General features: G+C 32.7%; 5 protein-coding genes and 1 long non-coding RNA gene across 10 annotated transcripts; 3 read left to right on the top strand and 3 right to left on the bottom strand.

Annotated features, from left to right (window-relative positions):
- Positions 1-4,887: 4,887 nt before the first annotated feature.
- LOC148626891 (coiled-coil domain-containing protein 146-like) lies at positions 4,888-20,676 on the bottom strand. The gene is made up of 20 exons (XM_088556262.1): positions 20,538-20,676; positions 17,983-18,144; positions 17,604-17,686; positions 16,867-17,079; positions 14,496-14,553; positions 14,020-14,196; positions 13,362-13,435; positions 12,862-13,089; positions 12,395-12,581; positions 11,152-11,247; positions 10,316-10,441; positions 10,008-10,141; positions 9,535-9,699; positions 9,026-9,250; positions 8,763-8,827; positions 8,237-8,400; positions 7,832-7,960; positions 7,403-7,540; positions 6,741-6,989; positions 4,888-5,243 (listed from the first exon to the last, which is right to left on the bottom strand). The coding sequence occupies exons 2-20, from the start codon at positions 18,133-18,135 to the stop codon at positions 5,040-5,042; spliced, it is 2,868 nt and encodes a 955-aa protein (XP_088412388.1). The 5' UTR covers positions 18,136-18,144; positions 20,538-20,676; the 3' UTR covers positions 4,888-5,039.
- Positions 20,677-20,871: 195 nt separating this feature from the next.
- LOC148626890 (ruvB-like 1) lies at positions 20,872-34,422 on the top strand. Its single transcript, XM_088556440.1, has 10 exons — positions 20,872-21,145; positions 26,072-26,158; positions 27,192-27,408; positions 27,612-27,769; positions 28,024-28,173; positions 28,343-28,406; positions 31,665-31,863; positions 32,138-32,240; positions 32,783-32,874; positions 33,883-34,422. Exons 1-10 carry the CDS (start codon positions 21,005-21,007, stop codon positions 34,040-34,042), a joined length of 1,371 nt encoding a protein of 456 aa, XP_088412566.1. The 5' UTR covers positions 20,872-21,004; the 3' UTR covers positions 34,043-34,422.
- A 2,514-nt stretch (positions 34,423-36,936) lies between these two features.
- On the bottom strand, positions 36,937-46,543 carry LOC148626889 (protein transport protein Sec61 subunit alpha). Its single transcript, XM_088556350.1, has 13 exons — positions 46,435-46,543; positions 45,642-45,709; positions 44,432-44,497; positions 43,559-43,637; positions 43,177-43,308; positions 42,704-42,813; positions 42,397-42,550; positions 41,998-42,158; positions 41,629-41,769; positions 41,359-41,415; positions 40,920-41,111; positions 40,301-40,448; positions 36,937-37,496 (listed from the first exon to the last, which is right to left on the bottom strand). Exons 1-13 carry the CDS (start codon positions 46,439-46,441, stop codon positions 37,381-37,383), a joined length of 1,431 nt encoding a protein of 476 aa, XP_088412476.1. The 5' UTR covers positions 46,442-46,543; the 3' UTR covers positions 36,937-37,380.
- A 4,507-nt stretch (positions 46,544-51,050) lies between these two features.
- On the top strand, positions 51,051-69,874 carry LOC148626888 (synaptotagmin-1-like). 3 transcript variants are annotated; one of them, XM_088555999.1, is made up of 10 exons: positions 51,051-51,157; positions 51,407-51,586; positions 52,770-52,967; positions 53,147-53,407; positions 54,690-54,863; positions 55,160-55,236; positions 55,814-55,943; positions 59,188-59,316; positions 66,744-66,826; positions 67,707-69,874. In XM_088555999.1, the coding sequence occupies exons 2-10, from the start codon at positions 51,416-51,418 to the stop codon at positions 67,711-67,713; spliced, it is 1,230 nt and encodes a 409-aa protein (XP_088412125.1). In that variant the 5' UTR covers positions 51,051-51,157; positions 51,407-51,415; the 3' UTR covers positions 67,714-69,874. The 3 variants fall into 3 exon arrangements, with proteins under 3 accessions (XP_088412125.1, XP_088412211.1, XP_088412291.1); XM_088556085.1 differs by lacking the exon at positions 66,744-66,826 and having other exon boundaries at positions 51,052-51,157; XM_088556165.1 differs by lacking the exons at positions 66,744-66,826; positions 67,707-69,874 and adding an exon at positions 62,786-66,736 and having other exon boundaries at positions 51,052-51,157.
- A 6,696-nt stretch (positions 69,875-76,570) lies between these two features.
- Positions 76,571-83,209, bottom strand: LOC148626887 (uncharacterized). Its single transcript, XR_015917200.1, has 2 exons — positions 82,711-83,209; positions 76,571-78,716 (listed from the first exon to the last, which is right to left on the bottom strand). It is a non-coding gene; the product is annotated as an uncharacterized LOC148626887 (long non-coding RNA).
- A 24,422-nt stretch (positions 83,210-107,631) lies between these two features.
- Positions 107,632-122,574, top strand: LOC148626886 (GATA-binding factor 2-like). Of its 3 annotated transcripts, none has more exons than XM_088555719.1 (7): positions 107,632-107,757; positions 109,716-110,041; positions 112,420-112,887; positions 113,972-114,037; positions 114,916-115,061; positions 117,845-117,970; positions 121,051-122,574. In XM_088555719.1, exons 2-7 carry the CDS (start codon positions 109,828-109,830, stop codon positions 121,441-121,443), a joined length of 1,413 nt encoding a protein of 470 aa, XP_088411845.1. In that variant the 5' UTR covers positions 107,632-107,757; positions 109,716-109,827; the 3' UTR covers positions 121,444-122,574. The 3 variants fall into 3 exon arrangements, with proteins under 3 accessions (XP_088411845.1, XP_088411750.1, XP_088411928.1); XM_088555624.1 differs by lacking the exon at positions 107,632-107,757 and adding an exon at positions 109,232-109,389; XM_088555802.1 differs by lacking the exons at positions 107,632-107,757; positions 113,972-114,037 and adding an exon at positions 109,233-109,389.
- Positions 122,575-124,428: the final 1,854 nt, after the last annotated feature.

Raw genomic sequence — 124,428 nt, 5'->3', positions numbered from 1 at the left:
TTTACATATATATCTTTTAAATTTACATTAATCACCAATCTGCAATTGTTTTGTCAACAACAGGCACCCAAAAACCAGGGAAAATGGTCAAAGGGAAACTTTCTTAGGGCCACAATTCCAAGAAGTATCTACAGATTTTTCTGAAATTTGCACCAAAAATAGATCTTGAAATATTGAACATTTCAACAATTTACAATTATCATCAATCTGCTTCCATTTTGTAAATAATAGGCAAAGCCTTATAAATACGTCAAACATTTAAAACTTTCGTGGGCCATAGCTCCAAGAAGAGTGAACAGATTTTTCTGGAAGCTGCACCAAAAATAAAATAGATATTGAAATGCTGAACAATTTGTCAATTTACTTCAATCATCAATCTGCTTTCATTTTTTAAATAATAGGCAAAAACTGATAAAAACATATAAAATGACACTTTTAAGAACCATAACTCCAAGAAGAGTCGACAGGTTTTTCTGAAATTTGCACCAAAAAGATATGGAAATAGTGAACTTTTATCAATCTGATTTAATTTTTTAAATAATAGGCAAAAAACAGATAAAAACATAAAAAAAAAATATACTTCCGAGAGCCATAACTCCAAGAAGCGTTAACAGATTTTTCAGAGATTTGCACAAAAAATAGATATTTAAAAACTAAACATTTTACCAATTTACATTAATAGAAAAATTGCTTTCATTTTCCAAATAATAGGCATAAACTGATAAAAGTAAAAATGACACTTTAAACTCCTAGAAAGGTCTACAGATTTTTCTGACATTAGCGCCAAAAATAGATATTGAAATTCTGAACACTTTACATTATTCGCCAATCTGCATTTGTTTTCTTAATAATAGGCAAAAAATGCTAAAACAAGGTAAAATTAGCAAATAAGGGCAATAACTTCAAAATTAGTAAATCGATTATCTTGAAATTTTCGGGAAAGATAGATCTCTTCGAACCTAAAAGGTCTCAAATTTCTTCTATCTGTTATAGTTTTTGAGTTATAAACAAAAATAATTCTATATTTAGTAACAGCGACCATATTTTCTGGCAAGGGTCCCTAATGGATACAATTCTGGGAGTAGACATGTCAAGGATGATTGTCACCAAGTTTTATCAAATTCTGTTCTGTGGTTTCAGAGAAGATTTTAAAGAAAATTTTACAACAGACAACAGACAACGATGGACGCCAAGTGATGATAAAAGTTCACATGGCCATTTAGTGTCTGTCTGGTAACGATCCTTACGGTATAACAGGTTAACTTCCGGTCAGACTGAAATCAACTTTTAAGTGGCATAAATTTGTATTGATTACTGTTGTGAGGAGTTTGTCCTCTAAGAAGCATTTTCAAATACCACCAGGGATATATGTAAAAGATTTTCAAGCTTTAAATATTAAAGACAAATTTGTATTGTTACTGTCTTCAAAGGACCACATTATTTTAGATCAGTTGTATTCATTAAGAACAACATTAAATGAAGAGAAAAACAGATTCCAGGAATCTGAATCTCTCACCTAGCGAAATTTTGCCTTTCATGGTCAATAAGTTTAACAAGAAGTTGTCCAACAATTTTGACTCAAGAAGACTTTTGCAGTGAAAGAAATTAGCAGTAGACCTACGGACCGAGTCTATGTAAAATCTCAAAATTGGCTCAATCTCCGTTGAAATCTACAGTGCAGTCTACATAAAATTATGATGGGTCTATGTTGACCAAAATTAAGTCTCTGACACGCTGCTTTTGACGAACTTATCATAAGGATCATTTCAGCAATTGAAAGTTTCCTTCTTTCTATCATAGATTTCAAGATATTGGCTGACAACTGTAAACAAGAGGCTCCCAGGAGCCTGAATCGCTCACCTGGTTAAAGTTTGTCTTTCAGGGGCAATAAATTTTGCAAGGAGTTGTCCAACAATTTTGACTCAAGAAGACATTGGTAGGACTTATCATGAGAAGCATTTCAGAAATTGAAAGTTTCTTTCTATCATAGTTTTCAAAATATTGGCTGAAAACTGTAAAAAAAAATAAATAAAAATTCATCTTTCAAGGGCAATAACTCTTACAAGGAGTCAGGTCTCACTAACCACTTCCGGGTCAAAGGGCCCTATGTAGTACCAAAAAACACACTGAACCTAGACTTATGCATTGTAAGTGCATTGTTTGTGTGTATTATGGTTAAAAGTAGTCAAAATAAAGCTTAGAATGTGTACTTTAAAATCATATATGTAATTTACTACAAAAGTGTATGAATCTTGTTTACAAATGTAATTTGCCTCCATGCTGTCAGTTAGCAGAAAAGGTAAAAATGTGGATTTTCAGTATTATTTATTCGAGTAAATTTTGTGAAGAATTTCTACAACCATCGTACCATTAGCATAATAATTTTGGAAGCCTTAATTTCCAAGCTTCGCAATGGTATGCAACTTTAAGATGTCATTTTTCCTGGGAATTCACAGTGAAACTTTGAAAATTACTTTTTTAACATGTAAAGTAATGGAAAGGTTAGACGTGGTTAGTGAGACCTCACCTGACAACTTTGATCCCTAACAACATTTGAAGGCCTTTTAATGAGATTTGAAAAATTCTTAACGACGATGGACACCATGTATCATGGCAATTGATCACATGGCCTTGAGCAAGATGAGCTAAATAACATAATTTTTCACCTTTCAAGGGCAATAACTCTTACAAGGAGTTGTTTGACAACTTTGATCCCTTATAATAAGGATCATTTAAGCAATTGAAAGAATTTGGCTAAACCTAACAGTGGAGATATATGCGAAAAAACTACTGTCTAACTCCTTTGCTTTCTTTTTAAATCCCCACATCATTTCTATGCAAGTAACCCCAAGGAACATTCATACCAAGTTTGGTTCCAATTAGTCAATTAGTGTAAGTGATTTTTTGATAGAAATAACATTAAAAATAAAAAAATATATATATATATAAAGGGCAATAACTCAAACATGGCTTAACAGATTCAAATGAAAATTTGACCAAAGATAGATCTCATCATGCTGCACACTTTTATCCCTCTCAGAATTCAGAATTAGGCTTAACCTAACGATTATGGAGATATACGAGAAATACTGCTGTCTGACCCCTATGTTCTATTTTAGTAACGGCGGCCAGAGGAGAAGAGTTTTGAAAAATTTTATCGAAGATGACAATGGACATCAAGTGAGGCCAGATTAGCTAACAACTTGTTAAAAGTTTCATCAAATTAAACTGTTGATAATTTTGTTTCCCTCGCTGTGGTTATATGATTTTTGGATATTGCATCCTGGTATTTTTTTATGTAGTTCTATATCATTAACTTAAAACATGTATTTCATGTATACTCAGTCAATACAGCTACTGATAATTAGTGTTTTATGTTCATATAGATGAACTGTCCCGTACTACCATACATCGTGTACTAAGTTAAAGCCCTAGATTTATCCTACGAGGAGGAATGACCCGGCCAGTGAAAGCTATATTTTAATATAGACTAGCTGGCCGAGTGGTCTATGGTGCAGGACTGTGTAGGCGGTTTCCTGTGTAGGGAACGACCAAAAATTTGCCTTGCTAATTTGACAATTCTAACATCGTTTGGAATTTTTCTGACCCTTCTATACTTACATCATCTTCCCTGTATCAATTTGATCCAATGGAGCAGTGTAGCGAATAGAGTCCTCACATTCCGAGACTATATATATGTATACATGCATCATTAATTTGATCCTCTATCCTACATAATAACACCTAGTTGAACTGTCCCGTACTACCATACATCATGTACTAAGTTACAGCCCTAGATTAATCCTATGAGGAGGAATGACCCGGCCAGCGAAAGCTATATTTTATAGCCTAGCGGGCCGATTGGTCTAGGGCGCTGGACTTAGTGCAGGCGGTGTTGCCATAGATGTCACAGCAGTACGAGTTCGAGTCCCGCGGAGGGAACGACCAAAAATTTGCTTCGCAAATTTGACAGTTCTAACATTGTTGGGAATTTTTCAGACCCTTCTATAAATTTACGTTATCTTCCCTGTATCAATTTGATCCGATGGAGCAGTGTAGCGAATAGAGTCGTCACATTCTGAGACGTTATATATATATGTGTGTGTGTGTGTGTGTGTGTGTATATATATATAATAATTTTCCTTTTTTCTCTTGAAGTAAGTTGATTTTTTGTTTGATGTTTAGTTCCATTGGGGAGCAAACTTCAAATAAAGCATTCTTCTTCTTCCTATCTGCTAAGTATGTACCAAGTATGTCGATGTTCAAAAGGATGAAAGGCTGTTTATGGCAGGTTGGAAGGACGGACTATTATCACTTTACACTGTTGGTGAGGAGAAGATCGATATAAAAACTAATGATGTCTAGTACATTTTTTATTAAATAAATACATACAAAACAAACAGAAATTCTTTGCAACAAAAAGTAGCAATTTCAGGACGGATATTAAGAAGCACCTTTTATTATTTATTACCATCAACAAAAATAAATTTTAAAGTATAATGAAAAGTAAGTTTATCAGTGTTCAGTTACAACCAACATCAAAGGCCACATTCATTTGACAAGAAATCATTACCAATGTTAACATGATCAAAAATATTTGTAATTACAAACATATTCCTTATGGTAGAAGCACTGTAATAACAAGGCAGAGTTAAAGGTTTGGAACAAGTGCCACATGATGGAAATTTAAAGTTAAGTTGAATAAAAATAGTAAAAAGGTGTAATCAATTTAGAAGTTACTGAAAAACTTTATCAACATCATATAAAGTAATATCAATATGCTGTCAGGATGCTATCCCTACAACCTCCTCACTTTCTTACAAGGTGCAATACATTGCTTAATAAATATAGTGCAAAAACTGTCTTTTTCTAAGTATTTCACTTTTTTTTATGTGACTCAAATATGAAATATTCATTACAATATGCACCATTAAAAGCTGAGAAAACAATTTTTCTCAGGTACAGCTGGTCAAGGTAGATAATTCATAGCATCACAGGCAACATGGGTATCACAGATATCAATAAAATATACCAAAACATTAAATTTCAATAGGTTTAGGAACAGGTTTTCTGACATGTCTCATTGTTGACCCTGGCTCTGAAGGTTTAAATGGAGCATGTTTGCCATATGGTCTTGGTATAGGTAGTTCACTGTCATCATCAGGAATATAAGCGTTAGGACGTGGTTCAGCTGTTGTTGTGACACCACCGGCAATTTTATATTGTTCTTCCTCTTCTTCTGCCTGAAAAGATTTGAAGAAGTTTGTGTAGAATCACTTTTTATGTATAGTAATGTGGTCACTGATCACCTTATATTCTATAATTCTAATGATGGAATACTATCAACATATCTAAACCATCATAGTAAAAAGACAATTTTTGAACTCATAAAGCCTTTTTCCACTTCTTTATAATCTTGAAACCATATTATTTTTTTTCTATCGTGCTTCAATATGACTTCTTCAGATCAAGAAGGAAAGAAATCATTAGTAACAAATGGACACTTGGTACTTTCCAAAAAGAATTATAAAATCACATATACAGTTGAACCTCGAAGTGTCGAACTCGGATCAGTTGAAATCTTGGATAACGAACTAATTACAAAGTCCCAGCAAAACTCCCCTTACTCCAATACAATTTTACCTCGGATGACTCGAACTTGGATAAATTGAAACCTCAGATAACTCGAGGTAATCAATCAGTCCCCTCGATCAAACTTCGAGGTTAATTAACCCTGATGTCTCGAAGTGAACTAATTAGTCGGAAAAACTGATTGCTTTATTACAAACCATGATCAAAGTGTGTTTTAACAACGATTAGTGTTGCATTTAAATTTAATTTGTTGACACTCTTTATGGTTTGATTTGTTTATTTAATTAATTTAAAATTGTGTGTGTTGTTAAAAGAAACAAATTTTATTAATAACACATCGGAATTTACACTAACAGTGATATCAGATATTTTGATATTTTGAAATTTAAAAAAAAAATACCGATGAATTGTAATGGTATCTTACTATTTAATGAAACATCAAACAGACGATAGAAAGGGTATTTCAACGACTACATTTGTTTCCCTATTGAATTTGAAATTTTATCGTAATATTGTGGAGCACATGGTTTGACGATACTCCTGATTGCGAATCAAACAAAGCAGCATGTTTATATGAACTATGAAGTTTTTGATATAGAAAAAATAAAAAGGAAATTTCACTAAAACACTAGGTGCAGTTCAGTATTTCAAACATGATATACAACATACAAAAAAAATATCTTCTGATATGAAACACATAACATTACGAAGGTCCGTGTAAAGTGAAGTACATTTTTGTACATGTACAAGTACAACAAATGATGCAAATACAGAAACAATCATTGACCAAACTACTGGTATTTCCAGTTTATCCTTGACTTCAGACTACTCGAACATTTTTGCATGGTCCCTTTGACTTTGACTTAACGAGGTTCGACTGTACTTTTAGAAGTTTATAATCATGACACACACTTTTCCTGATGATGCATTGTCAAATTCATAAAAAGACCTAAACATATGGCAGAACCTCATTTCATTAAGATTTAACAATGACACAAGTCACAGCAATAAAAGTGCATAAATTAAAAAAGTTAATTAGTTTCTAACTTCTAACAATTTTTTTCACTAAATAAATATAACTGAACTTTCCATTAAATAATTAATTGTAATTAACTATGACAGCACTGTTCTAATAATAATAAACTCACCATTCTGATTTCTTCCTTATCTCTCTGTCGAATCTCATCATCACGTAACATTCTGAGCCACGCACGTTCATAATCATCATTTGGAGGCTCACCTTTCTCCATACGTATATAACATTGTTCTAATTCAGCTTCTTTTTCTTTTAAATTTTGTTGAAGTTTTAATGCATTAGCTTGATTCATAGAAAGTTCAGACACTTGTGCCATCATCTTCCTTGTTGTTTCCTTTATTTTTGCTTGCAAATCATTGACCTGCAAAAGTGAAAAAAAGTTTATCAGTTGCCAAGCAGTTATGAAAATGCAGCTGATAATTACAGTAATGACCTACCCACATTGTTACTGAAATGTCCATATAATAGATCTAATGATATATAATTACTGTTGTTATACCAGCACACATTTTACATAACATCCCAAAAATTGTATGGATTATAAAGTTTTGATTTCTCAAAATATCAACTGAAAATTTATAATATATCATTTATTCTGGTTTAACCAATGCAGAACTAAGGTATACAAAAAAACAAATTAATTTACATATCATCACATTGTAAAGTTGTTGTCAGAGGAAATATACAATATCTGAAGCAGTTTAGCATATCAATACCTGAAGCAGTTTAAGTAAAGCAGTATCATTAGCTGCACATTGAGAGAAGTGCAAATACCTTTTTGGCAAGATCTAATGTATCTTCTTTACCCGACTCCGCCTTTTTCTTCACTCTATCTGCCAACCGTGTGACTTGTTCAAATATTAAATCTTTTTCTAATAATGCCTCTTCTTTCTCTGCTAACCTCATTTCCAACTGCAAATAGGTTAATGAAAATCAGTCATTCTGTACATCATATTGTGAAAAATGATAACACTAAAACATTTCCAGTGCTTGATGACTTTTCTTCTCTTCGGATAACATTTAAGAATAAAGTGGCCAATGTTTAAAAAAGAACAGACCAATTTTCTCTAAATAGCACAAAATAAGGTTTTCTCATAATAAATTATTGTTATATGTAACTGTAAAGCTTAAGTAATTACAACCTTCAAACAAAAGAGAAATTACAACCTTCAAACAAGAACAATTTCAATCTATCATATTTACCCCTTCAATCTTTTCATGAAGTTCTGTAGGTGTAGGATCTTTACCCTCTAAATACCGTACTCTGTCAACATTGCGTGGATCTTCTAATTCTTTAAATAATTCTACCATCCTCTCCTGACATTGTTCCAACTGAAAAAAAAAACAATATATATTTAAGAACTGACAATATCAGTAATATATTTGTTTATTTTTTAATTTTCAAAGGAACAGAACAGAGTTGACAAAAGTAAAGTTATAACTACGTCATTAATTATTATTGCTATAAAACTTAAGAACCAAAGTCCTTTTTTTTTAATTTAATGTTTGAGTCATGTTAATCTATTATGAAATCACTATGAATAGTCTTAGGCATTGGCATTCAACTAGAATTTTAAATCCATTCACTGAAAGACCTTGTCTATTAACCTGAAGTTGTAATATTTCCCGCTCCTGTTCTAAAGCTTTCTTCTGAGGGACTTGTTTCCTTAACAACTCTATGCTCCTCTTCTCCTCAGACATCTGCATATTAAGGAATCTGATCTCCTCTTCTCTGGTCTGTAACTCTACATTACCATTCCTTATTAACTGATCTGTAGAGAAAGATTATAATATTGCAAAATACACAGACCAAATATCTTTCCTTTTACTCAATACAGTTTTTAATCATGGAAGAATATTTTTTTTAAGAAATACTATTTTCAATTATTTCCTGTTCAATTATATTTGCATGTAATATCCAAAATATCAAAGTAAAAAAAAAAACAGAAAAAAAATGATACATGCAAAAACAGAGTACCGTGCATCTTGATAGTGAAGCAACAAAAATGCAATTTATCTTTACACAGAAAAATGTAACTCAATGAAACAGTGTGACCTGAAGAACATAAAAGCTATGTATATTAACGAAGACATATTTTAATGTTCCAATGTATTTATTAAATGTTAACCATACCTTCTATGTTGACCTTTTCATAGAAAGTTGCTACTTCCTCTTCTATCTGGATTAACTTCAAACCCCTGATAACCAAAAAAAAAACAACAAAAAAACAAATATGAATATGAATAAATTAAAAACGTTGATTTAGATAGACAATAATTGTCAGCAATTCTCATTGTCAGAAATAAATTTTAAACAAAATTAAAGTATAATAAACATTGTAATTTTGCACCAAAAATAGTGGCATGCCAACATTGCTAGTCTACAATATCGGTTACCTGTCATTCCTTTTCTTGAGTTCTTTGGAGTACTGGTCCCTCAATCTGGTACTCTCTTCCTCTCCTTGATTTATCATCATGTTTAGTTTAGCCATGTCCATTTTCTGTTGATCTTGTTGAGCCTTCATCTCCATATAAACAGCTTTCTGTTTAGACAACTCATTCAACAGACTGTCTCTCTTTACGATGTTTGTCATGTGCTTCAATCTTTGATTTTGTAGAATCCTAAAATGACATTCAGTTTGTTTTTTGTTTCATTTGAATTGAATTATATATTAAATGCACTTAACAACACATTTTATTTTGAAAAATTACAATTCAAGCAGAATGCCTGTAACGATGCACTGGAGATACCTTTAAATTACTCATCCAGGTACCATCTTATGTTTACTTTGTTTAGTTTCTAAATAGTCATCAATTGTATAGGTATGGAAAAGTTATCAAGTGAGAAAATAAATACTCTCTATTCTTTACTATTTTAGTTTATAATAACTATAGAGAATACTTACTTATCTTTGTCATTGACAGTGTGTCTTAAGATTTCTATTTCATTTTGTAACATTTTGATTTTCTCCTTCATTTCTGCAGCTTTCTGTGTACTTGTCTGAATCAAGTTGACACATTTGTTTCTCTCATTCTTAATTACATCATACAACTTGGCAAACTCCTTTAATCTGAAAGACACCATATAAACAAAATAAACTTTTATACATTAATCAACCTTTATGCCACTTTTTTTTAAAAGGAGCAAAACTAAAATTCAACCAATATTCTCAATACAGCACTTCTCAAGATGTTAATTCGGGCATAAATGACATAAATTAAGTTATTATTTTATCATCTTGAAAAAAAAATCTATCTGGTTTCTCTTTGAAAGAGCATTTCATAAAAAAAAGTCATTACAAATTGCAGTGGAAACACAAACTACCAATTTAATTGACTTGAAGGATAATCATGTAATGGAAACTTTTTAAAATCTTACTTGATTTCCATTTCCTTTTCTTTCTTTTTATGATCAGTGATTTGCAGATCTTTTGTCTGAAGATCTTCCTCTGCTTTATGGAATCTGATCTCAGCTCTCATAAAATCTCTGGCTTTCTGTTCTCTTTCATCAGCCTAGAAATACAAGTCATAATAAATGAAATATTCATGCTCTTATGAATGTTTTTTACATTCTTGACTAAGCCACTGAAACCTTGCTTTTTGCTTAGTATCAGAAATTTGTTTGTAGTGACATTGTATATTCAGAAGTTGCAAGCTACCCAAAATCCACTTCTTTACAATAGGTACCTTTATAGCAGCAAGACGATTAAGTTCCACCACTTCTATTCTTAAATCACTCTGTTCATACAATAATGCCTGTTCCTGGGCAGCACTTGTCTCCAACGCTATGTGTTTGTCTGTCGTTACTTTATTCTGAACAAATAAAAAGGGGATTAAAATACTTTTATAGTAGAATTTTAATGTAAAAATAAAAAAACATTTTTGCTGGAGATAAAGGTTAAATGACCTTTGTTCAAAACAAAGGACATCTTTTTTCTTCTTGAAATTCCTAATGACAGCAAGAAACAGAAATATAAATGTCCTTTTAAATATAATTTTTCGATTTTTTTTTGGCATTTAAATACCAATAATTTAAATTATTGAACCACCTAAAAAGATATCTGCATACTTATTTAAGAAAGATCAAACCTATTGCATGGCACATTCTCTTCTGCCATCTTGCAAAATTATACAGAAGTATGTATTCCAATGAGCAAATAGTGTTTGAAAAGATGCAAACAAATTGTCTTTAAATTATTCAAAAAGATTTTTTAGCATAAACCAACTTATTGTAAAATTACAGACATTTATTGTATAAACCCTTTTTTCAAGGTGGAGATAATTGGCGGGAAAATGTTTTATAGAAATGTAGTGGGAATTTTAGTTTTTTTTTATATTACAAGAAAAAAGTTTGGTGACCCCAATTTTCTTTTTGAAATATGAAATAATTTCAGATAAGTGTTATTTTTACAAAATTTGAGAAAAAATCTATCAACTTTTAAAGTAAGGTATGATCTACCTTAAAGAATGTGAATTATGTGGTGAAGACTCCTTACAAGTTCTTAAAGTATCACTATACTTACATGTTTAGCCAATGAAACTTTAACCATCTCAACTTCTTTGGCCAAATCTGCCTTTTTCTTTGCTAAGGACCCATCATCTTTTGGCAAAGATTCAACCTAAAATTTAAATCATAAACTTGTTAGTTAAAATTACCAAAGTCAGCTATATAATTTGAAATTAACAAATTAGATGTGGGTTGTTTTTAGTTTCTAACTGCTGGTAAAATATTCAAATTGTATCTATACATTAATCTGTAAGACAATATGATATAAAATTTCAACCATCATCTATTTTGCTTATTGTATATTTTATCCTGACAGTAAATATCAGCTCAGATTACTAGTGTGTAGTTTTATATGTATAATATTGGTGATAAAAAAAGCTGAAACTGGCCTAAACCCATTCTAAGACATCCAGGGGTACCTTCAAGCATACCTAACCATCACTCCTGGGTCATAAAGCAAGTATTATATAGAAAGCAGTGGTTTACTGGATGTTCCCTGTGTTAAACAATTTGATAATTCACACTGTGAATTAAACTTTGTAATTTTACTCTTGGACTTACTCCCGCCAAAACATCATGGTACAATTATCAATTAGCCGATCACAAAATTTAAAATTCATGTTGAAAATTGGTAATAAATATAAGGAAAAATCTAAGTAATAAATAGAAAAATCAATTGTTTATTGTGAATAACAAAAAATCAAATTACTTGTTGAAAGAACACATTAAGATTTAACTTGTGCACTGAACAAGGTCTGCACACTTGTTAAATCTAAGTGTTCTTCAACACTTGTGATCATATTTTGGTTATTCACTCCTTCCAATTAATTAAAACCCATTAATATCCATCATATTACAGAGAGCATGTAACTGTTCCAGATTGTTTTTCTAGCCAAATTCACCTGTGGATGTTTGGATTCCTATTGAATTTCTATGGTGACAAAACAAAATCTGGAATGCTGACAGCGTACAATGAAGAAATATTTTTTCTAAAGTTGCAATGGATAAGATTAGAGAATTGGGTTTTTGTCAAAACAAATCCCATCACAAAAGTGTGACAAAGTCTAGTGTGCCTGATACAAATTTTCAGAAAACAAAGAAAAGTATGCCAAATGACCCAAGGGTGATGGAGTTGTAGGCCACAGAGGCTGGGTTCTGAGGATGGTTTTAAACTTTACCAAACAAAAAGAAATTGATTAATAATTACAACATCATAGACTAAGCTTTTCATTAAAGTATGTGATTTTCACACATCTGACCTGTGACTTGGTTTTCTCATTGACTGATCGAGTATGAAGAAGGTTTTCATCGGCTACTTTCATCTGTAGCTCAGCTTTCTTCAGAGTCTTTAGATCACGATCTTTCTCCCTGGTTCTCCTGGCATGAGTTTCATGTTGATTTTTCTTTTCCAACATTATATGTCTCAAACCCATGTCAATGGTTCCTCTGAAATCAAAATTATTCTCTTTTTCAAAACAACAAACAGAAATTATCCATTTGTACTGTAAGTCATATAATCGCCAAGGTTTGGCATTACACCAAAAAAAAGCCTACAATAAACCTAAATACATTCTACATTACATTATCAATCAGTTGTACCAAAAATTTACTCATTGCTTTATTTGAAATAAGATAATAAAATACATAAACTATATGGCATATCAAATGCATTGTTAAATCTACAATGCAGGAATCAAAAAAAGAAAAGCACAATTATGGTTTTTACCTATCACCCTCTAGAGTAGCTTGCTCATTTTTTGATGCCTCAATTTCCTTCAGGATCATGTTGACTTCTGTATTTTTCTGATCAACCAATGATTTTCCTTTCTCCACCTCTGTTTCTAATTCAAACTTTTCTTCAGATAGATCATCTTTCTTTTTAGCCAATAATTTTAATGTATCTTTCAATGATTCATGATCATTGTCACTAGATTTCTGTTTCTTATCTATTTCACTGAAATAAATAATAGATATTTACTACTGGTATAAAAAGTTTTTTCAATATAATAAATAATTTGAAACCATCCATTTGTAAATAATTTATTCCTTATCTTTCCAGTTATTTTCTTACATTTAAATAATAATTTTCTTTTAGTAAGTTATATAATAAAATGAGTGAAATGCTCCTGTTCTTCAAGAAAAGTTTGCTTGGACTCAAGCATCAATTTACACAAAATTTAGAGGGCAATTTCACCAGTAAATGTACCTTTATCTAACAACACTCACTTAAATTGTCTCTGTAACTTGTCCTTTTCTTTCATTAACTGGTTAGGAACTGAATTGACTTGAACTAAATCTCCCTGTAAACAAAGAAATGTACTTGAACTACTCGTATATCTCCATGTAAACAAGAAATTGTGCTTGAACTATATTCCCCAGAAATTACCTTGATCTCAATTCCCCTGTAACAGAGAAATAAACTTGAACTAAACCTCCTTGTAATAGATAAACTAACTTGAACTCAATCATTCCATAACAGAAGTCCATGAAATCAAACATCAACAATATACTGTAAATTCAGAAATTTTGGCAATTTTGTAATTTTCATCGAAAATACAATTGAAATTTTGTGATTCAGAGAAAAATCCTGCATCTGTAATGTAAAATGTTTTGATCATTGCAACTGTAGCCACATTTTTTGCTATGATAAAAACATCAAAATAACTTCTTTATTTACAGTACTTCATAACTGAATAATTAAATATGATGTTCTTCATTTATTTGAAACACTGGATTTATTTTTTAATGATAAAGCTTCAATCAAACTATATGATGGCTCTACACCTGCAGTTACTGTTCTACAATATGTTAAAACTATACAACAGATAAATAGTTAAGTACTTTTAATTCTTTCAATTTTAAGAAAACAAAAGAAAAAAGAAACCTTCAACTTTTCCATTTCATCGATGAGTTTTTCGTATTCTTTTTTATCCAGTACAATCTGTCTATTATTATTCTCCAGATCTTCTTTAAAAGACTTGCTCTCCATCTGTCTCTGCATTATTTCTTTCTTTATTTCATCACACGCAGATTGTAACTCTTTTATCTTTTTCTCTGTTTCCTGTGAAAACAATAAGTGAATTGAAAAAAGTGGTTTATTTCGACTTCCATAATAGTCACATAACACATGGATCACATAATAAAATTAGGAATGACATATTAGCACCATATTTTCATTGGATTTACCGTACTAATATAACCATATTCCAGTGTACTTGTAAAAATTTAGGAGCTAAAATAACTAACGATATCAAGACTATGCAACCTTTATATTAATTAAGGCAAATAATGCAAGAAAAAACAAAACAAACAAAAATTATATATTTTTTAAGAAATGAACTTTTAACAACAATTACTTACACCTTGTTTTGGAAGTCTGGCAAATTCTTTCTCTAAAATTTTCTTCTCTTCTGTCAAACTGTAAAAAAGCACAAACATTTGTATAAAATACATGTATGTACTCAAGAGAAACATGAAACATGAATTTTTGCTGCTAAATAATTTAATTACAGAAGTATTATCTTTCCTGATTGGAAATGAAATTGTTTAATAATTTTGATACATGACAGTGAAGTACCCAACCTTTTTTGATTATTTACTAGTTAAAATCAAATTGAAAGAAACAACAGTAATCTGTCTATTTACAATACAATGTAGCCTCAAAGCCTGTGACCTCTGACCTTGTTGAACTGGAATAAATCAAGGTAAATACCAGTTTTGCTAATTGAATTCATCTATTGAAACTCTGTGGTCATTCAAATAGACACCCCCATATCAGCATTTAATCAGCTGAAAGTAAGAGATTTTTTCCTACACGGTAGGAGATTTTTACCTGCAGGAAAAAGCCTTGATGGTTGTCAACTTCAAAGGAGACAGCTTGAAATCTTTATAAATTTGGGATGAAAGTGGAACAACATTGCCTCAATGGAGAATGAATAAAGCTGTGTCGTTTTTGTAGAATTTTCCTAGTGGACATGTGTATACGTAAACTATACAAAGACTTGGAAATCTGAATTTTTTGGAAATGTGCTTTAGCTAATACGGAAAAAATCACTAAGGTTTCTTTTATTACATAGAAATAAAAATTCAAAATTTGCAACAAGATGGTCAAATTATCCGGAGTGAATCATGATTTATTTCCCCCTAATAATATGATTACATGTAACATAAACTTCTAGAGAACTTCAACAAAGGGAAAATAAAACATTGCTATTTGAATACTGATTTCACCAATACAGGAGTTTTTATTTTAATTCTATCACACTCCAGTGGTCACCTACTGAAACTCCTATGGGCTAACAGGTAGAATTTTTCATGAGAAGGAAAAATTCTCCTACAGCAGTTTAACTGCATGAGTAAAGGTGTCTATTTAAATTACCACAGCGTTCAAGCTCCGTTGTTACTAATTCAATATATGAATTCATTTAGCACAACTTGTATTTACCTTGGGCTATTCCATTTAAACAAGGTCAGAAGTTGTAATCAAATCAATTAGATTCTTCTGTACAACAGTAACAATAATCAGGGTCTGCTCTGGCTTCCAAAATTCTGTCGCCAGAAAAATCGCCAGCTGTCAATTTTTTTCGCCAATTTTCAGAAATTAGAGCCAAAGGTATGACAGTATTAAGTCCACTGATGAGTTTTCTTTGTCAATTCATCAAAATAACACCTTCATTCAAGACATACATGTACCCAAGATTCATTCTTGATGCATGTATAAAGCATGTTTTTAGCTCTAGTCTTAGTCAGGATCTAAAACCATTTTACTTTCCATCACTTTTCATATGCAAAATAATAAAGTACTACTCCAGAAACAGGTGTTTTATTTCTATCAAGGACTTAATATTACTATGCTCATATAGTCCCTGATTTTAAACATGTTGACCTTTATCCTTTGTGGTCTAATTAAATTTATCTGAAATTATAATGATTTTTTTATCTATAAATTTTCAACAAGTTTGATTCTTTTTTCAAGTTATATTTCAAGCAAACTACCATGGACCATTTATTGTGTCCCTTTTTAATTATCTCTTGTACTCCTGCTTGATATCTGAATCATTATTACATAATACCCTCTGACAGTATTTCCTTAATTAGATTTTGGGAATTCCCATTCTATTTGTTTACCGATTTTCCTGCCAAAAAGCCATATGACAAAAGTGTAAACAATTGTCATCTTTTTTCTTTTATCAATTATTACATTTCGAAGTGTTTTAGACACTTCCTGATGGGATGATCATTGTTAATTGGATTTTATTTATTGTTGTAAGGTAAATCTGTTTCTGAATATATCTTATGGTTTAACAGGGTGGTGAAGCCAGTGTGTAGCCACATGCACATAGCCATGATTGTGTTTACCTTTGATCAGATGATGAGAGTTTTGATTGGCTCAATATTATATTTACATCTGATTGGCACCTCCCATAAGGATATTGTGAGTCACGGTCACCTAGTCTAATTACCTTTGATTGGCTTCAGTCGTAAATTAATAATAGTCAATTAACTCTGACCAGTTCAACAATTGTGTCAACACAATTGTTGAACTGGACATGGAGAGAATATCGGTTGCAGACTAACATTCTGTCAATTTTAATATACAAAACCCAGGCGCCAATAAAATCACCAACAGGTTATATTTGTCGCCAGATCAAATAAAAAATCGCATATTGCGACATTGGCGAAGCCCAGCATGATCCCTGAATACTGCATGCAAGACAAAATAAACAATTACGTTTCAAATTTGTAGTTTAGCTGATACTCTCTGTCAAGTATTTCATCCCTTGCATTGACACTAGTCAGAATATCACGCCTGATGTTGACAACTTCTAGATTGGACGTCTTATCAGGAAGATTGTCAGCTTTCTCCAACTCTGATCTCTGTCTATCTAACTCTACCTGCAATTCTTTAGCTTGCTTCAATAGGTTGGATTCATTATCTCTAGTTCTGAAAGGAAAATAACGAATACAATACCCCTTGAAAAGAGAGCAAAAATATGTGTTTGCAATGCTTTTTTATTCTCCACCACTAGAAGTGGCAAGGAATTGTGTGCTACGCTCCAAAAAGTTGTGTGTCCTTCTGTCCCCAAACAGTTCCCAGATGATAACTAGAGAACGGATCAATGATTTTTTAGCACCATAAACAAAGGTAAAATTCAACTTTCAGCAAAATCAAAAATGTAGTTTTCAAGTTAAGCCATCCACCTTTTTTTCACCATTAAGTGCAGGGTTTCACTTAATGTTCCATTAATGCCCTATTTTTTTTTTAAAGAAGAAGTGGTATACTGATTTTTTTTTAAGAGAGCAAATAAGATTATTTTCATTAAATTTTTAGTGATATTTATGTGGTGAGTGAAATTTCATCTGTCTTTTACTTCCGGTTTTACAGTTGTCAAAGTTCCAAAAGGAGGTAAGAGACAAATTTTATTATACATGTTTAATTTAATATCAAAAATCCTTAAGCTTGCTTACTTTTTCAATGTTTCATGCAAGTCTGTATACTTGGCTTTAAGATGTGCCAATCTTGTGCCTGTCAATTTACCATCATTGAAAAGCTACAAATAAAGAAACAAAAACATACATGTCTGTTAACTGAGTAAGGATATGAACAACAATACGAATCACATTTAGTATAAAAATCATGTGTCTGATTTCATATTTTGACACTTTTTCTTAAAAATTTGACATGCTTAATCATATGACTAAAAGAACCTGTATCACCAGCACAGGTTTTTCTTGTTTCATTTAATTTTTCATGAACTTATGAATAAGTTAGTGAATGGCATTTGTATAGAAACAAAAGTTCATACATTTTTCAGCATTAAGTTTAGATAAATAAACTCGGCCTAACCTCATCTAGACACTGGAAAGCAGGACTTGCAGACACCTCAACTTGACTTTCCTCCTGCTGAACTACTCGTGGAGGTAGAGCAGACAAAGGCTGAGTATATCTTTGAGAGGGTTCTTCTTCTTCATCCCTGGGCTCTTCCTCACCACTGCTCATGTTTCAAATCTAAAAATAAAAAACTTGTGTCAAAAAATTACATATAATGAGAATAGGTATGGTGTATATGTCACAGACAACAACCCCATGGGAATGAGAATATCAGTCCAAGGACATCTATTGGTCTTCAATGATTGACGAGGAAATCCTCATACCACAGGGCATACTACAGCTGGCCTACCGGGTAATACCACTAGGCACATCAGTGACTTTGTTAACAAATGAGTGGTTTAACATTGCTCTCTACAGTACAACCTCCTGATGCGGATACAGTTAATGCTGTAACTATATATTTTTCTTAAAAGACCTTTTTGACCAGATTAGTTTATAGGTGACATGCAAACTTATATGTCTAATCAAGAAAAGAACATTTTCAAGCAACAAATTAACTCTTCTTTTTTTAAAGCTTTCAAGTAATCATCTTTTTCTCAAACACAAATGGATAAGAAATATGAAAAAAAGGAAACTCCTGGTACAATCAACAAAGTATTGGTATTAACCAAATGGAACCAGAATTTGAATACAGTATTTTCACAACTTGAAATTTCCCTTGTATATTGACAAAATTTAGGCTCCTAAAAAGTAGCAAAAAGAATTGCTCACCAAAATTTTATTCCTCAATGAAAATTGTTAAATGATAGCATACATGTGATAAAGTCATTCCTTCAAAACTGGAGATTTGTCATTTTTCAGCTGGAGATTTGGTTTGAAAACTGGAGGTTTTTTATCAATGTTTTTTTTTTCGTGGCATAACAAGTTAAATATGTGTGTGAAAATTATGAAAGACCTTGTATTAAGTCTGTTTCCATGAGAAAAAAATGCTGAATACTCTATTTAAATAGTTAGAAAGACCTTTTTGATGGAGTAGCACTTGGACATTTTAATGATTTTATTTATTATTGACAATTTTTACATAACAAGAACAGCATAAATATAAATATCTTTATATTTAAAAGTGTCATTATTACTACATTTGTATACATCTAGTATTAATTAAATAATATTCATTTAAAAATTGTCACTACGTGCAATTGTTACTATTGCATAAATATGCATCAAAATGATTTCATTTCAAATAGTCATTAATGGCTTGGCACCACTTTAACTTTGACTTCCACGCAGCATTGAATTTGGAACAATACTTTGCTTTCTTGGCAGGAGGTGCTGAAGACGAAATATTACGTTTCGGCATTTTGATGGTTGATGATTGTGAGAGTGCTCCAAATAGAAAAGTTCACTTAGTTCCTCAATTGACTTGGATAAAAAACAAGCCATACTTTGAGTCAATTTCATTTTCAGTAAATGCATGGTCAACGTTCCCATAATCTTCTGAAGATCATATGTCCTGCATCAATATTTACACCAGTCCCAGTAATAAATCGTTTAATACTTTAAGCGTGTGCCACTAAAACTTTGGATAATTGTCAATCATCTCCTGTTGTTATATAATCATCACAAATCTTTTAAATTACGTCTTGTCAATAACCACTAAAGCTCTAAATTACTGTTTATGACCCTAATTAACGGTAATCAACATGTTCACCTGTCTACCCAAGATCAACCAGAAATGTCACTATTCGACCCTCTCAGGTTTTTTCGTTCAGTCAATAAAAAAAATGGCATCCAAAATTTGTTTACAGTATAATGTTTGGAAAACGGTAGATTTTCTGTTTCAACAGTGGAACATTAGGAAGGTTCTAACTCAGGTAGAATTGAACTACCGCTAGTAGGTTCACATGTATGTGATAGCCCCCTTTTTTTAAAAGCAATATATCAGCAGTCTGTTGGACATTTTGTATTAAAATTTGGGGCATGAATTGATTTCACAGGAGGGAAAAAAAGATTGATGGCTAGAATTACTTGCAGCGAGAACTACTCCTTGACCATTATGCTACATGGAGTTTATTTTATTATATAAATAGATAGTTACTAGAACCCTTAACTTGGGGTAAACATGACTTTGTTTCATGTTCACATTTTGGTATTGTTATAGTATTTTTGTGTATTTGAAAAATCCCACTGATAATGCTTTGGTAGTTCAAGTAATTATGCCATCTTGGAAGCCTAATTTTGATTTTGCTTGGTCGCCCGTCTTATAAACGTAAGAATAAAAAATACCACAGCAAAAACATCATGATTATCCCAATATCTGGAGACTGGATTAACACTTTGCCTTTGGTATTTTTTGGCAGATATTGAGGTATTGTTTCCAACCTGATAAGGACATGTCATATCTTCATGCAACTTTCTTATTCGTTATAATTCATAAATTTTGCAACCGCAAATTTGATAGGATAGAGAGGTAAATTCCATCGAAACAGACAAAAATCAGGTGGAATAATATGTTAATATATGACTAGTATTGTATGGGTACCAAGTTCGTGATAAGACAATTGTTTTACCTGCTAATTTAATAAGCAAACTGGTAATTTCAAATCCCTATAGCGTGCAATGCACTGCTTCGTGTGAAAACCAATAATTACAATAAATTATTGAGTGAACAATTTGTATGTAAATAATTTTTGTTTCTATGGGCTGTACGCATGCGTATTCACAAATTTTGGCATAACGTCGTAAATATTTTACCCACAATTTTCGAATTTATGAGAAGTTGATTGGTTGTGAAACATTCTTTAACTTATTTGAATAATATAGTATGTTAACAGATAAACAAACAAAATATTCCTGAAGTAAAAAAACTCTTGAGACAAGTCGTAAAAGATTTCAAATTATTTCAAATCGCAACAACGTTTGCAGAAGGCAGTTTTTGCATTAGTATTCGAAGAACAAGTTCTTTCTTGATCCAGCGTGCCGGTTCGTGCAGAATTCGGTTTGTTTAGTTGTCATTTGATGCAAATAAACTGCGAGTATGAAAATCGAAGAAGTTAAAAGTACTACAAAAACCCAACGTATTGCCACTCATAGTCACATCAAAGGCCTTGGATTAGATGAGAATGGCTATGCAATTCAAAGTGCTGCTGGGTTGGTTGGACAAGAACTTGCAAGAGAGGTATTTTTTTCTGGAACATTCGGAATGTTCCATTCACAATACTTCTGGTGTTTCTCTGTTTTCACTTACATTAATTTAAACTGATGACATTAAATAGAAATTTATTAATTTCATCTTTAAACTTGTTGTTTTCAATAGTATTTGTCAGTGTTTGTAAATGTAAGTAATTAGCTCACAAATCCAACTGGATTATTCTGTCAGTTAGAAAGCCATTTGTATCCAGTCTTTGAATTAAGGCTGTAGATTGATGCCTGAGGCATGTAAAATACAACTTATGCCTGTCAATTGTCTGTGGGTGCACGCTCGTCGGCCATGTGTGACAAATTGGGTGCTGATTTTTTTTTTTCCTTCAACTTCTCAGTAAAAGTTCAGAAACTACTCTATCCAAGTACATTACATTTTATTTTCACCTTTGTGCCAAGTTTGTGAATTTATTTACGCTACATGAACTGGTTGTACGTCTGGATATATGCAGCGTTGAAATGAATGTTACAAACAGTGAACCAGTCGTAATTAAGTGCGATCACATAAACGTTTGAAATAATGGTAAGTTAGTATGTACAGTATATCTATAGAAAAAAAACAGATGCGACCTCATGTGTAAATGAGCTTTCTATGGTTTGTAGAAGGTGCTAAAGCGGGTAAAAACTTAATGTAAATAAAACAGAAGAAGAAAAATATTTATAAAAAAGAATATGAAGAAAAACGTGAAAGGACATTCCAAATTAAGTGGAGTGCAACACAAGAATGGCTTGTCTACAATAATGATGAAAATAAAATGTATTGTGAATGGTGCAAAGCAAACAACTGTGACTCAGTATTTACAAAGGAACATAAAATTTCAAGCTTGAAGCTATAAAACAACACGAATAAAGCTTATATAATATAAATGGATTCCAAAAACATTACTTTGTATTATTTTTGCCTTCTTTGCTTGATTTGAGAAAAAAACAGAAATGTTTGTTTTATTTCAGATTGCTTTAAAAGTTACTTGAAAATTTTGGGCCTGTAGGTTTACATTCGGGCCTGTGCTCCAAAAAGTTAAGCATGAAGACTGTATCATTCTACATTCGTCTTTTACTAATCTGACGTTTTTTGTAGACATCAGCATAAAAAAATAAAAATAAATAAAAAAAGGTCAGATTAGTAAAAGACAAATGTAGAACGAAACAAATGGCTTTCTAAATGACAGAATAATTCAGTCTATGCACCAACAACAGGGTTCGACGTTAACTTTTATATTCACTTGTCCAGTCGGGCAAGTGAATATGTGATTCACTTGCCCGAAATATTGAAATACTTGCCCGGAACTTTGTGTCACTATATAGTGTTTAAACCAGAAACCCTTGTTTAATAAGACGTGGATGGCAAGAAACTGTTCAACTATAATGCAGATGACAGTGGTTTAACATAAATTGACCATTCTAAGATTCGATTACAGTGATACATAGAGTTAGACACCATGATCAATCAACATTGTTGAGTATACTATTTTCAGAGAATTCTGTAAGAATAAGGGGTAAAACAAGAAGCAAAGAAATTACAAGTATTCATGTGAGGAGTTTTTATTTCACATCTTTAGTTTAACAAATGGACAACAATAACTATCTTCAATAGAATTTTATTTCTCTTTTTCTCTCATATTTTCGAAGTTTTCGATACAGATTTCTTACAGTTTTCCAAAGTAAGAAATTCCATAAATAAATTGCGATGTTCAATTGGATAACGAAAATAGATGTACAATTGGACGCATCCGATTGGTCGACATTAATATCATATGATCTATTTTTGGCAAAGGGAAAATCAGAAAACTATCCAATGATAATCTAGGTCAGCAAGGTCGGGAAGAACGGCGAACTATACAGAAGTAATTTTCGATGTTTTAGAGCTGCGATGATCAGAAATAATGTAATTTGGGCACATATTTTTTTCACTTGCCCAGTCGGGCAACTTTGATGTCGTTTTTACTTGCCCAGACCGGCAATTTACTTGCCTCGGGCAATCGGGCAACCGTTAATGTCGAACCCTGAACAACAACTTTCGATACTATAGTGGTGCACCGTTTTGGGAAAGATCCCACGTTCTTCGCACGTTAAAGAACCCTGCTGTGGTATTCGATTGGAGTAGGAATCATAGGGCTCCGCCACAGGAGGCTAAATTGCCCGACCCTACCCATCCCTCCCTTTTTCTTGTGGCAATCTAAATTTGTCGATTCTATTATCCTTGTGTCTCATCCCATTTTTTATTTCATCATCATCATTTCATGTTCATTTTATTATCCATTTCCTGTTCTTTGCCTGAATATAGCTGAAATATTGCTGCTTGGGCATTAAACCCCAATCATCAATTAATCAATCGATACCATTAAATAAAATATGACTGTTTATGGTTTCCCCACAAATCCTATTTTCCCCACCAAGAATAGAAGTTTATTTGACCAATTAAGTGCTCTTGAGGAGCACAGTAGTGATTGAAGACCACCTTAAGTCATTTTATTTGTGAAATGAAAGTAAAAAAAAAAAGGTAAGTTCTTTTTAAAACAGAAATACATTTGTCTTAACTGAGCTAAGTCATTTGAGCAATTTAGTTAAGGCCAAATAAAATTATACCTCTGTTTCCTGTTACCCAACCGATCCATACCTTGACCCCCCACTTGACTTATTTTCAAGTTAACAGATGACAAAAAGTACCACCAAGGCAAACAACCTTATATTTTACAGACAGTAGTCAATTTTTGGTTTCCACATAGTACGAGTGGTAAAAATGATGTTTTTGAAGTTGTTTTCTATGAAATTTGGTAAAAAATAAGTGAATAAAATAAAATAAAATCTTAACCTTCCAACACATTTTTTCAGAAAGGAAACATGAACAATAGGTAAAATTTTGTTATTTGGCCTAACTGGACCTTTTCATATTTGTCAAAGTGTATTTGTGACCCTGTTGTAAACAAAATGTCAGATGGCACATGCCATGTTGACCAGCACTTAAGCGCCGAAGTTTAACAAATGTTGGTAAAAGTGTTAACTGCATAGCAAGACTGTTATTACTACAGTTCTGAATAGAATTATATTAAACACAGATTTTAGGGAACAGTACTTTGGGAAGGCAAACCATACAATTTTACTCTAAGACTGATGATTTGGTTGAAGTAAAAGGTAAAACTTGTTTCCCCCCCCCCCCCAAAAAAAAAAAAAAATAAAGTGGAAGTAATACCTTCTGACCTTATTTTTGTTTTCAATTTGTAACTTAATTCAACAGATATATTTTTATGGCCTGAATTGTCTTTTATGTCCCATATTGTGGCTTTGATATTCTCTTTTAAGATGTAAACAAAGGGTTCCCTAGTAAAAAAAAATCTAGAAAATATTATTTTTCAAGACCCTCCTCCAAAATAGTCAACAAATAAGGAACAACATCAACAACAACAAAAAAAAACTTAATAATTTATATAATAACTTGTTTGTCAGTTGTTTGTAAAACAATATGAAAAGGTCTTTCCCTTGAAATACTTTTTGTAAATGTTGAGACCTTTCCTTTGATATGTAACAAGCTACCCTCCTACAACAATTTTTTTTTGCACTTGATTACCCGGGACTTTGTCTAATACAATTGTCAAAGTTATCAGTATGATATTTGTAGTGTATGTTTGATGACCTTTCATTTAATATGAAATGACTATATTTTCTATGAACTTCAGCATTTTGTACTTATTTACCCTGACCAAATCTTTTTCAGTAAGATGAAATTGATATTGTTGACATTACAACTGTTCATTGGATATGCAACAACTTAACCAAATGAGTTATAAAATATTTATTTTTTTGCAACTCATTAACCCCACCCAACCCATTTTTGGGGGGACAAAACAATGATATTTTGAACTTACCCTTCATACAAGTATGGAATATTTGCTTTTTGATTTTTGAAATAAGCTCATTCATGTAGAGCTTCAAAATGGTATATCTTATGACCATAATTGAAATAAAATGATGCAATATCAGTTCTGCAAATAGGAACTTTAGAAGCTCATAATGTAGAACTCATCAAAAGTAATTTTATACACTGCATGTATGCACATATCTTAAGAGGGGACCTGTTGAAAAAATGCCAGTAATGGGTAGATAACTTCTACAATAGATGATAAAAGCCCTAACATGGTCATCCTGTAAAAGTATATAGTATCACTTGTCATTCAAGATATCATCAAAATTTTGTGATGCTATCTTGAAAGAACAACAAGTGATAGTCCTGTCCAAGGTCTCACTAACCACTTCCGGGTCAAATGGCCGCTCCCCTATGTAGTACCAAAAACACACTAAACCTAGACATACGCATTGTAAGTGCATTATTTGTGTGTATTATGATTAAAAGTAGTCAAAATAAAGCTCAGAATGTGTACTTTAAAATCATATATGTAATTAACTACAAAAGTGTATGAATATTGTTTACATGTGTGAGTAATTTGCCTCCATGCTGTCAGTAAGCAGAACAGGTAAAAATATGGATTTTCAGTATTATTTATTCAAGTAAATTTTGTGAAGAATTTCTACAATCATGGTACCATTAGCATAATGATTTTGGAAGCCTTATTTTCCAAGCTTCGCAACGGTATGCAACTTTAAGATGTCATTTGTCCTGGGAATTCACAGTGAGACTTTGAAAATTACTTTTTTAACATGTAAAGTAATGGAAACGTTAGAAGTGGTTAGTGAGACCCAAGTAAATGTTAGAAGAAATGAAGTAAACATAAGAAAAACAATAAAGTCTTTCCAATACCATGTGGAAAAGACTTAAATTATGTAATAGTAGATATGATTTGAATCTCATTTAGATTTACTTTAAGAAAACTTTAGACAAATTCAACTACAATAATGATTTTTTTATTTGAATTGATTTTGAATGACTAAATAAAATTCTTCTTTACAGGCAGCTGGTGTTGTTGTCGAGCTGATAAAATCCAAGAAGATGGCAGGTAGAGCTGTGTTACTGGCAGGCCCACCTGGTACTGGCAAGGTATTATCAAATTTTACCAACCAATGCTTTCTAAAGGTCTCAAAACAGAAATTGTCTAAAAAATACATAATCATGATTTCTTTGATCTTGTGTTTTACTTTAATTTATACTGCACAATGTCAAAAGAAAAAGAAGGAATATCAAGGTGTCAAACAAGGAAAAATCCATGAACAAAACACAAAGGTGAATACAAAACAGACAAAGAACAAGGAAAAACCCATGAACAAAACACATAGGTGAATACACAACAAAGAACTAGGAATAACCCATGAACAAAACACAAAGGTGAATACAAGACAGACAAAGAACAAGGAAAAACCCATGAACAAAACACAAAGGTGAATACACAGCAAAGAACAAGGAATAACACATAAACAAAACACAAAGGTGAATACACAACAGACAAAGAACAAGGAAAAATCCTTGAACAAAACACAGGTGAATACACAACAGACAATGAACAAGGAAAAATCCATGAACAAAACACAAAGGTGAATACAAAACAGACAAAAAACAAGGGAAAACCCATGAACAAAACACAAAGGTGAATACACAACAGACAAAGAACAAGGAAAAACTCATGAACAAAACATAAAGGTGAATACACAACAGACAAAGAACAAGGAAAAACCCATGAACAAAACACAAAGGTGAATACACAACAGACAAAGAACAAGGAAAAATCCTTGAACAAAAAACAAAGGTGAATACACAACAGACAAAGAACAAGGAAAAATCCTTGAACAAAACACAAAGGTGAATACACAACAGACAAAGAACAAGGAAAAATCCTTGAATAAAACACAAAGGTGAATACAAGATGGACAAAGAACAAGGAAAAATCCTTGAACAAAACACAAAGGTGAATACACAACAGATAAAGAACGACTTAAACAACGTAAAGGAACCTAAAAGCCTAGGAATGAACTGCACAAACCGTACTGACACCTGTGCACTGGAAGGTCATGTCTGGTTAAAGAGGTACATGTACATGTAGAACAATTATACATGTATGTTATTTTTATTATTTCAGACTGCTATAGCATTAGCTGTTGCTCAAGAATTAGGTTCTAAAGTGCCATTTTGTCCTATGGTTGGTAGTGAAGTTTATTCATCAGAAATTAAAAAGACAGAAGTTTTAATGGAAAATTTTAGAAGAGCCATTGGTTTAAGGATTAAAGAAACCAAGGAAGTATATGAAGGGGAGGTCACTGAGATGTCTCCTGTTGAAACAGAAAACCCTATGGGAGGTTTGTATAAATGGAAGTTCTTGGAACACTACACTAAAACTAAAAATTGTTGTTAAAAAGTCAGCCTTTATTAAACTAGTTTTTACTTTGAATTGTACAGTTTTAAGCACATTTTTTTCTCTCACTTAGAAATTAACAGTTTGGATTTCATGTCGTGTTTCATGTAGAGGAAAGTCATATACTTAAATTTTACATGTTAACAGGTTATGGAAAAACTGTGAGTCATGTTGTCATTGGTCTGAAGACTGCTAAAGGAACAAAACAATTAAAGTTGGATCCGTCTATTTATGAAAGTCTACAGAAGGAAAAGGTTGAAGTTGGTGATGTGATTTATATAGAAGCTAACAGTGGTGCTGTCAAGGTATAACTTACATTGTATATTGTGATTTACACCTGTCTATGCAGTAAAATGGGATTTTAAGAGATTGAAGTTAATCGAAACTGATGTGTATTAAAGCTTCTTTATATAGGTTCTCTCAAAAAATACCTTTAGGCATCATCAGCTGATTTAAACATGTTCCTGTGGTAGCTTTCGGGGGAGGTAATTTATGTATGGTTTTCATACACTGTTTAAGTTGTAGTGAAGGAAACTTCAAATATTTTGTACCCTTTCAGAGACAAGGAAGATCAGATTCCTATGCTACAGAGTTTGATTTAGAAGCAGAAGAATATGTTCCTTTGCCCAAAGGAGATGTCCATAAAAAGAAAGAGGTTATCCAAGATGTCACACTCCATGATTTAGATGTAGCAAATGCCAGACCACAGGTAACGGAATGCTTCTACAAACTAAATTGTAGACTAACTAAGTTCCTAACTGATATATTTAGAATTGGTCTGAATTCTTTACATTAGGATGGAATGTTTTATAGCTTAAATGATCTGTATTTGGTCGGAGTTCTGATTTTTTTTCATCTTCTTGGTTGTTTTTTTATAGGGAGGACAAGATATTATGTCTATGATGGGCCAATTGATGAAACCAAAGAAAACAGAAATTACAGGTGAGGATAATTTAGTTGCTCATTTACTTTAATTGCTTTGTACATACCGTATTCTTCTGTGTATTACCTGCATTCATGTATTCTGTGCATCCTCTTCTTTGCAAGGGAGATTGACCAAAAAAGTTAGTTTCCAAGTAAAACGCACGCTGGGAAGGTAAGAGAGGAAAAATTACCAGCAGAAAACCACGTTGAGATGAAAAGATTCATGTAAATTCCCTGAAATGCGTATCCCTTCATCATTAATCTGTTAAATAAAAGTATTTTTTTATGTTACCCTGCATACGCAAACCTATAATTGATTAAAATACAGCGATGTATTGGATCCATTCAACAGGTCAGATTAAATGTTTACATTTGCTGTTTGTATGCAAATCAGGTATTTCACTAATACAATGTTGTCAAGTCCGACTGTTTATTGAAAAGATTTTTGAATTTGCCAAGTTTGTGTATTGATATTTGACATCTGGAAACAGTTCATTAAGCAGATTAAAGTGACAATTGTTTTCACCTTCTAAATCGATCTCTTGTTATTTGATAATTAAATGACAGTGGGCCCGAGGGTAGGTTGGCATTCCTGTTATTTTGCATTTAACGCTTCACCGCACACCAAAAATTATGCCTCCAGAAAAAAATCTAGAGACTAATTGTTTTTGTGTATACCTCGCACCTTCCTCCTGCAACGAAGAAAAAGTTGAAAAATGTGTGCAGTATACACGAATGAATACATTATTATTATTTATTTAATGTTCTTTGATGTGTATGTCTGTTTCCTGTCAGGTCTTTGTTCCTGGATTACATTCTTTTGAAATCTGCTAGAATCTTGGTTTCCTTGATTGCTCTTTCTTACCAATTGTATAATTTACAAGAAAAGATCTCCTGTGTCTTTTTGTTCCAGTAATGCTTTAAAATCAACAGAAAATCACTTACAAAATCAACAAAATATGTATGTTAGTCTTTATTGTTTTCTTCACTGAAAGTTTATTTTTCTTCTCTACAGTCAAACCTCGATGTGTCCAACTCAGTTTAGTAGAAATCTCAGATAACTTGAACTGATATCAAAGTCCCAGCAAAACTCCCCTTACTCCAAAACAATTTTACCTCAGATGAATCGAAACTTCGGATAACTTGAGGTAATCAATCAGTCCCCTCCACAGGACTTTGAGGTTAATTAACTCTGATGTCTCGAAGTCAACCAGTTAGTCAGAAAACCAATTGCTGTATGATCAAAGTGTGTTTTAACAACGATTTGCGTGGCTTTTAAAAATTAATATGTTGACACTCTTTTTGGCTTGATTTGTGTATTTAATTAATTTAAAATTGCATGTGTAGTGAAAAGAAACAAATTTTATTAATTACACGTTGGAATTCACACTAACAGTGATATCAGATATTTTGATATTTTGATAAAAATTTTAAGTATGAGACTATTTAATGAAACATGAAACAGAAGATAGTAAGTGTATTTCAACAAATACATTCGTTTCGCTAGTGAATTGGAAATTTTATCGTAATGATGTGGAGCACATGGTTTGACGATACTCCTGATTGTGAGTCAAACAAAGCAGCTTGTTATGAAATATGACATTTTCAATGTAGAAAATAAAAAGGAAATTTCACTAAAACACTCATTGCCGTTCAGTATTTCAAACATGATATACAACATACAAAAAAAACATCTTCCGATATGAAACACAAGACATTACGAAGTACCTTGTGAAGTGAAGTACATGTACATGTACAATCACAACAAATGATGTAAATGCAGAAACAATCATTGACCAAACTACTAGCATTTCTGGTTCATCCTCGACCTCGGGTAACTCGGAACATATTTGCATGGTCCCTTCGACTTTGACTTAACGAGGGTCGACTGTATATATTGTATTTAAATTTTCTAATATCTGTTTTCATTCAGTTTGATATTGTTGTGTACATTAAAGTGGAATATGATATCAAAATGATTTTGTATAATTGTCCAAATATCGCACTAACTGTATTGCATCTTCTGACAAATTTTGCAGATATTAAACAATAAGGGGAAGATCATTCAGGGTGTTAAGCATTTAATATTTATACCCCTCACAAACAATTTTGGGGGTGTATATAGGTTTCACCCAGTCTGCTCGTCAGTCCAAGCTATTTTCTAAGCAGTTTGCAGCATTGTTATGAAACTTACTGGGATGTAATATAGCCACATAGAGATATTGTCAGGAATTTATGTTAGGACAAAAATTAAAGAAATGACAGCTGTTGAACTTTAAGCTGCATTAGCTGTCACTTTCGTAAAAAAATTTCTGTTGAAATATGCCTTAGTTATACTAAATTGCACTTTTCCTATGTAATTTCATTCGATATCCATTAATAAAATGTGTTAAATACATGAAATAGGTGTCTATACATGTATATTTATTGTCTTGCAAGACAAAAAATCGACCTAGATAAATTTGTATGCATGTAACTTCTGGTGACCTTAATCCACACATATGCTGTAAGGGTTGCTTTTTTTAAAAAATATATCTGATTGCAAAGCGAAAGTGGTCGGACTCAAACCGTAAAAGAAAAAAGTTTGAATATAATGCAAGGATCCTTTTGAAATTTACATATTGTGATATAATGTAGCACAAATATGGTCAGTAACTGTCATTATTTATTTGAAAACTTATCAAGAAATAGATGAAATGAAATGTAAACAAGACACATGCTTACCTGTGTATCCGTTATAAGGTTAAAGTATTTTTAACCCTGGTTAATGTCCTGTCGGCAATCTTCGGAAGTAATGGTGAAAAATAATTAGATCTGAGCTATTAATCTTCTCTGATTAAAAAACCATTGTTGCCACAATATTCTGTAGGTATTAATGACATTTATTGCTTCAATTGCATTACTACAAACTTATTTCATTTTATCAGCAAAGTTCAGTAGAATCAAAACTGAACAAATTTGGCAGCTAATGCAGCTTTAAATGTCTTTCAGCAAAACTTGGTCTCATGTGTTATCTGCAGTTTCCCCTCAAGGACTTGTAGGATTGTTATGAAACTTCATGGGAGTTTTAACTACCATATTGGAATGTATGTATTGTGAGGAATTTATGTTTGGACAAAAATTGTAGAAATTGTGACCTTTTGAACTTTGTTTTTTTTTTTTCAGCCAAACTTGGTAGGGACAATGTCTAGTCTCACTGATTTAAAAGAAAAACTTGAATTATTGTTTTTCTTAAAAAAGTTTTTAATTGTACTGTACTAATGTCCTTCTTTTCAGATAAACTGAGGAAGGAGATTAACAAGGTTGTTAATAAATATATAGACCAGGGTATTGCAGAATTGGTACCAGGAGTATTGTTTATAGATGAAGTTCACATGCTGGATATTGAATGTTTTACATACCTCCACAGAGCATTGGAATCAACGATTGCTCCTATTGTTATTTTTGCTACAAACAGAGGGAAGTGTACTATCAGGTATTACAATGTTATAGAAAACATTCTGTATTTTTTGCTTGCATGGTTTTGTTCATTAAGATTTAGTAATAATTTTTTTTCTTTTTTTACCCCTGCATGAAAATTGTTGCTGTTTATAGTTATGAAGGATCCTACTTTTTCATTCTGTTGAATAGTTGTATTTGTTCCGTTATCAACCATTTCACAGAATGTTTAATACTTAGTATCATTCTGCTCTACTGCGCCAAATATTTAATAAAATTTATGTAATACTGCATGTATTTAAAATCTTCAGGGGAACAGAAGACATAGCTGCCCCACATGGTATACCACTGGATTTACTGGACAGAGTGATGATTATTCGTACATTACCATATTCACAAGAGGAAATGGTTCAGGTAAATACACTTATGTGGATTCCAGCAAAAATTTGAAAAACTTACATGTAGGAAATGCTTATAAAAAACAAGACTATGATATACATTTAAAACCAACACAGCAAAACTATAGAGCACACTTGTTGTGCAAAACAAATGGTTATCTGGTATTAAACTCTTTTAAAATACATCAATACACAGGCATGATTTTTTTCAGCTTTTTAGTGGAATTTCACTATTTCAAATCCAGATTTTACCGTTACAATTCTTTGTTTTACTGCATATTTACTTCCGATTTTGCCAATTTCCACTTAGTTTGTAGGCCTTGTAAAATCATCTCTGATTAAATATTTCATACATGTAATTTTCATCATTATATTTTGGAAAATCAACTTAAAAGATAAGTGTACAGAAAAAAAAGATGAAAAATATTAGATCATCCCCTACAATAAGAGTTTTTGGTGTCTGCTTAAATTAACTGCATAAAATCATGGTTGTCAGTAAAAATTAATGCTAGATGTGTTGTTTTAGAAAAAAACACTAATGAGTGGTACAATTTTTAGATTCTGAAGATCCGAGGAACAACAGAAAGCATAGCATTAGATGATGATTCAGCTCAATTACTTGGACAGATTGGTGTCTCAACTACTCTGAGGTAAAGTTTCTATTGCTTCTGAATAAAGAAATTATTTTAATCATTTTTTACCCTAGTGTGTGTCATTCTATTGAAATGCTTCGAAAAAAAACGGTCAATACATGTGACTTGGCTTAGACATTGGGTAGCAAAAAATTACATGCAGAACAAAAATAGGGTTGGTAGGTAGATATTATCATTTATCCTTATGGTTTAATTTCAACCAAATCATAAGTCATGCTGTTTGCCTGGGTAATGGCTAAGCTGAAACATACTTTTGTTTTTTTAACGAATAGTACTGATTTTTATTTTATTTTTCACTTTCAGTTCACTGATAAATGACCTGGGTGGGGTAAATGAAACAGACTTATATTTTTATGGCTTTAGCAGGAATATTACAGAAATTCTTCATTTTTTAATTAAAAAAATGCCATCTTTGCCCATTTTGAAATGTTGATATTTCTATTTTTTTTTTAAATAAGTTGCTTAACAGAATATGAAGATTTTGACTTGTTTGCTGTGCTCAGTCAACTATTCTTTGGAATCTGAAATTACTTCGAAACTTGTTTTGTAAGCACCTAAAGTGCTACATTTTTCTAAGGATTTTGATCACATTTATGCCAAGGTTTGCAACTAATTCAAAAATTAACATAATGTGAAAGTTGTCTCCCATGTAAACTGATAGTTATCATATTATAAAGAAGGATTGACGCCCCTTTCACTATATATCTCCACTTTGCAATAAGGTGTCAGAAGGAAAGTTACAGTGTTAAGTGATAGACAAGTGAGAAGCTTGGTCTTTACCTCACTTGACCAATATTTCTTTGGTTCGGAAAAAATAATAATAAAATCACAATTTATGTAGGTAGTTAAGCCTTAAGTAGATATTAATCTTAAAATTCCTGTACTTATTTTGAGTTGCTTTTATTTAATCTCAAGTGTGACTTACAAGTTAAGATCTTGATTGATTTCATGGATTTAAAAACTGCTTCAAGTCTAATTTATATTTAACCTTCAATATTATTACAGATATTCAGTACAGCTTCTGACTCCATCCAATCTCCTAGCCAGAATAAATGGAAAAGATTCAATATCGAAGGAAGAAATTGAAGAAATCAATAAACTGTTTTATGATGCTAAAGCTTCAGCAAAAATATTGGCTGAACAAGAGGATAAATATATGAAATAATGTGAACAAACCAAACTTTGACATCTTTGTGGACAAATGACATGTGGCGAGATCTTGTTGCAACTGGTGCACATATAGTTATTGGAGTTAACCAATAGAGAAATAGTCTTTATTTCAACACCACATAAGTTTGACATATCCAACCAAAATAAACTTTTTTATTATATTTTTTATAAATCAATGGTTTCAGTACTGCCACATATTTTCTGGTTCAAACCAGCAACCCAACATAAATTCTGACCGGTATTTTAGTACTTGAGTTGAATGAACTGTGGAAGATCTGACAGATGTGTTCTGCTTTGTATTTTGTTATGAATTAATGTACATAATCCATTTGTTTTGTATCATGTGATTCATCAACATAAAAACTATATATTTTACATTCTGCTTTTTGTATCATCAGGTGAAGTTTACAGTGAATTATCCAAGTAGGCTTTTTTTAATGGGAATAATAATAGGAAATTTTTTATGACTGCCAATTCAGGACTATGCCAAGAGGCAAAATACTTTTATTCCATGTAGGAATGGGAATATTCATTAATTTCTTAAGCTTTAATAGGGCCCTGCTCTAACCCAGAGTGTTGGAGGCTTTGTAACTATTTATAGGACTGTTGATAGTGGTTACCTTTACAAAATAATTATTTACCAGCAAGTTCTTCAGCTCCATGGATGACATGTGCAACATGGAGTTTCTCAACAAAGTATACCAAGTTTACAACAGTTAACTGTAAAAAGTGAAACAAAAAAATCTTAAGATATGATACAACATGCTAAGATATCCTAACTACTTGTATTGATGTTAATTAAAGCTGCATTAGCCGTCATTTTCATAAATTTTTGTTTCTGTTGAAATATACATTAACTCTGAATTATTTCTACTAAATTGTACTTTTCCTGTATAACTTCATTTGATATTCACAAATAAAATGCATTAAATACATGAAATGGGGTGTCTATATATTTATTGTCTTGCAAGACAAAGAATCAACCTAGATAAATTTGTATGCATGTGACTTCTGGTGACCTTAATCCACGCATATGCTGTAAAGGTCGCTTCTTTAATAACAAATCTGATTGCATAGCGAAAGTGGTTATTCAGTGGTAAGGAAGAACGACGGACTCAAGCTGTAAAAGAAAAAAGTTCGAATATAAAGCAAGGATCCTTTTGAAATTTACCTATTGTGATATAATGTGGCTCAAATATGGTCATTATTTATTTGAAAACTAGTCCAGAAGTAGATGAAATGAAATGAAAACGAGACATGTGCTAACCTGTGTATTCCTTATTGTCATTTTTTTACAAAGGTTAAAGTATTTTTAACCCAGGTGAATATCCTGTCAGCAACCTTCGGAAGTAATGGCAAATAATTAGATCAGAGCTATCGATCTTCTCTGATTAAAAAACCGTTGTTGCCACAATATTCTGTAGGTATTATCGACATTTATTGCTTCAATTGCATTACTACAAACTTGTTTCATTGAATCAGCAAAATTCAGTAGACTCAAAACTGAACAAATTTGGCAGCTAATGCAGCTTTAAATCCCACAACTCTGGAACAAAAAAAGTAAGTTTTTGTGCCACCAAAAAGTATTGAGACACAGTCACATAATAAAAACAGCAAGATCTTATGAAGTAAGATGGAAGTATTTTCAAGCTTCAGTGCTTGTGTTCATCGAGATAAAATTATTCCTATATGATCTCCATATTAGTTATTGTATTTGATTAAGGTATCAACAACAAGGGTCTTGAATATAAAATAGATGTGGCATGATTTTCACTTAGACAGTTATGCACCAAAAGACTGGCAACAAACAATTTAAACTTCTACAGGTCACCACAGTCTTCATTGATAGGCAAAACCCATACCATAATGTAAGCTGTAAAAGGCCCCAAAATAAATGAAGTGAAACTATGCATAAAAGATGAAAATCATCCTAATCTATAGAAAAAAACATTATACTAATAACAATGAATATTATATAAAGATGTTATCACAGAAATAAGTCTCACCTGTTCCATATTGTCAATATATATATATATTGTCAATAATTGTGTTTGTTATATATTATTTTTTGTGTTTTCATATTTTGTATAATATGAAATAATTTTTTTTTGTGTTACCACTACAAAATGCACCATACTGCAGGGATATATGCCTAAAATTGACATGAATTTGTGATGCTTTGATGGTAATGCACCTGTACACCAAATACCATTGACCTAACATAAGGGGTTCATGTTGAAATGAACTTATCAGAAAACTTAACATTATGTTTGAGGGCGCCGCTGCCACCACCAGGAAAGAAAAATCTATGTGTTTCCTTCCACAACTTTCGTCGCAGGCGAAACAAAAACAACAACCACTGAATTACAAGCTCCTAACTTGGGACAGGCACATAAAGTACCGGTATGTGGCTGGGTTAAACATGTTTGTGAGCGCTCAACCCTCCCCATACCTGGGACAGTGGTGTTAAAATACAAAAACTATAAAAATCTGTCAAATTTGGATTTAACTCCTAAACAGAATACAAACACTTGAAAAAAGACAACAAGCTGTATCTACCTCGTAAGAGTAAGTGCTTTTTCTGTAAGCTAGTTCAAAATCCATACCAGAAAACATAGAATAGAGTACTTTAGTACAGAACTTCTTAATTCAATTAGTCATACCGTTGTCTGTATGTTAACCAACAGTATTTATTGAACACATTATTAAGTGTCTATGTAAAACCATGCACCAATTTCATGTACATTTTTCTTTAAATAGGACTTTCAATACAATACAAAATATTACATCATTACTGCAATCACATGAGCTTTAATCTGCAATATTTTAAGGATGGTACACATGAAGAAATGAGGGATAAAAAACTCAATAATAATGTAACAAGACATGTTTATTATTAAAGAAATTTTATTTTAGCTGTTTGAGAACAAAGTACTTAAACAGATATGTACCACAACCTCTCTCATACCAGCATGTTATCACTAATATCTGTGAACACTTGTGACATTAAAGCTGACTTTTACACAGTTTCTCTTCTTTACAATTATGACCACATTAGTAATCTCTCAATAACAATGAATAAATAAAAACAAATTCATATCCAAACTTTGAAATAAGTAAATCAACAGACAATTGTTGAACATTTTGGACTCAGTACTGGCTAAACACTGGTGGGAATCTCAGCAATACTGACAATTTAAGAAGACATGATTTTCATTCTCTACATTAGCTCAACAATATCATCAGATCAAAAGACTAGCTTGGTGGACATAACTAATGACAACATGTATAAAACTATGTACATGACAGATGAAATTGTTTCTTAAATTGTTTTTAAAATAATAATGTGCTCATTCCTCCCATTTCACTCTGTTCTTTAACAAATATTTCAAAATATTGGTAAATAATTGTTACAGCTAATAAAATTCCAGTTCCACTTCCGACAGCACCTGAAAATTTAAGAAAACAATTGCTAGAATTTTCCCATTAAGACACAAGTCTAACACTGACATATAAACAATATGTGAGGATGCCATTTTTTAATTATTAAATTAATATGCAGATACAAAAGCAATTAAATCATTATATAGATACCAGTGTTTTATTGAATGTTCCCAGTGAAATAAATTTAGGTAATTAACACTGAAAAATGAATCTGGTAATTTCATTCTCCGACTTTCTCCCGTCAAGACGTCTCAACTTTGAAAGCAATCCACTCATACCAAGAATGCAGTAAGATTTAATTCTACTTGATTTGAGACAGACTATAATATGACCACTCATACCAAGATCACTGTAAGATTTAACTCTACTCACTTTAGACAGACTATAATATGACCACTCATACCAAGAACACAGCAAGATTTAACTCTACTTACTTTAGACAGACTATAATATGACCACTCATACCAAGAACACAGCAAGATTTAACTCTACTTACTTTAGACAGACTATAATATGACCACTCATACCAAGAACACAGTAAGATTTAACTCTACTTAGACAGGCTATAATGTGACCACTCATACCAAGCACACAGCAAGATTTAACTCTACTTACTTTAGACAGGCTATAATATGACCACTCATACCAAGAACACAGTAAGATTTAACTCTACTTACTTTAGACAGACTATAATGTGACCACTCATACCAAGAACACAGTAAGATTTAACTCTACTTAGACAGGCTATAATATGACCACTCATACCAGAACACAGTGTGATTTAACTCTACTTACTTTAGACCGACTATAATGTGACCACTCATACCAAGAACACAGTAAGATTTAACTCTACTTAGACAGGCTATAATATGACCACTCATACCAAGAACACAGTGTGATTTAACTCTACTTACTTTAGACAGACTATAATGTGACCACTCATACCAAGAACACAGTAAGATTTAACTCTACTTACTTTAGATAGGCTATAATGTGACCACTCATACCAAGAACACTGTAAGATTTAACTCTACTTACTTTAGACAGGCTATAATGTGACCACTCATACCAAGAACACAGTAAGATTTAACTCTACTTACTTTAGATAGGCTATAATGTGACCACTCATACCAAGAACACAGCAAGATTTAACTCTGCTTACTTTAGACAGGCTATAATGTGACCACTCATACCAAGAATACAGTAAGATTTAACTCTACTTACTTAGGTATAATGTGACCACTCATACCAAGAACACAGTAAGATTTAACTCTACTTACTTTAGATAGGCTATAATGTGACCACTCATACCAAGAACACAGTAAGATTTAACTCTACTTACTTTAGACAGACTATAATGTGACCACTCATACCAAGAACACAGTAAGATTTAACTCTACTTAGACAGGCTATAATATGACCACTCATACCAGAACACAGTGTGATTTAACTCTACTTACTTTAGACCGACTATAATGTGACCACTCATACCAAGAACACAGCAAGATTTAACTCTGCTTACTTTAGACAGGCTATAATGTGACCACTCATACCAAGAATACAGTAAGATTTAACTCTACTTACTTAGGTATAATGTGACCACTCATACCAAGCACACAGCAAGATTTAACTCTACTTACTTTAGACAGGCTATAATATGACCACTCATACCAAGAACACAGTAAGATTTAACTCTACTTACTTTAGACAGACTATAATGTGACCACTCATACCAAGAACACAGTAAGATTTAACTCTACTTAGACAGGCTATAATATGACCACTCATACCAGAACACAGTGTGATTTAACTCTACTTACTTTAGACCGACTATAATGTGACCACTCATACCAAGAACACAGTAAGATTTAACTCTACTTAGACAGGCTATAATATGACCACTCATACCAAGAACACAGTGTGATTTAACTCTACTTACTTTAGACAGACTATAATGTGACCACTCATACCAAGAACACAGTAAGATTTAACTCTACTTACTTTAGATAGGCTATAATGTGACCACTCATACCAAGAACACTGTAAGATTTAACTCTACTTACTTTAGACAGGCTATAATGTGACCACTCATACCAAGAACACAGTAAGATTTAACTCTACTTACTTTAGATAGGCTATAATGTGACCACTCATACCAAGAACACAGCAAGATTTAACTCTGCTTACTTTAGACAGGCTATAATGTGACCACTCATACCAAGAATACAGTAAGATTTAACTCTACTTACTTAGGTATAATGTGACCACTCATACCAAGAACACAGTAAGATTTAACTCTACGTACTTTAGATAGGCTATAATGTGACCACTCATACCAAGAACACTAAGATTTAACTCTACTTACTTTAGACAGGCTATAATGTGACCACTCATACCAAGAACACAGCAAGATTTAACTCTACTTACTTCAGATAGGCTATAATGTGACCACTCATACCAAGAACACAGCAAGATTTAACTCTACTTACTTTAGACTGGCTATAATGTGACCACTCATACCAAGAATACAATAAGGTTTAACTCTACTTACTTAGGTATAATGTGACCACTCATACCAAGAACACAGCAAAAATTTAACTCTACTTACTTTAGACAGACTATAATATGACCACTCATACCAAGAACACAGTGAGATTTAACTCTACTTACTTTAGATAGGCTATAGGTCAGTAACTACATATCAGAGTGATATTACAAGTATTAAATTCAGATAAAATAATGTGGGATGTTGTTTTTGTGAAGACTATGATTTTCTCATTTGGAAAGTAGAAAGTGTTCTTCTGCTTACCCATAAAGTCTGCCATAACAGACAAGGCACCTATACACAGACCACCAAAGGCAGCAGCTGTAGGAATATATCTGTTTAACTCATGAATCATAGATTGTTCTCTGTGTCCTCTCATTACCATCTGTTGCTCTTTCAATTGTTTAGCAACCTATAAATGTACAATTTATATGAAATAAGAAGTCCATTCACCTTAAATAGCATTATGTCAAGGAGAAATCTTGCTTTTTATTCTTTTTTATCTTCATCAATCATAACTTTCAAAATTATGTATTTCTATGTCTATGATTATGCTCTGAGCATGTTATTTAGTATAACTTGGCAGTTAAATGAACACATCTTTTTACAAAAATATCTGTTAACACTTTTAGTTATAGGTAAGTAGTTAGTAGCATTCAGTTTCAGACAACTACATGTACTTCTAAGGTTTTCCATTGAATGATGTATGTTCTAAATTCTCTATAATCTCTATCAAAGTGTAAATTATACAAACTCTACCTTCTTGGTCAGATTTTCACTTATTTAAGGTAACAGTAATGGGATTTTAATAACTTTGTAAGTGTTTAAGTTTAAAAAAAAGATTTTTATTTTTATTTTTAACATTCTACAAATATATACTTACATCTTTAGCACTTGATCCTGATACATCAATCCATGTCTTAGAAAAGAAAGCACATGAACCCAGCATGAAGATAATGTATAATACAGCATGAATAGGATCTTCTGCCACATGAGCCAATGTTTCTGGTGGCGAGAGATAGTAACAGAGTCCTCCAATAGGATAAGATCTAGCTGGTCCACCACCACCAACATCCTGTATAACAAAGAAATGAGTTTCCCCAAACTATTGCTATTTTCACATTTATATTCCATCTGTATTTGAAGATATAAGGTAAACAAATGTATTATACTTTAGAATAACAAATTAACTGACTGGGAAAGGATTAAGTCATAGTACTTATGTTAAAGCTAATCTAAAACAATAAAATATGATGAGAGAAAAAAATTTGACAGCCTTCATCTACATCCTAAGTTAATAAGTGATTGAAAAGCATACTTACAGCCCAAACTCCAAGTAAGTTGATAAAGAAATTTCCACTAAACTTTGTTGCCAACATCTAGAAAACAGAAATATATATGGTTGAATGCCATATTTAATTTTCAGACATAACTAATTTGACAATAATGTAGAAATAACATTGAATTGTTTTTTTTTTTCAGTCTAGACTTAAACACTGAAAAAATCAATAATATTATATTGACAAAATATATTTGACAGATACATGTAGTATTTGTTGGTGTTCTATATCTAACTAAATTTAGACACAAACCTGCGAAATGACGTAAAGGTTGGAGACTAAAGCAGACTGTAAAATAATAGGAATGTTGGATGTGTAGAACAGTTTGATTGGGTATGAACTGTACTGTCCCCTGTAACGTGCTGATTTGATTGGTAAATCTACACGGAATCCCTGAAAAAACATTTAAAAGTTTACTTTTCATAAATACACAGTAGTATTAAATAACAATTTAACCAATAATGGAGAGAAATTGGATAGAATAATATAATTTTAAATATCAGCTCATTAAAATTCTAAATACTTAAGTAATAAGGATTTTACATGAATTCTAACTCTTGAAACTTACATGAAGCATTGCTTTTTTAGTAATACAAGTGATGATACTACAATATAAAATACCTGGAAGTATATGACAATAGCAAACACCAAAACTGTTGCCAACAAGTTCATTAAGTTTGGAAGGTTCTGTCTGTAGAAAGCTTCACGTAGAGCTCGTACTTTGTCGTTCTTTGTGGCCAGCAAATGGAACAGGGCTATAACAGCTCCTTCAAATTCTGTGCCTGTAAATATATAGTATAAACAAAATCAGTTTTAAATCAAACTGGCTTTCCTGATTTTCTTTAATGCTTAGCATAAACAAGACTTTAATACCAGGTACATGTACTTAAGTGCTTGCAAAGATGGAAAATTCCACAATATATATTTTTACAATGCATGTTTATTAACATCATTAAATTACATACATATTTTTTCTTTCTTTCCCCTTTCATGCTAAATATAACACAGGAAAGGTCTTACCTCTGCCAGTATTTACTGTCGCAGGACTAAACGCCTTCCATACAATAGTTTCACAAATATTGGTAGCTATAAAGAGAGAGATACCAGATCCCAACCCATAGCCTTTCTGCAACAACTCGTCCAACAATAGCACAATCAATCCAGCAACAAACAACTGAAAGATAATAGAATTTGATAATATATAATGGTATAATTTTTTTATGATTATGCAACTTTGGGAAGGGATCTAACTTCGGGAATTTAATTTGACTTCTATAATTACATATCATTAAAAAACAATGTTTGTATTTAACAATCACATACAAACCTGAATGATGATGATAAGACAGACTCCAGCTCCCATGTCAGATGGGTCACCATACATTCCTGTCATTACATATACTATAGCCTGACCTATAGTAATCACCATACCAAACACTACAAACAATAAAGTCATTATTACTATACTTTACAATTGTAACAAAACATCAACTATTTCTATCCTTTATTCTTATATTTCATTTCTTTTACTTAATATTGCTACAATTACAGAAAGGATGAAATACTAACTTTTATAAGTTTTCCACTGGGGAAATTTAACATTCAAACAGATTTCTAGAGCACTAGTGATAACAAAGATTATATTGGTAAAATGTAGAGCAGATTGCTACCTAGAAATTAAAACCCAGAAAGCTACCTAGATTTATGTTGAAAGTGGTAGTAGTGCAATGCAAATTGTCATACACAGACTGACAGATATTAGAAAAAAAACTATTCTCTAACTCCTATTTAAGAACTTACATTTCTGTGCTCCATTGAAAAGAGCTCTGTCTTTTGGGGTGTCTCCAACTTCAATAATTTTAGCACCAGCTAACAATTGCATGATAAGACCTGATGTTACAATGGGAGAAATACCCAGTTCCATGAGAGTTCCTACAATGTATAAAGTAAACTGTTTTCTGTGCAGTTATATACCCAGTTCCATGAGAGGTCCTCAGATATACAAATTTGTTGATTCAGTGCAGTCAAAATTTCAGCTTAAATATTAATCCAATTTTGTTAAGGTAAGGCATTATTCAATGTTATGATTTTCCTTTAACTGTCATACAGAAAAAAATTCTTTTATTATATTTAAAAGAAAAAAAATATGATTAGTTAGGGTTTACAGAGCTTTAAAATTTACCTCTGTTTGAAGCTAAGATCACTCTCTGCCAATAGAAAGGATCAGCTGAATCTGAGGACATTATACCAAACAGAGGAATCTGAAAAAAAAAAGAACAAAATGCTGCATGAACAATTGTATTAATTTATTATGAGCTGCTGAACCTTGAAATAATATGTTAACTAAAAATGATGTAAGTTGGTAACCTGAGACACACACAGCAATTAATTCTACATAGATAAACTTAAATGTAAAAGCATCATCTACAATATCTAGCATCATGTTTGTCATGGTATTTAGTTATTGTACTAACAAATATGGAAATGTACTGGACAAAAATTTGGTGAGGCCATAATAAAATTTGAAGATTTTTGGTTTCTGGTTAAGCTATCCTACATGTTTTATCTGTCATTATTGAACACTTCAACAGAATATAAAAAGAAATAATAGTTCATGCAAGTCTTCCACTGCAATAGACACTTAAATTTTTAATGGTACCCCAGGGTCCAAGCTAGCTTGAGAGAGGTGACACAACCAAATGTCTTTTGATGCAATATTCTGCTCTTTAATGAATATCAAAAACTAATTCAGTCCTGTTTTTATTTATATTGAAATGCTGAGATAAATTGAGAATTATACAAAAATATTATATAATGTTAGCATTTCATCTCAAATTTACCCAGAATTTCCGTGTGTCATTTTAATTTTTGCCAAGTGTGGTTAAGTGCCTTCTATTTCAAGATTGTGCCACTGAATTATAATTTCCAAGTTGAACCAATGGCCTCTTACAGAACTTTATGATCATATTTTCATAGTTGAGGTTGTGGTTTTATGGAGATTTTTTATTGAATATTACACTGTGTGTAACTACCAGTAACCTTCTATTATCCTTACCTGACAACAAACTAAAAAGATGAAAAGTGTGATCGCTGTCCATAATACTTTTTCTCTAAACTGGATCTGGAATGAAATTTACAAAGCAACAATATACAATGTAAACAAGGCACTGTAAATGATTAACCACAAGCTATTTTGCTACATTTTATTTTAAATGGGTCATTTTTAACTTATCAATACATGTACTGCATAATCTTAGTACTTAAAATTTAAAATAAAAAAAAACAAAGTTTACAAATCTATAAATATTATAAATGAAGATTTTAAGTTGTATAAACCACATGATAATGGTTTTTTCCTAAGGCAATAATGACACATCTAAAATTGATAATATAAACTTGCTCTTAAATGTATAGAAATTTGTTTTTTAATTCTGACACATGAGAAAACTTTTGTTTAGAAAAACACTATATAGTCATAGGGATACATTAGAGCTTTAGAAAGAGTAAAAATGCAGGCTAGACAAAATGTTTATGTCATTTTTCAAAAAGCTACTTCCAGTTTGAAGGATGTTGATAAAACCCTGCAATTTATGCGGAACCAGGAACAGTTCTTCTGATAATTTTATAAAAATTTTAATGCCCTCTGCGGTCTCCCACTTATTACTGATATCAGACTGATGACAACTTCTTAACAAACTTGAAAAAATGATAATTAACATGAAGTCTAATTTATTGAAATGGGAACCTGACACTTTTGCTTTGGACTTCACTGGCACTTAATGCCATTGCCTTCCTCATAATAGAATAAGTTTTCAAATTTCACTTATGAGACCAAACTTGCAAAAAGTTACTTTTTAAAATTGGCCATATGAGCAATTTTGTAAAAAGAAAGTGGTTATTTGGCCACCAAGCTTTTCAGAGTTAAGCTCATTCCATTAAACTTTTAATTTACTCTTATTTTACAGTATAATATTACTGAATAATTTTTGGTACAGAATAATATCAAGCATTGATTTAATACTTAAGTTGTAATGATTCTGTCAAAATATACCCTACAAAAAAATTAATACAGGAACAACCGTCTAAGTTAACATGAATGACTTAAGGGTAAATATATTTTTATATTGACATTTGACAACACAATTGTGATTATCTTATTTCTTAAAAAAAAAACAAACATATAAATCATAATTCACACCCAAAGCAGTCATTTTAAATTTACAAAAATGTGGACCTAGAATATTCATAATATATTAACTCATTACCTTCCTATCTGGTTTAGCAATTTCTGGCAATACTGCACAAAAAGGCTTCACAAACTCCAGGAATTTAACTAGAAAAAGAATACAAATGGATGATCAAATACATTATCTTAAACAAGCTTAAAACAATGAATAAAGTATGATGTACATGTATGCACACACATATTTAGGATGCACATCATTCGTTTTTATGTCCACTCTTTACAAACCAACAGCAACACTTAAAAGATACACACAGAATCTGATTAATGCCCAGTAACTACAAAGATTTTTTAAAAGCTTGAGTGAACAGGGAATGTCTGAAATCTCAACAAACTCTATGCCACACCAACAACTAGTGATATGATGCAATATACTATGTATGTGTAGATTTTAATTCCAATGAATCCTTAGATAATTAATTTAATCTAATAATATTTCTACCCATGAAAAGCCGTTAAACTTTAAGTGAAAACTATTGTATTAACAGCATGAAAACAGGGCATATGTCAAGCAGTTACCATTAACTAGAACTAGTAGAATTCGACAACCAACCTGCAGTTTTACATTATTTTTAAATATAATTTAGCTTAACATGAAATAAGTAAAAATGTTAAACACAAATTCAAACAGTTGTCGCAACAAATAACTGATGTCAAATAAGGGTCTGATTGTGTGTAAGTCACATATTTGAAAAAATATCGCCACGTATACACCGTAATTGGGGTCTTTGCATCTTTTCTTTGAAAATATTTGAATTCATGTGTATAAATTGTGATTGTTGCAAAGTGTCTATTAAAAATACATCAATACTTACTTCCCATGTTCTTTTTGTGACTTCCAACTCTTAAATAATGTTATCTTGTCACAATAGTTGCTCTTGTTTCTGAAAGCCGGCAGCAAGTAGAAGACCTCGGGTTGAAAGGACACGTCACGCAAACGAGATTTGAACGATACTTCCTGTTTTTAAATTTCCTGGAATGAAGTGTTCATTGTCATATTTTCGTATGCGTTCACACGATAAACGAATCGGAAACGAATGAGCAAGTGAGGTCCAATGCAGACTTGCGTGTGGATTAATCGAATCGGGGTCCTTTCGCCTATTTTCCTGTTCGCCTCGGGTCGTTTCCCCTACGTTTTCGTTGTCATTTTGTCATTTGCAACTCGTCATTTACGTTTTAGTTAATAGATATACATTGAATATTGTGAAAATAGCATGCAAGCCTATGGGAAGTGGAATTAGTGGTTTTTAGCCTTAATATCAATGTCTGATGCCTACGGTAAGTTGCTACAAGACCACATTGTTGAACATGACGCCAAACAGCTCGATTCCAATGGAACACACACCCTTTAATTGGAACACCAGGAAACTGTTGTCTCATCGAAAGCCAGGCTCCTATACAAAACAAACATAGGAATATTCAATATTGAAATATTTTTTTATCATTTTATAATAAACGATGTGCAATAAATATAATAAATTATTATTAATAAATATAAACAGTATGAATTGCCCATATTGAAATATATATATATATATATATATATATATATATATAATAAACACACTGTTTTTTTAATTATTTATTTACTTTCCTTTATTATATATTTTGACGTTGCGTACGTTGTTGGTGTCACATTCGATTGAACCGAGGCTGGTTACGAAAATCGAAATATTGTTACTAGAATGTGGAGTTATCAAAGGCAATATAGATATTAAAATGATCGAAAATGGTTGTTGTTTTAGGATTACAATAATAAATCAGTAAAAGATGCCGTTAATTGTGGAGGGAAAGCATAATTCGATCACAAGAACGTTCATTTTCATGTGTGGACGGGTAACATTAAGAAATGCTTGCTTTCCATTTCACCAATATATCTAAGTTGTTTCTTTCCGTATTTTGACAAAACAAACCTTTTGTTAAAGAGCAGTTTGTGTTGCAGACGATGCCATATTTTTCATGACATAATGATAAGATTAAAGCGTATTACAATATCACAAATATCTCCCCTTTGATTTGGACATTGTTAAAATGGAAAGAAACCGATTTGAAGACAAAATGTAAGAATTTTTTTTAAGTTATGCGAACAGCTTTTTTTAATCGTGACTTTTATTGACTATATTGACAATTTATTACATAACCCCAATGAAAATATATATAAAATGTTCAATCAGTCTTTTTGTTAAAAGCCTTTTTGTCCGTATTTCAATTATGTCCCAAATCTTAATGTTTTCGACGTTGGCCATTGGCTACTTTCTTGCTTACGTTTGTAAAATATAACAACGAATAGTATTTTTACCAAAGTATATTCATGCTTAACGGACTGTACAAATATTCAGAATATCATGTTTATTCTAAAAAAAATAATGAGTTTTATTGTCTAATAGTAGAAAAATACGCACGTATGTTGTGATGTCACGTTGTCTTTTTCCCGACGTTTTCTACACATTGCGTGCTACCCAGTCTTTATCAAAAGCTTTTTTCGTTAGCTTTGAGTGAACTAATAACTATGAAATTTGGAATTTTACATGTAATATGCTGCAGATAGTATATTCTAAAAATAATGGTACTTGGTTGAACATATATCTAAGCGCAGCATTTTGTTTGTATCTAACCAAAATGTCACAACATCTAAAATTTGTATATTTTATTTATTCACGCGTACACCATGCGAAATTTGAATGAATTGTTCAAAGAGGCAAATGGTGTTTAGTCGATTTCTACATGTATTTAAAAAGTATTCATCCTCCTCTATGGTTTTATCATTTCATTTTTTCTTTGGCTTAACAAATGGGTTATATATGTATGTAAAACCGTATCTAACAAAAATGTCACTAAGCGCATTTTTGGCGTTTCCAAAGTAACATTCTGTTTTGCGACGTAAAAACTCTTTTAACGTCAATTTAAAAAAAAATAATAAAAAGTATTGAAAAGTTACGATACTAGATTAAATTATTACGACTGTGGACGTAATAAATTAAAAAAAATACGATTTTAGCGAATCGGATAAAATAAGGAAAGAAATGTTGAAAAGTAAACAGGAAAATGGAAGTCCCCCCTTGCGCGCACTCCTGTCTGTTCATATGCAATGATGTCCTGGTGAAATCTGGATCAGCGTGCCTGCATCAAAGTATTTTGAGATGTGTATAAACGCGCTTGCACATTCCCTTGTATAATATTGTAAAGTCAACGTATTTCATGATCGTCTAATTACCTCTTGACAATTATTTTTAGCTATAAGATATAATGAGCTGTACAAATATTGCAAAAATATTTTTTGAATTTTTTTTTCAAATCGGACCGAAAACAAAACATAAAAAATGATTTATTCTGGTGTGGCCTTTTTGACCCCTTATAACTCGAAAACCGTAAGAGATATCCGAAATCTGATTGAAAAATGCAGGCAGGATTATTTATGAGGAATCCAATGAAGGATCCAATGAAATAAAAAATTTCGAAATCCAAAAAAAAGTTATGAAAACGTTTTAGCTTTCTCAACTTTGTCCCCCTATAATTTGAAAACGGTCCAAAACACATAAAATCTGCTGTACATTTGTTTAGCCGAATTAAATAAGAACACATTAAAAATATAATATTAAAAATCGAAAAAGAAACCCCGATTTTAGTGAAGGTGCTTTACTTTTTTTAGCGCATCACGAAATTTGTTTTCATAACTCCCAACATTTTTCTCATAGGATAAAATTTCCTTCAAATCAGTTTTAAATGATTGATGCCAAACTATTTACCATATCAGGATGTAATCTGATCATTTCAATTGACCAAAATGTTGACATTTTGAACCGTAATAGAGAGTAGGCGGAGCTTGTTACCTTTGGAACGGAAGCGTAGCGGGCACGTAATTTTTCAGTGGAATTTGGTTAGATTCCGGTTTTAAACATCGCTTCTGCTCCGTTCCGTTCCAAAAGTAACAAGCTCCGCCTACTCTTTATTACGGTTCAAAATGTCAACAAAACAGGGTCTCTCGTTGAAAATTATCGGAACTTCAATAATAAATGTAATTTTTGTAGCAAATTTGGTATCAGCATACAGGAAAATGATTCCGGAATCGAACTATGTAGGTGTGACATGCACAATTTCAATTTGAAAGTCGTTACAAGCGGTTGAAGGGCGATACTCCGCGGTACCGCTAAATCTCCAACTTTTTGTATGGCACATCGTTCTGACTCCAACCCGATATATCAATATCCAAATAAAAAAAGAGGAGGGTTGCAGGGTCAGAGGAAATTCGGACTAACTCCAGCAGTGCTACAGGTTGTCTAGCAAGCAATTTTCTGACTTGGTGCCATCCTGGTTGGGGTATGAAGAAACGGAATTCCAACCGATAACATTCTAGGAGTACCCAACTGCAACATGAGGTGGTGTAGCAATAAATAATTAAACAAATCGTATTCGAATATATAGTAATGGCATTGTCGCCAACAATATTAGACTTAAAAAGGGCAGGATACACCACGAAATGTGTAACCGTACCCGTACCAAATTCCCTGTACCCAAATCACTATATCGCAGACTTTTCTATCATTAACGGTATTCGAAATTTTAGACTGAAACTTGGTCTAAAGTTCTGACTGATGTTTTAAATCAATTGAAGTTCAAGCTAGCTGAAAACATTCAGGATTTTTTCAAGCTCAGTTGATTTTATGTTCTCAAAAGTCCCGAAATGTGTAACCGGAAGTTACCATAACAAACTAATAATTGACTATATCTCACATTCCAGTCCGAATTTCACGTTTTTTATGAAAATATTCAGAGGTTAAAACTTCACTTTAAGACTTTGGATAACGTTTTGAAATATTCGATATTGTTTTGAAAAAGAAATTGTCGGACTTTGAAATCGAAGCGCTCGACGAGATAAGCATTAGAAAGTTCCTCTCGTTGAAAAAAATTAAATTATCTAATATTATCAAGAATGAAAAAGAAAGTCTCACAGATAGAATCTGAAGCGATTTTAGTTTATCGCCCTTGAATATTTTGATAATATTGTTGTGTTCAATCTAATGTGAAATACATAATAAAATTGAACAAATAACAAAAATACTGGACTTTAATTTTTGGTACAGGAATCGTGGCATTTCGGTACTTTTGAAAACTGAAAACCAAATCAAAATTAAAAGTTGGTACGGGTACGGGGTACACATTTTTCGGTATATGCCTTAAAAAGGAGAGGGTAAAGATTTTACGCGTCATCACATATTTTGTTATATTTTTCGATCGAATTGGTGGCTTTTTCATAATTATATTTTATTTTTTTCACATGTTGCACTGACACGTACAACTAACTTCAAACTTTACGCAATTGTTTGTTATTTCGGTTTAATGATTTATTTACTATTCAAGATCAAGAGAGAGAATATGGGAATCATTTAAGGGATTTTTTCATGTCATACTGTGACTGCACAATGGGAACAGGCGTGTCATATGCGTTCACAGCACAGTTGCGTATTGAGGTTAATAGCGAACTCGTGTCTCCATTCATGAAACCAACACTTTACTGCACAAACCGACAGGTTCTCCAAGGTAAACAAAATGGAAGTCGAATTCGATAAAATTAATTAAATTGCTTATTTATATGATTTACAATATACGTTTTCTATAATAACTATAGTTGTTTAAAGGTATAGCTATAAAGTTTTTAATACAATTTCTACTTTGGTTTTCAAACAATTGAATTTGTCCTTACAAATTTACTGTACATGTACAAATGTACCTATCATTTAAGTGACAGTTACTGAACTTTTGTTAAGAAGATTGCTCTGACGTTTTTAGCATATAGCAATGGGGAAAAGTCAGTCAAAATATGAGGACCAAAGAATGGAAGAAGGGAAGATGGTAGAGAATGTTCAAAATGTTAACAAGATTCATGGTCTGGCCAGATTAATATCTGCCAAACAACAGCATCAACAGTTAGTAGCCGCTCAAGGATGGACAAAACAAGATGAAAACATGGTATACTTTGATATAAGATATGTTAAACATGAAAATCTCCTGAAGAAACAGTAGTGCAAACCACCAATTACCAGTAATCTTGTACTTTCTTGGTCGTGGTCCAACCTTTCACATGTTCCGCTGTGCTAAACTGAGAGTTGGCGAAAAATTTCTTTTCTGCCATCTTGCAGATTTTTTATGACTTTTATTTGATCACATCCTATTTTTTTCTTTTACCATCTTGGACTTCTCTATCATTTAGCCGAATACATTGGAGCATATACTTGTAGATGACTTTCACATTCTGTTCCAATCCAGAAAAGTTCTTCAATTATATTGAGGTCAAGTGGGGCAACAGTAAGGGGGAAACAATTCACTGTATGTACTGAAATTGCAGTATTTTTTATGATGAGTTCTTGGTATAGTATCTAGTATAAAACCATAAACCAGTTTCCAACAGATTCAAGGTAAATGGCGAATGTGATCGTCAACTATTACAGATATATTTTCTTTACTAAATCAAAATTATTCTTTGCAAGTATGTATAAGAAAAGTGTTTTATGGGGATTTTCTGAGTTCTTTGTCTGTTATGGATAGAATTTGCAGTCATACGGTTTTGAAGTAAGAAGAAAATTTCAGGGTTATAGTAAATTGGTTAAAAGTACTGAAAAAAATAATAGTGAAAGTATTTCATTTATATATTTTATAATTCTCAAAACTAAAATTTTTCATAGTTAAGAAAACAATAGATCTTCAAACCCAATGTTGCCAGTAAGCAATACATTTTTTCCTAATTGTTGGTCCTTTACGTAATTTTGGATTCAAATGTTTTGGGAGAAATGTTCTTTTATTTAGCTAAAACGCCATGCAAACATATGTCCATAATGTCCAATGGGCAATTTTCTGTAAAAACATATGACAGTATGTTTACAATTTCTTCACTTTGCCCACTTATTCCTAAATGATTTGATGTCTTTTTCAGTAAAGTAATTGTTAATTTTACAATTGGTAATTTTACAACATTGTTTTATCAGAGAGTTTCTTCCAATGCTATCTTTGAAGATTACAAAAAGACCAAATACAAACAAGAAACAAACTGAATTTTTTTTTAACACTTTAGTAATTTTGTTATTACCCTTCAATTAATAATCTGTATTGCCCTTGTTATTTGCATTAATGAATATGCACATTTTACTTTTCTTAGAGAAACATGCAGATTTTGAAAGGATTGTTTAAGAAATTGGACCCCACTGTAATGAAGGCAGTTGGAGATGTTCGTGGGGAAATACAAATATCATTTAAATATGACTTTAAGCGGCAACTTTTGCTGGTCAAGATCATCAAATGCAGGGAACTTAGATCAAAAGACTTGAGGTCTAAAATGTCTGACCCATATGTAAAGGTATGGTGTAAAATTTCACAATGTAACTTATAAAAAGTATTTAATTTAAATTGGAATAAAGTAAAATTACTAGGGATCTTCTGACTAAGTATTTTGATTTACTATAATTTTGATTGACATTATTTACCATTATTGTTTTTATTGGAATCCATGAAAACCTTTGATTCTTTTCCTATTAGTTGGAAATGAGTCCAGATGTAGAAGACTCAGAAGAAAAAAGAACAAAGACATACCCACAGACAAACAATCCTAAATTTGATGAAATTTTTGCCTATCCACTTTCTGAGACTGAGTTAATAAATAGAAAATTGATAGTAAAAGTAATGGACCACGATGTTCTTGGCAGAGATGATTTTTTGGGGGAAATCATCATTGATATGAATACATTCAACTTCAGAGAAAGTCCTGTTCACACAGCATGGTATACTTTGAATATGGAGGTATGTGTATAACATTTATTCAGCTTGCATGCTTCTTTGTTTTTTTAATACTGTATTTATATTGGTGGGTACCAATTTTCGTGGATTCCAGAAAAAGTGCAGGTTCGTGGATTCTTGAATTTGTAGATTTCTCATTTTAAAAAAAAATTAAAAAATTTCATAATGCTCTTTGGGAATTGGCTGGACTCGAGTCTTCGTCAGCAAGATAAAGGAAAGTGTTCATTCACAATATAATTTATGGGATGACTGCATGAAAACGTGATCAAAAGTTAGTAATTAAATTGAAATTCCATTAAATTTAATTAAACAAATGATTTTCTTCGAACTATTTCAAAAGAAATTAATTATTATGGTAATCAACACTGATTGAACTGCTATTGATAATTACATCGTGTTTTAATTTTGCCGCTAACAAAAAGTAAATGTCTAGCTACCCAAGCCCTGAGCGAATTGTAACCCAAGCTCAGAATGTACTCACTAAGTGTTTGATGTTACTCATTGGTAATCAATTGCCTTTAAATAGAGGCCATACAGTGACAAATGCTTATCACTTTCAAATGTCGTTGACACAGTGGTTAAAAATGGTCTCATTCAAGACCAGAGAACCTGCTACACCAGGGTTACCCAACCCAGCAGACTGCTCTACAAATTAGGATGCTATCATCGTCCAGGCATTGTAATAAATATGAGACAAATATTGTTTTTAAATTTTATTCGGATTGAAAAAAAAATTCAACATACATATTCAATAAAGGGATCTGACATAAGATCAATGATCTAAAAATTCAACACTCTGGGGACAATGACTATAAAAAGAAAATGAAATAATAAAATAATGAAACTGAAACAATCAAATATAAAAAATACAAAATAAAAAGTGACCAATACTCCACTCGTGACATTCTAGACAAAATTGCATAAAATGAACACTTTACTGAAACATTGATTCTCATAACAGAAGTTGGTTATACTTTCAAAATTAGATTAGCGCTTAATTTTACACAAATAAAAATGGAGATACTTACAAAAAAGTTTTTCAGCAAAACCAAACAATATTTGAGATACGCATGGTCATTTTGTTGGTCAATTTAGTCTGCGCAATTTCGTTAACATCCCTCAGATAACTACATATGTCACACAACACAATCAACGGTGTCCATGGTCAGCACCCAAAAAACGATGGCTGAACTTATTATTCGTTGGATTCTTAAATTCATGGATTAGTCTGTCCATGAAAACCACAAAAACTGGTACCCCATGAACAATAATACTTTGATTGTAGACTGATCTTGATATTTCTGGTGACCTTGAAGTAAGTGTTGCATTCCATCCACCTTCCACACTTCTGGTGACTATACATGGAGCACATGACCTCTCAGCAAGAGATGAGGATACTTTAGCAGATCCATTTGTCAAAGTCACTATCCCTGGTACAAAAATGATGTTCCAGACCAAGGTAAGGCCAAAAAAAAATGTCTGTTTCTTCGCTAGTTTTTTGTGCCTGTCCTAAACATTTTATGGCAATTTTGGCTCAAGCAGGGTTAAAGTCTAGATTATATCTCCATCAACTCAATGTAAAATGTTCTTGAAAAATAAAATGATTCCCTTACCTACATGCACCTACCATATTTTTTCTTGCTGGTTGTGTCGTTGTAATCAATGGACTGACGATCATTTTATATCTGTTGTTTATTCATTTTTTTTTTCTTTTTTATAAAGATTTACTGGTATAGGATTTTTATATCTTTGCAGGAACTAAAGAATACAATCAACCCTGTCTGGGATGAAACCTTTGAGTTTGAAGTTGCAGCTGAAGAACTTTCTCAAAGGTAAAAATATTTCTAATCAAGATGACAGAGGCAAAAGAAAGATTATCAACCAAAACAAATTGCAGAACTGCATTAATTAATGTTGTATATAGGCAGGGATAGTGATTTTTATACTTCTTTTATTTCTTTACTTTACTCTGTGAAATAAATTTGCTTATTCACTGGGTAAGTTAAAATTTGATAGTTTCACTTATGCTATGTAACTTTGCTCACCTGAATTCTTAAAAAGAAAAAAAGGAAATTATAAAAGTAGCCTATTTTTCATTCCAGTGGGGTTGTTGTCTCTTTGACATATTCATCATTTCCATTCTTGTTATATAAACGGGAATAAATCAAATTCTCTTTCTTAGAGGGAGAGTGTGGTAGTAAAACATACACTATTCCTGTGGTAATAGAAGTAAACAAAGTTTAATGTGATATTGTTTTCAAGTTATTTAATGAAATTATTTCAACTAACAGCCAAGCTGACAAGACAATATTGTGTACCCAGCTACATTGTTGGGTATGACAGTGGTATAACTGTCTGTTTGGTTAATTAAATCCAAACTGAGGTGCCAATTGTTTTCTACATTAACAGGTACATAATATTTCATGTGATAGACAAGAATACCTTTAGCAGTAATGAATCCTTGGGTCAAGTAATTGTTGACCTTGCAACCTTGAACCCTGATGAAGGTTTCCATGATTTCTTCAGATTGGCAGACTTGGTATGTTATGATTAAAATACACTTAGAGACCTCATTTGTTATGTTATTATTGAAAAATGAAACCATTATTATCTCTCTAATCAATGATAATATAAAAAGCTTTGGAGAGCACATCAAGAGACGACTGCAGTGGTTAACCCTGAACATTTGCAGCAAGTGTGGACACAGTACTAGTTTTTGATACACAAGCATACGGCTTTATAGTTCATTATGGACACAACAACTAGTTTGGACACAATATAGCACAAATTTTTAAAAATTTAATTAAATATTTTTAAAAATCAGATCTAAAATAAAAAAAGTCATTTTTTTTGGGATGTGGCCCCTTTAAGAGATATCTGATATCTGATTAAAAATGCTTGCATGGATTTTCATAAGGAATCCAATTAAAGAGAAAATAAACATTTTCAAAATTGGACCAAAAAAAAGTATTTTTTTGGGTGTGGCCTCTTTGACCCCCATATAACCAAGAAACTGTAAGAGATATCTGAAATCTGATTGAATACTGCAGGTAGGGATTTTCTTAAGAAATCCAATAAAAATGAAAAATGGAAAATGGACCAATTAAAAAGTTGTTTTTTTAGGCGTGGCCTAATTTTGTACCCTCTAACTCTAAAACAGATAGGGATAAGCCGACCCTGTAAAAAAAAATTCAAAGCAAAATTTCAAAAGGCACAGATAGACATCTGAATCATAAAAATCAGATCAACAATAAGCTTTTTCTATCAATTCTAATGATAACACCTATTTTCCTCTTTTTAGGCCTTTATTTCCGATAGGGCAAAAACCTCAAAAAATTATAGGGCCTTCCGGTAAGTCCTTAGGAACAATATGTTAAAATTTCAAAAAGATCTAAGTTCTTTACTCAAGTAAATAAACTGAAGTTTTTTTGTTTGTTTGTTGGGGTTTAACGTCTGAGCAGCAATATTTCAGCTATATTCAGACGATGAACATGAAATGGATGATAAAATGAACATGAAATGATGATGAAATGAAAAAAGGGATGGGGCACAAGGATAATGGGGTCGACAAATTTTGATTGTCACAGGAAATAGGGAGAGGAGGGTAGGGTCGGGCAATTTAGCCTCCTGTGGCGGAGCCTTATGGTTCCTACTCCGGGAGAATACCACAGTAGGGTTCTTTAACGTGCGAGGAACATGGCATCTTCCCAACATGGTGCACCACTATGGTTTGTGGTCAGGTTTTCCGTATTATAGCCTGACAACCCCAGCATGTAACACACCAGGGGTACCCCATTCCACCACCTGGGGCACACAATCCAGTTGCTCTGTGGGCAGAGCGCCCTAGCCCCCGGCTAGGGTTCTGAGCACTATTTAGTCGCCTTTTACAACAAGCTTAGCGCTGCTGCAGGCCTATTCTTTTGACCCCCGGACCTGCACGGGGCAATAAACTAAAGTTAATAGATGACAATGACGATAGAGTGATACCATTATATGACCCCAAAAAAATTGTTTGCGGTTGTATAATAAGCTATCAAGAAAACTACCAGATTTTTCATCTGGAAGAGTAATCAAGGGAACCAAGATTCTAGCGGAAATCGAAAGAATGAAATTCAAGGACAAAGACCAGACATGGAAACAGACAAACATAACAAAGAACATAAAATAACCAAAATAATACATACAATGTAACAAAAGTAAATGAAGTCACTTAAGTGAAGTCACTTAAGTAGTAGGAGATAAATAACAATGAAATTTAACTTGATCTGTACAAATCTAGATTTACAAGGAAGCCTGTAACTGCTAGATTTCTCCTTCTTTTAAAACAAATATCCCTAAATGAAATGGGTGTAGTATTTGATCAAATATGCACAAAAATATAAATTACATACAGTAGTTGTTTAAGGTCATTCTCTTCTGGCATGGTTGGTGTATGTTCTGTAAATTTTGGGTGCATACTCATAATTGCAATATTAAACTCAATTATATGTAATATTTATCTGTCTGATACTTCTCCAGTTCACAAGCCCACACAAACAAATCCTTACATTTACTGCACTAAAAACGTTCCTATAGGAACACAGGCAAATGTGCCACACATGATAATCATATGGTGCTCGATTCATATGATAATCATATGGTAATCATATGATATTGGACATATGATAGTCATATGATTATCATATGATTCTCATATGGTAATTTTGGCTTAAAAACACTTGATTATCATATGGTGCTCGATTTATATGATACTCATATGATGCAAACCATATGATTCTCATGTGTGGCACATTTGCACATTTATAAGTCTGTAAAGTTTCTTACTTTCCAACAGCCTCCCACTGACCTCTCAGTACACTTAGTACAAACATAAACAATATTTCTACTATCATATTTTTTTTAATCAGTTTCTTTTGAAACAGCTACCTTATAATATACCTTTCACTGGCTTTCACTGATTTGACCACATTTTCACTGGCTTTCAGTGATTTGACCACATTTTCAATATTTGAGCATTTTTATGAACAATAATCAAGAACAACATTACTACATTTATCTTCAATAAAAAGAAAAAAGCTTTCATGAATGACTTTAGATGCCTAAAATAAACAAGTTTCTTAATTCTAAAATCCAGACACAAATAAATCTACAATCAGGCAGCACATGAATGGAATCTTTGTAGGCTTTCAGACTAAACTTTTAAAAAAAACTTCAAAAAATAATCAGACATAGATTAACAACTGTTCTACCTGTAATTCCTTCCACGTAATAAATATATCCTTCCTTTGGCTTCAAATACAACATATTAATCATATATCTATAATAAGATAACTGTTGTCAGTATTGATGGTGACTCCCCTCTTAAATTAAAAATTAATTGATTAGCTTTGTTCTCTTCCATCCAACCATTCTGCTTTAAATATTACCAAACTGTATTAAACACACAAGGTTTTCATTCATAATTGCACTGACATTCCCCTCACAGGAACAAAATGTGGCTGCTTCAATTAGAGATATGAGGTAATTAGTATACATGCACTAAATATACATTGTCCAGAAAATGTTATCAAGTTTAATGATTGAGTCAAACAGCCTGACACAGTTACTTAGCATTGGGCATTATATTTGACCTTCTAGTAGGCTGAATACAAGTCCTGAGATAAAATAAATTCATACTAGGAAAATACCTAACAAACTTGAATGATTCCTATGGCTTATCCTTAGTACCACACAATTAAACAAATATAACATATTCTATAGGTACTGTTGTTATATTTTATCAGAGAAATTGTGAGAGATTACGGAGTAAATGGGCACAACATGCTACAGCTGAGGAATTCAGAGAATCATTAGTGGCCCATGCAAGTTCTAGACATCCCAACTTTCTGTTCCAGGAACACACTGGTAAAAAAGTAAGTTACACTTTGTTTATTTTGCATATTGATTCTAGTGATGAAGTTCTATGTATGTATAATGTGTTCTTTTATTTATTTCATTTATTCTATTGGAGTTATCAAAACTGCTACACTGAAAAATTTGAAATATAAAAATATTTGCTTTATACCCTGCCACATGAAGTGGCTGTTTTGTTTGTTGGGGTTTAACGTCCGAGCAACCACATGAAGTGGCAAGGTATTATATGATTCCCTTAGAAAATTTGTATGTCCCTCCATCCACCTTGTCCATCATACGACGGTTTTCAGATGATAACAAGATGGTATTGAAGGACCTTTTCAAACTCTATGAAGTTATTGAGTATCATAAAATACAGATCAAGTTCAACTTTCAGTTTGTTTGGATTATTAACACAAATGTTACAGCCATTTTAAATTGTTTTTACTCCCCAATTTTATCTTTCTTATATATATATGAAGGATTATGCTCTGAAAAAAGATGAAAGTTAGTTCTTTTGAGATTATGGAGTCTGGATAAACATTTGAATTTGAGTTAGATTCTGTTATTACTATGTTATGACTTGTAATTAAGCAAGCGTTCATGGATAGCTTGCTAAATTACAAGTCATAACATAGGAATAACAGAATCTAACTCAAATTCAAATGTTTATCCAGACTATGTTATGACTTGTAATTTAGCAAGCGTTCATGGATATTTATTGCAACACAACTTGGCAAGGTATAATTTAATGTCCCATTAAATGTCATATTTTTCAAGTAGGATTACTCAGAATTATTGAACAATCATTGAATATGCTTGATTTTAATCCACTCTTTCTCCAGTGATCCTTAACAATTAGTCAAAAACATTATCTGTCAGTGGAGGCTATCAGAAGTGTATGATACATGCATTATTTGTTTTCCATGTACATATATATGTAATGGTCTATAAATAGCTACTGGAACATGTAGTAGACACTTTCATATTCATATCTGTCGTGGGAAGATTCTTGATATACTTTGAAGTCAACTGGCTTAAGTTCAGAGAAATTGCCGAGCAATAGTATTTATTATTTCTGTGAAAAATTGAATAAAACATGCATATAGTTGTAAGCATTTGAGATGTATTTTAAGTTTGGAGATGTATTTCCAATTAACTATAGCTGGTCTTGTATTCATAAATTTCAAAGTTCTTTTTAAGTCTAGTAAAGTTTCAGTAATTTCCAGGTAAAGGTACAAAATGTATTCTTATAGAAAATCAGTATATGTAACAATAGACTCTTTTCTTTTTTTGTTGGGGTTGTAGTTGATGAACATGTATGATATATACTCATGCTTTGTGTAGGAAAAAAGTGCATTCCTCACAGAAGTATATATTAGGCATGCATAAAGACTACCTTGCAATTATGACAAAAACTTCTATGAGAGAATTACCTATATCATATGACCTACAAACTCAACCTTATATCATGTCACTATGTCAACTTTGATTTTTTTGCTGTTTGTTTGTCAAAAGAAATTGTCATGAGTTATCTCTCTTCCTATCGAATATTCATCATAATTAAGAAAAAAATTGATAGAACATTCAATGTTGAAAAAGAAGAAAATGGTGTGAAATTTTGCATACTATGAAATCTTAAGCCATCTCTTAATTGGCTTACATCATTTTTGTCCCTTGTCTTGTATGCGATTAACTTTTCAAGCCCTTCAAGCTGGAGAAAGAAAGTCACATTTATTTTCTTCTAGTTTTAGAGATACATGTTGAATTTGTAACTTATTTTCTCTTATTTTCTGTGTTCTAAAAATAGCATTGACAACCATTTTTTACACTCACTCAATTTAAAAAGAAAATACAGGTACCCAAGAATGCTAGTGACCCAATATATTAACAATCCTCTGCAGAGTTTTAGAGGAAAAGTAGTGGCTATAGCCTGACTTAAACCCATGGCTTAATTTGATAATTAGGTAACAAGTAAACTAAAATGATGGCTTTTTACATAAGGAAAACAAATCAAATTCTGTTATATTTTCTATTAGTGCAATTGAAACCAGTACTTAACATATATTGTTTAAACTGTTCATGTGAATATCAAATTGTATAATTTGTCCCCTCATTTTTCTACAACTAACATAATCATAACATAAGTTTTATAATGCAGTAACTATTCTAAGCAACAGAAGAAATGCATCATTTTTTCCAATTGTACTATTTTACAAATGTAAAATATTAGGTCCAAATAATTTTGTATTCCTAAGAAATAAATGTGAGTGGCATATTTCTAATATGAGATCAGTAGTAAAAGAAAGAGTCCCACACAAAACACAGTTTGTATATTAGAGAATAAGATAATTAGTCTAGTCTACTAACAAGAGTTATCTTTCTTCCTTCATATATTTGATTGTCACTGCCAATAGGTAGATGTGACCAAAACTTAGTTGACACCTTTCATCAGCTTTTAAGATAGTTTCTAAGATGGTGTCAGATCGTTAGTTACACTGTAAGCAAAATATGAATTTTGTGATGGATAAAGATTGATAAGTAAATATAATATGTGCGAAAATTTGTTAAAGTTATCATTATATGGACTAGGTACAAATCAGAGATATACCTGTGCTCCACTGTGTCATCTTAAAGGCCAATTATTTTAAGTCAATCACCCATTTAACATTATAAAGCAGACATGATCATCCTTACCCTATTACATTTTAGTCAAAAGCCATTTAACAAATATATGCCACAAGTCAAAATGTTTTTATTAAATCAATGACTTCACCCAAAATATTCATAACTATTTAAATAAATTGAACTATACCAGGGTTGGTTTGACCTTTTATTTTTTAATATCCTTAATTTATTTGTACTTTTTAACACAATCATCATTAATCATAATTTAGGAATGAACATTGTATTATGAATAGAAAAAAAAGCCCAACCTGAATATTGTTAATTGTTTGATGGTTACTGAGTCCTTAAAATGCACTGGAACTAAGGTTGTTCTGTAGGACCAAAGTCTTGTTTTATGATTTGTTGGGCAGCATGCATTAAAATATGATGGCTTGATATTTAGAGATAAGGAATGGCGGAAGTCTTCATCAATCTCTGCCAGAAACCTACGCTTTGTCAAATTATTATAGTTTTCATGCAGAGCAATATTTTTTTGTCTTTTACATAACAAGAAGGCTATTTAGTTATGATATCAACTTTTTCATAATTTTTTGATGGATTCCAGATCTGCCATCATTGCAAAAATATCTGTTTCCTAAGATTTCATAAAGCTGTTTAAATTTATAGTGACTTTTTATATTCATGTACATTCAGTTAAGTATAGGATATATGTCAAATCTAATATAATGATATGCTATAATCTGAAGTAATTTATCCCCTCTTTTTGTGTACCCATAGCATCAGTAGTTTGTTGATTTATACATGTAAACTTTACCAAATAATATCTTATGAAGTGGTATCTTTTAGCATATTTTTCTTCAGGTTTTTTAAATACAGGAATTTTAATGATCCATCAAACCAGCTTTTAGAAGCAAAATCCCTCTCTGTTGGAGACACAATAGTCCCTTTCTGTACTTGTAAAAGACATTTCAGCAAAGGTCAGTTTTCGAGTGTTAATATGATTTTTTTCTCACACTACTTAGTAATTGTGATTTGTGAATTACGGCAACTCCCTTGTAAATGTTTATTCTGCAGTCAGCTGATTTCTTTTCATGCTATGTTAACAGAACAACAAAATGCACAAACTAGAACAAAGACCCTCAGTTTCAGATTTATATTCATTTACACAAAAATAATATCAGATTTTTACAGAAACTGCTTAAAACAAGAGCGTAGTTGTATGCGTGTTTATTTTTTGTATGACATTTTCTACCTCAGCCAAAATATCCTCAAATGATTCATCAAATTAGTGAAAATTGAGAAGTAACTGATTCCTAATATTAATTTCAAATGGAGCATACATTTCAGAAAGTGGACCAATAGGTCATTGAAACCAATCATGTTCTAAAATGCATTAAAACAGTTTCTACATGAAAGCATTTATCACTGGAATATCATATACACCACATATATATCTGATAAAGGTTTAGATTATTACCAAAAAGATAAAACACCATGTCCCTGATAACCACAAATGGTAGGTTGGTAGTTAGTTAGATTATCTGATCTGATCCTAGAAGGTGTTGATATATTTTACTACAAACTGTGATTAATGGCAGGACTCCTATTTAGGATACTTATCTATAATAACATACCTACAATCAATTTAAAATGGGATGCATTTTTATGCGGTGCAGGCGCAATTAAAAGTGCATTAGCTTTCTATTTTGTTAAATTCAATATTATCTTAAAGGCTTAAAACTTTTGAAGTTTTAAGTAGGCCTAGATTAGATTTCAATTTATTTACTTGCAACAAGGGATAGCTGAATAATAGGAAATTTTACTTAATAAGATAATGGATACCTATTTTGTAGCTATTTCATCATGAAAATTGCTCATTGGAGCCACCCGGGTGCAATTTTAGCACATGCAAGGAATAGCAAATTAAGCATTAGTCTAAATGTAATCATACCTAAAGTTTGGTTAAGGTAAATTTTTATGCTATTAAAGTGAGAAATGTAATAATATGATACTTTCAGGGTACTTTTAGGGGTATTTATTTTATTACCTGTCAACAGTTTTGATATTTATAAAATAATGACTTTTAAAATAATTCAACAAAATCAGTGATATGGACCCAAGTTCCAGTAATTATTATAGCTGTTGGTTATTCTTAACCAAAGGGTACAGAGAACATTTTAATTAGAAGCTTGATTTGTCTTGCTATTTACTCCTAATCCCATTTGGATATTTTATGGCTTCAAGTGTTTGCAATTCTATATTTTTCTATGCTGTGTGATGATGCTTGGACAAGTGAAATGTTTTTTGAGCACTAATAACTGATAACATAAATATAGTTGGAGGACATCTATTATTTTGTGATTTTATTTATAAACTGTACTATTTACATTATAAAAGCATTGTGGTTTAAGCAAATATATTGGTCATGCTAAGTCACAGTTTAATTCATTGTTTTGGTCGAACTATGGCTTTGATTGTGGGCTTTCTATCTACTTGAAGGAAGAAGTTAATTCAGATGAAGTTTGATGGAGGTAAACCACATTACCTTTAGTTTTTTTAAGTGGATAAGAAAAGAACAACAATGATTTAATTGTAGGGTCGTGTTGTCTCTAGTTTCTTATTTTTGTGACAGGAAATGGCTAGGTGCATAGATAGATGTTCACTGTCCAACACTCTTTAGATTGAGGAGTTATTGAGAGCCACTGAATCGAGTGCACCTGTCGCTTGGAAAAAAATTTACAACTTAACTGCCTGTCTTAGGTTACTTACAGTGTTTTCATGTGAAATGGTTAAAGTAGAGATGTATTTATAAAGCTTGTTACAAATGCTCGATTGTTTATAGTTTTTGATCCCATAAAGATAACATTTAAAACCAACAGCCCAATTTTTCGCCACACGCAATTTTTGTCTTTACAGAAGCTCATTATCGACTTGCATCTTTGCTTTTGCTAAATAAAATTTGTTCCTCAAAATTTTATTTTTTTGGACATGGGAATGATTTGCGAGCTAAACACTATACACGATGATGAGACAAGTGAACATTTAATTCAATTACGGTATAGAAAATGCACATGGGGTCGAGATGCATACAATTAACTTTCACCTAGGGTGAACAGTCTATACTAGTTTGATACTAGCGTCATTTTTTATGTGGGGGTAATCTGCAACAACAACAAAAAAAATATACATTTTAAATTTTGAACTTCTCAGGTTAAAACCAATCTATACTACCCAAATATTAAACCAAAGCTATAAAATGTCAGACTAAATCGTATCCACGGAAAGGCGTGTCGGGTATATGCCCATGAAATTTATATAATTTTTATAAAAGTGATGAGCTGCAAGACTTCCTGATTTCTTTCAGTGTTTGACTATTCTTAAATATTTATTTAATTCTTTTTTGTTTACTATACCATGGACCCAAGGAAACTTCTGTATTTAGATGCACTATTACAATGACTAGGGACATTCCTTGTAATGACTTCTTTATAAGGTTTTCGTTATTAGTAACTATTGACTGAACGTAATGGACGATCTCCACGTTCATCTTATACTCCATTCTAATGATTAATTCTGTTAGGAAAGGAAAAGTGACGCGTTTTTCGCTATAAACTTGTATGTAAGGTCATCAAACTTCTTGGCGAGATGAGAATTTCTGACAATTAAAGCTATTATTGCCAAAATATAATCTTAATGAGAAAAACCATTTTCACTTTTGATTGTGCAGATAATGTATGTTGTTTATCTTGACAAATCAAAGAGTAGTGGAAAAAGTTTATTGTTTTTATACTCCAACCCATACAAGCATGTTACGTGTCAGGCTAACCTTGCTTTAGGATATTTTTCTGTCCCTGCTTCATGTCAGATTACGAAGGGGTACCATGGTAGTAAAAACAAACTTCAGTAATTGATGTTAATATGTTTAAGTGAATGTCATGTTACATTAAAACGAAGCGGATTAATACGCGGTAATGCTGACGGATTAAAGCAGTGTCTGAAATCTCTCTCACGCTGGGCTGCGTGGGTTAGCTCATTTTTAGCAACAAGTGAACGAAAATATGTTCAATGCCTCGTTCACTAGTACATCACCCTTAATTATACATGACTGGATCTTCTGTTGTATTATTCTTTTACGATCCACGAAATGATAGTAGTAATAATTTTTTTTTTCTCAATTTTGCATAATTTAAAGTGTACAGAATGTTATTAATAAGAACAAACGCTGTTTTATAATTCAGAACAAAATTCGCGATTCTCCTCTTATTAACGCGGTTGTATTATTGGGGACAATTTAAGTACACGTGTATGCTATTCCATTTGAACTTGGTATTTTGAATTATTTTCTTGACCTTTTTTTTGTTTTTTTTTAAATTTAATTAATCTATTGCAAAATCCTAAAATATATCTTTCGTAGTATTTGTCTTCGGAATAAACATAATCAACTTTTGATCTAGTCGGATATATTAAAATCATCAAGGTTGTCCATAGACCAAGTGTTACGCGTGAAAAACATTCCCCAGTTCAATAAATCAAGGTTGCCGCATTTCAGAAAAAAATCAAAATTAAAAGTAAAATTTTATAATTTGTTAAATAACTTGCATAATGTGCACGAAATGATTAAAAGTATTTATACAATTGGGGAATGAGATCATACGTCTGAGATCATATCTTTGACAGGATCTGTTTGTCCATTTACAATACCCACAAGTCAAAATCTATAAACTCTCGTTATTGTCGACTTTTGTTCTTTTCAAACTTTGCTACAATGCAATATTCCTGTAAAATAATGACAGCTATATTTTTAATTTATGTTTTCAAGTTTATAAGGCGCAAAAGATATAATGCCGTAGTACTCGGTATAGCTGAATTCCGCAATACAATAGTAGACTACGACCACCCAAGGTAACGCTAAGATTTGTGTTAGGTTGTTTTACTGTGTGACATGTAATGATCACGCTCATTTCCCCGCTTTCAACATTGATGAAAATCAATCGATCAAATGTAAGATCTATAAACTCACAAACAGCTATTAAAATTCAAAACTAATAACCGTAGAATATTGTCAAAAACATATATCGTGACGACATGCTGTCAAATCGGTTATAATGTGTTAGAATTAGTACCTCTGCTGTTGATGCTAATAGACTACACCAATAATTTATGGGAAATTTAAGTTTTTAATATATGCATTTTAATTATTAAGATGTTATGTCTAAATTTTGCTGTTATCTCCTACAAAATCGGAATGTTCGCCACTCGAATTTATCAAGGACTTTCTCAGTGTTAGTCATTCCTTCTTTATTGGGGGAAAATCATTTGGTCTTTTTTAAGATAATATGATATTTAAAGCGACGCCCTCGTTCACTACGATTTTATAAATTCTACCGTACATTTCAAGCTTAAGTTTTCGTAGAAATTCCTGTGTATGTGTGCTATTATATACATAAAAAAAATGCGCTTTTGCGTCCTTTTAAATTAAAAAAAATAATTGGATTATTTCTAGAAGGCACACTACCTTTTTAAAGTCATAAAAAATCATCTCAATAAAAAAGAACACGTGTAAAGCTGTACTATTAGAGCCAATTCCCAACCTGTAATTCTAAGACATGTGTAGTTTAAAGTTGTACATTTATTAATAACCACAATAAGCAGTGATCAACTACACTCTGTTACCATTTCTGTATACACTAACAATCTCTTGCAATACGACCTGCGGACTAGAAAAGATTTGGTTGTTAAAAACATAGTTCTTGAATACAAAAACAGATTTTCTATTTTTCAGATTGTGAGTGTAAGCTGTAGGAAGGCTGGAGCAAAGGGGAAAGTCCGCATCATTGATGGAATACCAGTCAAGTAATCAAAAAGCTATAATCAAAAGAAGACATTAATTGACTTTTATGTTTATTTACTAACTGACTTCAATATACCATCCCTGGCTCTTTATGACTAGTGTTCAAGTACTACAGATTCCTAACACCCACATTTTTTATTTACTTTGATGCCTGAGGCAGTGACTGAGGGAGGACAGTCATTCCCGAATAACTTCCGTATCCCTCCCGAATTATACCTAGATCATTTATACCAGTAAAATTCATTAGTAAAATGAAAATTATTTACAACTGAGAGCGTATTGCTAGCCAGAATGTCTCCTGTTTTGACCAGGCTGTACCTGGGGCTGCCCGTTACCTTTTAACTACATTGAAAACTAATTAGAATTTTTATATTACTTCGGATCCTCGTTAAACAGGTAATTCACAAAGGTATATTAGCCTGTAGCATTGTGGTCTGACATATTTATGAACCATTTATAGATAATTTCACTTTTTAAAGTTATTCGTCAACTTTCTGTATAAATGACTTTCATGGGCTATGGTGACTTTCTTCCCCACGTATTAAGAATAGCTTGTAATTTAAAAAGTTATCTCTATCATTTAAAAATTCTTAAATTCTGGTTTCTTTCATTATATGGTGTTAAATATTTAAATAAAATATTTGGATCCTATTTGATAACAAAGTAGATAAAATAATGAAAGTAAATTAAAAAATCTTTGTTAAAATAGAAATCATATGTTTTGGCGTTATAATGTTTTGGTTCCCATGTTATTACCCAAGTTTTGTTGTGTCGTAGGGCGATTCTGTCACACCTTGCACCATAGAGTCTTGTGGCTTTACACGATAACATTGGTTCTTGAGAAATCTTATCTTTAAATGAGAATGTTATCAGTCTATTTTCAAGTGTCCCGCACTGATAAATTTGCCTTACGAACAGGTGACAGCATTTTTTGGTTCATTTTTTTCTGCTTTTACTGTTAAGATAGAAGTTAATGTATTTTGCAAAGTTAATAATTTTAGCTTATCTTTTGTAAGATAAATATCAGAACCTGTTTGGATCAGATTTGATATCAGTTTGTTATCACACTGAGAACAGATGCCAGTAGACTTCGTCAACGCTCCGCCGCTCTACTCCCTCTAAAATAACACCGATTTATGAATGACGGTTGTTGCCAAGAACTCGGAGTGTTGATATAGTTTCCCAACAGACACTTCCATGTCTTGTAAAAATCATGACATGTTTTGGGTAGTTGCAAATTGTTAGAGATGTTTTTTATAACTGAATAATATAATTTTTAGTAGTATATTTTGATTTCATTTGTTGTTATGCACAGTTTCTATTTTTATCATTAATCAAGATCTACTATAGTCAAGGTAATTTGGGGGGAGGGGGTAGATTTAAAGGAGAAACAAAGATATATAACGTTAAGTTTAAATCAAGGTCTGTATCTGAAACTTCAATACAATCATATATAAAAGACAATTGATTACACTTGATTAAGTACCTTTGAGTAATTTAAATGTGTAATTGTTAATACCAGTACTTAGTATAGCTGTATATGCACGAATTTCCTTCATTTATGTGGCATGTTGTAGATAACTTAATTTTTAGATGAACTTTTGATATATATTTATCCCATTTTGTGTTTTATCAGTTATAAATCGTAATAATTAATGTATAGAAAAGGTTTTGACAGGCGTTACAACTGTTATCTTTATCATATAAGAAAGTGTCAGTCCGTCCTCGTATTAATTTACAGTGTGTTCTTTTTTTTTTAATGTAATGAAAAGCGTTACGGCATATCAATAATAGATTCACAAAGAACTAAAGGTAGGGATCATCGCAAGATCATGTTTAAGTAAGAAAAGTTCCTATTTAGAACTTGTAGATATGAAGCTTTAGTTCATGTCATAGACGTGTCATGAAAATACCACATGTTGTAACATTGTTGTTTTACGTTCATTTCATTATGATACCATTGTAGACTAACGTTTTATTTTATACGAGACCTATCTTGGTAGTTGATCTATCAACAAACGACATCGACAGCTGGGCTGCCGTATTTTGTTATAAAGTTTATAAATTCTATTAGTAACATTAAAAAAACTTTTGGCAATTTTTTGCCTTTCTTTTTTACGCCTTTCAACATCTTACAGTTTATCAAATCATTGGAAATAATCTATAGAGATAATCAGTTTTATATACTGGTTCCCCGTTGAGTAAATGGAATCATGCACTGTTTCCTATTTTTCATTTCTTTTCATTGATTCCATTTTCACGTGTTTACTCCTAAATGAAATTTATCTTCGAAGAGTGATCTGGTTTTAAGCTTTTATTTTCATTATTTCATGGTGAGTTATAGCAACATTTTTTGTCTATTCTTATTTTCAAGATGACAGAAGATATCAGTAATGAAACTGAGATGACACGCGAAGTAGGATCCATTAATTCTAACCCAGAAAATTTTATACTATGCACACTCCTTTGGTATTATTTTTAAGGTGATGCCTCGTTACATAATGAAAAAAAGATATGCTGTCACTAAGTAAATATATCGACAACAAATTCCGAAGTTATTAGGAACAATCATTAAAGAATATCTTATACAATTCTTAACTAAATTACCAAAAAATATGGCATTCCGGGAAGCCCAATAGATGTAAAGCAAAAATAGCGCCAATACTAATTCTGATAAATAACAAACGAAACGTGCAAATAATATATAGTGCAGCAATTTATTTCACAAAAATGAATATTATACATTAGATTCCGTGTAGAAATACTTGGATATGACTGGCTTTGCTTGTACAACTTGGTCGTCTGTGATGGGTATTAAAATATGGCCACATTAGTGATATGATATGAAAAAAAAAATACATTATATCGTACCATTCCATATGAAAGTGGAAAATATATTTAAAACGTACCACTTCATATGAAAGTAAAAAATATATTTATAACGTACCACTCCATTCGAAAGGGAAACATATATTTATAACGTACCACTCCATTCGAAAGTGAAAAATATATTCATAACGTACCACTTCATATGAAAGTGAAATATATATTTAAAACGTACCACTCCATTCGAAAGTGAAAAATATATTCATAACGTACCACTTCATATGAAAGTGAAATATATATTTAAAACGTACCACTCCATATGAAAGTGAAAAATACATTTATAACGTACCACTCCATTCGAAAGTGAAAAATATATTTATAACGTACCACTTCTTATGAAAGTGAAAAAAAATGTATTTGTAAACGTACTACTCTAAAACTAAATTTATTTGAAAGATATTCCATTTTCATACTGATTATCAGCCTGTTCGATGGGCGTCATGCGTTTACGCCAAACTTTGAAATATTCACTATTTCATTTGCGCCAAAGACTAATTATTTCGTTGGCGCTATTTTCCAGGTAACCATTAGGTAACGGGAGTTAAAGTTTTAACGATTTGTACTAATACAAACAATTAAACCTCGGTTTAAGAAGGTTGTATATTTTCTAAAAATTTCGAAGTGCCAAGATGGAAATAATCCATCTGAGATAATAAGAGGGAATATATTTTTCGGCCTTGTATATGGATTGTCAAACGTTTTGAAAAACGATGATAATAGGAGAGTTCTTGATGATGTCGTCACTTACTTGTAATATGTTTTTGATTGCATGCAAAATGATACAGATACATTGAGTATCATTTTTAAATTGTCATAATAACTTTTTCCTTTTTTTCAGATAAATTAAAAAAAAGAATTTTAAGTAACGGATTTTGTGATGCTATTAGTTGAACATAAATATTCAGTGATTTGGATATGCAATTTTTAGATCCTTTTACAAAATTGTGCATGAATTATTGACTCAAATTAAATTATGGGCTGAAAATTCAGTTTTCAAGTGTTAGAAATGAAAATTTACAAAAATATGAATAAATTTATCATGTGAATACACTTTACAGCACCAAAATCTATCTCGAAAAAACGAAGTTAAGAAATTTTTAAATTTGGGATTTCAATTATGTGATTGGTGTTCGTTTATTATGTTTATTTGCCAACCTGAGATGCAAATTAGTGAATATGACATCACTCAATAGATTAGTGAACTCTCCCATGGTAAATGTTAAGTAAAACCAAAAAAAAAAAGGTTAAAGCGAAATTCAAATATTAAAACCCAGACGACAAAGACGAAATATGAATCGAACACAAACACACCAAAAACAAACTAAAACACGAAATTAAATGTTAATAGAAACATAAACTCTGTACTCCATTTTCACCATGATTTAAGTTATACGTTAATAAATGGTGAAGTTCACGAAAAAAAATCCATTGAATAAGTTTTCTACTTGTTCCACATTACTCGGGGATTCACATTATTAAGTTTAGTCACGGACTTATTTTCACGGCACATTGAAGAAATGTATGATAAAAGAGTGCGTTTAACAATGTTTCGTTAAATAATTCTGCATGTCTTGATTTTTCCGAATGGTCTTAATCATTTATAATTGTTTTTATGTGTGCAAAATGTGCATTATTTTCTAAACTGTATTATGTATTTTCTCCACTGCCACGTGTTTGAATAATTTCGTGGAATATTGAGTATTGGAATATCATAAATATGATCACGTGTTATATTATCGACACAACAGAAAATATTTGTCATCTCAACGTCAACTGTTAGTACTTATTTCATTTTTCTTGTATTCAGTAAACCGGAAGCAGACGTTTTTCTTCAGCGCATGTCGCGTGTATAACAAATTATTGGAAAAAAAGCACGGATATTGGAATACAAAGGGGCGAGGAACGACTTCACTATCTAACTGTTAGAGACCAATAATAAAGATATTAAGAACTTATTAATGCATTTTTCCTTGTGGAAGACAGCCTAAGTCTTTTTAAATTTAATAAATGAAGTGAAAATGAATAATGCTTCAAATTTATTAACGAAATCTTCTTGCTGATTTTGATGTTTGTGGTAACCAAACCAGCTGAAATGTGGTTGACGTAACAACTCATTCCTTATATCGTGTGATCTAAGAAGAATGATTATCGTGTGCAGTTTTATTTCTTTAATTTATTAGGTTTATTTTTGAATTGAAAAAAAAAACACATCCAACAATGAAAATATCCTCTTTTAAGATTGGAATCATTTTCGAAAACAAAATGAAAAAGGCATATTTTTGTCTCCAGTAAGATTTACAATGTTTAAGACACAAAAATCCCTCGACAGAAATGTTGTGACATAACTGAATTCAATAGGTCAGAACCCATTAAAGCATTATATTTCTTTAGAGGTTTGTTTGATTATTTTACGGTTTCTAGAACCGCACTCCACTTGTGTATAAACAGTTTTCAGAACTGCTTTCAAAAGAAACTAAATCAGACCGATAAGAATAATGCCTTATCTTAGCACGAACCTTATCTCTGCTGTAATTTGAATAGATAAGACTACCGTCGCTGACGTTTAGACACGAGCAGCTGATGTTTGACGTAGTGTCATGACACTTATAAGACAGGATTATGTCCCTTATCAATAATTCCCTCGGGTAGTATACTCAAATGTTTCCACATGTTTAATTTAACCAATTTTCGGCACGAATTTTTTATGAAAACTTCAAAAGAAACTTATCTTTTTTGTACCACGAATCCCTTTCAAAAATACATAAACTCTAATTTTATAATTCCTCCAAAGATCTTTTGTAATTGAAAAGAATTAAACTTTATTATTATTTTTCTGATAAAGTTTTGATTGATAAGATAATCCTGTAAAACTCTATATATTGTTTTCCAAAATGATGTATAACAGTCATCATCCCGACAGCACTACATATTAACCTTTTTGTTCCACGCTTTTTATTTGATTTTTCCAGATCCATTGTAAAAACGGTTATTGTTCATCTGTGAAAAATCATTTCGATTTGCATCGAATCTAAATCTGATAATATCAGAAGTTCATTCACGTTGAAAGATCTTCCATCTCTGAAAAGTCACATTCATTAATATTCTTCAAACATTTTCTTTGTAGCTTGACTAAATTATCAGAAAAATAGGAAAACAAAATGTTTATATCTATTTTTTACACTTAAAACTACAATAAAACATTAGGGATAAATGCCATGTTCGCTCTGCCATGGATAATTCGGCAGTTTTTATGCTTGTATCTGAAATAGAACTGTTTGACCATATCACTCTAATATGCATTTGTATCTCGTTTTAAAAGTAAATGATCTTTTTATGAACCACTGCAGTAATTTGATGTACGAATCCTAGTTAATTATATGTCATTTTTTAAACGAGGTAAAATGTACTTAATATTTGTATGTTGGATTCCATAACATTGCTTTCTGATATGCTAGCAATTTACGGTAGGCGCATTGGTGGTGTGGATATATTATATTACATAAAACGGGAAAATATTCCTAAAAGTTTTCAAACTTTTATTAAATGTCTCGTAGTTTTTCAACATCCAATGACACATTGGAAAGTACGCCAATTTAACTAGATCATCACAATAAGAACTTGCAACGAGTTCAATGTGAACATTTGAAACATTTGGAAATGTTTTGTCTTTATGAAATAATTAGTTTTGTGTAAGTTTAAAAAATGAATAATTCAACTACAAGTTTCAAGAAAGAAACGATAGGAATAAACGTCATATGTGCCGAAGCACGGTGCTCATACTATGATTATTTATTGACCATTGTCGTGCGCTAAATTTATGTCCATTTGTAGTTTGTGAACGACAAAATAGAATATTTCTTACTTCGCTTTTAACCTTCATCTTTCGATTTCCATTTCAAATCGCCGTTTCACCACTAGTCTTCATTTTTTTTCATTTCAATTGATATGACCTAATACCTGTAATGGACTTTGATCTGAGTCAGACGAAAATGAGTACTAGACGGACCGTAAATTCCAACCGGCACTTGTATGTCATGCAAGAATGTCAGTTACATTAATTTCTTAGAGGGTATTAAATACTTTAGATGGATAAAATAAAATATAAACTAAAAAAAAAAGAATTATTTGAGAAGATTAGCGGAAAAAAAGAATCATACTTTGTACCCTGATATTTCAAGAGGAATTTCAGATGAATACCGGTCGATTTGAATGGTCCCTTATACCCAAACGAACGATATGGTCCAAGCTACAACAAAATATTGTTTTAAAAAAATCAGTGAAAAATGAATGGAACCATAATAAGAGGCATGTGGCCATATACATATTTAATTATTGTACAATGAATTCAGGATCCCCATTCTATATCGCAATATATCCATCAAATAAAGTGTTACCGAGCTGATGAACAAACTTTAGGCAAAAGTCGTAAGAGGGAAAAGACAATATCATGGTAAACTGTAGGCAATAGTCATAAGAAGGAAACAACAATATCATGGCAAACTTTTGGCAATAGTCAAATAGTCATAAGAAGGAAAGGGCAATAGCAAGGCAAACTTTAGGCAAAAGTCAAGCAGTCACAAGAAGGAATGGGCAATAGTAAGGCAAACTTTAGGCAAAAGTCAAACAGTCACAAGAAGGAATGGGCAATAGCAAGGCAAACTTTGGGCAATAGTCATAAGAAGGAAAGGGCAATATCGAGGCAAAAAAGGAAAGTTGGAGACAAGTCAAGAACCATGATTAGCGGAAAAAATTAAACAAATGAACGACTAATAAGCTGCTTTAATTCGTGAGCCCACCACTTTCATATTTAAATAGAATAGGTAAGCTTAATGTTTAGCATAAATAGCCTTAGGGGAGATAGCTATAAAGAGTAACCGATAAAATATTGTAAAACTTAATTTCAATAAGAACTTTGAACAAGTAAACATTTTTTTGCAGTGCACGTATCAAGGTGTATAAATAGTATTCATATTATTTACTATATATTGTTCACTAATATGACCAAGTACTGTCTGACACTATAGAAATTTCATTATGACATTTTGAGTACATCGAAATATGGATTACATAATTGTAAATAGTTAAGTAGACCCTACTGATCTATTTCGACAGTGTATCAATGTCTAGATAAATCTTCTGAATGGAAAGTCAGTAAGGTAGTTCTTCTGGAACTATCTCAATATTTGACTTAGTAAGATAACTATTGTTATGAATCGTGTTAACTTGTGATTGACAGATTATAAATTTACTGTTATAAGGAGCAGGTCTGAGTAGCGAACAATTTTCTGATTTTATCGAGTAATTTTCCCCACCGCTTGATAAAGACCCTCTATTCAATATTTTCACGTTTCTCAACATTTGATAAAATCTTAAGCTTTGCTTTTTCTGTCTAGGTGTAAACTTCATTTGAAATCAGTCGATGATCTTGAGATATACCATGTAGGTTCTCCTTTGTTTTTCTTCAGTCGTTCTGTGTCAGTAGAAGTAATATTGACAGGTTGGAGGTATAAGGTCGACAGAGGCCACACTACCAGAATGACAGGTTGGATGTATAATGTCGACAGAGGCCACACTACCAGAATGACGGGAGAAACGTCAATATAATTTTAGGTCCGTTTTCAAATAACCTAACTTTAAACAATTTTACAGCACGGATTCCTTCCAATTTCATGAGGTGTAGCGAATAAAACAAGTTGAATGTATCATTGCAATTTTGGCCAGTGTTCTTAACTCTCTCGGTTAGTAAGCCATTTTGAATTTTGCTGTTTGAATCAAAATATTTATTGATAAAAAAATCACTTTTGTTTGATAAAATTCATGTATTTTAAGTCGCTTTTAACAAACTATGTTTTTACTGGTTCTTGTTCTTTTATACACATTCAGTAAATTCCTATGAATCTTGGAATTCATTATAACAAAATCTAGTTGATTTATTAGAAAACATATCATTATAGTGTCCTACGAGTGACACATCGATGACTAAAAACACATTCAACATATATTTGATACACAACTTTCCTTCAAAACAACAGAATAAAAAACTATAATCTTCAAATGACGTAAGTGCATAGTGCAGACGCCTTAAGGTTGTAAAAAAAAAGATTTATTTTAGTATATTAAATCCTTTTTCAGTAGAAAATTGTCGTTGGGAACACGCATTAATGTGTACTATCAAAAAGCCTCCCTTTGAATGACTTGTTTATATTTTAACATTGAAAGGCTTTTTCGAATTAAGAAGACATCATTTCATGTGCTTCCTATATAATTCATTCTCCGTTTTTTTTTTTGGTATCAAAAATTGAAATTGAAAACGCATTAGACAAATGAATTTTGTTGCAGTATAGGAACATTCCACCATAGAGTATACTAGCTCAACAGGAGTATCTTATCTTCTGTCTACAGTAGGCTCGTAGCTCAACCGAAGAGACATTTTAACTTGGAGAAAACAAGCTACTATTATCATCTCTCTTATAAATGATCGACCATCTTAAGTTCCGATCAATTATTTCTATCTACACCCCAAGGAATAACAAGCAAATTTATTTTACTAATAAGATTCTCCTCTATTTTTTATCATTGAATTAGTTTACAAATTTTGTATGTGCCGCCTTGCAGTCTGTGACAACTCATGTCAAAAAACATTTTCTAACATTCGACCCAATCCTCGCACGTCTAAAATGACATTTAAAAGCAGAGAACAGAATTTTCAGAGATAAGAATAAACAAGAAATGCAAAAACAGACGGAATTTGTTTTAAAAAAGATAAAGGTATTTTTTTTGCAAAAATAATTTGAAGACATCTTTATGTAACTTAACGCCATAGACCGAAAGAGAATATCATTTTATCAAGTTCAATCAACAAAATAGAACATCACCCAACCACACAAGATTGTCATTACATTGGAATTCAACAGCGACCTTTACAAAAATTACCAATCTTTTAATTTGTTCAATTAGCAAAGAAAATCAAATTTGTACCTTCCATGACTTAAAGGGTATGACTCAAACTTATCACATATTATTGTGGTTTTAGATCACTCCGTGGTTTAAGAGGCAGTCGACGATTTTGTTCTTTACCTTAACGCATTAATATGTTATTGGCCGTTAAAATTTTATGAAAGTTTTCATGTTTTCTAGTCAATTTGTATTTGAATTGTAGTACTTTTTACAATTTGAATTGGTTACGGACACGTATGAGTCAAATACTGAGATGCAAAAGATTTGTACAGTATGATTTTCAGTGTCAAAACTAGTTGGATTTAATGGTTTCCTTCAAGAGCTTTGGTTTGATAAAGAAAAATGGATCTGGTTTGCATTAATATTCAAAAAAAAAAAAAAGGAAAACGTTGGTCTAACGAATTAAATTGATAAAAGGAATGCTTGGTAAGATGACAGTTTCTTTTGTCTTTAAGTAAAATTTGATTCTATGAAACAAAAAATCACCGAATAAGACACAATTTCAAACCCAACTTTTGAAGAAATTATTAACCCTTATTGACCCTCTGCTGTGACAAACATCTAAAGAGTCTAAGTATGTATTGATCTAAGATGGAAAGTGTTTTACGTAAGACAATGTTGTACATTCTTGGAGGTAATTGAGATTTCTTGAGAAAACAACTGAAGATGATAACTATAAACAGTAATGTATTCATCTGACAATGATTTATATGTTCCTGATTCATTTTCGCTTCCAAAAATGACAAAAATAAAGCTAATTGTTACATTGAAAACTGGCAAATGTTGGCTAGATCGCCAAGACTCATCCTCAAGTCAGATTGGTGATCTTTATGCCATTTTTCTTCCGATAGACGGGATAGATAAGGCTCATCAATTATTATAGCCTTTTCCCACTGACAGAGTCGGTAGTCGGCTGAGCACTTAGAAAGCAGTTAGCTGGTATTGACGGACATTTTTGTGCAGTTTTCTCCCTGATCTGATCAAGATAAGGTGACGTTCAATTTTCTATGATAAGCTGATCGTTCTTCAATTTCTTTTTGATGCCATTTTGTAAATTTCGAAGATCTTCAGTGTTCCCGAGGGAATTCTGTCTATTTCCTGGAATGAAGACATTTAAAAACAAAATCACTGCCAATTAAAGAAAACATAACAACACATAACTAGCGGAGGGATTTCGCTTAACTATGAAATTAAATCCATCAAATATTAGTTGAAGTACTATGGAAATCTTAGAATTACAATAAATGATAATGCCAATAACATTTACCGATTGTAAAGAAATTTGTTAGCAGTTTAAAGAGATGTAGAGTACAAAATTCACTCCCAAGCCATAGTTATTGACAGAGCACAAAGCGACATTACTTTTATTTGACAACTTTGTGGTTAATATCGAAATTCAACTGTTTACGGAACGAGAAAGGTTTGACATATTGTTTAATCAAGATGACAGTTAAGTCTCAAAATCTCGTCAAATCTCTTTAAATTTTTTTTCAGGTCTCGTGCAGGTCGCGTGCAGGGGCAACATTATGGCAAACATATTTCCGGATTATATGCTAATTTATAATCTAACATTTAATTTACTTTCTACAGAGGTTATACTCCATTTAAGTTAAAAACTTTATTGGTCACTTTCACTAGTGAAGAGTGGACAGAGAATGTCAGCAAACTTTAAAATATGTTAGGTTCACAAATCTGATTTAAGATTGTAATTGGAATAAAAACATGAAACATATGTTTTTTTTTGTAATTATATTTTTTGATTAATTCTACATCATATTGGTAAATAAAAAAAATACATCAAATGTTGATAGTTTTATGTTGCAGAACAAATTTATAAATTATATTAAGTATGTTTATAAATGCACACCACTTGTAAAGCACAGTAGAAAAAAAAACCAACATTTTTTCAAACAGTGCATTTTCGCAAAAGTCATTTCATTGCAATTGAAGTTCATGGAAAAGTAATAATATTGTTCCACTGAATACCTTTTCAAATTACTGTAGAATTATACTACATTTGATGATAAATTACAACATTACAAATTTTAGTCTTATCTTAACAATTGTTATTATATTTAACTGTGTAATGGTACTGATTTAATTATACACTTCATCAAAGCTGATATTTTAGATTCTAAACATTACATGTCTTCATTCCACAAAACAATAAAGGTGAATCAAATCATTTTCTTGTTAAAAATCATTTGCCTTATCTTTCAAAGTTAGAACTAATTAACAATTTGTAACGCCAAATAAAGAATCGTTACAAAAGTGACAAAGTCCTACAAAACTTTGATAACGCAAAATTAATCGGCGAGCATTAAATGTATTATGATATTAATTTACTTTGAAGGAGACGAGTCAGTAAGGGAGTATGTGTTTTGTGAAGAACTTCTGGCAATGCTGATAAGACGAGGATCGATACAAGTTTAATATGAATGGCCAATAACTGTATCATTATAGAGAGATATGGTTTGATGTGATAAGGGTCTTGGATCTTAAAGTCAACTATTAACGTTAAGACACATCGTAAATGGTGATTCTACAATACATTGGTTGCTGCAAATTAGGGTTCCCCATATTTTTCTTAGTTGCCTACAAAACATAAATTTTGATTTATGGAATATAATTACAACGACGCTTTAACATTTCATTCACCGTAAAGGTGTTTTATTTGAAGGAACCATTACAAAAATTACATCATACAAATATTTAACATATTGCAAATGATGCTACATTCTTCAATCAACTTGCTTGTTTCCCATAAGAAAATTCAAATACAAATGCTCCTATCTGAAAAAATCAACGTACAAAAAGTTAAAAAAAAATATACTAGCTGTCTGATACCCACACAGAAAACATAATTATTACGAAATAAATATATAAATTAAGAATTAAAAAAGATTAAATATTGCATCAGTCTCCATCGGTACGTTCAAAGGCTGTATAATCCCAGCATTCATACAACTGTTGGTGCAGCTTTCTGACAGGGCGACTGTTTTGATCCGCTGTTTGAATACTAGGATACAGCATTAAGTAAAGGGAGCCAATGAGTTGTTTTTAGGTCCCGAATTGTACTCAAAGGAATTTAACAAAAAAACCTATTACTTACAAATTTCATCATGGGGTTTATTAAGAATTAAGATTAAAATGTAAATAACCATCTATGATAACAGATCAAAGAATTTCTTAGGATATTTTATTTTGAATAAATTGCATGTTCTGATGATATCATGTACATCAAAAACGTTCAAAGCCTATGTAAACACTTCGTTTATTAGTCGTTTTATAAGTATATCTCGTGTTTTATCAAAATTATATTCTGTTTATGCGATTATGATAAGATTTGAATAATAGAGTTCATCATTAGCTTCTTGAGGTCCTTATCAATATCAATCTGTTAGATCGTTAAAATGCTGTGCTATTCTATCAAGGGAATTCAGTCTAAAAAGCTAAAAAGTGCAAAATTTTGATGAAAGAGCAGTATACAAAACCAGACAAATTATTGTAAACGGTATACGTATCATTTTACGGCAAGGTCTGATTCCACGCAGTGTAAGTTCTTAACTTTTTTGTTGCCCGAGCATTAGGTGCATTCTAACCTATATAATTATACTATTTTCTTATCTTTGTATTACATGTATCTCATATGAAATGTTGTGGCATCCTATCTTGTAAAATATTTATATAACACAAACTGAACTGTAAGTATTTAACAAATATTTAAATCACAAACTGACTAGAGAACACTAAAATGTGAGTGCGCAGCATTAAATCATAATTACAAGTATACAATTCTGATAAACATTTACACGTGTCGTAAAATTCTAAGAGTAGATTTGAAGTACAATTACATAACAATTAACTCACCAAATCGATTACTTCGCAGTATTAAAAAGGAAATTTGAAATCACCCTTTCACAGATGTTCAAAAGGTTCTTTATCAAACATTCAATTATGACAAATTTTAAAATGATATTTAAGTAGGTATATCAAAGCTGCTGAAATCTACGGTTATCATCAAGTGAATTAAAGAAACAATTTAAACTTGAAAAATCCGTTTCAAATCAGTTAAGTGTGATACTTAATTCATCGACCTGCTGCTACAAAATTTAAACACTTGTAAATAATGATATTTCCAATTTGTATTTGTACTTCAAAGTCGTTTAAATCTTCGGGTTTTACATAATTTTAAGTAAGATAATTGATCACATAAGACGTGGACGGAATTCATAATTTACATATATATATTTTATATATACATACATTTTACCATTTGAATATCAACGGTACATCGTTGGGAATTTTTCAGACCTTTCGATATATATATATACGTCTGACGTATATTGGTTCATGTTTTTTTTCAAATATAATATCACATGAAGATGCAATATGTATTTAGTTATTAAAAAAGTCTTTATCAAATATACCAAACAATTCAACGTTTATTTCATGTTTTATTTTGTAGTACAAAAGTAGAATAGAGTTCAGATATTTTATGTTGAAAGGAATTAATACACATAAAAAACCTCATAATTTAATAAAGATAAATTATGTCCAGAATATGTACATTATGCCCATGTGAATAACCTAGAGAAAACATACATACAAAGAAATCATGAAACAGGGAAAAAGAAATAATGAGTAATAAAAAAGTTAAATATTAAAAACGGGTAATAAGGAATTAAGGTTGACATAATTGATTGCATTTTTAAAACATCAAATCGAGACTTTTCGAAGGAACAAAATGCTTAGTAAAAAACGATAATTTTGAAGTCTCCACTTTAGGTTTTCATTGAACATTTAGGATTGATTAAAAATAATGGATCACAAGACATTTTCTTTAATCGTTGACATATCTTTGCATTAGTGCAGAGTTTAAAAAAGATATGTTGAAAAGACAAGGAAGGGTTGACTTGCATCTCGCACCACGAAGGAAAAGGATGTGTGTGTATTTAGGATACTAAAAATCATGAAATCTAAATTAATTTTTATTCAGTTGTAAAATATTATATTTATATGCTTTCTAAACATAAAGAAATTTCAGGGTATTATATAAAATAAAATCAGTCGAATGAATGAAGACACAAACCTTTCATCCTTTACACTCACCATTTACCAATAGTTCCATAGTGCTTAAAGAGTCCAAAATCTAAATGAAAAAAGGAGCAATGACAATATTTCCTAGAACAACGTAGAATTGAGAGTTATACACCAGACGAAATAAGAACTGAAATGAAGCGTGTTCCATTTATATATGGGAAGATAAAAACATTATTGAGCGCTACAGAAAAGGACTAGTTTGAATTTTTGCTGATAAAAGGATTGTAAGATGGAGGTTTTCTGATCCGATTTAAAGACGCCCTGTCCATCTTATCTCTGATGTAAATACAGCTGCATCAACTAAACTTGATCAATACAGTCGACATTTCATCGATCCCCAATGTGTCACTCGCTGATATCATTTTGGGGGAATTTTTCGAATTCAAACTTGAAGTATTGATAGCTAAATTTTTTTTTAATTTCCAAAATTTGAAAAAAATAATAGCATAATGATGCATATGTTTTTTTTTTTTCTTATTTATTGTTGATGTTTGTTGTTATTATCATTTTAATATTTACTTATTTAATTCTACAAAAAAAGTTTTACTGAATCGATAATAGGTAGTTCTTTAACAAACAATTTGACAAGTATTTTACATGTCTATTTTTATCTTAATTTCAAAATATATCTTCAATAAAAAATGGAGACTAAATGTTAATTATCTCCTAATATTTATTAATTTATATGATAAATATAATTTTGAAGGTATGTTGTTTTTAAAAGAACTTTAAGTATGCAATCTTTCTACTAGTATTTTTTCTATATTATATTTAAATTTATAAAATGCATGAAATTGATGTGAAACACCTGCCTCGTCAGTGGGCACATAATACTGGAGGAATAGGGACATGGATATTATATCAAATAACTTGATTGATGATCATCGGTAAAAAAACTACATTTGGTCATTAATGCAGGAACACGATTTTCAAACAACAAATGTATCAATCACTCTCACCTGTATATGATTGGCCAAATTACATGGAATTCTGATTGTTTACGATCTAGACTTGGATTCCAGGAATATAAGTGGGACCTTGATCAAGCCGTGATACCGATAAATTATACATGACTTAACAGGAATTCATAGACAGTTTTTCACACTGTAAATATAATAGCGACAAAGATGGTGTCAAAACAACAGACAACTACGAAACAATGGCGGAAAGTAAATAAACAAATGTACAATAAAATGCAACTCGCAATTATGGGTGTTTATATCTGGAAAGACAGATGATATCAATGGAAAATGTATCACTATGTTGGAGATTTACAATAATTTCGACTTTCGAATGCAAAAATAAAATTCTGAAAAGATGTTTTGAACGATTATTTAGTCTGGAACTAGAAAACATTAAAAATAACCCAATAGAAAATGCATTAAAACGTGAAGAGCCGACTTAGCAAGACTTTATTTAACCGAAGTAATCCGCGTTGGTCAGACGTATTTTGCCCTGCAATGTTCATCGTTAACAGACTTACTATTCCTTTTTTAAGGTCAGGGGTGATTGCATACCTAAAAAGAAATAGTCCTCTTAAATAAATACTCAGCGACTCAAGAGTGACAATTAAAAACTAGAGAATCCGTAGCGCCAAAGGAACGAATTATAAACCAATCAGGAATAAGAAGCCAAAATGACAACACTACACTTTAGTTCAAAGTTTAACAATTTGCAATGAAAATAAATTTTATATGACAATCCTATTCCTTTAAAATAACCTAACAATATCAAGAAAACTGAGAACCACCTTTCTTGGTACAAAGAGTATAATTCTATTATGACCAAGCCCTAACATGGCCATCTAATTCATTCGTCTGTGGTATCATTCTATCAACTCTTGCATATAGCGTTATAATCTCTACACACATTAAGAATTGAAGGGCTTGCAGAAATAATACAGATTATTTGTACCAAAAGTGGTCATTATCAGTTTGCAATATTCACTTAAGACATCCACACAAATTTGACAGATATAAACATTTTCATTACGTGCACTTCTATATATGTCAACGTATTCCTTTACACCATTTTAAAGATGGGCATAGGTGGCGGGTATCTTACCGTAACACATAACTAGGTCTAGGGCCACCCCATCGTTTCACCAGCTAGGTCTATGGTCACCCTACCGGTTAACCAGCTAGGTCTATGGCCACCCCATCGTTTCACCAGCTAGGTCTATGGTCACCCTACCGGTTAACCAGCTAGGTCTATGGCCACCCTACCGGTTCACCAGCTTGGTCTATGGTCACCCTACCGGTTAACCAGCTAGGTCTATGGCCACCCTACCGGTTCACCAGCTAGGTCTATGGTCACCGTACCGGTTAACCAGCTAGGTCTATGGCCACCCTACCGGTTCACCAGCTAGGTCTATGGTCAACCTACCGGTTAACCAGCTTGGACTATGGCCACCCTACAGGTTCATCGGCTAGGTCTATGGCCACCCTACCGGTTCACCAGCTTGGCCTATGGCCACCCTACCGGTTCATCGGCTAGGTCTATGGCATTCCTACCGCTTCACCAGCTTGGTCTATGGTCACCCTACCGGTTCACCAGGAAGGTCTATGTCCACCCTACCGGTTCACCAGCTTGGTCTATGGCTATCCTACCGGTTCACCAGCTTGGTCTATGGCCACCCTACCGGTTCATCGGCTAGGGCTATGGTCATCCTACCGGTTCACAAGCAAGGTCTATGTCCATCCTACCGGTTCACCAGCTTGGTCTATGGCCACCCTACCGGTTCACCAGCTTGGTCTATGGCTACCCTACCGGTTCACCAGCTTGGTCTATGGCCACCCTACCGGTTCATCGGCTAGGTCTATGGCCACTCTACCGGTTCACCAGCTAGGGCTATGGTCATCCTACCGGTTCACAAGCAAGGTCTATGTCCATCCTACCGGTTCACCAGGAAGGTCTATGGCTACCCCAACGGTTCACCAGCTAGGTCAATGGCCACCCATCGGTTCATCGGCTAGGTCTATGGCCACCCTACCGGTTCACCAGCTAGGGCTATGGTCATCCTACCGGTTCACAAGCAAGGTCTATGTCCATCCTACCGGTTCACCAGCTTGGTCTATGGCCACCCTACCGGTTCACCAGCTAGGTCAATGGCCACCCATCGGTTCAACGGCTAGGTCTATGGCACCCTACCGGTTCACCAGTTAGGTCTATGCTTAATTTACCGATTCACAAACTAGATCTATGATTACCTTACCATTACACAAGTAAGTCTATGCTTTCCTTCTCAATTCCCAAGCTAGGTCTATGCTTATATGTACAGGTTCACATGGTATATGTTCACAATTCAGGTGATGTTTTGGTTGCTTAGTTTCTTGAAGTTTTTTGCTTCTTTTCATTAGGGTTTTGCATGCAGTGTTGTTTATGTCTCTGTATCAGTCCCGTTAATTGTGATTATTTACAAACCATGGTCAATCTTAATTCCTTTCAAATGTTCAAATGGCAAAATACATATATAACACTGTAACTGAACAAAAACCACGAAAAAAACCGAAAGGAAGCGCCCCTTTGGTTTTCCGTGAATATCCGCCATATTGGCTTTATCATATTTAGAGCTTAAAGAAAACAGGATGAAGAAATCAATGAAAAGAGAAAAAAGATTTTCTCTTTGGGAACAATCATATTGTTGGAGCAGCTCGCCTCGGCAACCGTGAAAATTGTTTCACAAAACGTTGAACTGAAATAATAAGTATTGCATTGACATACCCCTGGTCTAAGATTTATAAAAATGTCTTTTTTGGTCTAAGGAAGTTCCAAACGTAAACAAAAGAACGACTAGAATAAACGGAAAATTCACAATCTGGAATGAAAAGTAATTGCGTAAGCATACACATATTTACCTCTATCATTGGGAGTAAAAACAAATTATAATTGTGAAAATTGAAATCATTGAAATCAGTCATTCCAAAAACACTATTTTATATAGTTAAGTTCAAAAAGCAGTTACACAGTCAATGAAACGTCAGTATTTTGGTCCTGGTGGAATTAAACCTTTGATGATAAAAATCAAAATTGATTAATGCTTTATCAATGATGTCGTGACAAAATTTGAATTAAATAAAGAAGCCCGGCAGATAGAAGACATTTATTCCTATAGAAGATATAAGGAAAATGGTCGTACTTTTTTCCATAGCCGACAGTGCTTACCTTTTAAAGTTCTTTTTCGGTAGTTTCAAAATAAAACTAGGACTCAAAAGGCATTTTTGTTGTAATACCTTCTGAAATTGAAAAAAAATCACCATGGCATTAAGGATTTACCATCTTTTTTTCAATCACCAACTGGTTTGAAGGTACCGGATACTTTTACTTTGTGTTGTTCCGCACTCAAGTGTTATAAGGAGACCTTTTCTTAATTTTCATAAAAGAAATCTTATCGAAGATAAAAAAAATAAACTTGAAAAAGAGTAATCAAGGGATCCGAGATTCTAGCGGAAATAAAAAAATGTAATCCAGGGACAAAGACCAGACATGGAGAACAGACAAACACAACAAAGAACATAAAATAACTAAAATAATACAAAGTGACAAAAGTAAATAAGGAACTCGGACTCTACATTGGGAGCATGGACCAGGTGCACCAGTAGGGTACGCGTCCTCTGCTATTCTATCACCCGCCGAGTTGCTCATAAATAGTCAAGTCGAGGGTAGACGAAAGAGGAAAGGAAAACTAAAAGTTGTCTTTTCAAACTTTGTCAGTACACAAATTAGTCTTTTCAAAGCTTAAATGGTACACGAATGGTCAACCTAATGCAGGGAAATAAATACCACCATTTTTTCCCTATACGGATAATTTGTCGGTATCATTTTCAAGCACATTGTAAACTAACTTATAGGTAGCATATAGAGGATAATTAGATAGAGACGAAATAACGAATGCAGTCTCAACTAAAAAAACTATCTTTGACAATATGGAGATACATTTGATTTATAAATGTTACAATTCATTTATATCTCTGTCAGATTTAAGTTTTTAAGGTTTGGATGAAATACAAACTGACGCAATGAGAATCTATGAGCCCACTAAGAGCTACCACGCAAGCAATAATATTGTCACTCTGAAAAATTATGATATTCTAAAGAGAGAAATAGGATTTAGATAGTAGATTATTGCTATGGAAACGTCGATTCCTTCCTGATTAATTCGTCTAAATATTCTGATCAAAAATCCAGAGAATGACTTCTGCAATGGTTTATTTCTGCTTTTTATTTCGTATTCTTAAATAGATTTAGATTTTGGTAGATAAAAAATATCGAATCAATCATCAGATCGAGGACAATTTGCACATAAACAATTACGATGATACCCATATTTGGTAGATACCATCTCTATCGGGAGATTGGCGCAGTGATTTATATGCAAATGAATATCTTTTCTGATGGCCGCTAACACAGACGGCGAACTTTTTCATCTGTTCACTTTACATTCACTTGTAGTGAGGTCAATTCGATTAACCACTGTCGTTCACCATACATCCCATCCAATATCAGAGTAATGGACCGTTTTGGAGTTTACAGTAGCAATTTGAGACTCTGCAAATACAAAGCCATATTTCTAAAATCTTTCATGGAAATCATTTTTCGAAAACGATTTGTTTAGGTCATTTGTTGAGAATTTATGCAAATTTATTGACTCATAATACTTCTTGTTGATTGATAAGTTCCAAACAAATTTGATATACATTGGGTTTGATTCAAAAGTTTCAAATTAAAGAAAAGAAAGAGATTACAAATAGTTTTACCGCATGAAATACAGATAAAGAGATGACATTTTTTTTCTGAAAATAATAATGAATATGCGACATTGAAAAATCGAACATACAGACTGCTTAGCATTTTTCAAAACGACTTCATATTTCAGCACCTCAATGTCACAATACTACAGTAAAAAGCTAATCCGACATTGAATATGCAAGTGAGCCTATAAAGCATTCTTAGAAAGATGGTTGTATATAATTGTTAATCTCAACAATAAATCCTTTATCAATTACAAGGAAAACATATTATTGAACAATGTTTTCAGTGAAGTTCAGTCTCAATTCTAGAACTGTTATTTTCTGCCTTTAATTAAAGACTGGATTCAATTCTGCCCTTTCTTAAGTATGAGGTTTTCTATAGAAAGTAATTTGCGTAAATTCATTAATAAAAATATGACTGTTTTCTAGAGATAAGACGACTTAACAGCGGCAGAGTTGTGTATTGGATAGTTGTCATGTATCAAATATGACCTACAAGATAAAGTTGATGAATATCAGACTGCAATAGATGGGTTCTCCATCGCAGATCAATCCTTTAATTATATTTTAGATAAACGCATTAAGTTTTTTTCTGTATTCTACAGAATTCCACTCATCTGAGATGGTTCCTTATCGCTATCTTTCTTAGGATGATTATTATGAGATTAGAATTTGTAGGGATAGATTTTATAGGGCTTCTTATTTATGTCTTCCGGCATTTTCGTTTAATATTTTGTGATGACTTCTGCCACTGTTAGAAATCATGATCTTTGATTTTATTTCAATCGTCATAAAGAAGCAGGTATACCGGGTAAACAAACCAGTGAAAATTCGTGTACAAAACAACAACGGGACACCAAGAGGACAAAGAACAAATTGTACAACACAAAAGAACTAGAAAGTTCATATAGATAACCGAACAGTAAGAATCCCACTAAAACGGGGATGAACTAAGATGCTCTGGAATGGTGAGCATATAATAAAAAAAAAGTATAACAATGCAGAACCACAAAACAATGCGAAGAATAAAGCAGTTTGTCAATTTTTTAAGTTTTTTTGTGGGACTCGATTGGAGATCGAATCCTAGACATTCCGCACCAAGCACCAAACAGCGGCAGACGTCCGTTTCCGCTCTTACTTGTCGCCGCAGACAGGCCTTTCGAAATTCTCGGACATGATACAAATCAAACATCGCGTAAAATCATTCACTTTTTCCCGCGTTTGCAAGATACTTACATTTCCTGTTTGTTTGTTTATTTGTTTGTTGGAGTTTAACGTCCGAGCAGCAATATGTCAGCTATATTCAGACGATGAAAATGAAATTGATGATAAAATGAACATGAAATGATGATGAAATGAAAAAGGGGTGGGACACGAGGACAATGGGGTCGACAAATTTTGATTGCCACTGGAAATAGGGAGAGGTGGGTAGGGTCGGGTAATTTAGCCTCCTGTGGCGGAGCCCTACTTCGGGATAACACCACAGTAAGGTTCTTTAACGTGCGAGGAACGTGGCATCTTTCCCAACACGGTGCACCACTATGGTTTGCGGTCAGGTTTTCCGTATTATAGCCTGACGACCTCAGCATGTAACACGCCAGGGGTACCCTATTCAACCACCTTGGGCACACAACCCAGTTGCTCTATGGATAGAGCGCCTAGCCCACGGCTAGGTTCCTGAGCACTATTTAGTCGCCTTTTACAAGCTTAGCGCTGCAGCAGGCCTATTCTTTTGACACCCGGACCTACACTTTCTGCGAGGGCTGGATACAGTGTCTAGAGTGACTTCGGAACGTCAAACGCTGTTCGTAGCTTGATCCCGCACTAGAGACGAGCAAGCTTTACCGATACAATAATGTGTCCGGATGTATACATAGAATATTTAATATATATCAAAACTTCGTCTCTTTTTTAGGTTTCGTTTTCTATTTCTCATTCGCAATATGTTGAGAGTTTCTAAAATCAAACATTTGTTCATTAAGATTCAGTATCAGTGTTCCCCTATGGTTCGCTTTCTTATCATACAAAAAGAATTGCCAATAAAGCGTGTGAACCTATAGGGGTAATCCCCGAGTAATATTAAATCTGAAGGAGGGGTGTCTTACTAATTCACCAGAACAGACTCGAGTCAGCTATCCACATCATTAAATATCTATTCATTACCTGTTCGTTTTTTCTGTCATCATCACGTGCCCAAGATGTCGGAGCATATTGTCTAATTTTCGACATGGATTCGGACTCGATGACGTTGAGGTATTATAGTTTAAGAGTGTAACTTTTCATCGCTTTAACAGCAGGTACCTAAAAACAAATTAACTGTGCACACTTAAGGTGTGTTACACAACATAGAAAGGCTATGTCATCTGATTAATGACAACTGTTGTCATCTATGATGTTCAATGATAAAAAAGAAATAATTAACTTTTTGACATCTCACTTTCTTCTAATAATTAAGAAATCTTATTCGATTGTACAATTAAAATTATCAGCATGACCTTAGTGACAACTATATTGCAACTGTGATAAAATATTGTACCAAAAACTAAACTATTTAAGCTGGAAATCCTTTAAGTATATCTATACAGGAATGTTGGGTCTAATAAAAGTGTAATATTACAATCTGAACGATATTACATTTTTATTTAAAGATACCAAGGACAAAATTGTCGATACACTACAACCCAAAGCACACAGAAGTGAAAAAAAACTCCATAAGAAATGAAATGATCAACTCTGTCAATTAAAAACTGAAAGCAATCAGCAGTAGGCTACCTCAAGCGTCCCTGCTTATAAACAAAAATGATATATTGTTACTGATTAAAGAGTTCAAGATGAGAGAAAATATTAAAAAAAAAGTCAAAATCGAGGACATTTCTTGTCGAGATACTTTTAGTCATTATTTTAAGAACAAATACTTCGCTAAATACTTCTTCATATAGTATTCTACATATAAGCATGCCCCCCCTTTTTTTTTAAAAGAAAACGTATTATGATAAATATTCTACAGGAAATGAAAGTGTTAACTTCACATTTTGAAATAAAGAATGATTCAGAGGAGTAAATCAAATTATTATTCAAAATAAATGTTCAATGCCTGCTAGATTTTCTGTCAAATAGTAACAATTTGGGCTTTGTCATCAATGCACTAGGGCATAGGGGTTCTGATGTAGCCTTGGCCATTGTCAAGACAGAACAGTTTTCTTAATGTACATAAGTATAAAATAAGTTGTGAAGTTGGTAAATCAATCAAAATAAACAGTTTCACGGTACTGAGAAAACAATTAATAGATTGGGGAGGGAATAAAACAATTAGTTCATCAATTAACAAGTATTTCCTGACACCCCAACCAGGCGGTATAAAACTGTCAACAGATTTACCAACCAATGTAAATTTAATTTACTCCGTATTAATGACATTATAATGAAATAAGTATACCCTAAACCACATGGACATTTAGTGTAGAACAACCCCGGTCCGCCTCCCATCTCTTTTAAACGGTTTCTATATTCGCTACTGATTTTATACTGATTTAATGTGTAAATTAGGAGCTATAATGTAACAAAAATAATATTATATTATCCCGGTCGATATTTTATAATCTGTCAAATGGGCGGTTCTATGGTGATTAAGTTGAAATTAATTTTATAGCGCATTGTAATTTGATCGGTTAAATAAATATTTGCACGTATGATTATAGAGTACTTTCTAATATGGTAGTACGATTTATATAATTGTAAAAGTTTCATTTTTTAGTTTTTCATTGTGTCTTTATTTTATATAATACATTATAAGACGGGCTACAAATAATATTTTTTCTACATTTGCAATTAAAGCATATGGAACTTGTGCTTATCTAGAAATAGAACTAGATTTTATAGCTTTTATGAAGAAGACTTGTAGTTACATTTTTCAAAGATGATCATTAAGAACCTATCGCGTGTAGCGAGAATATCAAAACGACAATGTTTACATAAACAAATTCAAATGCCAAGGAGAAAGGATGAAAATAAATAATAAACAAACAAACAAAAACATCACAAACAACCAAATAACTACACAAACAAAACAAAAAAAAAAAAAAGAAACAACATATCGCATTTGGTAGTTACAGAAAACTAAAACTAAATGGGCGAATCCGATTCTTACACAATTTAGTGAGTGGACATAATAAATCGATGTGTTCTCAGTTCCCTCTGCCAATCTAGAAGTACATACTGCGATTATCACGTCAAGCACTAAAGAGTGCAGAAAACAATCATACATATCTGGATGACCACGTCAAGCATTAAGAAGTACAGAAGAGAAAACGTTCATATCGCTGTGATCACGTCATGCACTAAGGAGATACAGAAGAGAAATGTACATACCACGGTGATCACGTCAAGCACTTAGGAGTTCAAAAGAGAAACGAACAAACCGCGATGATCACATCCAAGCTTCAAACAGCGTCTGACAATCGAAATTCACTCTAGACGCTGCAGCGAGTCCTCCCAGAAAATGCAAGAATCTTGCAAAGTCAGGGGAAAGTGAATGACGCCCGAAAATTTTGAAAGGCCTGTCTGTAGCTGTTAGTAAGAGAGCTAACGAACGCCTGGCGCTGCGTGGAGCTTTGATCACGTCAAGCACACAAAGAAGTACAGAAGAGAAACGAACATACCGCGATTAACACGTCAAGCAATATCTTTCTGCAATATTTTATTTTCATTTCCACTGCTGGTGCACCCGTTCATCAGCCTATTAATCAGACTTAGATCATAGAATATTTACCGAAATTTGCAAAATTACAAAACTTAGTAGTATTTAAACATCGAAACTTTATTCCTTGTACTGCGCTTGGTAGAATTTCATAGTGCTTGATTCAGCTTCTCATTTTGATACGCTTCTTGTATATTTATATTTAGATTTTTCAATGTATTTGGTTCTAATACTGTAGATGAGAGGTTATTCCTGTCGGTTACAAAGGCACAAAACACCCTAAATGATCACACTGTTCGCCATGTCCTTTTACTTGGGAAACTAACGAGATAATCGGGCCGGTTAATATCTCCAAATTAAAGAGTAATCAAGGGAACCTATGTTATAGCGGTAATCAAAAGAATGTAATCCAGGGACAAAGACCAGACATGGAAAACAGACATGCACAACAAATAACATAGATGATTTCACCTGTACATCAGAAACATCATTTATGCTGTGGTTTGCAAACGCTACAAAATGGTTTACGTGGGCGAGACGAGACCTATCGGTGATCGTTTTGTAGAACTAAAAAAGTGTTTCACCAATGGAACGAATTCAACAGTCGCGGTGAATATTTTCGTGAGGCTAACCACAGTGATAATAATATAAAAGAGTAATCAAGGGAACCAAGGTTATAGCGGTAATCAAAAGAATGTAATCCAGGGACAAAGACCAGACATGGAAAACAGACACACACAACAAAGAACATAAAGTAACCAAAATCATACATACAAAGTAACAAAAGTAAATGAGCAACTCGGACTCCACTAAAAACTGGGAGCATGGACCAGGTGCACCGGTAGGGTAATCACTGAAAGTGATTCAGTGTCCTTTTAGAAACATGTTCAGGTGAAAACAGCGACAATTCCTTGAACAACGGATCATCAGTTTTCTTAGGACTGCCCACCCATTTGGAATGAGTATCAAAACCGCATTATTTAGTTATCATAGAGCGATTTTTACTTGTTTTTCTTAATTAATACTTAAGTTGCAATTTCATTATTTTCATGTTGAACTTGATGCGTCGTCACAATGATCAAGATAAATATTCAAGGTCAACTTGTCTCTACAGTCTGGGTCGACAGTTTTCGACAAAATGCTGGGATTTTTAATAGACAACATATTTGTCCAGTGTGGTGGACGTGTTTTTCAACATACAGTCGGCATTCCTATGGGAACAAATTGTGATCCAGGGACAAAGACCAGACATGAAAACAAACATACACAACAAAGAACATAAAGTAACTAAAATCATACATACAAAGTAACAAAAGCAAATGAGCAACTCGGACTCCACTAAAAATTGGGAGCATGGACCAGGTGCACCGGTAGGGTAAGCGTCCTCTGCTTTTCTAGAAACACCCGCCGAGTTGCTCATAAAAAGTCAAGTCAGGGGTAGACAAACGAGGAAAGGAAAACTATGACCTGTTGAATAAATCAGTTTTCATGGTACAGATGGATACACCATAACGATCCACGAGTTCATAATGACCACCATAAAACTTCTGTAGTGATGACTTCAATCTTGTAGCAACATAACCCTGTTCCAGAAGCCTATTTGTTAGAGTTCTAGCGCGATACAAAAAGTCTGCGTAGTTTCGGCAAGCTCTGGCATAACGTATCAGTTGTGATATGAACACTCCATACGCAGGTACTGAAGGGATGTAGCCACAGATGAAAGGAAAGTTGACAATTCTGAATGAAAAGTCATCACGTTTGGTCAATAGTTTTTCTTTACAATCGATTTCTAAGTGTAGGTCAAGATATGAGGCTGACTTCACAGTGTCTGTAGTATCCTTTATCTCAAGTTCCTTTGGGTAGATGCGATGTACCAAATCCCCGAAATTAGGATTGTTTAAAGATAATACATCATCTATATAACGAAACTGAGATTGAAGGATCTAGCCAAACGATATTCTTTCCTTCTGATCAGATGAAAGAAAAGTTGACAATACGGAATGGAAAGTCATCACGTTTGTGGTATAGTTTGATCAATATTTTTCCTTCACCATCGATCTCAAAGTGTCAAGATATTAGGCTGACTGACTTCACAGTGCATGTAGTATCCTTTTAAATTATCTCAAGTTCTTTGGCGTAGATGCGATATATAAAATCCCCGAAACTAGGATTGTTTAACGATAATACGACATCTATTTAGCGGAAACTGATATTAAAGGATCTAGCTAAACGATGTTCCTTCTTTTGGATCAGGTCAGCTATAGAGTTAGCCTAATAAGAGAGAAGGAAGAGGTCAGCAAATTGAGCAGCACAATTTGTTTCCGATGGAATGCCGACGGCTTGTTAAAAAACACGTCCACCACACTGGATAAATACTAGTATGTTTTCGATCAAACATTCCAGCATTTTGAAAACACTATCTTCGGTATATTTAGAAGATGATTTGGAATTGTTTTTACAAAGTATGATGAATCTTTACCAAGAATATATTTGTATCAAGGTGTACCGTCTTTTTTTAAGTAACAACGGTTATAATGGTTTTTTTTTGTGTCGGGATTTTAACTGTAAATTGGGAATAGAAGTATAAAGAGTTGAAAATTCATAGGTTTTAATGCTATTGTATTCTGATAATAATCTTGAATTGAGAGTTTCCAGAGGATCTTTCGAATTTTGCAGGATCCACATTGAATTTATAGCACTACGGGAGTTACAAGTTTCGTGGAAGGACTGAAGACTTATAAACAGAACAAGAATTTATAGTTATAGTACCAGTCCATATAAGATTGAGTCCATTTAAGGTGATTAATGGGAAAGAAAAAAAAAACGATGCTTTTTTTGTCTACATATGCTTTATTTTCACAATAGTCTTTTTTATATTCACATCTATACTTTTTAGAAAATCATATATTCTTCTTAAATTAAAGTCAACCAACCCAAACCTAATTAAGAACGACAACTCTTTTAATGTGCCAATTTTACACACAATCTATATAATCTTTATCTCGAAAGTGCAACAAATGACTGTGGTCTGTAACTGTTTCTGAATGAGAAATAAAAATGACTTGGGTGGGTTTTTGGTATAAATGAATTACATACTGTCTGATTTCTATAAAGACTTAAACCTTGGGTCCTAATATAGCTATGGCGGCCATGCTTGACACTCAATCAGCATAATCGACGCATTCGCTAAGGATGTTGGTGACCGCATTTTGTAACAAGCTACGAGTAGTTTCAGAAAGATTTTTTAAAGTTCACGACAATGGCAACATGCGACAACAGAGGCAAATTGAGGACAGTAGTTTACACGGAACTTCGATCATGAATTAGCTTGAGCAGGACTAAGGCTAAAAATTATTCGCAAGCTGTGTTGAATATTTGACTTTAGTATATTTAACATACATGTAAGTCTGTCATCAACATAAAATTTAACTGAATATCACATTGGATTAAAGTCACTTAAAACAAAAGGTTTGTATTGTATTTTACCACCCCATTTGTTTTATGCTTACACGTACAAGGCGTACTTAAACAGGGAAATAATCAACGTTCGTTTGACTAATAAAGTTCAAGGAAATACAGACAAAAACAAAAATATATAGAATGTCAATTCATATACAAGTAGCCATACTTCCCTCTCTTAAATTATCTTAGTTCACATCTGTTACTCAACATTTCCGCTATAGTAAAACAATTGGACAAAACGGATTTAGTGCTCAAAACTAAACCGCAACTTTTCCTTGGGTCTTGGAATTTGACAGTTTTTGGGAAATAGACAAAGAGGTAAATCAAATCTTTGATCCGCAGTCAGATAAGTCTGATGTTAGAGTTTTAGCACTTGTAAAATATAATATCAAAACAACCACATTTCAACGTCACTGCAAGAGTCAGAAAAGACCTCCAAACTTTTGTTGTAATGAAGTGATTTATAATACTTGTATATATTAAATGTACTGTAGTAATTGAAAATAGATAGCTATTTAATCAAGATCGTCTTGGGTATTAAATGGACAATTTAGATTATAATTTTACCATGATGAAGTGACCAACAAATTTGTCTTGAAAATGATGTCATTGAAATAACAACATGCACATTAATGTTGCCCCTGGTAACTGGTAATACATAATCCTTTTCTCGTTTTTTTTTCATTTTGTCAATAAAATGTGGGGAAAATGAAGTTTGACTATTACGAATCAAACAAAATGATAATATATAACTTCTGATTGAATAGTGTAAAAAAAGATAAAAACATAATTTGATCGATGGTGACACACGACCGCATGCTTTAAAATCCTAAAGCACCATGCCTACATCATCAGAATGCTAAGAAGTCTAAAAACTCTCATTATCTGTTTCATTTTTTACAAGTCAATATGAATATTTAATTGATTATCACCAATTAAAAAAGACTGGTAATCGGTAAATGTTGTTAGGTAGCTATCGATACATTCAGGTAATCAGGAACAGATAATGTTTCATCCGAGTTGACATGTTGAAAGTTTTACGATGTAACATTAGAGTCAAACAACAAGGGTAAATGCCTATATTTGAAGATTTTTAAAATTATGCTAATTTTATGAAAACAGTTTTAATTTGTTTTAGTGGTGTCACGTGCTTTTTCTAGGTTATGTTAAAATTTATATTTGACCAACTAATGTCTCCCATAAAATGAGTGGCTTGCCAGTCGTCTGAGATTTGACTTCCCATCATGTTTACCAAGCATGCTGACGTGTACCCTCTTTTAATTGTATATTACCTCTAAATTATTGCTTAAAGAACGGTTTTAATAAAGTCGTAAATGTTATATTTTATATGTTTGTTTGTTTGTTGGGGTTTAACGTCCGAACAGCAATATTTCAGCTATATTCAGACGATGAACATGAAATTGGTGATAAAATGAACATGAAATGATGATGAAATGAAAAAGGGATGGGACACAAGGACAATGGGATCGACAAATTTTGATTGCCACTGGGAATATGGAGAGGTGGGTAGGGTTGGGCAATTTAGCCTCCTGTGGCGGAGCCCTATGGTTCCTACTCCGGGAGAATACCACAATAGGGTTTTTTAACGTGCGAGGAACGTGGCATCTTTCCCAACACGGTGCACCACTATGGTTTGCGGTCAGGTTTTCCGTATTATAGCCTGACAACCCAAGCATGTAACACGCCAGGGGTACCCCATTCCACCACCTAGGGCCCCCGGCTAGGGTTCTGAGCACTATTTAGTCGCCTTTTACGGCAAGCTTAGCGCTGCTGCAGGCCTATTCTTTTAACACCCGGACCTGCACGGGGCTATATTTTGTAGTTGTAAAAAATGTCATTTCAGCTCACCTGGCTAAAAAGGTCATGTGAGCTCTTCTCATCACTTGGCGTTCGTCGTCGTCGTCTGTCGTTAACTTTAAAAATCTTCTCTGAAACCACTCAGTGGATAAATACCAAACTCTAAGGATATCTACCATCGTTGCTATTTTTAGACCACAGGGGTCATGCCACCAAGTTCTACATATATCTCAAAAACAAAAAACTAAAAGATATTTGTCAAATAAATGGGACCTTCCTTCTTCAGCTTGAAGAGCTTTACTAATGTCTTTTCGAGTCAAAAATTTTCAAACGAGTCGTTGTTAGAGTTATTGCCCTTGAAAGGCCAAATATGACAGTTTTTCTTTCAGCCATTTTCTTGAAAATTTTAATAGATAAAAAAACCATTCAATTGATGATTTGATCTTTCTAACAAGTTATACAAAAGTCTCCATCGAGTCAAAGTTTTCCGATGACTCTTTGACAGAGTTATTGCCCTGGAAAGGAGAAAAATGATGGTTTTGCAGTCAGTTTTCAGCCAACGTCTGAGAAAACTATAACAGATAGAAAAGAAAACAACTTTCAATTGATCAAATGATCATTATAATAAGGCCTAAACAAGTCTTTTTGTGTACAAGTTGTCGACAACTGCTTGCTATAGTTATTACCTTTGATAGTTGAAAACTGACATTTTTGCAATTTTTGGCAATATCGGAAAAGTATGATAGATAAAAAAACCCAAAACTTTTAAATTGATGAAATGATTCTTATAATTCATCAAAGTTGTTGGACGACTCGTTGTTAGAGTTATTGCCCTTGAAGGGCAAGCATTGAACCAGGTGGGCAATTCAGGCTCCTGGGAGCCTATTGTTTTTTCAGTTTCAACACTTCCTTTATTTTATCAATGGAGAGTTTTTCTTTTTAATATATATTTGACAATCTTGTTTCATAAATAGATCGTGAAAGTTACAATTTATATTTCTATGAAAAAAAATTATCATCTACTTGTAGACTCTTTTTGACTATGATACTATCTTAAATACTTCAAGGGTTTTGTCGATTGCTGTTTTAGGTTGTAACTGCATTTTCTTGGACTTCACAAGTTCCTGATAACATTCTTGCCATGCAGTGTTACAATTTTACATTGACCATCGCAATACGACGAATTATCGAAGAATTCACAACATGACTTTTACATTTTGACGTTTTGGATCTAACCAGTGAACGGTCAAGTAAGTAAAAGAGTAATCAAGGGAACCAAGGTTATAGCGATAATCAGAAGAATGTAATCCAGGGACAAAGACCAGAAATGGAAAACAGACATACACAACAAAGAACATAAAGTAACTAAAATCATACAAAGTAACATACGCAAATGAGCAACTCGGACTCCACTAAAAGCTGGGAGCATGGACCAGGTGCACCGGTAGGGTAAGCGTCCTCTGCTTTTCTAGAAACACCCGCCGAGTTGCTCATAAAAGGTCAAGTTTGGGGTAGACAAACAAGGAAAGGAAAACTATGGCCTGTTGAATAAATCAGTTTTCATGGTACAGATGGATACACCAAAACGATCCACGAGTTCATAATGACCACCATAAAACTTCTGTAGTGATGACTTCAATCTTGTAGCAACATAACCCTGTTCCAGAAGCCTATTTGTTAGAGTTCTAGCGCGATACAAAAAGTCTGCGTAGTTTCGGCAAGCTCTGGCATAACGTATCAGTTGTGATATGAACACTCCATACGCAGGTACTGAAGGGATGTTGCCACAGATGAAAGGAAAGTTGACAATTCTGAATGAAAAGTCATCACGTTTGTCGTAAAGATTGGTCAATAGTTTTCCTTTACCATCGATTTTTAAGTGTAGTTCAAGATATGAGGCTGACTTCACAGTGTCTGTAGTATCATTTATCTCAAGTTCTTTTGGGTAGATGCGATGTATCAAATCCCCGACATTAGGATTGTTTAAAGATAATACGTCATCTAAAATCTCTCCATTTTAAGTTTGTACGATAGAACAGAAAAGAAAATCAGCAAACAAAATAGCACAACGAACACAACTTGTACATCCCAACAAGTACATAATGCTTTAAAGAAACCCTTAATTCTTCAAAAAAGCCAGCAGGTTCACCTCAAGATGTGTTTTCATAGAATTTTATGAATTGCTTGAAGTTTGATTGTTTCAACAATATAGAGTAATCAAGGGAACCAAGGATATAGCGGTAATCAAAAGAATGTAATCCAGGGACAAAGACCAGACATGGAAAACAGAAATACACAACAAAGAACATAAAGTAACTAAAATCATACATACAAAGTAATAAAAGCAAATGAGCAACTCGGACTCCACTAAAAACTGGGAGCATGGACCAGGTGCACCGGTAGGGTAAGCGTCCTCTGCTTTTCTGGAAACACCCGCCGAGTTGCTCATAAAAAGTGAAGTCCGGGGTAGTCAAACGAACTTTTGATTGTTTAACCTTATAATACTTCGAGATAAAAAATTTAAGTATACAATCATCAGAGGTTGATTCCATGGACATACATAGTAATATAGCTTCTTGTTCTAAAAACTGCAAATAAAGGAAACTTACGAAGACAATTAAGTATTGTTCACGGCATCGAAAGAATCTCATGAAATTAAAACGGTCCAGGTGAAGTCAAATATAGGTCGTCTCTTTTAGATAACAATATGAAGTGACCTAGAAGTGACCTGTCAGGTTTTCCGTATTATAGCCTGACAACCCCAGCATGTAACACGCCAGGGGTACCCCATTCCACCACCTGAGGCACACATCCAATTTGCTTTGTGGGCAGAGCGCCCTAGCCCCCGGCTAAGGTTCTGAACACTATTTAGTCGCCTTTTACGACAAGCTTAGCGCTGCAGCAGGCCTATTCTTTTAACACCCGGACCTGCACGGGGATAATCACTCATATGAAAAAGTATCTTGATTTTTGATGTCTTAAATAGTTTCATACATATATTTGTATTATTTGTATTTGATTAGTCCTGAAGATAGAACAAAATATGCGTAACATCTAAGATTTAATATAATTTTAACACAACTACGTTTCCTCATTTGCTCCAAGAGCGTTTTTTAAAGTCGTATTAAACAGGATGTCAGAGAGGTTTGATCTGTTCTATCACAGGGTGTCAGAGAGGTTTGATCTGTTCTATCACAGGATGTCCTATCACAGGATGTCAGAGAGGTTTGATCTGTTCTATCACAGGATGTCAGAGAGGTTTGATCTGTTCTATCACAGGGTGTCAGAGAGGTTTGATCTGTTCTATCACAGGGTGTCAGAGAGGTTTGATCTGTTCTATCACAGGGTGTCAGAGAGGTTTGATCTGTTCTATCACAGGATGTCAGAGAGGTTTGATCTGTTCTATCACAGGATGTCAGAGAGGTTTGATCTGTTCTATCACAGGATGTCAGAGAGGTTTGATCTGTTCTATCACAGGATGTCAGAGAGGTTTGATCTGTTCTATCACAGGATGTCAGAGAGGTTTGATCTGTTCTATCACAGGATGTCAGAGAGGTTTGATCTGTTCTATCACAGGATGTCAGAGAGGTTTGATCTGTTCTATCACAGGATGTCAGAGAGGTTTGATCTGTTCTATCACAGGATGTCAGAGAGGTTTGATCTGTTCTATCACAGGATGTCAGAGAGGTTTGATCTGTTCTATCACAGGGTGTCAGAGAGGTTTGATCTGTTCTATCACAGGGTGTCAGAGAGGTTTGATTTGTTCTATCACAGGATGTCAGAGAGGTTTGATCTGTTCTATCACAGGATGTCAGAGAGGTTTGATCTGTTCTATCACAGGGTGTCAGAGAGGTTTGATTTGTTCTATCACAGGATGTCAGAGAGGTTTGATCTGTTCTATCACAGGATGTCAGAGAGGTTTGATCTGTTCTATCACAGGGTGTCAGAGAGGTTTGATTTGTTCTATCACAGGATGTCAGAGAGGTTTGATCTATTCTATCACAGGATGTCAGAGAGGTTTGATCTGTTCTAGCTATCATATGATAATGAAGTACAAGCTACGATTCTACTAAATATGGCTTTTCTATGTACGTCTTGAGAAATTTCCGCAGATGGGAAATGCTATACTGTCTTCCTTGTCTCTCATCTGGTCTTAGCCACTTTTTACTTTGTGTTCCTCGTGCATGTATAGTGTCCATTATTTTTTCCCTTATTTCTTTATCTGTCCTTTAATGGGTCCGTATTTGAGCTCTTACAAAAAATGGATGAGGGATGACAAAAGGAAATGGGTAGATGAGATTGCCAATGAAGCACAAAAATCTGCGAACAACGGAAATATGAAAGGAGTATATGACATCACCAAGCTACTCTGTAACGTAAAACCAAAGCAAGTAGACTCGATAAAAGACAAACAAGGAAAACTACTATCCCAAGATGGAGAAATAAGATCAAGATGGTTTTTTTCTTTGTTTCTTGGGGTTTAACGTCCGAGTAGCAGTATTTCAGCTATACATTTTTTGTATTCAGACGATGAACATAAAATTGATGATAAAATGAACATGAAATGATGATGAAATGAAAAAGGGATGGGACACAAGGACAATGGGGTCGCCAAATTTTGATTGCCACTGGAAATAAGGAGAGGTGGGTAGGGTCGGGCAATTTAGCCTCCTGTGGCGGAGCCCTATGGTTCTTACTCCGGGAGAATACCACAGTTGGGTTCTATAACGTGCGAAGAACGTGGCATCTTTCCCAACACGGTGCACCACTATGGTTTGCGGTCAGGTTTTCCGTATTATACCTGACAACCCAGCATGTAACATGCCAGGGGTACCCCATTCCACCACCTGGGGCACACATCCCAGTTGCTCTGTGGGCAGAGCGCCCTAGCCCCCGGCTAAGGTTCTGAGCACTATTTAGTCGCCTTTTACGACAAGCTTAGTGCTGCTGCAGGCCTATTCTTTTAACACCCGGACCTGCACGGGGCCTTAACTGTCAAGGAATCGGTCTCAAAGAAGATGTTGTCAAAATGATAGAATTTTTTATTGACAACATTTTCGGATGGTTAAACTCAGCTGCGCGCTGACCTTAAGCAGTTCAACCATCCGAATATGTTGTCAATAAAAAATTCTATCATTTTGACAACATCTTCTTTGATATATTTCTAAGATGATTTGGAATCGTTTTAGAAGAATATTTACCGAGTACTACGTATTTGTTTGTTTGTTTGTTTGTTGGGGTTTAACGTCCGAGCAGCAATATTTCAGCTATATTTAGACAATGAACATAAATTGGATGATAAAATGAACATGAAATGATAAAAAAAAGGATGGGTCACAAGGACAACAGGGTCGACAAATTTGGATTGCCACTAGAAAAAGGGGGGATGGGTAAGGTCGGGCAATTTAGCCTCCTGTGGCGGAGCGCAAAGGTTCCTACTCCTATCGAATACCACAGCAGGGTTCTTTAACGTGCGAGGAACGTGGCATCTTTCCCAACACGGTGCACCACTATGGTTTGCGGTCAGGTTTTCCGTATTATTGCCTGACAACCCCAGCATGTAACATGCCAGGGGTACCCCATTCCACCACCTGGGGCACACATCCCAGTTGCTCTGTGGGCAGAGCGCCTAGCCCCCGGCTAGGTTTCTGAGCACTATTTAGTCGCCTTTTACGACAAGCTTAGCGCTGCTGCAGGCCTATTCTTTTGACACCCGGACCTGCACGGGGCACTACGTATTTGTATCTAGGCATTCCATCTTTATTATAGTAACAACGATGTATAATGCTTTTGAGTCCGTTGTTCCGTCCCTCGTAGGCAAAGCCTAAAATCATATTGTACATCCTTAAAGAGCATAAATGACTATTCAGTCGAAAGACCCTTTTATTACACGGGTTCTATTATTTAGAAACTATTGATCAATGTCAATTAGAGTACATGCAGTACAAATGTTTGAAGTTAAATTAACTTTCCAGTCAATTATTATGAGGGCTACGATTTCCGCCCATTGACTTTTGTTGAGCACCTCGAATCTATCAGCCCCGTGCATAGCTGGGTGTCAAAAGAATAGGCCTGCAGCAGCGCTAACCTTGTAGAAGGCGCTATTTCGGTCAGAACTTTGGCCAGGGGCCAGGGCGCTCTGCTCACAGAGCAACGGGGTTGTGTGCCTGATGTGGTGGGATAAATTATCCTTGGCATGCTACATGCTTGATTCGTCAGGCAATGACATGGAAAACCTGGCAACAAACCGAAGTGGTGCACGGTGTTGGGAAAATGCCACGTTCCTCACGCGATTAAGAACCCTGTTGTGGTATTCAGTGGGAGGAGCCTTGGCTTCGTTACAGGAGGCTAAATTGTTCGACCCTACCCACCTATCCAGTATCTATTGGCAATCGAAATGTCTGTGTCCCTTCCCATTTTTCATTTCATCATCACATCACGTGCATATCATCCATTTTATATTCATCGCCCGGATAAAGCTGAAAAATTAGTGCATGGGAATTAAATAACAACAATCATCAATCGAATCTTTCAAATTTTTGTTCGACAAAATGGATGTTTTTTTGTTTGTTTGTTTTTTCTGCAACTGTACAAGAAAAATGATTAATTGTCAGAATTTGCAATAGATTAATGGTTCTTTTGATCTTGAACTAGACAATATGAAGTTCAAGATCAATATTGCGTAGGGCTTCAATATTATACTATTGTCGGCGGGTGTTTCTAGAAAAGCAGAGGACGTTTACCCTTCCGGTGCACCTGGTCCATGTTTTTAGTGGAGTCCGAGTTGCTCATTTACTTTTGATGCATTGTATGTGTTGTTTTGGTTGTTTTTATGTTCTTCGTTGTGTTTATCTGCTTTCCGTGACTGGTCTTTATCCCTTGATTTCCGCTGGAATCTTGGTTCCCTATGTTGCTGCTCTCTACTATACTAGTTAATTACTAAAAATAGTACATGTACGTATTATCCAGTGGTATTTAATTATCTCTTAAAGCAATAGGTAAACACACATCAACTTTGCAAATTTTCATTTCACAAAGTTCGATGTTGGTATAGCATTTAAACACCAAACTGAAAGACTGGTGATTTTTGTGCCTGGGCAGTACATTTTTTCTCAATAAATTATGAGCTATATCATTTATTTTATTATTAGAATGTTTAACGAGATGAAATAGTTTCTATTCTTTAGTGGTCCCTACGTCCAGATGGATTGTCTTTATGATTACATATCTGTTAATCTCATCCTGTATGCCTCTTATCTCCTCTGTATTTCTAGGAACTAACATTTAGCGGTAGAGATATGTGTTAAGAGCAATTTGAATAGTACGGAAATTTAAGTTTGTGTTTTGACTCAGAGAAGTTTACTCAAGGTAATTTTTTTTTTATTTCAGCTCACTGGTTTTAATAACAGGTGACATCCTATTTGGTATATAATAACCATGTTTGTTTTTTATGAGTAAACAATAAAGAATTTTCTTATTGTATCTGTTACTGTATTTTAACCCTATTATTTGAAAAAAACTCTAGAGAGGTGCCATATTTAGAATATTTTTATTTGAGAGTATTGTACCCGGACTTCGACATATTTCTAAAAAGCCATACAACTTTTACATTTTTGTAAATGTTGTTTGAATTTTGGATTTTAAATAGCAACATAAGTATTTTTTATGTTCATTCATACATGCAAATAGCTTACCTATATACATAATGATTTCTATTTACTAAAGTATTGTCTATACAGAAATAACAAACAACCGAAGATTTATTCACGGTATATCCATCCCAATACGCAATTTGACATGTGTATATAGATGTACTTAATGATAGATTTTAAAGCTGATTTTGATTTACCAGCCTATTGGATTGGCATTGAATGGAGAAATTGCTAGTTATTTCAAATATCAGAAAAGATAAAAAAAAAAAGTTTCCTTTACAGAATTTTCAAATTCTTTCAAATTCCGGTTTTTTTTTTTGTTTTTTTAATGGTTATGGTACAAATGCAATGATAAATATAGGAAAACAGGGTTGACGTACCGACCCTAATATCAGCATCTACAGCATTCAACATTAAATAGGACACATACTGAGGACAAACAAATATCAGTCACATAACAGCAGCTAACAAAATTAACTACTAATTATTCAACAAGGTCCAAAAATTATAACACACACACACAAACACTCAACTATCAAAGATTTCCATTCTTAGAACAAGTGTTGAGACATATGCATACGGTTTTTATACAGTCCTATATGAGAGATTTTGATGAAATCTATATTGTGTAGTAATGAACAATTTTAATTTTCATTTGTTGTTTTACTAATGAAACGATTGTAATAAAGCAAATTTTTACTGGCCAGTATTTTTATTATTACAAATTCGTAACTGTTCAGGGTTTTTGCATGATCAACAAAAATAATATGATTGCTTCTATTTCATTGTGTCACCACATGTTTTCGCAATAGTTTCTGTAACTCGGACAAAGGCCGTATTTTACCTTCACCGCTGGAATACAGATAGAACTGGACAAAATTTTCGTATTGAATTAAATTTGGAAAGAGATATTTTTTTCATACTTTTTGTAGGTATTAATCCCACCCTAATTATAGAAAAGGGTGTAAAAAGAAATTTCTTTTGTCGTTTAACCGAAGCATAAAACAATACAAATTTAATCTGAAATATATATAGGAAAGTTATCGTTACAAATGCATCAACATTATATGAAATTAAGCTGTGTTTTTTTTTCAAATTTACAGAATATTTTGTCAGAGTTTATTAATAAAAAAAAGATAGAAACGTTATTTTCAAAATATTCCTGAAATGTCTGATTCCCAATTAATACAGAATGAATATTGTACAGTTCAGGGATATAGAATTACAACTTAATTTGTGTGACACTGAAAAAAAATTAAATAATGTCATTACGTAATGTTGTTTTGAAACTGTTTCTATTTGTAAAAAGTTCAATTTTGACATCTAAATATTGAAGACATGCTTTGGGGCAAATTAAGATGCTAACACTGAACAATCAAAATTATTAGATTATAATTATTTTTAAATCTGCCATTTCCGATTCTATTGAAACTGTGACAAAAAATGCTAAAACAATCGTTCCAAGGTGTTATAATTAGATAAGTCCTTATTATTGTATTGACAAAGGTGTAATTCCCAACACTTCACCAATCAGCGGACGGTATATCTATGGTAGATAAATACTCTGCGATCATCTTCACTTTATCATAAATAGATTATCATTTGTAAGATAAACACCCCTAAATATTCTCTGGATACACATCACATATTCTGTGAAGGTAGGCTTCTTATATCGTCAGAGTAAAACATTCAAGTACATGTTAATCTGGTGTAATGCTAGAAAACAATAAATTGTAAAATTTTAATTTTGCTTCTTTCATTAAGTAGAAAATATATAAAAATAGCAAATTCTCTTTGTACAAAATATCAAAAGGAGACGAATATTCCTGTTTAGATATCTCGAAATTAATATGCATTTTTATATTTTTTTTTTGTGTGTGTATTTTTGTGAACGATTTAATGTTAATGTACCCAAGAATTATGAAATTATGAATATAAGGTTAGATTTTTTTTCGCTTCCATGGATAAAGGTATTGGATATGGAATTTTTAAATGCTCTAATTTTGATTGGTATTCAACTTTAGCATAGCAGTTTTTCTCTTTTTAAAATCTTCATTCTATTTTTTCTCTAAAACAAAAATAAAAGAAAACAGGGACAATAATTAGAAATAATTATAAATATCCTATATAAACAATAGATATTGTTAAGGTATGTGTGATCATTTGATAAACGTTTATGAGAAGGTGAGATAATTAGATAAACAATACCATACAGGTGAGATAATTACAGGTGATCGTCAGGAAATTAGTTATTATCACCTTATAGTAATTAAAATCAGAGAGATAAGTGATAGTACTATTCAGAAACCTTCACTTGTCTTCCAAGTGTACGAGCAGTATCATACAGTAAGGTGGGTCGGATCAAACTACATTTTAAGGAAAATAACTTTTTTTTTTTTTTTAAATATATCTAACTACTCTTTATAAAATTATGACATCTTGTGACAATTAATAATGGGACTTTAATACGTATGATTTTGTAACCTCCTTAATAATCGAACGATACTTTATTTCAAACGGAAGCCGCTGTTGAAAAAAATTAAGAGTCTCAATCCTTTTATAGTCAAATAATATAGTCAGTCTGGCGACAGAGATTATTTTAACCATCAAATTTATGTTACACCTATACTTTTAATTCATTGCATTAAATAGAGATCTTGGCCTTTAATTCCATAAAAGTGTAAAGTTGTAACACTAGGAAAATGTGTATATAATTATCCTCCAGTCACTTAATCCCGCATCACTGGTCCAAATTCACAGAGGTAACACAAACATTCTTTATTAAAAAGCACCCAAGGATGGACTCGGTTAATATCCTCTATTTGCCATTCTTGAATTTATTACTATTTCCAAATAATTTTCGCCGCAAGAATAAAAAAAAAATCAAAATTTTGAAGAAGGCGGGGCTTAACACATTCATATGCGAGACAATCATAGCTTATCTTTAGAGAGGAGATTTTAATCTAGTTCCCGCCTACCATTGCTGTAGGCCGAATAATCGATTCCCTGCTGATATTTATTATCTGATTGACAAAAGAAAATGAAATATTGAAAATATGGAGGCGGGACCGTCCAATGCAGGGATAATGACTATAGAAATAAAGCGATCTAATTGGTTGATTCGGTTTTGTTGCTATACCCGACGTTGATACCCAGACTATACTAACTGTTCATGGTGTTGTTTTTACGATTCATATCGATGCTTGTCGTTGGGACCGATTCAAGTGCTCTTCTAACTACTTATCATATACAGTACTGAAACAGATGCCAAGGATTTCAATGAAAACAAAGTGCGTGTTTGATTTTTGAATTTAATTCGATTCTGCCGATTTAATTTTTATACTTATTAATCCTTAAAGAGCTTTAAGTATGTACACGTGCCGAATGTTTACATACAAATGAGTGACGATTTGGCTGAGGAAAAGTCCGATATCAGATAATCTTAGATAATCGGAAGATCTAAAATATTACATTTCTACGTTATCATTCAAAAACCGTTATTGTACTCTGTTCATTGAGTGATAATTTAGAATCTTAAATTATAACTTGGCTTTTTTATCTAAGGAAAAACGTTTGATTTACTTGAGATAATTCTTATCTTTTTTTATATTTTCAGAAAAAATTGTGGAAGTTGTTAGCGAGAAAGATTAAAGACAATTCCTGATTAAAATCTTAGGATATTTAGAATAGAACATTTGGAATAGTTAATATTGTAATAACAATTGACAATGGATGTAAGCTCAGAACAACAACATGCTAGCTGGTTGCGTCCTGAAGCTCCAAGAGTTGGTAGCTACGAGCCCACCCCGGGGATGCTTCCATCAGAAGACATTGGAGAAATGTTTTCTCCTCATTTTTTAGACCAGAGTTCTCACATGAACGCCGCGGCAGGTTATTACAACCAGGCCGCCAGAGCTATGGGCAGCTATAGATCATCTCATGGTATGTTGTTTCAGTTTTAACTTTTCTATTTTCATTTATTTTCCTTATATTTTTTCCCTTTTATCACATTTTGTGTAATGTTAAAAAAATACAAATCATTCTTATTACGTGCAATTACTCGTAAGATAAAATAAATAAAATCTTCAGATGCTTTTAAAAAGCCAAATAATATTAGCTGATAAAACCAACAATTTTTGCAAGATTCCTTTTATTTAAAGAAAAACTATAAACTGATAGTGATTTTTTAAGTATATTCATTTTTATATTTTCAAAAATATTTACATGGAAATAAATAAACACATTTTTGCTAGATAAACAGCAAAAGAAAAAAAAAAAGAAAAAAATAACCCAATACATACATAATCTGAAATCTATTGCTTACACTTTATCTAACACCGGCAATCTCATGTTATCAAATTTTACACAACTTGAGAGATTTTATCTTCACTGTAAGAATGTCCGCTCAACGGAAATTCTCTTGTTTATTTTCATATAAGATCTTAATGTTTAAACATATAGGAAACCACTATATCTAAATATAGCCACTATAGGAAATATGACGCTACAAAATAAGTATATAATTTATCCTATCCTGATTTTGAAAATATTTGAAAATGTTCTTAATCTACAGACAATTTGGTATAACGAAAGGGAAACGATCCTCAATTATTCTGCCTAATCCCCGTTACGGCGTCTAGCGGACTCAACTCTCACTCGTGTTTCAGTTTTAAAATTGCATGAAATTAGAATAATAGCCTATTATCATATGTACTGATGTAACATAAACAATGTATTTTGGTAGATTGTTTCATGTTCTAAATTATTTAGTTACTATCATACCAAATATGTGAATATGTCCGAGTTTCTGTAATATTAATTGATTCATTTCAAAAAAAATATTGAGTTAAATTTTAAACGAAAAGTAATTATAGTTTTACCTTGCATAAGAGCGGCGCCGCATATTCAAAATTAGAAGGGTCAATATCTTTCATTTAAATTGCTCATTCAATTTCATTTTATTTGAAATGTTATTTTTGTAAAATTATATGCGACTTTTTCTTTATCATTTAAAGTATTTATTTAATATGCTGTATTTATTTGCTGATGATAAAAGACAGAGTTCATAAAATGACACTTGTCATGTTTACCACTAAGCGATGAAACCATCCGTTTAGCACTCTTGCCTCATTCCAGATGTTTTTACTGCCAAATTTTCCACCGGATTACTCAAATGCTCTAGTACTTAATAGAATATAATTTCCTACATTGTGAAATGTCAGGATTCGTAATGTCTTAAGTGGCATCCCCGCTGTCTTGATTCCTCGCAGGACCCAGTCCCCTACTGATTTAAGCCGCTTATGTCAATGTAACGAAGCCCGACACCTCTGGCGACTGACCACCGCTGCACTAAGTTCTGCTTCTCTGCTATCAATTACTCAGTGATTAGCTTTAATTCTTAGACAAATTGTTTCAATTTATTTAATAAAATACCACTTCAAAATGCGGTATTTACTAGTACATTTTCTGCCTCAGAAAGTAAACCAGGCATATTACTGGGAAAGAAATGTGTTGAAATCTTAAACGTTAAAGCGATACCGTGGGATTTTGTCAACTTTTAACGAAAGCGCTAAATAAACTGCAAAGAGAAGAATTTTTCTAGCATTTTATAAATATTTGCAAATATTTAACATATTTTTATCAAAAATAAAAGTTCAGTCGCATTCTAGTTAAACATCAAGACATTTAATGAGAAAAATAGTTTCAAATTTTGCATAAAACAGATTAATTATTGGAGTTTGAATTTTGAAATCTAAATACAAAGTTAGATTTATTTTGTTTATTTTTTGAAATTATGTGATATTCTGATCATCGGACAAAATAAAAAGGGGGAGTTTCACAGGGTGTAACTTTATGAGATTTATATTTGCTTGCCCAGCAGATCTTCATTCCTACAAATTAACTGATTAAGTTGCAGCTGAGAAAAATTGCTACTGCTATACCAATTAATTTACAAATATTACAAAAAGTATGGGAAAAAGAGAGACTTTCTTATCACACGGATTTGACATTATATTTAGTATAAAATTCTCACGCTGCAAAAAAATTACAGGAATAATCTTGTTTTTATAGTTATGATTTCATCGAATCAAAGATATGATTTCACAGAACAGCAAAGGGTAGAGATCTTGAATAAATAATTCTGTAACTCTACGCCACAGATTACCAACATTGATTTTTTTACATGACTTTTGGCTGTAAACGTAAATATTCCATGTACAACATTATATCTGAAGATAACTCTTCTGACATTCTAAAACGAAATTTTCTCAAATACAAAGTATTTGAAATTGAAGATATTTTAAAATTGTAAATTTCAGTCTCCGGATCGAGCCAAGTTTGTCGTCCACATTTCCACACACCTGCTATTCATTCTTGGATAACCGACGCTAAGTCGATGGTACCACACGCACATTCTGGATGGCCCATGAGTCCATTTAGTAGCAAAAGTCTCAGTCATCCAAACCCTACAAATTCCTCATCACAGCTCGGATCATCATCATCAGTACCAACATCAAGTTCATTTAATTTTCCTCCCACTCCCCCGAAAGATGGAACACCAGAGAATGTGGCAGCATCAACAGAATACACACCAGAATCCAAACCAGTGAAGCAAACCGATGGACAGGACAATCAATCCCCTTCATACAGCACTGCCCACCCAATGCCGACATACCCATCTTATGTCACCCCAGGATCAGAATACACCGGCAGTTTGGGATTCCATCCCGGCAGCATGTTTAAATCTGCCATCCCTCGCCCTAGAACAAAAACAAGATCAAGTGCAGGCAAGTAGCTATTTTAAACATAATTCAAAATTCATGACAACTTTTATCCCCATCATCTTTTTTTTTTCAAAACGGTGGCTGCCCATAATTACTTAATGTAAAAAAATTAAGTATAACGCGCTTTTTAATTCCTCTTACTTCAGTTAATTTTGAACATACTTCCGTATTTTAAGAAAAAAAAATGGGTTGTAGTGTAAGTCACGGATACGGACACTTAGTGGATCCGATAAATCCGGAAACACAAGTTAGGGTCATCAGTAGCTGCACTTATACATTTAACAAACAAACAGGCGTGCTACTTATTAAGGTCGTTGGCTTGTTATAGAAATTCTTTTGGATTTTCAATTTTTTTTGTGTGTAGGAGACAATGGTGTTATAATATTTTATTGAAACTCTGTTTTATATAATTTGACTAGATACACATATATTTATATATGTTTTTATTAGCTTTAAACATGTGTGGCACTACATTTTGGCATGGTTTTAATTAGATAGCTATTGATGCTGCTGAGGGATGATATATAACAAGCACTATAACGTTTAAGTGATAGTTAATTAGTTTACACATGTTCAAGTTTTTGTCAATTGTAGCTTTTTAAGAGGTGTTGGATAATAATTTCACGTGCACAGCTTGTACAAAAATGATGAATTGATTCCAGAAATATCTAATTGTGATGTTTATATTTCCTTACACATTAATTTGTTTTTAAACAAGTTATATATTTTCTATACATTTTTGGATTAAAATTCTATAAGATCTTTCTATTCATTTAATTTAAGAATTGACTTATTTCAACACAGTGTAGAATAATTCCATATTCTGCAACCATCAATCTCCGAGACATTTTTACAAATCATGATATATTATTGATAACGCGATACAGAAGTGGAATCGATAGCAAGATATTTCCATTGATCGGGTTAAAACCGCTACCGATGCTTCGATCTCGTGTTTCACTGCAATAACAACGAGCACCGTGCACATTCATTATATTAATTTTTTCACCGTGTGCAGTGGTATTCAAAATTTAGTTGGGGAATACGGAATTTTCAATGAAAATTTATAGATATTAAAATCTTTTAGGGCGCTGCACTGCCGACGAGATGTATTCCATGCTTTTACCAGGGACTCATCGTCAAACAATCCCAGGTCAGAATTAACGCCCTTTAGTTTATTCTCGTATTTTAATTAATACAATGACCTGTGGTACATTTTAAGTACTTTAAAATCGCAGTATTGTTAGTATTGTTTTAAATACACGTGCGGCATGATGTCCGAGTGCAGGATTATCACCAACACTCTAGTTGTGAACGTCCGGAATTACCTACCAACAGAGGTCGCGACGAGGATTGAAAAATTACGAGAAGTCGACCGAGAAATTCAAAACATTTAAAGTAAAATATTTATAAATCCGCTCCTTTCACTACTATAACTATTTCAAACTGTGGCATTTCCTTGTGTAGGGCTGGCGACAATTATAGCATTTAACTTATTATATAAATCTAAATTACGCGCTAATTGGCGGATATAGTTCTAGCCCGGGGTGGACTTGAAAATTAGAAATTTCATATAGTACCGCGTAAGTGGAATTGTCGACAGTAGTCTTCGCCGTTATAACCTTATAGAAAATCGTGTTCCGACATAACGGTTGCCGTAAGACGAGCTACACTTCTACCTCGAGTGCTACAACGTCCGGAACTCTAAAAACTCGTATCAAATTCTAATCCTATATAACTTAAGAATAATATTTTTTACATTACAATTGTTATTATGTTCAATCGAAAGACACTTAATAGTACATTATATCATAACAATTAGATATTTTCCCATGGCCAGAGTCAGACAGGGGATTTGTTTTCCCCTACATGTATCTGATATAGGCGCCAACGGAAATCCTACAAATCGTGCAAGTCTTGAGAAATAGTTGTGCAGTATATTATTTCATATTCAATGCAATAAAAACAAAAGTATCTCATCGGAAATAGGAAACGCCACCAAAATAATATTTTTTTTTATTTTTATTTTAGAAGGACGTGAGTGTGTGAATTGTGGGGCGACATCAACACCATTGTGGAGGCGGGATGGTACTGGTCACTATCTCTGTAATGCATGTGGTCTTTATCATAAAATGAATGGACAGAACCGACCTCTGATCAAACCAAAAAGGAGACTGGTAAGCAGAAACCATCACATAATTTTTATAGTAGTTTTGTTCTAGTTCATGTGTGGTATAACGGGTAAATTAGTAAATAAAAACTAAATATTTTTGGTGTTATGAAACATGATGTTCATGAGGCTTTTAACAGCCCGTCAAGTTACCATCAGCAATATGTTTATTTTCTTAACACTAATATTTCTTCATCTTAAGAAAATGGCCATAGCGACTGCTGTTTTTAGAGTAATGAATCATTCTACGTTTACAATTCAAGCGTACAAGTTTTGACATTTCTCATCAAGAAAAACGAGTCAATTGCAGAACAAAAATGCTTTCTCGTAATAATGTAGGGAGAAGTATAGAAAGAATATAAATTTTCCAATGTTATAGTCTTAAAATAGAAAGAGTCATTTTGACTACATGTCACAAGTTTGAAATGACAAAAAGTCATTTCTTTGAAATATTTTGTTTTGTGGGTGGTCACTTTAGAATTTTGCTTGCAAGTTCGAATTAAGGTTTTTGGTATAAAATTGTTATTTTATGATACGAAATTGCTTTGCTTACAGAAAATCGACTTGTTATTAACGGTTAACTTATCATTCTATCTATTCGATTTATTTGAAATTAAACAAATTTTGTTTTATCGAAATCATCAAATTTTAATTGTTTTTAGAAATATTCGTTTAAACAAATAAAAAGGCTTAGAATTCCTTTGGTAAATAAATGCCACATATAAGTTTGTAATGCTGACACAAAGAAGCAAACGAAGGAAGGAAATCTTTTGTTTTAGAGGTATTATTACGGGATCAACCAAGCATCATTCCTCTACCTCACAAATATATACTTTGTAATAGATTGCACGATAAGAGGTGTAAGATCTATCTGATATCCACAAAGACAAAAGGAGACCCAATGATGGGTAAACGGACCGAAAATCATGAGCTGCGCGTTATCAGATAATATTTAGTTAGTGTTCTGATCTTATTCATCAGAACTACGATACGGGGTCGTGTGTGTCGCCCAAAATATGAGCTCAAGTGTCGCGTTGCTTAGATTTAACAATACTATTTGATGTATTTTGTTTGCTTCTAATTGTCATGACATATATTTATTTGAAATACAAATACTTAGATTTTATCTGAATCAGCTGTAGCCGGTGTTTAATAATACTTATAGAAACTATACATCAATTGAAATAGATCAATGCGATTGATTTGTTTGTTCTAACTTATTGATCTGATATGGGAACCGACTCTGATCGTGTAACTTGAGTGATTGAAGGCTAATAAATATGTGAGGTAGATGTCTTAATGCCAAAAGAAATGTATCAATTAAAACAATCATGGTCTTCGTCACGATAAAAGCCATCGATGATATTTTTCGATCCAAGATTAGCCCGCGCTGAAGTGCCTAATGTAAGATCTACAATTTTATCAAACCCGCGTGTGCGGGGATCTTATCGATAAAATCCAAAACCATATATCCTACTTATTCTTTAATCTGACAAAATTTCCAATACAAAAGTAAGAGAAAAGTTGTAAAGTCTAAAATTATCTTCCTTCCATAAACTTTTAAATCCGGTTATAAAATTGGGAAGATAAATGTATTTTTAAATCTTTTTACATATTTGTTTTTTTTTAACAAATATTTGTCAAGTTTATTTTTGGGTGAACTACTTCAAATTATGACTATCCTAAAATGAATAATTTCAATTTGGCTAATAAATTTTAGTTCTCATAATTTAAAAACTTGAATTACTGGACCGAAATTTTCTTTAAAGAATAGAAATAAGATACCATTGTACATCTCTTATAAGATGAAAAATTTATACATGAAATTTTCTTTAAATAACAATGGAGCTATTTAAAAAATGAAATATCCGTTTTCTGCAAAGAACATTTGATAAAATGTGTTTGTAATAAGTGGTGATATCGGGCACTTTGGGCGTGAAGGTCCTAGTTTTGCCTAAAACAATTTTGTTTGAAAATCTCTGTGGGAACTTACCAAGTAAGGGATACAATTTTCGTTCGTGCCTTTGTTATACTTAAACCAATATTTTCATTAATACAATCGAGCTTTGTATGGTGTACATTCGAATGCACCTTGCACGCTATGATATATATCATATTTCTCCTTACAATTTTGAGCAGAAAAGGCATATAAGTCTTATTTTCCAAATTTCATAACAGAGAATGTCATTTTCTATTTTTGCATATATTTAATTTCATTCGCTGTGTGCGGTTTTGACATTATTCATCATTTACAATGAATGTTTCTTAAGTAAAGAACACTCCATATTTACCAACAATTAAACTAAACAAGATGCGCCTTGGGAAAATCCGACTCGTTCGTCTGTAGATACGGCGCCATTACTGTACCAGGGTGGGACAAGTTGCTGGAGGAAGATTTTGTTTTTCCTTTTCTTTCCTTATCTATCTTTCGTTTGGCAGAAATGCATGGTCGATCATTAGTAAGAGATACATTTAAAATCAGTGCTGAAAGGCAAATATCTGCCATTTATTTGTTTACATTAGAATAAGTAAAATGTCTTATCCCGGAGCTTGTTTTATAAATATTCACAGAAGTAACTTACTAAAACAATAAACAACATTACAACAAAATGGCTTCAGACTTTTAATGGTTAGAGTTTCACTTCCATTTCGTTACATAACTGAGCCAAATATTTATAATGTTTGTTAATAGAATTGGTGGTCTTACGGCAACTTGTTTTGAAACATTTCCAGTTGTCTTTGATTTGTCAAGATTTTAGTTTCATAACCTTTAAATTTGTCTTTTTTCAGTCTGCTGCCAGGAGAGCGGGAACCAGTTGTGCCAACTGTGGAACATCCACGACCACATTGTGGAGACGAAATCAAAATGGCGACCCAGTCTGCAATGCCTGTGGGCTTTACTACAAACTTCATAATGTAAGTTTCAAATATTTTTCAAAAATATTTTAATTTGAATTTGACATTCCAACATGACAATAACCATGCATGTTTTAAGATTGCCTTTAGCAAAATTAAGACATTTGGCATGTTTTACATAAGAATAAAGTTGTAACATAAACACAAACAGAATGTTGACTGACCTAGGGACAGAATTTGACGATTCTATCAGTATTAGGTTTTTATTGTACTAGAGGACAAGACCGCTATCTGGTCATCAGACTTATCACAATCCAAAATCGCTAGCCAGTGTCCAGCCTTTTGTCGGCGAGTGTGACCGAACAAGTTTTCTATTGTAATTGTCCCATGAGTCATACTCTTTCAATTGTTCAAATCTTTTAATTACATAATTGTAGTTAAAATATTTTTTCAAGTTTAACTGGTAAAAAACCGGACACAAATTCTTCCTCTTTGTAACTTACAGGGATTTTATTGTTTTAATAGGGAGGCATACATTATTAAAAGTACAAATTATGTCGTGTATCTTTTTAATTTAAGGCGATAAATAATAAAAATATGACAGCAATTGTATAAAGGTACCTGATGGTACTTCCGTCAAAGTTTATGATTGTGGTATAAGTTAGAAACATCCCAACGTAAAACGTTTTAGCGTGTCTCAGCCATTAAAATTATAGATTTCCTAATGCATGTAGGAATAATTTTCTTGTCAAGTTGTTACAATGCTGGAGCCGATTTAACCAGTGCTATATATTAGTTTTAGTTAGGTGATTATGTCTGAAGAGAGAGTTTTAAAAATCGCAGTTAAATTAACCCATTGATCGAACAGAAATGAGACGTCCTCGAATCCATGGTCAACAATTAATATTTTTACAAAAGTTATTTTCGCTCGTCAGTTTTGTGACTCATTTAAGTGATATTTTACCATTGATTTGACCCTATGCATTGACGTTTTAGTATTTAAATTGTTTTCCATGAATTATTAGGATTAACTGGGCTGACATAATTTCTATTGATAATTGCATTGCAATGTTACAATTTGAAATTAGTTCCCAAAACGACATTTTTGATTGAAGGTTATTAATTTCTAGATTTTTATTTTTTTAAATGAAGAATTTACTTTTAAATTTCTATAATGAAACATGCATTGATTTTTAAAATAAAAAATCTATTAATTTGTAGAAGTACTTATTGCTGTAGTTTTTAAGATTTTCTTGAGTAACCCGCGTTTTTCTGTTCTTTTTACTTTTCGAATTTTAAAATTTATTATGATGATTAATTGAATAACGTTACGCACTTATTGTGTATTATTTATTCGAATTTGATACACAATGTAAGATCAAAGAGTAAAGTCTATAGTAGGGATATATACGGTTTCAGACTGTATGGAGACAACATCAAGACGTAGCATGGATGATTAAATTTCAACCAATTACTCTTCATTGCAACTCGCTTTCCGTTTAACCTTGGTGTATCTGTTTTTTAAACCTCCATCACTGAAGAGCTGTGGTTAAAAGCATGCTTGATTAAGTCCCGTTTGTGTTCATTTTGACATAATTATACCACAATACCCGGAGCGGGGTATTGACTTGCTCTTATTTCTCTCAATAGTACCCGTAATGTTTGGGTCACGCCTACTCAATAGATATGTCTTTTCACTGGGAAGAATCCTCGGTTTTCAACATATAATGAAATTACGCTATATGGCTATATTGTCATTTCATCGGCGACAGCTTGAAATTTTTTACATTTTTTTTTCAATTTTTCAATCGAAACGATTGAGAAATGGGATATTTCCTTCATAAGTTACATAAACTCATCAGGACTTCACAATTCATAATTGAATATCAATTCGATAATTTCATATTGTCACATTTAATAGCATAAAAATTGAAACCTGTAAATTTTCTTTGTCAGAATATGATGGTAAATACCCGATAATTACGAAACGTAGTCCGTTTTGGCTACTTTTGTCCTACTCTGATCAGATAAGACATCATGACCAAATCTCTTGCTGTGGTAATAGTGCATACCTCACAGATGTCGCTCTGTTCAAAAGGACCGCAGACGACACCTCTACAAATATAGACTTCGCACCACGCGCCGGACATTTTTAACAATATGGAAAAAATGAAATGAAAGATCCATTTTCCGTTTGTTTTATCCTTCAGAGTTAATGATTATTTGCTATTACGGTAATGAATTTGCAGCAATTATATCGGAATGACAGAAAAATTCAATTTCTGAATCGTTACAAGTAACGAAGTTCAATTCAAATCTCAGATGCAATCAGGATAATGGCCTATCTAGATTTATTTGCTCGAAAGCTGCCCCAAGACATGACTGTTAATACTTATATCCCTTGATAGTAAACCAGAAAAAGTGCCTCAGTCTCCCAAGACAAGTCAAACCTGAAAATGACCAACTATATATTGATATTTATCCAGGTACACTTTTGTTACTTGGCCCTCATTCTATTACGACGATTAATCCTCTATGGGAGCACCGCCGCGGCGGTTATCACGTCGATTTCTCCCTTGACCACACGTTTGAGTGACAAGGTAATTCAAAGGGAGAATACTTGGTATAATTAAACGTAAAAAGGCAGTGACAGGTTGAATTTGTGTCCATGTATACCAAGCACAATAGAAATGTAATCGGCTTTTGCTTGGATGAGTTTGCTGTTATGCCTTTCACCATTAGACCGTTAACAATTGATAGTTAGAATCAATTATAATCCCATGCTATTACTGACTCTACAAGGCGACATTCTAAATAGAAAGCCGTTTCACCGATTTAGCATTTACGTAAATGTTCCCAATGTAAATTACATTTATCATTAACAAGCGAAATTTATTGCATATTTATTTATTATGTATATTGTGCCAACCATAAGTAACAAGACTAATTAGAAATATGCAGCTAAGAGAGAATGAGCAATGAATTGTTGGATATCTATTGTCAGACAATAAACTTCTGGAATTATTTGTCTCGCTCCCCAATTACTCCGTCATAACTGAGTGCAGCGATAATTAGGGAGCATTCCTTATCCTGTCAGATTTTAATGAAATGCTACAATAAATTATTTCTTGTCTTTCCAGGTTAGTAGACCCCTTACAATGAAGAAAGATGGAATTCAAACAAGAAATAGAAAAATGTCAACAAAAAGCAAGAAAAACAAAAAGGGCATGATGATGTCAGACTTTTTGAAACCTTTAGAGAAATCATTTGGAGGATTCCCACCAATGCAAGGAATGCATGCACCTATGCCAACATACATGGGTGGAGCATACTCATTAGGAGGTTCTTCTATGGGATCAGGACACATGCAGGGAGCTACAGGACTCAGTCATGGTGGATTTTCCGGTGGTTTTAACAATTTCCCTTCATCCAGTTACGGTTCATCATTCTCTAGTATCCCTAACATTTCATCGTCTGGGTTTTCATCAGGACTCAATCTTTCAACGTCATCAATGGTTGGCGCCATGGCATAAACTATAGCATTTTATGTGTTGTTCATGTGGTTTGATGTCCGCATTGAAGTAGAGTGCGTCCATGGTGCTTCCGGTTTAGATGTTCCTTATTCTGAGTTATGGTGGCTTGTGTTGCCTTCTCAGAAAATGTGTCTATGTGATGGACGAGAAACGGCTGACACCACAAAAGTTACATTAAATGCCTATATTCAGCAATAAGGACACGCAAAAGTATACATAACACCTTTAAAAAACCACCAGACTGCATCATAGTCAGCGAAGGTGTTCGTTTGCGTGTATAAGCATCATTAGAACAAAACATTTCTCACGTTGAATGCCATTTTATTAATATTAAGTTTGTCACGGAGATGAACAATACCGGACCATCGTTATCTACGTATCAGTTTCCGAACAGCATTGAAAATTCTACGCAAAGGTTGATAATTTGTGAAAGACTTTGGTTACGACGCGTTACTGGGAGGAAAGTAACTCGGGTGGAATGACCTAGGGTGACTACAAGCCTAGCTCGCGTATCAACCTCAAGATTCAAGTTAGTATGGTTTACGGTATTCCCTGTGCTGTAGGCATTTAAACATCAAAAGAAACAGGATAGGTTGTTTCAGGTGTCTTATAGTACTTGTTAGTGGTCAAAATTAGCCGTCTGGAGCGCGAAATTGACTCTAACACAAAAAAAAACTTTATGTTTGTTTGCTCAAAGTTAACTTAACATTGATAATAATCATTTATCACATTGTTTAAAGTGTACATATTAATTTATTGAAATGACTCAAAAAAGAGAGCGAATTACATGTCAATATATTATTAGAGAAATATTTTAAATCTAGTCCCAGAACTTGTGGAAGATTGAGATCTGATTTAACTTGGTTCTCCATAAGTGCTATGTATTCATATGTTTATCTGTCACTTCCGGGTGAAGAGTCGCGGATCTACAGAAATCCATAAATAGAGATAGGTTTATTGTCTTGGGACAGCATTCCATTGTGTGTTTAAGAGTGCTCTTTAACTAGATGCAGTGTTATTAATAGAATTGTACAAATTTTCATCTTGTTATTTTGCCGTTCATGCTGTGTATAAAGATATATTGTAATGAGAATTTTCAATGAAAATTAATAAAAGTGTCTCAAAACAGAATTAGTATATCTTTTGTTATATTGTAAACGCCATTTTAAGGCTCTCATTTACGTATCTTATCTAAAATTGTTTTCAGCTAAAAATCACTGAAATTTGCGCTGTTTTAAAAGAACCACTTACCAAAACAAAACATGCTCACATATTAAGGCATATGGGAGATCGTAGCCTTTTCTCCCCTCATAAAATACAAAGTTCATTTAAACTTTGAATACTCAAAAAAGTAAATAAATCGATATTGAGATCAAATGTGCAAAGACCGTCAAATTCGAGGAATTGACATATCGTCCAGAGTCAAACACCAAGTCATAAAAAAACATTCATCAATATTAAAATATCTTTCGACAAAGTTAAATCCAGGCATAGAAACTGAAATTCTGATGTCAATAAAGAGAACTTCAAGGAGACAGAGATAAAAATGTTCACAAACCAAGAAATTAGAAAACGAACAACAACGTTAAAACGTCAACAATAAAAAAAAATAGCGATCCAATTGTCAGAAAACAAGACAAATTCAAGGGACGAATATTTAAAATGCTATTGAACATGGAAAAAGGAACGGATAAAACGCAACAAAAGAAACGGATATGATGAAACGCAACAAAAGCACCATCGTATAACTTCTAATATAGTAATACATGTTGTCAATACTTAATTATGAAATGAAAGTGTCGGTGAAAAAATCACAGGAAAATCACCAAAACACACAAACAAAATAAGGCAACTCAAGCATACTCCTACCAACAACATCAACAAAAAAATAAATGAGCAACAACAACATAAAAAGAATAATGAAAAAAGACATGTATAAAAGCATCGATTCTTGATTACATTTGTAAACAATAATATTGACTCTTTATCGCATCAAGTTTTATCATTTGATCAGATCTTTTCAAATATTTTTTTTTTAGAATTTCATAATAAATATAAATATAAAAAAACCCGATGAATAGTTGCCATCAAAATAGTTAATTATTTATTCCATTCAATGTTTTTGTACTTTTAAGAATAGAAAAAAAGATATATTTTTTTTGTAATTATGTTTTATGAATATTTAATTGCATTTACAATAAGCTCTCTAAATTGCAGTTTTTATCATTCACTAAAAGTTTAGAATTGAATTTAAACACCACCTACATATGCATCATAGTATAAAAAACAATAAACTGTTATTCGTAGCAGAATAGCAGATTCACTTATTTGAGTAGAACATGGCGCTTTTGGTTGCTAATGAAGAAAAATAATATTGTTCATTATTTATATATATACTGATACATTTCAACCACTATATGGTCGAAACTTCTCGTGTTTGAACGTTAGAGAAGATAGTGAAACTTCAAATTATTTATTCTTTTCCCCATCGACTAAGCGAGTTCGGTAGTGAAATAAAACTAATTGAGAATGGGAGATTGGACACTTCATGGACTGTCAAATAATAGGCATAATATAGTGGAAGAGAAATAGACCATGCTACATAAATCATTTACGTCAGCATCATTTCTATAAGTTGTAATAATTTAACCAATAAACCAATAAATAAAATACCAACAAATAACTTCAGTAAAAATCAGTTTTAGCCCGAAACTAGTCCATTCGTTTAATGATCGAAAACAGTGACAAAACAGAAATATACCGCATATCAAATTTTCAATAAAAGATTGCCTGTTCAAACTCTTTAATATAGACATTCTATATTTACCATCATAACATCTTGCTTAGACTAAAAATTGTATGAATACTGACAGATATTTTATTCTCATAAACCATAAATACAATGGTACAGAGACATGACATAATAATAATAATAATAATAATAATAATAATAATAAAAACCAAACAAACAAAAACAAGACAAGA

This window comes from Perna viridis, chromosome 1, assembly GCF_037379345.1.
Source record: "Perna viridis isolate PV_CMFRI_1.1 ecotype Kerala chromosome 1, ASM3737934v1, whole genome shotgun sequence".
NCBI lineage: Eukaryota > Metazoa > Mollusca > Bivalvia > Mytilida > Mytilidae > Perna > Perna viridis.
The sequence above is the reverse complement of the archived record's forward strand: the minus strand, read 5'-3'. Positions and strand labels throughout refer to the sequence as shown.

Coding starts and splice junctions, on each gene's coding strand:
- LOC148626891 (XM_088556262.1), bottom strand. CDS start 18,135: ATGAGCAGTGGTGAGGAAGAGCCCAGGGATGAAGAAGAAGAACCCTCT. Junction 17,080..17,603: donor TTGCATGAAACATTGAAAAA/GTAAGCAAGCTT, acceptor TTTTCCTTTCAG/AACTAGAGATAATGAATCCA. Junction 9,700..10,007: donor GAAAAGGAAATGGAAATCAA/GTAAGATTTTAA, acceptor GGTGTCTTTCAG/ATTAAAGGAGTTTGCCAAGT.
- LOC148626890 (XM_088556440.1), top strand. CDS start 21,005: ATGAAAATCGAAGAAGTTAAAAGTACTACAAAAACCCAACGTATTGCC. Junction 27,409..27,611: donor AACAGAAAACCCTATGGGAG/GTTTGTATAAAT, acceptor ACATGTTAACAG/GTTATGGAAAAACTGTGAGT. Junction 32,241..32,782: donor CACAAGAGGAAATGGTTCAG/GTAAATACACTT, acceptor TACAATTTTTAG/ATTCTGAAGATCCGAGGAAC.
- LOC148626889 (XM_088556350.1), bottom strand. Junction 42,551..42,703: donor GTCTTATCATCATCATTCAG/GTTTGTATGTGA, acceptor ATTATCTTTCAG/TTGTTTGTTGCTGGATTGAT. Junction 40,449..40,919: donor CAGGATCAAGTGCTAAAGAT/GTAAGTATATAT, acceptor GTACATTTATAG/GTTGCTAAACAATTGAAAGA.
- LOC148626888 (XM_088555999.1), top strand. CDS start 51,416: ATGGGGAAAAGTCAGTCAAAATATGAGGACCAAAGAATGGAAGAAGGG. Junction 53,408..54,689: donor GGTATACTTTGAATATGGAG/GTATGTGTATAA, acceptor CTTTGATTGTAG/ACTGATCTTGATATTTCTGG. Junction 55,944..59,187: donor TCTTCAGATTGGCAGACTTG/GTATGTTATGAT, acceptor ATATTTTATCAG/AGAAATTGTGAGAGATTACG.
- LOC148626886 (XM_088555719.1), top strand. CDS start 109,828: ATGGATGTAAGCTCAGAACAACAACATGCTAGCTGGTTGCGTCCTGAA. Junction 110,042..112,419: donor CAGCTATAGATCATCTCATG/GTATGTTGTTTC, acceptor TGTAAATTTCAG/TCTCCGGATCGAGCCAAGTT. Junction 115,062..117,844: donor TCAAACCAAAAAGGAGACTG/GTAAGCAGAAAC, acceptor GTCTTTTTTCAG/TCTGCTGCCAGGAGAGCGGG.